General features: G+C 43.3%; 4 protein-coding genes across 7 annotated transcripts; 3 read left to right on the top strand and 1 right to left on the bottom strand.

Moving 5' to 3' along the window:
- Positions 1-7,415: 7,415 nt before the first annotated feature.
- mmadhca (metabolism of cobalamin associated Da) lies at positions 7,416-10,758 on the top strand. 2 transcript variants are annotated; one of them, XM_072371410.1, is made up of 8 exons: positions 7,416-7,434; positions 7,928-7,960; positions 8,807-8,948; positions 9,224-9,441; positions 9,589-9,694; positions 9,779-9,900; positions 9,978-10,064; positions 10,169-10,758. In XM_072371410.1, exons 2-8 carry the CDS (start codon positions 7,949-7,951, stop codon positions 10,385-10,387), a joined length of 906 nt encoding a protein of 301 aa, XP_072227511.1. In that variant the 5' UTR covers positions 7,416-7,434; positions 7,928-7,948; the 3' UTR covers positions 10,388-10,758. The 2 variants fall into 2 exon arrangements, with proteins under 2 accessions (XP_072227511.1, XP_072227432.1); XM_072371331.1 differs by lacking the exon at positions 7,416-7,434 and adding an exon at positions 7,444-7,544.
- Positions 10,759-11,795: 1,037 nt separating this feature from the next.
- Positions 11,796-20,916, bottom strand: lypd6 (LY6/PLAUR domain containing 6). Its single transcript, XM_072379564.1, has 6 exons — positions 20,858-20,916; positions 14,699-14,858; positions 14,272-14,414; positions 12,313-12,411; positions 12,076-12,206; positions 11,796-11,998 (listed from the first exon to the last, which is right to left on the bottom strand). The coding sequence occupies exons 3-6, from the start codon at positions 14,387-14,389 to the stop codon at positions 11,813-11,815; spliced, it is 534 nt and encodes a 177-aa protein (XP_072235665.1). The 5' UTR covers positions 14,390-14,414; positions 14,699-14,858; positions 20,858-20,916; the 3' UTR covers positions 11,796-11,812.
- Positions 20,917-25,598: 4,682 nt separating this feature from the next.
- pspc1 (paraspeckle component 1) lies at positions 25,599-58,083 on the top strand. 3 transcript variants are annotated; one of them, XM_072371524.1, is made up of 10 exons: positions 25,599-26,082; positions 27,627-27,776; positions 27,856-28,007; positions 30,181-30,276; positions 30,392-30,588; positions 30,681-30,765; positions 31,049-31,154; positions 40,335-40,392; positions 47,786-47,922; positions 48,445-51,111. In XM_072371524.1, the coding sequence occupies exons 1-10, from the start codon at positions 25,645-25,647 to the stop codon at positions 48,616-48,618; spliced, it is 1,593 nt and encodes a 530-aa protein (XP_072227625.1). In that variant the 5' UTR covers positions 25,599-25,644; the 3' UTR covers positions 48,619-51,111. The 3 variants fall into 3 exon arrangements, with proteins under 3 accessions (XP_072227625.1, XP_072227762.1, XP_072227682.1); XM_072371661.1 differs by lacking the exons at positions 40,335-40,392; positions 47,786-47,922; positions 48,445-51,111 and adding exons at positions 53,137-53,179; positions 57,963-58,083; XM_072371581.1 differs by lacking the exons at positions 40,335-40,392; positions 47,786-47,922; positions 48,445-51,111 and adding an exon at positions 53,137-53,454.
- Positions 58,084-59,132: 1,049 nt separating this feature from the next.
- Positions 59,133-73,520, top strand: LOC140276890 (NLR family CARD domain-containing protein 3-like). The gene is made up of 10 exons (XM_072371776.1): positions 59,133-59,199; positions 59,305-59,375; positions 60,695-60,979; positions 63,625-65,428; positions 65,522-65,686; positions 66,576-66,746; positions 69,480-69,653; positions 70,104-70,265; positions 71,852-71,898; positions 72,023-73,520. Exons 2-10 carry the CDS (start codon positions 59,312-59,314, stop codon positions 72,610-72,612), a joined length of 3,462 nt encoding a protein of 1,153 aa, XP_072227877.1. The 5' UTR covers positions 59,133-59,199; positions 59,305-59,311; the 3' UTR covers positions 72,613-73,520.
- Positions 73,521-142,944: the final 69,424 nt, after the last annotated feature.

Genomic DNA, 142,944 nt, shown 5'->3' on the forward strand with positions numbered 1-142,944 from the left:
ACAATTTGTGAGATGTGAGTGTGTTTTTGACAGAGGATGAAATGGCAACAGAAAACTGCTGATTCCAGCCGAGATCCGGTGCTGCTCGACAGCACAGCAATAAAAAGACTCAACTGACTCATGGCTTTGTCTGGAAGTCTCAAGGCTCTGCCGCACTTAACAATTCCTCTCAAAGCCTCTCGCTGCTGTCCAGGGAAACGTGTTCGATCGTGGGCTGATACTTTACCGCCCTTTGTTGCCTTTCCTTTTGTAAGATTAATATTTTAATGTGAGTATGAATTAAATACTGTTTTTTTTTTGTCTTATACGCGGCTCTCAGTTCATTCTTTGTCTAAAATGAGCTCTATCAAGTCTCTTTAAAGGGGGATTTTGTAGCTTTTGTCTTTTAAAGTCGTCACCACAGGGGGGCAGCGTTTTACCAGGTGTTTACCACAATGTGTGAACTGACCTGGATGGTTTATTCTAAGGAGCAGCTGGACTTCTTTTTCCTGGTTCTTGATGACGTTCACCTCTCATCCAAAAAGAGTATTCAGTTCAGATGAGTTAGTGTCGAGTCTCAGCTTATAAGTAGTTCTGAAGAAGTCTGTAAAATACTTTTGAACCAGTTTATCTGGAAATTGTTGTCAAGATAGATGCAGAAAGTGCAGCAGCATAAAAAAGAGAATGATTCACACATTAGATCGTTACAGAACTCCTTCACTCCTACCAGGGATTAAACTCCAAGTTAAGCCTCTCTCTCAGACTACAAATACAACAAAAGCTTCACAATTAAGTTGTGAGATATTCCTGATCAGTAGATTTTAAAGAGTATAATCAATAACACAGACACCTTTACATGTACAGCTTTAATTATACACGTTAGCAAACATATGTGACCAGTTAGAGCCATAATCAAAAATAATTCTTCCACATGGAGAACCTTAAAGAACCTGAAACAAACACTTTCCTCTGTTTGGCTGATTTCTGTAAGGCAGCTTTCGTATGAACGCACTTCTTTCCTCAGGTGACCTGGAAAGCACCCCTGCATTTCTCTGCCATCGCGGAGAACCTTCCAGTCCCTTAAATGCACCTTGAGGCGTCAAAAATGGAGGATGGATAAAGTTTCCAGTGTAATTTAGGCGCTGAAACGCTGGCATCGTCATCCTGTTTGTAAGGTAAGGAGGTGGAATGAGGCTGGATCCACATGTATGTGCATGAGGGACACTGATGTCACTCATGATGTCACTCCTCTGTTTGGTCAGTACGAACGAGTAATGGTGGCGTTATGAGGGTAATTATAGGGACTGGATACTGGATAGTGTAAGATTGCCAACTTCTATGTGGGTGACCTGGGTTCAAATCCCCTGCATGAGAGGTACTACCTCCAGTAGGGGTCCTTAGGCAAGGCCCCCTTACCCTACCTGTAAGTCGTTTTGGATAAAAGCGTCTGCTAAATGCATAAACATAACATTTCCTTTTGTTTTAAAGTCCTTTTGTCAAATTCCCCAAAATTGACATGATGGGAACCCTGATCCCTGGATAATAAAATGTAGAACCCTTAAAGGTGTATTTTTAACTCCTAACCTGACCCATCTGTGAGTGAGAGTGAACCAGAAAAGTCAGCGGGGCTCCAATTGTGTGAGTCTCAAACACGTAGTATTACGCCTTAATTATGTGAATCTGCAGCATTTTGCACTCTGGACCAGTTTGGCGCAGTCAGGTTGGGCCGAAGCAGATGATATCCAACGAATCCATGACAAGCCTGTGCCAACTTGTTCCTAAATCGAATACGTACAATTAGTTCGACTGAAACAGTTTGAAGGAGGCTCATTAATGGTTACTCTGCAGAGGCATTGGTGACATCAGAATCTCAGCTGGGTTAAAGGGGAACTTTTTAAACCTAGACCTTACTAAGTGGTCCCAGTAGAGTGCCTGTGTAGAAATCCCTCCGTTTCTCAGTCAGGATGTCGTGATCCACTGTATCAAAAGCTGCAGTTACGTCCAAGAGCACAAGGATTACACGGGGACCAGAGTCGGAAGCTAAAAAGACGTCGTTAAAAACTCTTAAAAGCGCTGATTCTGTGCTGTGAAATGTTTTAAAACCAGATAGAGAAGTTTCAAGAACATTTTGTTCATTTAAAAGTCCATGAGCTGCGAGTAGACAATCTTCTCTAAGATTTTTAAAAGGAAGGACAGTTTAGAAATGGATAGAATCTGTTTTTTAATCAGTGGCTGCACAACTGCATGTTTGAAATGTGCAGGAACCACTCCTGAGGACAGGCTGCTGTGTGAACATGGCCCAGCAGTGGGGAAAACCTCCTTAAAAAGTTAGGAACAGGGTCATTGGGCGGGCCTGGTGGCTTTAAATGTCCCATAGTCTCCTGCACAAAAGGCAGGGTCACAGGTTCAGAAGAGTCGAAAGCAGCAGAACCGGGGACAAGCACTGAGGGGTCGTAAGCAGGAAGTGAAGTAAGTGCTCTGATAGAAGGGACTTTAGCAGTGAAGAAAGTTTTCACACACATGTTCTGTGGTGCATTCAGAGCAGAGGGAGGAGAAAGCCTGCATCAGTTGGATGATTGGACTTGTGGACTTGTTTGGAGCAGGCAGTAGTCACATCGGATCTTTATCCAGTAAGTCTACAATCTCCTTCCCTGCCCAGCAGACCTCTCCTGAGGCCTGGCTCTGCCCGAAAAGATAAAAGCATCCGAAAGAGCTGCTCAAAAGCCCCGGCAGAGGGGCGTTGTTGGTGGCACCATCACCAAGTCCTGGGGGTTATCACAGAGGCAGGCATTTCTCTCAGCTACAAACAGCGAGGTGGTTTATTCCTTTTGTCAAGGCCAGAAAAAAGTCACAGCTTCTGGCAGCAGCCTGGAACGAGCAGCTGAAGGACTTCCAGAGAGGACCATAGTCAGGCTGATGTAGATCTTATGTCAGAACCAGCAATCAGATGGTTGCACTGAAAGAGATTCTGCACTGGGAAGACTGGATTGGAGAGTCATTTGAGTAGGGCTGCAACTAACGACTATTTTGATAGTCGACTAGTCATCGATTATTGAAACGATTAATCGACTAATCGGTTAATTACTAATTAAAACAATCCAAAACTGAAAAAGGATACATTCAAGCCATATTTTATCTTGACTTTTAACATTAACTGAAAATGCTAAGAAGAGTGCTAACAGTAATGCACCGACAGTCAAATTAATACCAAAAAGTGAAAAAGATACAGCCTGGTTGTAACTGTGTGTGAAGCTGAATGATACAATTTTAATGTTGCACTTTAATGTTAAAATCCAAGACAACTCCGCTTATTTATAGCTAGCAGGCTCTATAATGTCTCTGAATTCTACACAGGCACTCTATTGGGACCACTTCATCCACACGCCCCCCTGCAGCACAGCTCATTTACTCCGGTAAGAACGTCCATCTTACTCAAAGTCGTCGTTCACGTTGTCAAAATCTGATAAATATCCTGCCATGTTGCACAAAACTATCAGCAGCAAACTCTGTGTGAAGTTAGCCGACTGCCACAGAGCACGGAGTGAATAAACTGTGCTGCAGGGGGGCGTGTGGATGAAGTGGTCCCAGTAGAGTGCCTGTGTAGAAATCCCTCCGTTAGCTCTCCTATAGCTGCAAATAGCCACATAACAGCAGCTATGAGCTAACAGAGCTATAGCACACGTTCATTCATTCATTCTTCTTAAAGTATTGGTGAAATAAAGACAGATAATGCCTTATTTAGAGGCTGCATCCTCTAAGCCCCGTTCACTCCGTTATATGGATCTCGAGTTATCTAAATATCCTCTGAAGGACGCCGACTTTCACCAAACTGTTCTCAGTGAGTAGATGAAGGTATTTCATGCCAGAAATAAGGTTTAAAAACACCGGAGTTCCCCTTTAACAGCGTCACATGCCTCACACACACAGCTGCCCACAGCGACTGAAGCGTGTTGGTCTCAGGGAAAAAGTCTCACTACATATATCCTGTCAGCTCAGAGAAAGTGTCAATCAGCTCGTCCAAGTCAGCTAAAAGGAATGTGCCGACGCTGGCAAATACTCGCTGTCCGTGTCCTGACAGCAAAGAACTGGTTTTTGTTCAGTTCTTTCCCCTTTAGTTAACTTTATCGATCAAAGGGGGGGTTTGGCAGAGTGTGTGTCCCACTTCTGAGGAGAGCCTGAACATAAATGAGCATGAGCTCAAATGCTAAAGAAAACTAGCTTCCTTTAAGATCTCCTTTAGCGTCGCAAACACCTGACCTTCCTGATGAAAAGGAGGAAATAAGTTCCTTCTAAATGTCCTCGTGGCTGTAACTTTCAGAGTGACATTCACTTATTTTCAACTGTTTTCAAGCATCGGGTGCTAATATTTATGAGCACATTATCAAACACTTCAGCCTCAGTTGAGCTAACGTGCATCATTATCCTCACTGGGAACTCTAAAAACCAACACAAGCGAGTAGTTTTAGCAGATTTGTTGACTGCTTCATTACTAATTGGATGCTGTGGCTCTTTGTTCATCTGAATTGTGCAGAACTACCTGCTGCTTAAATCTAAGGCACGGCTCTTTTAAACGGTGCGTTGCCGCCATCTTGTGGTGATTTACAGAATAATATTATGATTGAATAAAAAGTGGTGATGTTAATAGGTTTTGAACGAAGGAAGTCTGACACAAAGATAGATGAGGGAATATATTTTCTTTCATTAACAGCTTTTGTGCATGTGTGAATGATATGATGATATGATCAATAACACAGGAGCGGTGCTGATTAGGCGCTCCGGCGTGTTCATTTGACTCTTGTTGTCATCTGATGACGGGATGCTAAAGATGGAGCAACAGAAGAGAAATCTCTCCGGGGCTCAGAGCAGAAAACGGAGGAGGGAGAAGGAGAAAGAGTTGGAAGGGATGAAAGAAAAGTTAAACGTGCTGCACTCAGTTTACACGCCTGCTGGGTGCCGCTGGAACATGTAACTTGACTTATTTTTTGTTTTTGACTAAGTGGATGACCTGCTGTGCTGTTTTTGTTTTTATTTTGCAGTGTGAGACCCCCCCCCCCCCCCCCCCCCCGATATTTTTATCAATAAACAATAAATATTTTAGTCTGACAGTGAAACATTTCTTAATGCGTGACATGCAGTAATGAACCGTCAGTTCAACAGCAGAGCTCTCCCCCTCTCTCCCCTGCTCTCCCCCTCTTTTTGCCCCTCTCTCTCTGGACTTGGAAGCTATGCTGGAGATGGGTGTAATTGAAGAGTCCCACAGTGCCTGGGGGAGTCCCATCGTTCTTGACTACAAGAACTGTGTGGCCCATCCGGTTCTGTGTGGACTATCAGAAGGTGAACGATGTGTCACGATTTGATGCCTATCCTATGGCCCGGGTCGACGAGCTCCGGGATCGCCTGGGCACTGCTAGTTTTTTTACGACACTGGATTTGATTTGGGCTACTGGCAGATTCTTTTGTCTCCAGAGTCTAAGGAAAAAAACGGCCTTCTCCACTCCATATGGGTTGTACCAATTTGTCACACTTCCATTCGGGTTGTTCGGGGCCACATTTCCACGCCTCATGGATCGGGTGCTGCGCTCGGATGCTGCATATGCTGCCGCTTACCTGGACAGCTGGCCGTCCTCGGGCAAGACCTAAGTGTAAGTCTCTGTGGATAAAAGCATCTGCTAAATGCATAAACATAAACTATGACATATAGTCAGCCCATGGGGGGGTAGGAGGGAGTGGGAGCTGACCATACATCACGGGCTATCACACTAAGTTTGACCCAATATTGTCCACTTTTCAGCTTCGCTGTCAGCTGTGGTTAGTTTGGGTTGGACACATGGTCAGGGTTAAATATCACCATTGACATGCTTTGTGTTGGCGACTAAAACAGCACATATTTTGGCTGAGATATTCATAAATAGATCTACACACAGCTTCATATCACTGGAACTCTGCCTGAAAACAAAACAGTGTAAATGTGAAGTGCTCCTTTATTATGACGCTTCTTGTTTTGAGTCCGACCAAAGTACCTAAAACATGTTTTCTGGTAAGACTGCGCTGACCAAAGCGTATGAAATCTTTTTTTTTAAAAATAGCTTGAGTGTTAACCTAGCTCCTAACTAGCTACTAGAACATTTCTTCAGAAATTTTGATGAGTGCCGATGGAGCTCCTGCCCTGAGAGATAGAGGCTGTCATGATGTAATGTGTTGGGAGCAGACATAACACAGTGGCTGGCATAAACCTGTTATAACAGGTCAGCCATCTTGGCTGTGGCCTTATAAGCAGTGGCAGCTGTGTGATTAGTTGATTAATTGGAGCTGATTTTATATCATAAAATCCCATGATGCAGCAAGAGACCCCTCATCCTCTGATGCTGTGGACAAGGTGAGTTTAAAATAAACCACATAATTTAGCTGTTTATCTGCATGCTGGACCGGTGATGACCTTGGACATTATTCAGAGAACTGCCGAAGACCACGAGGAAACAGATCCTCAGCGTGACCGAGGCCAGCCTCTGCAACCTGGAGCCAGAGACCCGGTGGATACCTGGGCTGGGCCAGACTTTAGACTTTAAAACTATAAATATTGATATCCAATTAGACACCTAACGATTGATTAGGGAGAGATTTCTTTACTAAAATAAAATTAGAAACAAAAAATCTGCTGTTCTCCCCAGGTTGTATATTTTGATAAACTATTAAAATAAAGCTTCCAGTATTCAACCAAACAGGAACAACAAAAGTTTCTGACTGAAAGACAGACTGCTTCAGAAGTTAAATTGTTTATCAGGGTTAGGGTGCATCAGAATCCTGTGTGGTGCTTCAGTGGTAATAAAACCAAATGTCCGACTCTACATGATCAAAAGCTGTCGGGCTGAAAAAAGGTGTGGATGTCCGACATGCACAAGCACAAGGTTTTGGTGGGTGACTGATACTCCAGACAGTTTATGGCTGGTGTTAATCGGGTAGGCCTTTGTTTAACAATGTTTATTGCTGTTTATCCATGATTTCAAATAATTCTACAATGGTTTTTAGTGCAAACTATTGGCCCATAAGTTATTACCAAAGTAACTACTTGAGCACCAGTTAATGTCCAAATTACTCAAAAATAACGTATTGAGTTGAAATCATTTGTTGACAGTCTGGTCCACCCCCACAGTTAAAAAAAATCCCAACTGATCTGTATCTTATGTAACTCATTATAACCTCATTCATTAAGTGAAATCAGTAATTAGGTTGAAAACAAACGGCAGAGATAACGGATGTGATTCAAAAGATACAGAAGAAAAGTATATATATATAAAGCCAACATATATAAAGCAAACCCCACAGATGTGGGCGCTAAAACAAGAAAAACAAAGACACAAAGACCATATGTCTGTTGTTATGCAAACTGAACCGGAGCAAGTTGTCCCTCCTCACTTTCCGTCGTTGTTGTGCGAAAGGAGACGTGCGAGTTGATAGGTAAGAACGAGACGTACTTATGTAATACTTTCACCGTAGTTCTATCGGTATCTTTCAAACTGAACAACAAGACTTCTGCGATGGACCTTTTCCTGTTTAACATCTAAATCGTAAGCGATTTATCAGCTTCTGAAAAGAGAAAGTGTCATGACAAAGAATCCGATCAGCTGACCGAAAGTCTAACCTTCGCTAACGGTAGCTGCTGCTAATGCTAGCTGTTTGCTAGCTAGCTGCTTATTTAGTTGGTTATGTTTGAACTGTGTCATTTTGAGGTAATTTACATCTGTCAGTGGTTTATATTGTAAGAAAAGGTGAGATAATCGCGATTTATTTATTTTTAACTTTCTTTTTTGTTAGTTTAATTAAAGATCCACACAGTTGTTGCATCATGTCTGCTTCGGTAACTAGTTAGCTCTGGTTAGCTTACTGGATGTAAGGCGCTAACTTGTTCTGTTGCTTTAAATAAATGTTGTTTTGTTGATTTATCCAACAGGTTTAAAGGTGAAGAACCACAATGTCCAGCAGTGTAAGTGACATAGCATCTTATTTCCTAACTCTCTTATTAACTAACTGAAAGGCTGCTGTGCTTGTGTAATGGAAGACATTTGGAAAAGTGATGTAAAATTGAGATAATTTTAAAATGGTCCTTATCCAAACCCCATACTTACTGAAAAGAGTCCAAAGACACCCGTGTTAATAGTGAAAGTGAGTGGACTTTTAGCACCATTTAAAGATCTGTTATACAACAACATATCAATAAGAATATGACTCTAAACTCTAATTGTTCTTCTTCTTGTTGTTGTTCTAACCAGTTAGTTGATGTTTCAACAGTTTCCTAAATGTTGTTGCTCTTCCCAACTTCTTGGAACTGTCATCTGCATCAAGTTTAAGCAATGAAATGAATTTAGTTTAACGGGATCTTTTATTTTTGGACTATTGCAGATTAAATCCAGGATTGAAATGGTTGCGATTAGTTTCTATTTGCATTTTGAATTCCACTGAAATGGTTTTGCACCGGGATATTTCTGATTTTCAAGTGTCTTAAGCTCATCATTAAATATATTCCATAGTTGTCAGCTTCTATATCTCTTACTGTATTGGATGATTAGTTTCTTTTTTTTAAAAAAAAAAAAAAAAAAAAAAACTTTTTTTATCCCACTTAATTGGATTTTGTGAATATAAATCGTATAAATACCTATATTTCTATGTTTTGTTAAATGAAATGTGCATTTTTAACCGGAGTATTGAGATAAATAGCTGGGCAGATTGCAGGGCTTCTTGCAGCTGAAGCTGCAGACAGTCCAGCAGGAGGCGGGCTCCAGCTTCAGGGGTGCTATAAAGGCTATAAACGGATGGTCGTGCTCCTCTGCAGGTGCTGTGTGTTCAAAGAGGGTTGGTCCTGTCACAGACTGCTGGTCGACGAGCTTTGGCTTCTGCCAAGGTCGGCAGAACCAGGACGTTCTCTACTGCCAGCTCAGATGAGCCTTACATCAGCGTGTCTCCCACAGACTCAGGTGGGTCCCACACCTGTTAAAATGACTGTTTGCTCATTTGTCCCAACTGAAACAAACGTAAGGCTAACCGACGTCTTTATACCAGCAGTTTAGTTGGTGAATAGTGTTTAAATCAACAGTGTGTGTGTGAACACTCGCTTTAACAGCAGTTCACGGCTCCAAACTCTGCAGAGTATTTATGAATGCTGCTGCAGGACTTGCACACGCTGCTTCGGGCGTTATTAGGAGTAAAGCTGTAAAATAAGAGATCTGGAACCCCTGTCCTGTCCATCCAGGCCCAAGGACCGTGTGGCCAGATGAGAGCATGGGCCCGTTCGGACCTCAGGACCAGCGCTTCCAGTTACCGGGGAACGTTGGGTTTGACTGCCACCTGGAAGGCATGGAGAACCAGAAGAAGACTCCAGTCCACAGGACGGTGCCTGACGTCCTGACGGCTCCAGGCAGCGCAGAGAGGCACCAGTTCATCCTGGCACAGTTTGTCAACGAGTTCCACGTACGTTTTCCTCTCCTCCCTCTCAGCACCGCTGCTGAAGTCTCCGGCAGCTCTTTGGCTTGATTTCTAATGGTTAGAAATAAGACAAACGTCATGAATGACCTGCATAGGAAGTCATTTTCAGCTCATGTTTGCTTTGCTTAACAGGGAATTCTGGGCCCTTTAGCCACCAGAGTCCACAAAGCTGAGCGGTACTTTAACCAGACAGACACAGACTGCGCCGTGGCTTCCTGCCCTGAGCTGTTAAGAAAAGGTAAGAGCAGGTTCCGCAGCATCTTCATAACCTGAAGCCACAGAGGAGAGCCTCTCCTGTAAGTCTGCTTCCTTTGTGTGTCAGAACTGGAGCTGTTGTTCCCCGCGGCGCCCGCCGCCTCCATCACGGTTGTGACGGTCACACAGAGGAGCGGTCTGTGGGAGGAGGAGGTGGCAGAGCCGGACAGAGACCAGCTGCTAAATAAAGTGAGACCGCTGATCATGTGTCTACACATGTGAGCAGATGTGAAGCAGCTGCTGACTGCCATTTGTCCTCCCTTCAGTTTGTGAGCGGTGCGAAGGAGATGTGTTTCGCTCTGTGGACCGCGGGGTACTGGGCAGACTTCATTGACCCAACGACAGGAACAGCTGTGAGTTATTTCTCTCTGCTTTCACACTTGTTTTAACTCCCCAAACGTGTCGTTTTAAAGTCGGAGACGAGGTGTGTGACGTTTCTCGCCGTGTTCCCCGGCAGTTCTTCGCAGCTCCACCCGGTCAAACGGCGCTGCGGACAGACGAGCAGCTCGCACATCTGGGTTTTCACATCGAGGTGTCGGGCTCCTGCACCGTCATTCGCCACATCCTCAGAGGGACGCCTTTATTTGTGGGGACTGTTTTCACCAACGCACCCACCAACAGTGCCGCTATTGCCAGACTACAAGGACTATCTAATGTACTTGAGGATGAGGAATAGGCTTTTTTTAATTTATATTTCTGGAAATCTGAGCACAATGCCTCTCGTTGTGGTTTGAAGACGCTTGACACGTGGTTAGGCTGCTTTGTGTCAGTGTTACTGAGGACTTGACTTGAAGCTCCAGGACATCCAGGGAGAAGCGCACTCGGTGTAGAAAGTGTTAATATTTTAGAGTGTGATCTATGTATTTATGAACTGGAAACCGATCCGATGTCCTTTTGCAGCCGGTTATAATGTAGAAGAAAAGAAAGTCAGACACTTTTCGTACCCACATGTACACTATTGTTTCTGCTCCTCTGTTATCTGTTGCACTGAGTGTAAAAGCTGTTTCCAGTGACGCACAACAGTGCAAATAAAATGATTTCTTATCAGGCTGCAGTGACTCTGTGCTTCCTGAAGGTGTCACTGTCTGCCCAGCCACAGAAATGTTGACCCTTTTCTTCCAGCGTGGAAGAGAGAACTGAAACAGCAGTGAGGGTTTTAATGCCACATTCCAGCCTGAGAGCTGTTTATTCAGATGAGTCGTGTTTAGTTTCATCCCAATCTTACCCGGATTTGTTTTTACTGCTAAAGCAAATCCAAAGAGATCCTCTGAAAAGCAGCAACTGAATCCTTCATGTTTCCTTTCACTGGTTTTAAACTCAGGACAGCGGCTGATGGCAGCAGAGTATTTACGTGTGCAGCTGCCAACAACATCAAACACCTGAAGTGTGACCAAGCAAAGCAGACTGCTAACATTTGTACTTTGAGTTTAATTCTGCATCTGGTTTGTCAGACGATTTGAACTCACCCAAAGTGTTGATGAGCTTCACCCGAACGTTTTGTTTTGATTGTTCTTATTCATCCAAAAACTCGCTGAATCCCAATAATCTCAGCTTTGTGTCCCATGTGGAGCTGCTTCCACACCGCAGACGTGTGGGTATGTTTGAAAGCTCCCAGGTTATTTATTTAATGCACCTTTACTTCTTTAATAACACATCTGTTCTGTAAGTGAACCTGTTGAAATGTTTGTACAGCGGATAATTCTGCAATAAAGGTGACTTGGATGAATAAAGATCTGTCTTAGACTTTAAAACCTGCTTTAATATTAAGCATTTTAGTCACAGATGTGCTCATATCACAATAAAACAGTTAATCTGGTCAAATCCACCGCCTCCTGTGGACTGCACGGGTCTTTTATTCAAATTTCATGACAAACTAACTCACTTCACGCTGAACATGTATTACATATGTGTGGATTTCACAAACAAATTCAATGTACAAAACCTGTGTAAAAGCACACAGTCGTGGCTGAACAATCGTGCACTGATACAGTTTAAACATTTAGCATAAATTAACAGAGAACAGCATCATTTGAAGGCAACATGCTGCCGAGTAAAAGAACAGAGAGACCTGAAGGAAGGCTGAACATCATGGGCTTCCCTCTCAAACACAACCAGCCGTGCAGCTGCTGCCCACAACGCTGATGATGATGATGAAGTAGGCCAGCACCGCAGGGCGAAGCCTCCTACCTGAGCTGACCAGAGGAGAGGTGGAGGAGAAAATGGCGCTGCTGTTGTTGGTCGGCACCAGCAGGTTGCAGATGTTCCCCTCGCAGCAGGACGTGCACACCTGGCGGGTGAGAGAAGAATGCTGGGAGGGAAACGTCTGCAGGGTTGTGGGCACTGAATCCTGAGATCCCCACGTACCTGGTATCCGGTGTCGGTGCCGTCGGTGCAGCCGGTGAAATGACAGCTCTCCAGGGTGGCGCAGTGCTTGGTCACAGACACACTGTCTCCGTGGTTATCCATCATGTGGAGCGTGTAGCAGTACCTGGTTTCTGGAAGGAAGGAATTCCGTGATTCATTTTGCACGTCTTTATATTTCCCACAAAGTGAGTCCAAACCACTCCACTCCACAGCCAAAGTGAGGCGAAGCCGATGTACCTTTTGGACAGTAGACGTCCGGGGCCCAGCGGTTGCACTCGTAGTTATCTGCAGCGTCTTCACAGGTGAAGCACTTGAAGCCACCAGGATGAGGCGTAGCTGTGAAAGACACAAACAGACTTTTATAAAAGACTTCTCTGTGTCCTGCTGACCCACAGCTGGTGAGAAGAAGGAAGGGAAACTGACAGAGATGATGCAAAAATCCCACCGGAAACAAAAAAAAAGCTCCTTTATCCTCCAACTCAGCCTGAACCCTCTGAGACGAGCTTTCTGTCATTTCTTTAAGGAGTCTTCAGGAATAGTTCTCCAGGCTTCTTGAAGGACATCCCAAAGCTCTTCTTTGGATGTGGGCTGCCTTTTGTTCCGTTCTCTGTCAGATGATCCCACACTGCTTCAATAATGTTGAGGTCCGGGCTCTGGGGAGGATTCATCCCTCCATAAGACCTGTTGCCACTGATTTTCAGTCCACTTCTTGTGTCATTTGGCACAGCTCAGCCTTTTCTCCCTGTTTCCCTTCCTTAAGAACGGCTTCTTGACAGCCACCCTTCCATGGAGACCATTTCTGATGAGGCTTGGGCCAACAGTAGATGGATCAGCTGAAGGTCCAGATGCATCTCTCAGGTCCTGTCAGGTCACAGCTGGATTTTTTCCTCTTTCTTAAGGACATCACTTTCAGATCCTGTTCATCTGCTGTAGATAGTTTTTTAGGCCTGACACTTCTTCTTTTGTCCTCCACTTGTCCAGTTTCCTCAAATGTTTTAAGGACACACTGCACACCATGCTGAGATATGCCAAGTTTTCAGCTAATAGCTCTTTGGGAATCACCTTGTTGCTGCAGAAATCCTATTTTCTGTCTGTCAAACTGTGTTTTCTTTGCTGTTTTTCATAGATGCAACTAAAGAAATGGGAACAAATGATGTGTCTTTGTGACTAAAGTGTCTAAAGATCCAATTTAAAACTACCAGATTTTTCCACATGTATCAGAATCTGAAAAGATAATGAGAGATAAGAGTGAGTGGAAAGTATTCATTCTGGGCAAAGGAACCTAAAAACATCCTGGCTCTCAGCTCAGGTCCACCTCTCAGTTGGAGGCCTGGATTCATGCGCTTTCTGCTGCATTCCTGCCTCTCACTTTGACCTGGGGCCCCTGGCAGGTAGAATATTAACTGTACACAGCCGGTGTATGAATACTGCAGCGTGTTTCCAAAAAAAAAAGCCCAACAAACCCTGCTTATTATGACCCACAAAACAATTCTATCATCACTCATCATCATATGATATCACACATATATCAGTGAAGGTTAAATGTTGTGTTTGGGTTTGTTTGCTATTAAGTTGTGACTGATTTTTTTTATTTTAGTGATGTTTCATGGACTTAGTACTTAGCAGACATGAAAGAACCAAGTTCAGGGTGTTTTTTGGCCAGAGATGCACAAATATTATCAAGAGATATAAAAAATCTACTGTCTTTGGGACTCCTGATATGCTGCCGCGTGATTCGTGAATAAAATTCACCCTCAGAGGCTGCAAAGATGAGTGAGACTGCTGTGGTTTTTCACCACAACAAGATGTGAGTTATTGCAGACTTGGTCTCTAAGTTCTCTGCCATTTTGACCACAGCTGACCCTGTGACCCCCCCACTGCCGCTGCAGGTGACCTGATGGTGGTGAACGCGTAATAAGTCCTGAATTCATTTGTAACAGCAGCTCTGTGAGGCTGAACCTCGACGCTGCGGTGCTCCAAACAAAGCGTGCACAACATAAGTGTTTTTAACACTTCTTAAAGGTATAGTTCTCTCTTTTTTGTTCCGTCGAGCTTCACTTCTTAAGGTTACATCATCTCATTTATATACAGTCTATCCGTTAGAGACAAAGTCCAGAAACACCTGAGAGTTTGGCCAGGAGATGGAACAGAAATCAAAGTTAGCGGAGCACCAAATTTGGACAACAACGCGCTCACTTGAGGGATGCAGCAGGATGATGTCCTTCAGGGTGAAGTCCCGTGACTGAACGGCTTTCAGCCGGTCACTGATGGCCGTCAGCAGCAGGATCCAGGCCACCGTCGGCCAGGCCTCCATCACTGGCCCGCAGTATCTTCATCCACTTACAGAGAGAGTAAAGAGAGCTTAGAGTCACAGCTTCACTCAATTCAGTCACCAAATGAAGGGCTTAAACTGTAGCACACGTCTTTACAAGGCCTGGTCAGGCTGATAATAGAAGGAATAAGTGTATAAAAGTGAGCAGCTCTGTGTGCTGCTGACGCTGTGAGCCCCGTTCATCTGTTAAATGTCAAAGGAACCCTGTGGGTCAGCGCCCAGCTGTGACTCTCAGCCTGATTATATTTACTTTACTGGAGAAATCACGGTTGTTATTAATAATATAGTCACCTTAAATACGGTGCAGCAATCTGTGGAACACCTTGAACTGTGGGATGCTCTGAGGTGATGAAGGTGGTCCAGTCCAGCTGTTGTCTTCACCTTCTTCTGTCCTTCTTTGTCGTAAAGCCCCTCAATCAGCAGTCCATCAGCGTCTATGTCGGACTGCCATCTGAAAAATAAACCTCTGTGAGGCCTGTGGTTGTTACGGTTACAGAGACTGAATGTTTAAAGGTGTTTTTCCACTTTCACAGCATTGCTTTGGGCTTCAGTGGTTTAAGTCCCTGGACTAATTATTTTAGAAATAAGAGATGATTAACTGAATGGTCACGATTGTTCTTAAATTAGACGCTGATATCAGTTCATAACTTTGTCACCAAATTAAAGAAATCTCCCAAAGACACGAACACCAGGGAGTTTTAGGATAATGTGCGGAGAAGAAGCGAATAATGGTGGCTTTACACGGCAGTAAAAACACCCCTGGTTCGTTTACAGCATGTCAGGAATGGTGGATGAGACCCCTGAGCTGCTTGTGTTGATATCACACACATAATATCATCTACTGTGGAAATCTACACACAAATCAAGAGAAATGCGAAATGATTCGATTCCTACCGAGACGCGTGGGATATGCTATGATTCAGGGACAATCCACTGTCTAACAGAAGGATTCGGGCCGATTTGATGCAGTTTAATCAGGTAGATACACATTAAAACAAGACATTTCTGTAAATGTGCTGCATTCAAACGGGAATATTAGATAAAACAGACATTTTGAGGAACAGACAAACACGGCTGCTGGTTCCTCACCGTGAGACACAGGTCTGCTACAGTATTTGATTGTGAATTATTGATCGAATTTGCACATTTTACAGCACCGTGGCTTTAATGTATGTTCAGCCTCTCAACCACAACGTGAGCTTCGAAATCTTCAGCAGTGATTTTAAACATAGATGCTTTAAGTACCTCTTTGGTTGGAAAATGTCTGTTTTTGCCTGTGCTGGGTGTATTAATTAATTAGCTATAATGATTAATTATGTCTTTTTACAGCTGGTTCTTGTTTAGATAGTGTGCAGATTATATATCTGCATATACCTCTGTTTTACATTGATGTTGGTGTGAAAATCTCACACTGTGACCTTTAAATGTAGAATCAGCCCATTTTGTTCAATGCAGGACTGTGTAATTCCATATATTTAAAGTTGGGCTCAGATTTGTGTCACTGAATCGTTACGCCCCAACAGAATGGAGAATGAAGCATGGGAAGTTGATTTCCGGAGTTATTTCTGTGTATTTCTGGCTGATAATCTCCTCAAGAAGAGAAACTTGTGGAGATTCTCATATTCAGAAGCAGCTCATCCGGTGCAGGTCAAGGAAACATGAGGGCTGAGGTGCGTAAAATGTCTGAAAGCGGGTTATTTTTGTGGAATAATGCAATCTGAAACACTTCTGATGCCATTAAGTTTCTTCTCAAGTCCTAAAATGTTAATTTGAGAGTTTAGTTTAGTTCCACTTCCATCATGTTAGAGTTACCTGGTCCCAGTTATTACTCATTCTTCACCACGATGACATCAACAAGCGTTTGTCCGGGCTTTTTCCAGAGCTCTCTCTGGAAAATGCTCTGCTCGGATCCACTGAGATGTCAATCAATGAATTAAACACCAGATGACCTGGTTTTTCCTTTTTGTTCAGATTAGCAGATTTGCGTGAGATCAGCACTGAGTTCAGATGTCTCTGACACTACTTAGACACTACTTCTATCCCCGGGCACTGTGCCAGGCGGTGTGGCTGTAAATGCCTTGTTTTCTTTGCATTATGCATGCCCCAGTAAAACTGATCCATGCAGACCAAATACCCATAAAGTAACACACTGTAAGTGGAGCAAAAACACAGAAGTGTACATTTTTAAAAGCAAAAGAAATCAATTTAGTTCAATGTTTCTATAGATGCAGATACTACATGTTAAATCTGTGAAGTTATTAAATAGAAAATGTGTTTTTCAAGCTTAAATTCAAAGGTTTTCGTGTTTTTTTCAGCAAATAAATGCTGTGGTCGCAGCCTTTTTGGCTCCTAATAAACCCAGTCTGTGATATCTACAAATAGGCTGCTGTCCTCCCAAAAAACAGTCGTTTTTTTAATAATTTCACAGGAAATGACAGCTCCTCAGCACTGTTAGGATAAGACTAAAGCCTCCTGTCTGTTGTCGCGTCTTTTTAGCATTAAAAAAAATGTCTGAAACCAAAACTTGTAGCATTACAATGCTAGTTTACTGTTAGCCTCTGCGATAAAAGGTTTGGTCCTGAAAGCAAGGATTAGTGAGATGATTCAAAAGGCTTCAGGGGTCTCCCAGTCCAAGTGCTTGAACTTATTCATCCATCAAGCCCCTCGGAGCACTGTGCTACTGTATAGCTCATAATGATATGCTGTATTGCTGAAAAGGAAACTTGATTAGGTCTCCAGCTGTCTGATGGATGTTTAGCCTCGCTTGCAGTGAAATTCGGTTTGAATCTTCGAGGACCGGGCAGAAGAGCAGGGATTAGGTACAATAGCTCCCTGTTACGACTGGAGGGGATGAAGGTGAAGAGGTTTTATATCACCTCAGGGTTCAGTCAGCACCGACAAACTACTTCAGGCTGCAGATAAAAGACCACAAGGAGCTGAATGAAGCTGGAGTGAGTCTCCCATGACAACAAAGGCTAAAGTTTGCCGACGGAGTAAACCCTGAAATCTGCTGAACTGTGCAGCTTCTCACTCTGAATATTATAAACCTTTCTGTAGCTTTAAAACACAGAAGCCACTCAGTCATAGAAGTACATCGAATGAACAGCTGTTGATGAAAGCAAAGAGCTCACACACGTGGATGGAGATTCGAGAGATGAGCTGTTCATCAGCCAACAGGAGTTCAGAGGTTAAGTGGTGTGTCCAGCAAACTGTCACATTTCATACGATATTTATGACCAAAAACACATGACCTAAAGCTTTGTCGTCTCCTTCAAATAAGTGTGCATATAGCAGAGCCTTAAATATGTGGGGAGTACATTAAATAAGGCATCAGTTACAAGTCACATGTGCGTTTGTGACACTTATTGCTCATAGTTTTCAGCAGAAAACATGTGCAGAGGAATGTGTTTACAGTAGAATTTATGGAGGGGAAAACATGGAAGTGGGATTACTGATGAAGCAGAGAGACAGACTGACAGAGGGGTTAAATACCGGCGCCCCTGCAAAAGTTCTAATCTATCACCTGAAACTAGAAGGCATCATCTAATGTTTGACACTTTTCCAGAAGTTTTCTAAAATCAAGCTAAAGCTCTGGTTTGTCCATTTGTTTAACCCCTTTTTCCTCTACTGGGACCACTTCATCCACACGCCCCCCTGCAGCACAGTTTATTCACTCCGTGCTCTGTGACAGTCGGCTAACTTCACACAGAGTTTGCTGCTGATAGTTTGGTGCAACATGGCAGGATATTTATCAGATTTTGACGACTTTGAGTAAGATGGACGTTCTTACCGGAGTAAATGAGCTGTGCTGCAGGGGGGCGTGTGGATGAAGGGGTCCCAGTAGAGTTTCTGTGTAGAAATCCCTCTGTTAGCTCTCCTATAGCTGCAAGTAGCCACATAACAGCAGCTATGAGCTAACAGAGCTATAGCACACGTTCATTCATTCATTCTTCTTAAAGTATTGGTGAAATAAAGACAGATAATGCCTTATTTAGAGGCTGCATCCTCTAAGCCCCGTTCACTCCGTTATATGGATCTCCAGTTATCTAAATATCTTCTGAAGGACGCCGACTTTCACCAAACTGTTCTCGGTGAGTAGATGAACGTATTTCATGCCAGAAATAAGGTTTAAAAATACCGGAGTTCCCCTTTAACTTTTTGAGTAAAGTGTCGGAGTTGTGCTCTGAGACAGGTGGAGGTATACGTCCTGGTGGCTCACAGCCCCCGCATACAGGGAATTTTTCAAATCGCTAACATCGCACAGGATACGCTTTGACTGAATGTCGATTGGCTCACAGCTGGATTGAGCCAGAAGGAGCCCAAATCAAGAGATTTTTTAACAAAACGATCAAAATTACAAAGCTAATCTTTGTCTTTTTAACAGCAAAGTAAAGCTAAAGGACCAACAACAGCACCAACACAACAAAGAGCATCCCACAGCTCAGGCTGTACCACATATTTAAGTGGCAACAACATCGAAATGTGTGTTCGTGAGGCACGAATGCAGAGAGCCAGCAGAAGTATGGTCAGATGCGAGCGTAGAGAGTTGTACACGACCATGATATAAAGACAGTAAAACAAATCTGCTGCATGTCATCACTCTGCTGCTTATCGATGTCAAGCAAATAGCAAAGAGTTGTGTAGACGTGGCAGTGTATGGTTGATATTTAGAGTAGCTTAATAAAGTGTGGAAGTACCCTCCATCTGTGAGCCAATCAATGTCTGAGCCTCAGGAAAACTAGCTGCAAGTTGCTTAAAATACATGACAGCCTGCATGCTGAGACATGCACAAAGCCACCAGACCCTACAATGATTTCTGCACGAATGGATGGAGAAATAAATGTGAACGAAGTCCTTTTTGGAGCTGTGAGCTTAGCTAAGAGTTTCAAATGGTAAACTTTGAACATGAGCTGGTTCGATTTGTCTCTGTGAGATTTAAAGACTCGTCTTTACACGCTGAGATTTCTCCAGACTCCCTGAATCCGTTTCCTCGGGTGAAACTTTATGGTAAAAGTATGAAATTCTGAAAACTTTATGTCACAACATGTCATTTCCTTTAGCTTTACACACCAAAACCATGTTTTACAGATGGTTTATTTAATTTTTCTGCTTCTTTTGTCCATTAAGACTACGTGTCAGCTTACATTTCCAGACTGTCGCTCTGCTCTAATAAAATCCTGATTTCATAACCACAGCCTCATCTGATGAAATCACCATTCAAGTTACCTGAAGACGGCTTCTGTGCAGTGAACTTTATTTGAGAATCCAGTAGATTAAGTGCTAAACATGAGTAAGTGCCACATACTTTGCATTCATTGTGACTGAGTGTATTTAAAAGGGTCTGACCCAACACACCCCCTGGTTCACTGATCAAAACACAGCCAACGAGGTGAATTGTTGAAGCTGACATGGAACGAAATATCAAAAGTGCATGAACAAATTCCTCAGATGAAGGCTAACTGCTCCACACTGGTCATGTGTGTCAGAAGTAAAGTAAATCAAAACTTCGACCACCAGGATTGCCTTTGAAGCTCAGCAGCTCAGATCTGCAGACCAGACACATATGGCAGCAGCTTAACTCTGTTCGTACGGCTGCTTTAGTCTTCCTCTCTGTCCTCAGGTTAGAGGGACAGTAAATGGCACTTTTCCTCCTGAGCATCTCCATCTGAGTCACTTCATGACTGTTAGACTTTTACGAGGTTCTTGCTGAGCTGTGCATCTTGTAAATTGTTTCACATCCTCACAAAAATGTTCAAATCCTGAAAAAGGTCACAGCAGACCGCATCTGACAGCGTGGCTGCCTTCGGTGATGTCGGCTGATGTGTAATTACAATGAAAAAAAAGAGTCAACAGAGAGCTTGAGCTCTTAAACAATGAATGCTGAGAAGCCTGAGTTAACCCTGGTTCTTAACTTAATTTAATTTAAGAAGTTGACTGAACTATGAGGCTAAATCAATTTAAGTCCTTCAGGGTCATTATTTCTAAAGAACTATTACTTTCAGATGGTGCTCTGAAAAGTCCAAACTATAAATCTTAACTTGAAATAACTTAAAGCAAACACACACCACATATTTGAGATACATTTGTGAGGAAAGATGAGTTTATTCCACTAAAGAGCAATGTTTATATAACTATATATACAGTAAAAGTGTTGGTGTTTTCATGTTAAAAGCCGAATCTGAGAGGAAAAACCTTCCATTGTTGAGTAAAAATCTGTCCAAAATGCAGTCAGATGCACGACCAGTTTATGCCCACATATATAATAGAGTAGTTACTCTACATTTAAGTATTTTACACCATAGTAGGTCTCACAGTTGTCGCGATTCGTTTAATAATCTTAACTCTTGAATCGTTACCGTTTGTTTTCACTTAAACGTGATGTTTGGCCGACAAACGCGACATGAAACGGATTAAAGCGTTTAATCATGAGCCCAGCCGGTAAAAACTTACCTGCGGTGTTTCCTCCGTGAAGCCGCAGCAGACTCTGGAAACTGCGCTGCTGCTCCGCGAGGCTGAGGCGCGCTGCGTCACACATACGTCATCAAAACGGCCGTCACTCACGATAAATGTCAAGTTTTCATTCATATTTACTGGAACTGGAAATAACAGACATATTTCTGTGGGTAAGTTTATCAACTTAACATTTATGCGAGAGTCATCTGGAAGAAATAAAGTTCCCTCTTTGAATTGTAATGTTTTACACATCAGTCATAAGGTCCTTAATGTCCGAAGATTAGGTTAATATAACCACACACAAACAACAGGATGTGCACTGTTACAGCTGTTAAACAAAAACTAAAACAAAATGCAGAAGGAGTGTGTGAAAAACTAAGTTCAGCCTCATTGCTTCCACTGGTGCTGCTGATCAATGCACCTGATTAACTGATCATCAGTCAGTGTGAGCAGCTCTATAAAAGAAGAAGTTCTGTCAGTTTTCAGGTGCGTGTTAACATGATGCCAAGGAGGAAAGACACCAGCAATGATCTCAGAGAAGCAGCTGCTGCTGCCCATCAGTCTGGGAAGGGTTATAAGGCCATTTCCAGACTATCTGGAGTCCATCGTTCTACAGAGAGAAAGATTATTCACAAGTGGAAAACATTCAGGACAGCTGTCAGTCTTCCCAGGAGTGGACGTCCCAGCAAGTTCACCCCAAGGTGAAGAAGCCCAGAGCTACATCTCAGACTCTGCAGGCCTCAGTTAGCATGTTAAAGGTTAAAGGTCATGACAGCACAGTTAGAAAAAGACTGAACAAGGATGGCTTGTTTGGAAGGGCTGCAGGAGAAAGCCTCTTCTCTCTAAAAAGAACATGGCAGCACAGCTTAGGTTTGCAAAGCTGCATCTGAACAAAGCTCAAGACTTCTGGAACAATGTCCTTTGGACAGACCAGAGCAAAGTGGAGATGTTTGGTCCTAATGCACAGCAGCACGTTTGGAGGAAACCAAACACAGCATATCAGCACAAACACCTCATACCAGCTGTCAAGCACGGTGGTGGAGGGCTGATGATCTGGGCTGGTTCTGCAGCCACAGGACCTGGGCACCTTGCAGTCATTGAGTCCACCATGAACTCCTCTGGATACCAAAGTATTCTAGAGTCAAATGTGAGGCCATCTGTCCCACAGCTAAAGCTGGGCTGAAACTGGCTCATCAACAGGACAAAGATCCCAAACACAGCAGCAGATCTACAGCAGAATGTGGGAAAAAGAACATAATCAAGGTGTTGCAATGGTCCAGTCAGAGTCCAGACCTCAGCCTGACTGAAATGCTGTGGTGGGACCTTAAGAGAGCTGTGCAGAAACCAATGCTGCAAACCTCAATGAGCTGAAGCAGCGCTGGAGAGAAGAGGGCCGAGATTCCTGCAGAACAAACTGCTTCTGTGTTTTTGTTTAGTTTTTCTCAGATAAATGACGAGATAAAATACTTTTTACTCCTCCACATTCCTCAGAAAGATGTTACAAAGCATGTGATCATCGTCTGAAATGTGAAGCGTGCATTAAAAACATTAAAATTATTTTTTTAAAGATTAGGATCAGGATCAGAGAAATGTCTCTCAACAGAAATGAGGATTCATATGATCTCTGCAGGCAAATTAGAGAAAGACACACCCTCAACTGCTCCTCATCCACATTCCTTGAGTCAAAGACGAGGCGCACTGGTGCAGACTTCAGTCAGACATGAAGCCATCACATTCAGTCACCATCAGATAAATGCTAAGGAGTGCACGTCTGAAAGGGGCTATACATGAACTCATCAGTGACAGGCAGCGGCCCTCTGACCCGACTGGATATGTGATCTCTTGCAGGGAAGGCAAAGAAGAAGAGAGCAGCTCCTCAGAGAGGAATTTCAGCAGCATGTGCACACAGATGTGCTATAATAGCCGAACAGATGGCCCATGCAGGATGGAAAAGGTTCTCAGCAGCAGCTAAAACATGCACACTGCTCAAATGACAAAAGCTAACAGTGGTCCATGCTTTAAATATTACATCCCAGTGTTAAATGAGTGTGTGGTGGACAGTAAAGGGGAGCTGCAGCTTGTAAGCCTCGTCAGCACAATGACAAACCGCTGGATTTAGGCTGAAATGTGACTTTATGAATCCACTTCTTTGATGAAAGGAGAGAATTCATCATGATAATAATAAGTTTGGATCTCACAGCAATAAGGTTTTGGATTTGAACCTTTTCTGTTCAGGGTTTACATTTCCTTCCTGTGCTCGCCTCGTGTTTCCATGTGATGGACTGGAAACCTGCCCTGGGTGCTGCCCCCTGTCAGTTCTAATAGACTTCAGCCCCCGGCCCCCCTGGCTGGAGTCTGAATGTGTCCAATGGTATTCATGGAAGCTATATTTAAATTTAGGGATCAAGATTATCTCAGGTTTTATTTAAACTTTTTTTAAACTGATATTTTATTTACAAAAGAGCCTTAAAAGACATTTGAATATTTAATGAATAATATGAGCTCATTTTGAATCTGATGGCAGCGACATGTCTGACAAAAGTTGGGAAAGGAGCAACAAAAGGCTGGAAAAGTAAGTGAAACTAAGAGGAAACGGCTGGAGGAACATGTTGCAGATAATTAGGTTAATTAACAACAGGTCAGTGACATGATCGGGTATAAAAAGCACCTTAGAGAGGAAGAGTCTCTCAGAAGTAAAGATGAACAGAGCATTCTGCAAAAAACTGTGTCAACAAACTGTGGATCAATTTCAGAATAATGTTCCTCAGACTTTGAACTTTCCATCATCTACAGAAGATAATACCAAAGGATTCAGAGGATCTGGAGACATCTCTGAGACCTTCAGGCTCTCAGGCAGCTCTGCATTAAAATCAGACCTGATTCTGTCCTGGAAATCACTGCATGGACCCAGGAACACTTCCAGGAATCACTGTCTGTGAGCACAGCTCACTGTAACACCCACAGATGCAGGTTAAAGCTCCATCAGCCAGAGAAGAAGCCACATGTGAACCTGTTGAACCACATCCTAAATATATTCCAACAGCACAGCTTCATGGTAAAAGACCTGCCTGAAATCCAGATGTTTCACCACCTGAAAACATTTAGACTCAGGACTGCTGAGCAGCTAGAATCCTCTTTCATAGCAGCTGGTCTCCTCAGTTCCAGATGTTTACAGATGTTGTTAAAAGAAGAGGGGAATCATGGACCTGTCCTGACTTTTATGAGACGTGTTGCTGCCCTCAGATTGAAGATGAGCTGATATTTATCATGAAATAGAAAAATGTTTCACATGCAATGTTTTATATTTATTTGCCAAACATGGATTTTTGTTTTAATTTCTGCATTTTAAACAGTGTCCCAACTTTTTAGAGGATTGGATTTATAATAAAAGAAGCATCTAACATGTAAAGATGTCCGAAAATAGCAACAATTTAATCTCTATCACGCTTTACCACGTTTGTTTTTGTCCTAGAAGATGAATAAGTGGCCTCTGGAGGGCAGTAAAACACATTATTTGCCACAATGTGCCATAAATCTCATGACAAACAATCAACTTGCCCTGGCAGACTCTTTAATTTATTGCAGGTGCAATTAAAATACCCCGACTGCAGGATTTCAATTTAAGGTGGAAGAAATACTTACTTTAGAAATGAGTAAATCAAACTATCTAAAAATTACTGATTTAATTTACAGGAAAACAGGCAGAGACACCCTAAACCAAGTAGATTGAAACCATGAAATGGAAGTGAAAAGGAGAGAATGAAGGAGCGGTGCTACAGAGAGCAACCAGAATATAAAAAGATCATTTAAACGATTTATCCAGCTGGTGTATGCGAGGGAGGTCATGTCAGAAGGTGAATGACTTTCTGATGGATTTTGGGGGAAATTTGGTGTAATTAAGAACTAATTTGGACTGTACATCTCTGAAGAAAACGCTGAATGTTCAGTTGGAAAAGACAGATGCGCTTTGAAAGCCATGTACACAGGTCTACATTTGACTGATTGTGCAGTGTGTGATTCAGCTGCTGATACATCATTTAAAAAAATTGGATGATTTTCAGAACCAGGCTTTACCATCGATTACAGGTGCAATTAAAACAACTCCTACAGCAGCATTACAAGCTGAGGCAGGATAAATACCCTTAGAAATTAGAAGAATTCTGTTTTCTCTAAATTACTGGATCAAGATCATTCCACAGAGTGCATTAAAATCATGTTTGGAAGTGGAAAGGTGGGAGAATAAGAGTTTTTGATGGACAGTACAGCAGAGAGCAGCCAAATAAGAAAACAAGGACAAAAGCTTTGTTTATAACTGTAATACTGTTCAGGGTTAAATCAAGTAATTCAAAGTGGGGAAATAATAAATCAAGAGAGATCTTTAAAGTTTGTAAACTTTATTTAATGGTCACTGACAGAAAAACAGAGTTAAAAATCATTATCAGGAATAAAATGAAGAAAAGATGGCAAAAACAATGGGAAGAAGAAAGGAGATGATGATGTTTTTTACAGAATTCAAAGGAAAGTGGGCAAAGAGAGTTGTGCAGAAGGAAAAAGAGGATATGAAATGATAATATCAGGACTTAGACTTAGAACATGTAAGGGTTCACTGTGGGAAAAATTAGATAGAAAGAACACAAAATTCTCAGGGAGGTCGTAGTGCAGGTTGACCAGCTGGTGGCGGTAAAGCGCCAGAACGTTGTTTACCAACCGCCGGAAGCACCGAAAGAAGAAGAACAAAAGACGCCATCTTTGAAATTCTGAGGAGGTGTGCGGCGGTTGAGCCTATGTGCAAACAATTTGAGCAAAGTCTGGGATATAAACATAATAGTACGAAAAACGGCATGGCTAACCGAAATATGCAACAAGCGAGGATGCCGAGCAATAATTCTCCTCAACCGGCGAAACGCGGGACTGACTCCCCGGCCTCGGAGCAGACGACGGCGAACAAAGACAGCCCAGCGCCGCCGCCTCAGCAGTCTCCCTCGGCCGAGCAAACGGAAGGAGCCGGGGAGGGAAGCGGGGAAGGCCCGTCAGAAATGACTCTCGATATTGCGAGTTTTCGAAAGCCCGGTGAGAAAACGTTCACCCAGCGCTCTCGCCTCTTCGTGGGCAGTCTGCCGCTGGATCTCTCGGAGGAGGAATTCAAAAACATGTTTGCTAAATATGGGAACATTAGCGAAGTGTTCATCAACAGAGACCGCGGGTTTGGCTTCATCCGCCTGGTACGTCCCGATAAATCACTCTAATAAGTAGTTTTAACCGGCGCTTTTGCGACAGAAATACTGCCAATGTCTTTTGTGTGTCGTCTGAAATGTTAAAAATGAGCTGGTTGGCATTAAATAGCATTATAACGCCACACTTTAAGCGTGTTTAATTCGGCTTTTTAATTGGAAATAAATGATCAAATCACATATATGATACAACTGAAAAACAAACGTTTCATTTAATATCTGAATATTCCGGTTTTGTAAAAAAAACATACCTAAAAACGTTAATGAAATTGTTGAAATATTTTTGTAATTTGAGTTTTCAAATGATGAAAATATGTTATGATGGACAGTCTTTTCTGATATTACAGTTAAAAAAATAATAGTTATTTATCAGTCAGGTTCCAACTTCCTGGTTCTGATCAGCTGTGCAGGAAGGAGCCTCATCATGGACCTGATGTTTCAGCTTCCACCATAAACTTTAACTCAGATGGAGATCCAGACTGTTTTCTGTTCATGTCGTTGAGTTGATTCGTCTTCCTGAAGGAAAGTCTGAACTCTCTTTGTTCTGTGATGTATTATCATCCTGGAAATGAGCTCAGCATCATCAAACCTCCTTCTGATTGATGACATTTAAAGAAAAAGTGTCTCAGAGTCCACCTGAACACTCACAGCAGAGGTGATGGCTGCCATCTCCTCTGGTCCTCTCCCTGACATCAGCCCATATCCTCAGTGATGCTGGAAATCAGCTGCTTTTCTTCAGTCACTCATCTTTCTATGTTTCATTGGACCAAACTAGAGCTCCAGCATCGTCTCCTTGGTGATTCATCTCTGAACATCACTTCCATCCAACCATCCACAGACCGTGGCTGCTTCTCTTCAGCCGCTGGGAGCTGCTTTTCTTCTCTTTAGGTGTTACTGATGCTTCATATTTGGCTTTTCTGGATGGAAATCCCATTTCATTCCACTCGTTTCTTACAGTTCACTCACAAACCTCCTGTTTTTCATCTCTTTTCTGACTCTTTGACAAAACTTTCAATCTTCCAGTTTTGTTTACTCTTGCTCCAAATGTTAAACTCGGCTGACTGAGAACAACCAACATCTTTTGTCAGACTCTGAGCTGAATTATGAATCCTTTCTATTGTTTCCACTGACAGCTCTCTTCTTGGGGCCACGTTTCCTGTTAATCAGGCTGCAACAGCTCGTTAAGCTCTGCCTGCACATTCTTAATTAATTTACATATAAAAATATGTGGGATTTACTCAATGATCCATCATTTCTGTCCTCTTTTGATTTTAATAAAGTTTTTTGAAGTGGTTCTTTTTACCAAGAAAGAATGTAAACAAAATTAAGGAATCAAAGTAAACGCCCTCAAAGTGTGGTGATGTCATCGTTGTTGTAGGTTCCTCGTGAGTTTCCTCCTTCTGACGGTTGCAGTGTCACACTGCAAAAATAATGCAGCCTTTTCATGCATTTTGTGTCAGAGTTGATCATTTACTGAGTCCGAATCATTTCCTCCTGCCGTTCCCTGATGTGCGTCGGCATCCCTTGTGTTTCAGGAAACGCGGACACTGGCAGAGATTGCCAAAGCTGAGCTGGACGGCACCGTTTTGAATAATCGGCAGATCAGGATCCGCTTTGCTACACACGGCGCTGCCCTCACAGTCCGCAATCTGCTGCCAGCAGTGACGAATGAGCTGCTGGAACAGGTAGAGCCAACAAGTGCACGTCTCTCCGTTTCACTTTACTGCTGATTTCTACTTTCTGAAAATCTCCTTGGATCCGCAGGCGTTTTCTCAGTTTGGGCCGGTGGAGCGGGCGATTGTGGTGACGGATGACCGCGGCCGACCCACCGGAAGAGGAATTGTGGAGTTTGCAAACAAAGTAGCTGCTCGTAAAGCTTTGGAGCGCTGCACAGAGGGAGCGCTGCTGCTGACCACGTAAGAGCCCTGAGATGAAGGAGTTTAATAGATTCAAAACACTGATGCTGATGAGTTTTATTTATTTTATCTGTCTCCAGAGTCTCATCTGAAAAGCCTTCGTTGGGATTTGAATATAAAATCTGGGTTTTTCATGATGATGAACCACTTTATATCCAATAACAGTAGTGATACCACAGAGTGAGTAAGAAAGAGCGCTCCACACTGACTTTAAAGCAGTAAAAATGGCAGCTTCCTCACAAAGAGAAGCAGCGCTTACAGAATATTTAATGAATTTGTGCTTTTTCATCTCGGCCGCATTAATGATGAATTATTCAGCCATGAACAAGTTTCTGTTTCATTTTAAAAGGAAAATGTCAGAATATAATGTTGCTTTATAAGGAAAAAATCACCATGTTAAACTGTTTAAACGCAGAGACCGAATATTTCCCCCCTGCTTTAAAATAAAGCATCAGTTTGTCATTTCTTTTGGCCGAACTGTCGGATCATCGCTGCATTCATCAGGAATGACCTTCAGGTGAAATAATTGTTGATGTGTTGAGCTGCATGTTGGCAGAGTCACTTCCACTGAGTCAGATGTGTGTTTCCTCTGCAGCGTGGTTGGATGTTCTGAGTTTCAGTCTCTTCTGCAGACCGATGGCTTGATTCCTGCTGCAGAAACAGTTCTGCAGAGTTTAGCAGTTTGTGGTTTGTTGGACCACAGCGCTCCTTTCTTTTCAGTATCTGTACCTGGTTGTGATCTATTCACGTTGGAATGAGAATCTTCTTCTCATGGATTCAGGATCACAGGTCTGAATGCTGAGTCACATTATCTTGGCATGCATACACCTTTACTGTTATGTAACATCCGACTGGAGGATATCAGGAGCCTTGTCTCCAGAAGTCGGCTCATTATGATCAACCTTGAGCTTGTGCTGTTTTTGTGTGTTTTTGCTCCAGCTCAGATAAACGTATAAAAGCAGAACCGCTGTTGTTGACTGGCATCGCAGGAGAGCTTCAGAGCTCTTTGTGAATGGGTTGGGATGCTGTTTAAGCAGCTTTATTATTAAAAAGCACTGCAGTCCCTCACTGTTACCTCTGAGCACCTCGTTCCAGCTGTCTGTCTGATACAAACAATACCGTCTTCCTGATATTTTCTCTGCCAGCTCGTCTCTCACGCTTCCCGTGACGATCAAGGAAAGTAGTTTAAACTCCAGCCACCTTTCTGTGTTTTAGTCCTGCTCTGCATCCTGCACGTCTCTTTAACTCATCTGGACTCGTGGTCTTATCCCAGGCATTGCTTGGGCTTTGGGAAGCATCAGCCGCTGCTTCCACATGCTTAGAACTCTTCCGTTGGCATGGTTACGCATGGCAACAAGTAGCCAGAGTTGCCAGCAGAAATGATCCCAGCAACGCAGCTTTTTAAGGCATCAGTGGCTTCACCGAATCTAAAGCTACAGAGATGCAATATGTCCAGAGCTGCTGGAATAATGTAGATATACATCAAACTATCCGTCAGTATATTCTTCTTGTTTTCATCCGATGTAAACGCATTATGTGGCTATTCTCAGATATTAGTTAGTAAGGTCACACGGTTTCGGGCTTCTTCTCTTACAGCCCTTGTTTTGGGCTTATTTTCAGGTGGTTGAGGAACCTGAGTAATGCTCTGTGTTTTGAGAGAAGATGGATTAATTAAAGGGGAACTCTGGTATTTTTAAAGCTAGACCTTATTTCTGGCATGAAATACCTTCATCTACTCACTGAGAACAGTTTGGTGAAAGTCGGCGTCCTTCAGAAGATATTTAGATAACTGGAGATCCATATAACGGAGTGAACGGGGCTTAGAGGATGCAGCCTCTAAATAAGGCATTATCTGTCTTTATTTCACCAATACTTTAAGAAGAATGAATGGATGAACGTGTGCTATAGCTCTGTTAGCTCATAGCTGCTGTGTTGTTGTTATTGGCGGCTATCGGGGGGGATTATAGAGGGCTTTCTACACACTTAAACAATAAATGGGAATAAGAAAAGGATATCTATCTTCAACTAATCTAAATACCATAGTGGAAATATAATCTTATGTACAATAAGGTCAGAAGGTGGAATATTGGTGTGCCTGTTGAAACATTCACTGATGTGGCATCAGCTGATGTGAGCGGCGCTTTTATCACAGTTTTATCCCGTCTCTCTTCAGCACACCCTGTCCAGCCATCGTGGAGCCTTTGGAGCACATGGATGACGAAGATGGCCTGCCTGAAAAGCTGCTGCAGAAAACTCCAAAGTGCTACAAGTGAGTGAAATTCTGCTTTTTGAGTCCCGCTGAAACACAAAGACTCAGACTCTCCTGTGGTTTTTGACGCTGTTGTAGACAACGGCACCTGTAGATTTCCACCTTTGTGTTTCAGGGAGCGAGAGCAGCCGCCACGCTTCGCCCAGCCAGGGACGTTCGAGTTCGAATACTCGTCTCGCTGGAAAGCTCTTGACGAGATGGAGAAACAGCAACGAGAGCAAGTGGACAGAAACATTAAAGAGGCCAAAGAGAAACTGGAAGCTGAGCTGGAATCAGCCAAACATGAACATCAGCTCATGTTGATGAGACAAGGTGTGGAGCTGCTTTCACTCTGATTTCAGCTGCCTTCTCCTGTCCTTCTGCCATTCCTCCATCCCTTATGTGGTCTTCCCTGTTCTCCTCAGATCTGATGAGACGTCAGGAGGAGCTGAGGAGGTTAGAGGAGCTTCGAAACCAGGAGCTGCAGAGACGAAAGCAGATAGAGATGAGGTGCGTCTCCTTTTCCTGGGCCTGGACAGAATAAGAGGGCTCGTAATCATCATTCGGTTTAAATCACCGCCCTTTAAAGCTAATTGTATTGAACGGTCTTGTCATTTTTGCTAAATTGCTGTCATTTACTGAGTAACTTTGAGTTTTGTGTCCAGTTAGTGACACGGATCTAAATAAAGTGACGACCACTTATCTTTAGTCTGCTTTGAAGTTGCTTATCCAGCTAATCAGGCTCGTGTTGTCTTTGATTGGTGCAATTTCTCTCTTAATTGTCTGTCTTTAGACACGAGGAGGAGAGGAGGAGGAGAGAGGAGGAGATGATGAGACACAGAGAGCAGGATGACCCGAGACGCCAGCCCGATGGCTTCAAGCCGAACTACCTGGAAAACGTGAGTACGGCCGACGCATGCATGTTCAGACACACTTTTTCAGTTACTTTATGTGAATATCTTAATAAATACTTACAAAAACACACAATTAGGAGTCAAACAGAACAGAAACGAGCCGGTTGTCTAATTTCAACATCACATTAGCTCAAGTTTTTAAAAGAAATGTTCTTAAAATAAAATCTAAATTCACAAAAACAAAGTGACTTTAAGCTTTAGTTTGCAGCTGACTGTTATCCTTCAACAGTCCTGCCGTGTTCTGCTCTTTAAATGGTCTTTATGTTGCCTCAATCCACCTTTTTAATATTTAATTTAACCGCTCAAAAACTGCTGCTGTGAATCTGATGTATTTCTTCGACTTATTGGGTAAAAATGTGCCATCATGTGCAGGATTTCCATTCACCGGTGAAGGAAATCTGAAGTGATCACTCAAAACGTTACGACACGAGTGTAATTTGTTCCATTAATGATGCAAACAGGCTGTTTCCTGAGCACCAACAGAGACCGCAGCAGCCGATGTGTCCACAGCTTTGACCATCAGGGTAAAATGCTCATTTATTAGCACAAAACATCATTTGAACTGTGAGTTGAGAGGAAGACTGAGTGGAAATGTGTTAGCTTTGGTGCTTCTTTTAATGCCTAAACACATGTTCTGCTCAGTGGACACGAACAGCGGTTACTGTCACACAATCAGAAGGAAAAGTGTCTAAAGTTTGGGACCATTTCAAACAAAAGAGAAGGTACTGTCCCATTAGCTTCCCATGATAGCACAACATCAACGCTACATCATCTCAGCACAAAGCAGCCGGTTCACATTCGTATTTTAATGGGAATCAGTCGGCTTGTTCGCAGAGTATCTTTCTTAAAAAAAACAACAACTTGTGTTTCTTGAGTTGGACCGAAAGTGGCTCATTTCTGTTGAAATGTCTCCAGAGCTACCAAATAGCTAGCACCAGAGCTAGCCATTCGAGCTACGCTAATATGGCACTTTTTGTTCTTTTGACGAGCATTTTAATAGTTACATTTGTTGCGTTTTCTGTTAAATAAACCAATGAATGGTTGTCTTTTTTCTCCTATTTCCTACCCGATTACTGGATTAATAGATAGAATACTGGATTACTTCGACCTTGCTTTCCATCCTGCTTTACCGTGGACGTGTGTGTAGCACATCTTCGCAGCCTCTCTTTCTGTCGTAGACTTGTGTTACATCAGAAACACTGGGCTTGTTGCGTCTGCCACATGCAACATTTCATCTTTTCCAGACTCTTTAAGCAGCTTGTTTTTCTTCAAACTTCCTGCTCATGCAGCCAATTTTACCAAGTAGAAGAAACAACGTACATAACAGCAGTTTCTATGCTAAAGGCAGCAGCCCTGCAGCTGAATGTGGTGATGTGTTCATAGGAAAGTAGCTGAAGAGTAGGTCAGCGTAACTGAATTTATTGAATCCCCCTCCCCAGCTCTAAAATAATCGTTGCGGTGGGCTTTTATAAGATTTCTTCTGGAGTTTTATATCTGGAAGGATATTTGTCAGACACCAGAGTTTGTTTGCCTTCTCAGTCATTTTGACCTTTGCCTGCTCAGAGTCGATTTAAGTCGTTTCCATTTGCCCTGATGTGCAGGTTAAAGAAAAAAGGAAAAAAAAACCACCTCAGCCAGAGTTTAATTACATTTTTGTGCATTTGTTGAAGTTTCTTTGATTTATTTGGTTCCCATTCACCTTTTCTTAGTCACATTTTCTGGATGCAGATCAGAAACAGCAATGCGGACGATGGGCTTCCTGTGTCATTTTCAGTATATTAGCTTTTCCATTAGCTTAGCATCACAACGAGCGTTTTCATCTTAACCAAAGTACGGGCGTGTATATAAGGAAATACCTTCATCCATATCATGTTTTAAAGAGGTGATTGGTGTGACCTGCATAACAGATTTTGACTGTAAACAGCAGCTGCACTCAATTCAGATTTATTTATAAAGCACCAAATCTCAACAAAAGGCCAGAGATACGGTCCAATTCAAGCCACTGTGCAGTAAATCCCAGGAAGCCTGTCCGAGTTGTTCGATAAGCCCAAACATGCTGAAAGCTTCGGCTACAGTATATTTTGATTTGTTTTATATGTTTGACACTGTAAAAAAAGATGTCTAATTCAGCCATTATTGGTACACATTGCACTGATGAAAAGGGTTTAAATTGAGCCATCTGAGAGAAGTTCTGACTCTCATTTGATTGTCTTAAAAGCAAATCAAGGTTTCTGAGGCTTCATTGCTCTGCTGTAGATTTAAAGGGATTTTACATCTTGATGGCTCCAGTTAAGGTGCTCATAGTCGGCACATTATTACTCTACTGATGTGCATTGTTTCTGATTTGCTGCTGCTGGATGTGTAAGTGTGTAATTTAGATTTTGAACTTGTCATAAGAACATCATCTGGGCCTGTGTCCACAAGGGATGCAACGGTACTCGGTAAAATATTGAACCGTTGGGTAGGGGTGGGCGATATGACGATATTAGATGGATTATCAGAGATCGTGGGATCAATTCTATAAATTGCAGCTCTATGCTGATGCACCTGACCAACCAATCACAGCGAATTACAGGCAGTGACGCTCTTTCTTACCCGCCTCCTTGTTTGTGTGTGTAGCCACATGGAGAGTCACTGCTGAAAGCCTCCATTATCTGGAATTGGTTTGGACTTTCAGCAACTGATCAAGTGCAAGCAAATGTAAAAAAAATTGTCTTTATGCATAAAACGCTTCCCGAAACTGAACTGAAACCGTGGCCCAAAAGCCAAGGTGCATACCGTGGGTTTCCTGTACCGTTGCACCTCTAGTGTCCACGCAGCGTTTTCCTCTGTTAGAAAGGTGCTGACAGGGCACTTATTTGGTGGCCGTCATCAGAACAACTCTATGATGCAGCTTCATCCTTCTGCTTTGCATTTATTATCTGTTTAGCACCGCTTGTCGTCGTGTTTCCAAGGGATGAGCTTGTCACGTCTGAGTCTGACAGCTGTACTGCAGGGAGAGGTGGATGTGTGACACAATGGAGTTTGGTTACAGGCCTTTTTGGATTTTTGTTTTAGTACGACTCCTTTCAAAGGCTTGGCACAACAGTGTTGTTGTTATTGGCGGCTATCAGGGGCTTATAGAGGGCTTTCTACACACTCGTCTACTGGGATTACTCCGGTAAGAACGTCCATCGTACTCAAAGTTGTCGTCCACGTCGTCAAAATCTGATAAATATCCTGCCATGTTGCACAAAACTATGAGCAGCAAACTCTGTGTGAAGTTAGCCGACTGTCACAGAGCACGCAGTGAATAAACTGTGCTGCAGGGGGGCGTGTCGATGATGTCATCCCAGTAGCTGAGTGTGTAGAAAGCCTGTAGAAACGACCTAGAAATAAGGTCTAGGTTTAAAAATACTGGAGTTCCCCTTTAAGAAAGCCGTGTGGCTGCGTGCTACTCTCTGTTATATATTATATATCTTTCTCCTTCCAGGCTGTAAAACTCTCAGCCTCTCTCAGCTGGTGGTTTTCACACTGTACTGAAAATCGGAGCCTTTTTTAATGTTATGCCACTAATTACAGGATCATTGTGACAGTGTGCTTGGTCTTGTGTGAGCTTTGAAAAAATACCTTTTTATATGCATTTCCAGCCAAGTTTTCATTGCTTTGGTCTGAGAAGGTTCATCAGTTTGTAACGAGACTTCAGGAACCTGTTCATACTACTGGAGGACATCCTCCCTTCTTCTTCTTCTTGTTTTTTGGAGCGACTTATGTTAGACTTTTAGTCTTCTTCTTTAACATCTAGATTCTAGAGCATCTAGAACTCAAATACACCGTGGGACAAAATTAAAAACTTGGTCAGTCGCTGGCCAGCCTTGATATTTATTTTCAAAAATGTCTTCAATTGAGGAAGTTTTTCCTTCTCTTCAGATATAACAATTAACTTTTTCATGTGGAAACAAACTCGAGCTTTGCTTAAACATTGATTCTGGAACAAGCAAAGCTTAATTATTTAAACACATGAAATCAAATAAAAGACATCTGTGGTATTCATTTCTGAAATTGAATGTTGAATAAAACTTATGTCCTTTTCTCTACTTGTAGCATTCTGAGTTCAATTTCAATGGTAACCTTTTTCACAGGCCACCAATAATAATAATAACAACAACAATAACTTTTTGTGAACAGATATTCTGCTTCCAACGTGTCCAGAAAGTGCCTGTTTTCCATCTTTTGTTTGTTAGGGCTGGGTATTGTTAAGAATCTCACGATTCGATTCGATTTCAATTCTTTAGGTCACGATTCGATTTCAATTCTTTAGGTCACGATTCGATTCTATATCAATTCTTTAGGTCACGATTCGATTCTATATCAATTCTTTAGGTCACTATTCGATTCGATATCAATTCCTTAGGTCACTATTCGATTCGATATCAATTCCTTAGGTCACTATTCGATTCGATATCAATTCCTTAGGTCACTATTCGATTCGATATCAATTCTTTAGGTCACTATTCGATTCTATGTCAATTCTTTAGGTCACTATTCGATTCGCTATCAATTCCTTAGGTCACTATTCGATTCGATATCAATTCTTTAGGTCACGATTCGATTCTATATCAATCCTTTAGGTCACGATTCGATTCTATATCAATTCCTTAGGCCACGATTCGTTTCGATTTCAATTCTTTAGGTCACTATTCGATTCAATTTCAATTCTTTAGATCACTATTTGATTCGATATCAATTTAGATCACGATTCGATTCTATATCAATTCCTTAGGTCACGATTTGATTCGCTTTCAATTCTTTAGATCACGATTCGATTCTATATCAATTCCTTAGGTCACGATTCGATTTCAATTCTTTAGGTCACTATTCGATTCGATTTCAATTCTTTAGGTCGCGATTCGATTCGATTTCAATTCTTTAGGTCACGATTCGATTCGATATCAATCGATACAATGCACGGACAGAACCTGGCTGTTGTGTTGCGTTTGTTTTGAATCGGCGGATTTAGCGATGGGTTGCTGCAGAACATCTTCATGGTGGTTTCGCAGGTTTGTCGTGTTGCTACAGTATTTCAGAACCGCCTGGCAAAGTTTGCACAACACCTCACTTTTATCTCTTTCCTGTGTTACACGTGAATACAAACTTAATCCGTCTGCTTTCAGGTTTGAAGGCGCTGGCTTAACGCTGCTGCTACTCACTCCGGTCGCCATATTGTTATGGTTTGGTCTAGTGCAGCCCCTGTCCGTACAGGGTGAATCACTCGAGGGTGTTGCTCACAGCGCCCCCCACTGGCCAGGGACTTGAATTGACTCAGAAGATTGCTGAATTGATATTGAATTGCAGGGAAAAGAATCGCGATACGTTGCTGAATCAATATTTTTACCCACACCTAGTACTTGTGGGTACTGAGTGATGCAGCATTAGCGGTGCTAATACCGGAGCTAATACCGGCATGCCAGCTCTAGTTGACATTTGGTATCATCTCTCGGGACAAATATAATTACACTGCGGGCCTGAGTTTGACATCTATGACTTAGAGGGATGATTGTCCCAGACTGTGTGTGTGGTGATTGGCTAATATCCACTCAAACTAGATATTTATCTTTCTTTTAAGGAATACTGTTTTTCTCTTTAACTTTATGTTGGAGGAAACTTTGACCTGGGAAGTTTGGTCGTAGTTATGTTTTCAAAGTGTTATCAAAACCCCATTTTTTTCCCATCAGTTTCTGGGGAATAAGTCAGATTTTGTGAAGGTCGTGGTATATGGAGCAGATATTTAACAGAGGGATTCTAACATGATTTTGACTCGTCTGCCTGGAGGATCCAGTCAGAGATAAAAACACCTTAAAGGGGAACTCTGGTATTTTTAAACCGTATATAATGGAGCTTAGAGGATGCAGCCTCTAAATAAGGCATTATCTGTCTTTATTTCACCAATACTTTAAGAAGAATGAATGAATGAACGTGTGCTATAGCTCTGTTAGCTCATAGCTGCTGTTATGTGGCTACTTGCAGCTATAGGAGAGCTAACGGAGGGATTTCTATAGAGGCTGCATCGTCTAAGCCCCGTTAACTCCGTTATATGGATCTCAAGTTATCTAAATATCTTCTGAAGGACGCCGACTTTCACCAAACTGCTCTCGTGAGTAGATGAACGTATTTCATGCCAGAAATAAGGTCCAGGTTTAAAAATACCGGAGTTCCCCTTTAAGTTCCCCTTTAAGTTACTCTATGTTGTCCTTCACAGCTCCTTTTCTCATCCTGACAACCATACATGGGACTTCTCTTTAAACAACTCACCTGTTTAAACTGTGTCAAGGTTGGAAGTTATGCATAATTAAAGAGCTGACCTATTTTAGTGACAGATGAGTCCCTCCGCTGTTCCCCGTTGTGTCCTTCGAGTCTTTGTCAGATCTATCCCCAACACGCCACTTCTGGCTGCAAAAACCAGCGATGGTGGAGGCCAAATGACAAACCAAAGCTTTACTTTTGATGCTTTTAATCGATTTGTTTTTCTTCATATTCTTGATGTTTAGACCTCTTCTCGGACTCTACATTTTTAATTTCACATCACAAATGCACGTGGAAATGGCTGCCAACTGTCCTCATAATCAAAAGTACAGAAGAAGTAGTTATTTGATGGTCAGTCTTATCGATATTTATGGATAGTTTCAAACATTTCTGTTTTATATTTTAAATGAAAATGGTTCCTTGTGGTGTTGTGTGTCTGTAAAGTTTGTGTTACTCTTTAATTTAACCTCACAAACAGCGATTTTACTGCCTACAGCACTTAAAACTCATTATAACCCCAAATGTAGACTTTAAAAAAGGGTCCATTGTGATAAGATTTGTTGTTACTCTTACTTTGTTTCATACATTTGTTTATCTTGATGCTTCTCACAACTGTTTGTCCATGTAATTGCTTAACTTTCTCATACCAATGTGTTTCTAGTTTGCCTATTTAGGATGGATTGTTGTTAAACTGACTCCCAGAGTGTAAGTTATGGTATTTGCTGCCATCTAGTGCTGCACCCCAGCGATCACTGTTAGTTATTTGTTAGATTAAGTGCCTCATCACATTTTAAGCACATCTGCTTTGTTGTCCCACCATTGGTTGTCTTTTTTCCTGTAAGATGGCAGCACTTTATGCTTTTAGAAGGTAAGTATAAAATGAATGCACTTATTCAGCTGCTGCAGTGACATGCAACTCATTCCCCGCTTCTTTTGTCCTCACTTATATCGTATATATTTGCTGGATGAGTGAGCAGTTACACACTTCTGTGCTGTGATATTTCATGAAGTGCAACTTGATTTATGGTGATAATGTTTTAAAAATAATGTGATCATCGAATCTCCTTCTGCCTTAGAGTGAGAGGACTGTGGTAGCGAAGCTATAACTCATGTTTGTGTGTGAATGAAATGCACGAGAGCTTGTGTTGGAGGACGATGATGCAGCTTCTCTGTATTTGTGTGTGGACACGGACACACAAGTTATCTGCCAGGACAGCATCTATGAGCAGATTAAACACGTAGAACCTGTGACATGCACTCACTTTATCCTCCTCCTACTATTTATCTCTCTTATCTTTTTGTCTTGCTGTGTTTTGATAGTAAACTCAGAGCCATGATGCAGGGACTTTTTATTTTCCGTATGTTAACTTCAGTTCATTCTTAGCATTTCAGGCATCTGTTTGGCCGGTGATTTAAGTTTATTTGAGCCATGTCACATGAATAATCTTCCTATTCTTGCTTTCTTTGCTGTGGATGGATGAATGGATGGATGGATGCTTTGTCACCAACAACCTGATTATTCTGGGTTTAGACTCAAAGTTTTGAACCACAGCTCCAGCGCTCATGTGGGGAATCTGTCTCCACCACCTATTCTAATGTATACAAGTGCACTGATGTGTTTTGAAATTTTGCATTCATCTTCCTGTCCGTGAAGTTGAACAAATCTTACGGGCTCTCATACACCAAACTGAAGAGGCTCTGACAGACCCGCTTCTTTTCTGCTCAATGTCTGGACCGAAAGAGGAGCTTCTGAAGGCCACATCCAGCTGACTCAAAAAGATGAACCGTGTAGATTTAAGAAAGAAAGTGCTGGACTTCCTTCAGTTTCTTCTGCACATGTCCTTGTTTTTGTGAAAAGTTGCTTGTTTTGGTGAGATGAAGATGGACCCGAATGTGAATGAAAAACTTGCTTCCGCCCCGCTCCTCGTGCTGTCATTTCATAGCAGCCAATCAGAGTGATCTCTTGTGATGGACCCGACTTCTGAGGTTGAAGTTGGACACCTAACAAAAAAAAAATGGTGTAAGGCAGACTTTTTTTGCACGCTCTGCCTCTCTTTGCTCTGACATAACAAGGAAACACAGCAGAGAATATAGGGTAGAGAGGTTGACCCCATACAGATCTGCATTAAACACACAACTGATGGCGACCTTACTGTATTCATGCAGCATGAAGTGAGCCAGGAACTAGCTGGACTCAAGTTTTATACCATTACAATTGGTCAATAAAAGTGAGCCAACCAGAGAGAACTGGGAGTCTGCTTTAAAGTTATCAGTCAGTTTCCTGGGGAAGACTCTAGTTTATTTCTCTCTCTGAAGTAAACTCTCCTGCACTGAAACCCTGATCAGTCGGTGTGGTTATTTGCTGCTCTTTAGAAGCTTTTTACCTTTTAGGACTGCAGTTATTGCTTTAAAGAAGCCTTTCTGCAGAATCTTCTTGTTTTACACAACACCGAAACACGGCTGCTCAGTCAGAGACGAGGGCAGCAGACGCTCACAGGCATCCCGATGTTCCTGACGGCCGAGCCGATCGTCAGCTTTGGTGTATAAGAGTCCTAAGACTTGACATGCCGAGTTATTACTCAGCTTTGGACATATTTCGACTCTGTGAGGGGAAAAGGGATTTGACCTTGTAAGACCTTCATTACGTCTGTATGCAAATTAGTTTTAGCATCTTCTACCCGTGAATTGAGACCACCAGCATGACATAAAAAGGTTTTGCCAGGTTGCAAGATGTGAGGAAGTGTTAAAGCTAAACCTGAAGTCCACCTTTTCTAATCCAGATGAGTAAAACTATGATGTGTAAGGTAATATTGCCCTCAGCTGTCCGCTGAAGGATTGTATTTTAGCAGTTTTGTTCTGAAGGATCTTCTCCACTTCTTTCAGAGAGAACAGGAAATGAGAGTGGGTGAACTGGGCCCTCGTGGAGCCGTTAATATAGGAGGTATGGGCATGTTTGTGTAGGTGAAATATGTTCATGTATCACTTTTGTCTTGCATCCCCAGTGCCTCATGTTGAACATGTAGTTCTTGTGTTTTAACATCTTTTTTTTTCTTCTTTCACTTGGGATGCAATGCAAAAGACAAGTAAACCATATACCCACTGCAGTTTACAGTATACTAACCAAATATAAAATGTATTGATTGAGGTTTGCTTGTTGGGGTGGGGATTTATAGATGGAGAACCATTGGGCCCCTGAGCTCTCATCCTCAGCTGTGTGCAGATTCAACGGTTCAGTCAGTTCAGTCGATCCTAAAGATGGTCAACAGGGATTCAACATCTAAGTTATATAGAAGGAAATTATTAGGGTTTAAATACTGTGAACAATGTCGTCTGCTAAGTGCAGGATGAGAGGCCGGGGACTTCGTCTGTGATGTTATAAACCGAACAAATTCTGACTCTTCATAAAACGACTATGACCCAGGATTGCACATCACCTTTACAGTGAAATGTCTCGTCTGTGTTGACTTCTTGGCAAACATCGGTAGAGTTCTGTGTCAACAGTGTTTGTAATGTGATATTTGTCTTATCTGTCATTTTTTCAACCACTTTGTTTAACTTTTTATGCTTTTTCTGTGCCTTAAACTTCCAGTTATCAGTGTAGGTTAATGAAGTCATAAATGTTTGGGATATCGTGAAATTTCAGAGTCAAAACGTGTGATGCGGCGAGCTTGAAAGAAAACTTATAACTTATAAATCTGGGCAAATAATCTCATTTGCTCGAGCAGTGACTGGTTGCTTTGGTGCCATCTCGGCCAGTCATGCATGTCCTAATCTTGTGAGTATTACGACTCAGCAGAACCCAAAAAAGGGCCGCTTTAGCATTGCTAAAGATCAAAAAACGCTTAAAAGTGAGACGGTGCCGTCGCATTTGTTGATGCAACTTCTTCTAAAACTATTCCTGCTGTGTTGCTGGGACATTTTCTCAGTTTAGGAAGCACGGCGAGTACTGTGCGCCTAAAAGACGAGTATAAATGATTATGGCGCCCAATAGAAGTCCCGATTTGCTCCCAAAATGAAAAATGTGGTGATAACTGCAACATCGGGCCGTACTTGATACAGGTGCAAGAGTAGCACAAAGAGCCTCTTCTGCTGGGAGTGAGATCATTTTTAAAAGCAAAGGCGATAGTTTTTGTGACAAACGAAGGAATAAATCCAAGACAACGGAAGGAAGCACATTTCAGATTTAACCGACCATCATCAGGCTAAAAGTTCTTATAAATCAGAGGCCATTGTGAATAAGAAGAAGCTGTCCAGCCAATCATAGTCCTCCAAATATCACAGAATCACATAAATACGACACATAATTACAGCATTTTTACTATATTCCAATTACTTTAAATAATATCTATAAAAGATCCCTGTATCTCATTAGGGATACATCCGTTGTAAGTGGGAGCAACAGCTCAAAGAAAGTCCACACTGGTAAATAATGACCAGAACTGACATTTTTACCTATCTACAAAATTAAGAAATTCTTTAAAGCAACTCTAGAAAAGTTTGTGACCCTTAAAACTATGTGCGTTTGACTTATTTAGACTTTTTAATGCACATTTCCAGGCCTGAAACTGCAGAGATACAAATTTGGTATCAACATGGTTTTTCTTTACAATCTTTAGACCTTTTTTTTGGGCTTCTGATGGCGTAAACGTTGCCTCTTCAACATGACAACAAATTCATGTGTATGGCTGTGCGTGCGCAGTGCTCACACAGAGATTTGTTTAATAACAGCGGTATTCTACCCCACAACTGTAGGGGGAGCCAAAGAGCAAAAAAATAGCTAAATTCTCCAGTGGGACATTAAGGAACGAGCATTAACCTTGATGATTGTGTTGCGTTGAACAAAAAGGCAGTTTAGCATCTAGTCCACCGAAACCAATGGAGAACAATCAAAAACTGAACTGTAATGCAAGTGTGGAGCTTAAGCTCCAATAACTCTGATTTTGAGTCAGAACACTATTAAATAAGTTTTGTATTTGGTTAAATTTCTACATGTTATTGCTTTATAGTTGTCCCTCACCATTGGTTGCCTAGCTACTTCAGTCTGATGACTCCAGGAAGTGATTTTGCGTTACTCGGCCAAGGCGTGAGTTGCTTCTTTGGTGGGATGGGTCCTTCCAAGTCACGTCCTTCTTGGCCAGGAACGAGTCATTTCTTACATTTACTGGAACAGGTTTAACAAGTGGGCAGAATTATATCGATGTTCTCATCATCGGTTAAACCCAAAACAACTGACAAATGGCCATTAAATGGCCACCTAAATCTATCCTGGTATTCTAAATGAACACGTTACAATGTTATGAACTTTATGGTCACAATAAATACAGAGAAGACAAACTTGGTGACATTTAATTTCGAATTGCGTTGATCCATCTTTTGTCTTTGGCATCTTGGACGTGTGCATAGGATTTCGGGTGTTTTGACTATACAGGGGACACACAGAAGCATCCGTAGATGGACTTAAATCTTTGAAGGCAGCTTGACTTTGGAACAGTCCTTTGGTGAGATCTGAATGCAAAGTTTACCAGAAACAGCAGCTTCTAAGGATTCTTCCTTGATTTTTGATACATATACCGTATTTTTTGGACCATACGGTTCACTTAAAATCCTTTTAATTTTGTCAAAAATCGACAGTGTGCCTTAAAATGCGGTGTGCCTAATGTATGGATTAATTCTGGTTGTGCTTTCTGACCTAAAACCGATTTTATGTGGTGTACAGCGCTCAAACATATGTCAAAATGTTTTAGTACGACCTTGCTAAGCTACGAAGCTGCACTGCTTGATGCATTGAGCATTACAGGCCACCGTAGTCACGAGCCACGCAGAGTAATACGATCTGTGCTTCAACATTAAGGTGTGTGCATTCATTCATTTTCTATATCTGCTGCCCTAAAAATGGCTCCTGTTAAAGGGGAACTCCGGTATTTTTAAACCTTGACCTTATTTCTGGCATGAAATACGTTCATCTACTCACAGAGAACAGTTTGGTGAAAGTCGGCGTCCTTTGGAAGATATTTAGATAACTGGAGATCCATATAACGGAGTGAACGGGGCTTAGAGGAACGAACGTGTACTATTGCTCTGTTAAATGAGCTGTGCTGCAGCTGCGGGCGTCGATGACATCATCCCAGTAGACGAGTGTGTAGAAAGCCCTCTATAAGCCCCCCGATAGCCGCCAATAACAACAACACAGCAGCTATGAGCTAACAGAGCTATAGCACACGTTCATTCATTCATTCTTCTTAAAGTATTGGTGAAATAAAGACAGATAATGCCTTATTTAGAGGCTGCATCCTCTAAGCCCCGTTCACTCCGTTATATGGATCTCCAGTTATCTAAATATCTTCTGAAGGACGCCGACTTTCACCAAACTGTTCTCGGTGAGCAGATGAACGTATTTCATGCCAGAAATAAGGTCCGGGTTTAAAAATACCGGAGTTCCCCTTTAAGAGACATGCTTACGAAGCAGATTTCAAACTCAATGCTATCAGTCACACAGTACAACAAGTGAGTTGAATAAAGTTTGACTTTTAACCCGAAAAATACGGTAACCTTATTAGACTTCTGCATATATTCTACACTATTGTTTTTAGCTTAGCAGTCCTTAGGAGTCTGGAGCTCAAACGGAAAAGAGTGAAAAGTGTTCGACCCAGAACCGATCAGGACTCATCTATAATTTAAAGCCAGTTGTGATAATATTTCCACTTCTGAACTCAGTTTAAAAGTTTGCCGTCCTGTTAAAAATCATCTGTTGGTTGCATCTGGGTTACCTTTTAAAATCAAATGAAGGATTACTGTCCTGTTGCTCTCTGCACATATGACGCCACCCTGTGACCACAGAGGCTTTCTACGCTGTAGGAGCTTAATAAGGAGTCTGGGACGACCCACCTAACCATTTAAAACATGTTCCCAAGCCTGTTGGGTTTGGGTTTGAATGGACCTGTGGACCTTTTTATTACTATTACGTCTAATTTAAAACACTTGACAGTCTTTGTTCTAAACTTATGGGAATATGTGTTGACATTACTGCAATATGATTGTAAAGTTGTACATGTGGCTATAATATATCTACCTAAAATATTTAGTTTGAAATATTTTTATTCATTCGTTTTTATTCATAAGTCGGTTGTAGTCTACAGGTGTAGATGATGGAGATTGACTGATGCGGACATATGGAATTACACTGAATGTTGCACGTTATCTAGTGTTCAGTCCTGAGGGTGTTTCCTGACACTATAGTATGGAGGACCAAAGCTGCCATAATCCTAAATAAATAGAAAAATATATAAATGGCTCAGCAAGTTTATAGGATGATAAATGTGACTAAAATTGAATTAAAAAATGATTTGTGCTAAAATAGGTTAATAGAATGTGATATAAAAAAATGCTGCTTTAATTTTACACTATATCCATTTCAGCTTGATATTGTAATTTTTTTTACTTTACAACTCAGTTTTCAGCTTTATTTATTTTTTTGATTGGAATATATTTTATTTCTTTCGTTATTAATTTGTTGGTGTTGTATTTTCCTTTGCATTGTATTGATCTATTAATTCCCTACATATTATTTATTTCTTTATTTTGATTTCACCATACATTAAATTAAATTTTTATACTCATTTTATACCCATTTATTTCCATGGTTTATTTTTACATTCCGCTGGAGTCTTTACACTCTTGTATGCATTTCTGCTTCATCATGTAAATGAGGGGGCGGTCCTTCAGTTTGTGTCATGGATTCAGCTTTTCACCCATTGGTTGACTGCTCAGATAGTTTGAAAGTGGTAAAAATTGTGCTTCCGGTACAGGTGGTTGATTAATTCAACAGGCAGTTTGGTTAATTAGGATCAATAACTGGTCGGCTTAAAATATGCCAGTTGTCTAAAAAGGTTGAGCGAAAATATAAGCTGTGTAACTAACTACATTTAGGCCGTTATTCTGCATGAAACTCCTCCCCCTCATTTGCATAATGAAGCAGTAATGCATTCAGGAATCTTACATCGGAGACAGGAAAATAAAAAGGAGATAAATGGGCTTTGGGTACTGAAAATATACATACATATAAAAGAAACTAAATACACAAATTAATAAAGAATATATGGTGAATTAAAAATAAAATAAGGAATCTTGGGGAATAAATAGATCATTATGATGTAAGAAAATAGTACAGAAATAAATACAGGAAGTTGAATAAAACTGAAAACTGTGTTAACTTAAATGAATAGCGATGTTACTAACATTCTGTACGATTAGTTTCGCATAAGTTAATTCATCACTTATTTTAGGAGCATTGGTCATCATGTGAACTTGATTATATAGCCATTTATGAGTTTTTGTATTTATTTCAGGTCATGGTCGATTCAGTCCTCAGTATTTCCTGAAACCAGAGGATGAGCTTCTTTTTGTTACACCCAATAACATGTGATAAAGTGTTCTAACGATTTAAATCCATTTTACTTTCTCTCCATTAAGCTCTAATTGGATTAAAGATGTGCAGCTCAAGTTGATTTGTGCGCTGACTTGACTTTTGTTGAACCTTCCCCTCACGGTTTCATACAGCTTTCTAACTTCTACTCTACATTCCCTGCAGTTAAGGTGATGTGCAATCCAGTCGTTGGGTATAAAAGGGATGTGGACATTGTCACATGGCCTCAAATATTAGTTTCTATTATTAATCTGTTATTCTGCTCTGCGTCATACATCTATTCATTCTTTCTGTTAAAGCTTTCTATTCTACTTCTTCTGTATCATTCTGAAACAACTGTGAACAGTTTTGAAGTAACGTTGGTTTTTGGTTGTCAGAGTCACTTATAAAAACTAAAGTTTGGTCATGGAATGGAATTTAACCACAAACTGGGGAGTTGGGCGTTTCGTGTAGCTGTATTTAAAAGAATAAACGTGATAAATGTCTCATCTTGTCACTTCACAAACTGTACGTGACATTTTCAGGGATGCATGGATTATTTATTTTTTTTTATACAAAATGAAATGCACAAACTTAAGTTCTCTTTTATCTGATATCCACATTATTTAGCAAAATAACCCAACAGAAAAACGTCTTAGAATGTCCAAATCTAACGTGGGAACTCATGACAACATTGATATACCATCATTCTGTTCGCTCTCCTTTTAGTTGTACTCGACAGTTTATCAGAATATGTCAATAAAGTTGTTTTCCTCTCGAGTTTACCCTCCAACTATTGAAATTTTGATCTTATTAACCTTATAAACATTCATTTTTGGATCTTTGGTGACCCCTAAGTTTACCCCTTATTGTCACCATAAAATCAGGTTAAAATGAAACGTCTCAACAACCGTTGAAATTCTTGGAAGATAGAATTGTAATTTTGGGTCAGTTAAAGGGGAACTCCGGTATTTCTAAACCTCGACCTTATTTCTGGCATGAAATACGTTCATCTACTCACCGAGAACAGTTTGAAGAAAGAAAATATTTAGATTCCCCGAGATCCATATAACGGAGAGAACGGGGCTTAGAGGATGCAGCCTCTAAATAAGGCATTATCTGTCTTTATTTCACCAATACTTTAAGAAGAATGAATGAATGAACGTGTGCTATAGCTCTGTTAGCTCATAGCTGCTGTGTTGTTGTTATTGGCGGCTATCGGGGGGCTTATAGAGGGCTTTCTACACACTCGTCTGCTGGGATGACGTCATCGACGCGCGCTCAAAGTTACTCAAAGTTGTCGTCCATGTTGCACAAAACTATCAGCAGCAAACTCTGTGTGAAGTTAGCCGACTGTCACAGAGCACGGAGTGAATAAACTGTGCTGCAGGGGGGCGTCGATGACGTCATCCCAGTAGACAAAGTGTGTAGAAAGCCCTCTATAAGCCCCCCGATAGCCGCCAATAACAACAACACAGCAGCTATGAGCTAACGGAGCTATGAGCTAACAGAGCTATGAGCTACCAGAGCTATAGCACACATTCATTCATTCATTCTTCTTAAAGTATTGGTGAAATAAAGACAGATAATGCCTTATTTAGAGGCTGCATCCTCTAAGCCCCGTTCACTCCGTTATATGGATCTCCAGTTATCTAAATATCTTCCGAAGGACGCCGACTTTCACCAAACTGTTCTCGGTGAGTAGATGAACGTATTTCATGCCAGATATAAGGTCCAGGTTTAAAAATACCGGAGCTCCCCTTCCAATCCCGTTGCATCCCTGATCATTGTAGCTTCCGACTAAAAGCCAACGTTAACTTTTAAGTCAGTTAGAATAGCTCTACCGTTAAACTACCGTTGAGTCCGCGATGATTGCATTAATGACACTGAGCTGCTGTGTGATCAAACGATGCTCCGTTGTTTTGCGATGTAGATGGCTATAACCAGGCCTCTGCGGGGCCCAGTGCTAACCAGGGTCAAATGATGGGCATGAGTGGAAGGGGAGGAGCCATTGGCCCCGAGGGAACAGCAAATATTGGGACACCATTGATGTCAGAGAATGGAGCCATGGTAATGTATTTGGAGTCTGTCAATGAGTACAGTCGAGTACCATAAACCTCAAACGCTTTTCTCATAGCACTTACTGGCAGAACTTCGCCTCAAATGGTACACTGCCTGAAACTCTGTTAAACATTTGGCTTTTCAAGAGTTTCTATGCAAATCTGTTTATGCATAAACGTAAGCCAAAAGAAAGAAAAAGCCTTAAAACTCATGAGGTTAAGAAGTTTATTAAGAAGTTCAAGTACTTGATGTTAAAAGGCGTTAACTAACAGTCATATTCCTTTCTCTGTCTTTCTCTGCGTGGTTCAACCCTCCCTTTTACTGTTGGATGGTGACTCTTGGATCAAACTAAACCCTGACTGAACCTTGAAAACCCTTTCTTGAACATCCTGTGATCCATCTTCCATCGCTTTCCCCGGATAAACTTTATTCATGGACGACTCTTAAACATTTCTCACATGCCTGCAAACCAATTGTGAATTCAATCTCATTCTCATCTTTTTTGCAACACCGATTTCCCCGATTCCCCAGCGAAATGATAGATACCCACAGGGTGGATCAGTTGGGGGTCGACCAGAGGTTGAGTCCCCAAAGCAGCATCAGCAGCCATTGGGACCCCAGGTTGGACCACCCCAAGGATTTGGCAGGGGCAGTCCAGTGGCGGGTGTCTTTGATGGGCCAAATAGCAAGCGCCGCAGATACTAACTTCTCACGGTTCTCACGGATCTTTGTTACTGTCCCGATGCGGTACTTTACTTGCTGACTCTATTCCTGTGACTTGGAATAAGGTGGATGAAAAAAATATGATGTTTTGGTCTTTTTGGAGCAGTTATTTTGTGAAAGATTAGAATGACAGGACAATGGTTTGTATCTAATATCTGCAATGTTTATACAGGTTTTTTTGCAGACTCTCTCTCCTCTCTGTGGTCTAAATAAAACAGTGCTTTTTTTGTGTGCCGAATATGAAGTGTGCAATGTTTTATAGTATTTCCTGGGAGGCTTTTGTGGGTAGCAGACCTCATAGTCGCTATGGTTGCTGCTGGTTTGGATACGCTGCTCTAAGGTGGTGGTTAATTTAAAGTCTGAGTAAAGCAGAAATAAGTCTATGTTATTAGTTTGTCACTCAGCCAAGCATGAGCGATTAAACGGTCACCAGTGTTATAAAATTAGACTTCAAAACCACAAAAAAGAGCAGTGTTTTTTGCTCTTGGATGTTGGGGTTGGGTCCAGACAAATAGGTCAGCTCAGATGAACCATACTCAAAGGGGCAAACGGATCGGAGTTGGTTATCCAACTTTACATTCTTATCTAAGCTTGACATGTCTGAGCAACATGACCACAGCAGTGTAGGAGCAGGAGGTTGAGCGTTACAGTTGTAGCAGTTTATCAGTGCATTCGTTCATCCCATCTGTCTCCAAAGAAAATTTGTAAAATGATGAGGTGAAAAATGAGGCGGGTGTTGGTGGTGATCCTGAACTTCTATCGCTGCAGCTCTGCTCTAAATCAATCTACCGAGTGTATTTACTCCTGAATCTTTGGTCCTCTGAGCAGGAGAACAGCCCTGGAACCTCTGTAGTGCAGCGTTGGCTCTTTGAAAAATGAATCCACAGTTTGTAGCAACAGTATGAATCCATAACACCTTCTGTACAAGATGGTTAACTTGATCGTTTACTCCACTCGGCATTAATCTGATTATCTCAGCTGCTGTATTGCCAGATCTGCTGCATTTTGGCTTTATTAGTCCCATGATGGTTCTTCTCGTTCTAATTTAAGTGGTATAAGCAGACAGTCCATGTTCTGCAGATTCTAGCATCCAGGGAACGCTAATTTCCACAGAACAGTATGCTAACTAGTTGTTGGTCTCTTGGTTGGGTTTGGAATGTCTGAAATATTTACCCCCCCAAAAGAAACCCCAGAAAATCAACAAAATAATGTGTATCAGCCCAACTCTACATGTCAGTAAAACATTTAGACCTTTTAACATGTTAACACGCATATTTTTCAATGCAAATCACTGAATTTGCTTTGCTCAGACTTTAAAAATTAAACGTTGCTCAGACGTTGATTACATTTCAGCACGAAGACTGTGGCTGTCTGTACCATTACCATTGGAATACCACAGTAAATCCTGAGTAAATTGACGTTTGTAAAGATAAAACAAGCCACCGATAGAGACACGATGCTGTAATGATGGTACCCGCTCAGCGTGAGCATCACCATGTTAACAAGCTAACCGTAGCCTACATGAACGCTGTGTTTGGACCATTGTTTTCACCAGTTGGAGAAGCTTCTGTATGCGAACAGTAACACTCACATTTCAGGATTTAAAACCTTTGACTTGTGTATATGAAATAAGCAGCAAAGACTCACACTTTATATTCTGTGTCTGTATTTGAGTTTCCTCGAGACGTTTGAATTCTTTCCTGGGATTTTCCCTCTGAAACATGTTTGTGCACAACTCTGCGTGGCTTTGTTTTTCTTCTTCTCTTCTTCATAAGCCGGTTGAGATGTCGCTGCACCTGCCTGGCATTAGCTCCATAGCTACATGATACTGAAGGATTGGCTCTTAGTGTCGAAAATATTCAAATTATTTTGAAAAAAAAAGAAGAATTCCTATAAATGTGATCGCCCTTCCTCTTTTCTTTGACCCTTACTGTATTTAACTGTGATTTTTCCCTTTACACATTCTCTAAATCTTTGCTAATTAGATGTCAACACTAATGGATTAAAAGTGAATGTTTCTGGTTTCAATGCATCTTGTAATTAATGGTTAAGACAAATAAAATATTTGTAGGAACTTGTTGTGTTTCTGATTTGGAATAACTGCTGTTTCTCTATAAATCTCAGAGCAGATAAGCCAAACTCTGTTGCCTTTACATGATGTAATGATGTATGGAGGTTTGATCCATGCACAAGACGGTTAATACCAACAGTGGCCGAAGTGGCACTGATTTTATAAATGACTTCACCTAGAACTGTGAAGCCACAGGACAGTGTGGTTTAATTAAATCTAAATTTAAAGTATCAAGTCATTACTTACATTAGTCAGTGTCTCTCTGCAGCTTAAACTGCCACTTGGTCATTTAAGATTATACGTACAATAATCAACACAAAGCAGTTGATGTAAAATCCATTATATTGTGTTAGTCCAACCAAATTCTGACTTTTTAAACATGGTAGTCGGAGCGAATCTGTAAAAACTGTAACTGTTAAATCATCATCCATGTGTACGCTCAACTGGACCCGGGTGTGCCGCACGGTCTTTTTGTTAAACAGCATTGTGTAAGTTATATTTATCCAGCTGAATTCATATTAAAGCTGCTCCCAGTCACATATTTCTGTTTCTTTTTGCTGAATCAGCTCATTAAGACTGTTAAGACGTGTTGACTCATGTTCACTTAAAGCATTTTCAGGCTGTCGCTCTGCTCTAATAAAATCCTGATTTTTAAAAAAAATATTTTTAAAAATTTTTTTTTATAACCTCATCTGATAAAAATCATCATTTAAAGGGGAACTCTGGTGTTTTTAAACCTAGACCTTATTTCTGGCATGAAATACGTTCATCTACTCACCGAGAACAGTTTGGTGAAAGTCGGCGTCCTTCTGAAGATATTTAGATAACTGGAGATCCATATAACGGAGTGAACGGGGCTTAGAGGATGCAGCCTCTAAATAAGGCATTATCTGTCTTTATTTCACCAATACTTTAAGAAGAATGAATGAATGAACGTGTGCTATAGCTCTGTTAGCTCATAGCTGCTGTGTTGTTGTTATTGGCGGCTATCGGGGGGCTTATAGAGGCTTTCTACACACTCGTCTGCTGGGATGACATCATCCACACGCCCCCCTGCAGCACAGCTTATTCACTCCGTGCTCTGTGACAGTCGGCTAACTTCACACAGAGTTTGCTGCTGATAGTTTTGTGCAACATGGCAGGATATTTATCAGATTTTAATGATGCGGACGACAACTTTGAGTACGATGGACGTTCTTACCGGAGTGAATGAGCTGTGCTGCAGCGATGGGCGTCAATGATGTCATCCCAGTAGACAAGTGTTACATTAGCCAATAACAACAACACAGCAGTGAAGGGGGGATTTAAATCAAGCGTTTGTCTATTAAGGGTTTTTTAACAGAAGTGGATACAGCCATTTTGACTACAAACTGAGATAAGCACCTTACCAGGTTCCATCTTTTGGTATTTAAGGGTTTTTATCAGGCGCTTTTCATGAGATTAACAGGTTGATGGGCTCTGGGTGAATTCTACCGGCTGCAACCGAAGTTGTTGAAGGAAATGTAGAGCAGAGGGTGGGGAGCATGTGACAAAGTTGGGTCTAAAATCAGGCCAGCATTCAGGAATTTTCGCTCTGATGGTAGTTTGGAGGTTAATCTAGCTTCAGACAGTAAAATCACGTCACTTTCATCATGCTTTTTCATACTTTTTTTATGCCAAACTGCCAAATGTAATGGTGCCAATGCAGCTCCTCGGTTTAAAATAAGCTCCTTTTTGTCCCAAATTTCACTGAGAAATGAAGAGTCACCTGTTGCTGTGGTGACAAACAGCACATGGATCTGGTTTTATCTACTGTTTTTATACCTGACTGCTTCAGAGCTCAAATAAAGATGGTAACTTATGGGACTCTGGGGCGATTTAAGGTTAAACTCTGAGGCTTATCGCGATGTCTGGTTAAATCGCACCGATGGAGCAGAAATTGTGCATGAAAGAAGACGTTTATAACTCGTATTTTTCAGAAAACACACACCAACTGTGATTTTGATCAAACAAAAAAAGGATCATCTCTTCTGTGGCCTGTTAAAACTTAAATGAGTTATATTCTTAAACATGTGCCTGAGGTAAAGGCCTGTCAAAGAGGACGGGATTTTCAATCATTTTGGCAAAATCGGAGCAATTACACCAGGATAAAAGTCAAAGCACATCGTTCCCGATCAAACTGAAGCTTTTGGGTAGAAGGAGAAATGAGCTTGAGGAGTAGTAAGTGTGCCTTAATGTTGAGGCTTTAAAAGCCAGCCAGCTGAGATGTGTTCAAGCTGTGCCAAACAGAAAGAAACTGTGATCACAGGAAGCATTTTCACCTTTTTCTTTGCACAGATATTCCACAACATACATAAAATCACAATTAGTGTGATTGTTGAATGCTGCCTTGAGCTGTTTGTCTTGTACTGAGGAGCATTTTCTGTAAACTGTCATCTTATGTGTTTCAGGTCCTGTTTGTGCTCTGCCTTCAATAATGCAGCCAAGGAGCAGGTAAATCTTACATATAAAGACACGTCTTTGCTCTTTAGAGTCGGACCTCCTGTTTGGTCGACATTTTTTACCTTCACAAGTCTCAGGATATGCCTTAAAAACCAGTTTTACTCACTCATAAGGATCCTCTGCGGGGAACGCTTTGGATTTTAAAGACATTAAGATGGAAACATAAGTACAGTTAGAATCTACTCAGCATTATTTAGCATGGTTTTCACTACTTTCTGTGTTTACTGGTGAAGAAATGAAATGGTTATGATTATTCTGTGCAACATTTCTTGGAGTGACTGGATCACAGGTAGGTTGTCGACATGAAATAAAGATGATTTATAAAACCGCCGGGCTGTCGTGGTTCTGATTTATTTATTTATTTTCTCCCACCTCCAGTTATACAACCCTAATAAAGTTTGTGTTTAGATGCTGTTTAACGTGTGAAAATGAAACAAAATGTTTTGCAAATCTCGTAAACGAACGTTTTATTCACAAAAGAACATTAAAAACACGTCAAATGTTTAAAGTTTTAACTTTTTCATTAAAAACATCAGCTCATCTTGACTTTGAGGGCAGCAACACGTCTCATAAAAGTCAGGACATGTGTCCCACTGTGTAGCATCCCCTCTTCTTTTAACAACATCTGGAACTGAGGAGACCAGCTGCTGGACCTTTGGGAGACGAATGTTGTCCCACTCCTGTCTGATGGAGGATTCTAGCTGCTCAGCAGTCCTGAGTCTAAATGTTTTCAGGTGGTGAAACATCTGGACTGCAGGCAGATTTATACACAGTATAAATCCATAGATAAATGTACAAACCCTAGATATTTGGTGCCAAGCTGAAAACGGTAGATAAATACATGGATAAACTGTTCAAACTGGTGGGTCATTTACAAATGCATGGTTTTATTGGCATATGCATTTATTCATAACCCGTTTTAAATGGGGACAGAATTTGTGAACAAAAGTTTGTGGCTAAATTTACAAATTATGAGTTGGGATCGGGATAAATTTACGTATTTCCACCGGGGACGTGATCAGCAGTGGCTCAGCAGCGTTGCTGAACCGCGTCAAGCTCAACAGAGCAGATTGTACCAGCACATGACACAGAATTAACAAAATAAACTTCCGCCCCCTTTCAAAATAAAACCTCAATTGCACACATATAGAAACTGACTAGCACACTTATGATAGAAGCCGAAAAGTAGAAGCTAGATCGTCAAATCAACGGGTAATTCCACGCCGGAAAAGCAAATGAAGCTGTTTATTGGTGTTTCCTTTATACGCACAGTTTATCGCGCGGTCTCGCTTACGTTCCGGATTATCGCGGGATCTGGTGATCTCGCGGGAATACGGTTTGCTCACAAATCAGCGCTCCGATGCTGTTACGCGCCCGATGGGGATTGACACCGGGCAGAGGACGGAGCAAAATCGTGGCGCAGCCGTTACGTCCCCGGTGGAAATCCCCAGTAAAGCCTTTGCTGAAACCACTTATTTCATTGTTTGAATGACACCAGATCATGGATGAGCTTAAACTTCCTGAAGTTTAATCAAAATAAGACGGAGGTAATACTCTGTATTGTATGATAAGGTAGTCCAAGGCCATTTGCTTGTAATATTTACTCTTCTATGAATGATCTTGTTGTATATTTTGACAGCTGCTTTTAAATAAGATCTCAGTCATCTGCTCCAGTTTCTTCCAGTTAAAACTTATAGAGAGTCTGATCCAACCTTCCTTTATGTCTCCAGAACCAACCAGAACCAGATGAAAAACAAACGCTTTAAGTCGCTGCCCCTGCATTGTAGAACAGCTTCATTCCAGAACATTTTTTATGTATTATTTGTTGTTGTTTTTCACTCATTAAAGCCAAAGACGGGCTTGTTTGGTTAAGGGTCCGAAAATGCAGAGTGTAAACGAAGGGTTCACTTTGGCACACTTCCGCTATTGGAAAAGTGTCCCAAATTGGACTGATTTTGGCGGATGGTCCAATTATAGACAGGATTGGAACTCGAGCTCCAGCGGGTGCTGACCAGAGTGTGTGCTCGAGGTAAGGTGACCAGATGTCACCGATTTCTGGAGACAGTACTCATTTTATACGGTCTGAAAACGGTCCAAAGCTGGTTTATTTAAACAGTATATAAACGAGAAGCGTCCAGTTCAGCTTCTGACACCAGCAGTCTTGAGTTTTGAAATGTTCTTTCCGTGATAAAAACAAGACATTATTACCAAGTGGTAATCTTTATAATCAGGGATTGCTTCCCTGAATTTGTCATGAACCAGGAGGGAAGTAAGCAGTGAAGAACAGCTGGTGGGCGGAGCTTTGACTGGTTCCAGGCAGAGTCGGCTTCTCTCAACACTGTTTAGATAAAGTGTAAGTTTGTGCTTTTCTCTAAAGAGTGATTAAGAGTAAGTGAATTCAAATGGGATTAAATGGTATTACCGTTGTGTTTTTCCATGAAAACCCTGGTTTTCAGCATCCTAAATAGTTATTTTAATGGTGAATAATTTAACACTTTAACACATTTGTTCTTTCCATTCTGATTATTATTTTCAGAGTACCTCTTTTTTACCGGGTTCACCTTTGACCACATCTCTTACAGCGTAATTCTGGTGTTTGGTTGTAGTGACTCAGCGTGGCCACCAGAGGGCAGTGAGCACCTCAGGATCAATGAGATGGTGTTGGTTTACCTAGAGGTAAATACATAAACGATTATTGATGAATGTTGGAGTTAAAAACGAGCTTCACTTGGAGGAATTGTTGTAACTTTGAGGACAAATTCTCATCTGTAATGAACCCACTGAAGCAACAGGTACAAAAGCAGAGAGGTTTCTTACTTAAACTGGTCACTGATGAGATATAAGGCTCAGTGGAAAACAAGCTGCAGAGATGCTCGGGGGAGTTGGTTAAACTCCATCTTTACCCAGCAGATATTTACTAAAGTCTGCGCAGCAAACAGAGTTACACGTGCATGTGCTGACCGAACGCTATAGCTCCATCACAGCTGTTAAAACGGTAACAAAGTTGTGTGTTAACATGTTTCTGAGACTCTGAAGCTCATTTCCTCATGATATTATGTGATCTTGAGAAAGAAAAAGGCTCTTTTATCCCAACAAAAACTAGACAAATTAAGTTATTTTGCAAAAACTGGCTTTGTAGTCTCGGTATATGTTCAGATTTTGACTTCAGAATAAATGATAAGTCAGGTCCAACAACAGGTCGCTACACTGGTGAAAGATAAACATAGTTTGCTGTATTTGAAATATATTCACAAGCTTCAACAGTGACAAAAAAGTGAGCTGTCTGGAAATAAATGAGAAGTAGGCTGAGGTCACGCTGTGAGCTATTTCTCATAATAACACTCACTTTAAATTAGCTGTGCATAATTGTAATATTTTAAAAGAAAGACCTTCACATATTAAAAAAAACTTCATATTCGTTGTATTAAGTAGATGTTATTCTGTTAGAAATACATGTTGGTCAAGCTCCCAAACCTTTTATAAATAAAATGCAAGCAAACAAAGTACATGAAAACATTGAAATATGTCCACCCTGTCATGGACACATTCAAAGCAAAATGAAGACATTTTGATTACATCGTGATTATAAAATGTACATTTTTATAAAGCTTTTTAGTTCCTTTTTTAGCAATATATTTAATGGGAAAAGTATTTGAATATTAATTAAATTATGGCAAACTCTTTGTTTCTCTATAAAATCTGTGAAATTTTGCACTTTCTTTTCCAAATAAAATCTACCAACAAAGATATCTGGTCAAACTTTCAAACAATTCTATTTGGCCCTCATTTATTTATAAAGGAATCACACAAAAGGTTTTAATAATCTGAAATGAACTTGTTTATTTTCATAAAACATGAATATGACAGGCTGTGAAATGTTGTTGAATGGCCTCCAAAATGCAATAAAACTAAAGAAAATGATGTTTAAAAAGTGTCACTGAATAAAGATGCTCAGGCTGATGTTCAGGAGTTTCAGCAGCTGCAGGGGAGTTGGTGTCTGACTGTAGCAAAGCACTGGCCCTGTTTCTGGTTCTGGCTTTTCTTTTTGCCTCTCTCCATTTCTTTCTTACTGAGCTCATTGACACCTTCTTTCCATCTTGTCTTGTCTCCATTTCCCTCTCTTTCTCGTGGTACTTTCTTCTTCAGCCCGGCTCTCCTTGCTATCTCAGCTCCTTTTGACCTCATTTCTAGGAAAACCCAATTCTCGCAGATGAAGCCGCTGTTCGTGCGCCGGTTTGCAGGATGAGTGTGTGGCCGGTTACATGGTGACAACAGCAGTTCTCCAGTGGCTGGGCGTGCATGAGTGTGCATGAGCGTGCGCTTGTGAGGGGCACAAAAAGAATATTTGCCCCATGATGTTGCGCCCTAAGCGAGTTCTAAAGCTCTGCTATATATGCTTCACACAGTGCGGTTGGCTCAGAGCTCCAGTATGGCTGTTAGACGGATGTTTCTTTGCCCTCTCTGGCAAGAATCTGAAACTCTGCCTACGACCAAAACCTCAGGAGTGTTTCCAACACTGTGTTGAATCTACGCCACGAAGAATTAAAGCAGTTCTGAAGGCAAAGAAATGGTCCAACTCAGTAATATTAAGCCCAATGAAGCGGCCGGTGAGCGTGTTTATGCACAAGTTTGATTGGTGCTGATCAGTGATTGGACTGAAGGCTTCAGCTCTGTTTAAACTGTTTGCTCTGCAGGTTAATTATTGATGAATTAAAGTCATATAAAGCTGCAGCAGCTGACCTCTGATCGCTTTAAGACTCTTTTATGCTTTCAGAGCTTCAGAGTGACGGCAGCCTGCAGACACAGAGGACTGATGTCAGAGAAGAAGCCGAGGATTTCCTCTTCTTCCACACAGACCCGGTCCGGACAGCAGAGAGCTGCAGAGGGAAGAAGTTCGTGGAAGAAGCAGAGTAAGTGACACTTTGATTAATTTAACAAAGTCTCCGAGCAGAGAGAGATTTCCTCAGCTGATGAGACACAAGTCATGTGAGGTGAGAGTAAACGGCAACAATCAGTGTGTTGATGAGGAGCTGCAGCTTGTTACCAACATGAAATGTTTCCCACTCAGCCTGCTGCTGTTTTCTCCTCCAACAGACCAGCTCTGACTGGAATGTGCTGTTCACTCACACTCTGTTCATCTCTGCTCTCTGAACACAATAAAACTCTGAGTCCTGATATGAGATCCAGATTAATCCTGGACTCTGATCCTGTTGGACTCTGATCCTCCACCTGTTTTATGGAGGATCAGAACTCAGGTGTGTCTGGAGCCTCTGTGTGGGCTCATCAGTGGGTGAATAATATTTAACAGAGAGCAGTGAGCGCCCCCTGGTGGTTCCTGACAGTCTGCAGTGTTCCTGCAGGATGCATTTCTAACCAAATTTACCCCAATTTTTGGAATACCTTGACGTTCAACCTTTTATATCATGAACATGTTTACATTAACACTCTGGTCCCATTGGCCCACTTGGTTTGGGTGTGTGGTGTCAGGAAGAAACACTTTGTGGGAAATCTTCCACACAGATATACAGGTATACAGCTGTATGATATCCCCTTATCAACAAAACCGTCTCTTCAAAATGTGCAAATGACAGGAAGCTCAAAGTAGACACTTTCAAAAGAATGTCAACAAGAACCATCCATTAGTTCTGATGCCAAATTCTGGACCTCGATCTGTAAAGAACATAAAAGTTGTGATTTACTTGGACAAATTATTGAAGAGATTTTTTACTCTTTGACTGTTTCCTCTGCAGCTGAAGGCAGAAAGTGTGTGAGCTGATGTGAATCCAGCAGCATGGATCAGTGTGAGGACACTAAAACCACTAGCTTGTGCTAAATAGGAGCCCAAAGTATCTGAACCAGCAGCAGCAATCACATCCAGACTTCAACCTGAATATGAACCACCGGTCGTGCCAAAACTAGAGTCTGTACTGCATACATACTGGTACATTCAGCTGTTGAAAGACAGCCTCTGAAGTAAACTGAAGCTGAAATTTACTCAGATTAGATTCACGGTGATGTTTGAACTCTTGTTACGTACTTTGTGATTTACTTTTGCATCAGTTTTATTAGTTTTTGCTGCATTACAGAGAACTTTCCAACTTCTTTTTATTTTTTAGAGCAAAGATGGAGACACCTGTGGAGCACGTGGACGACCCTCCACCCCAGGCAGCTCCACCACCTTCAGCAGGTAGGAGTCTAACAGTTTCTGCATGGAAACATCAGTGAGGCAGACACACATGATGCTCAAACTGACCAATCCCAGCTCTGGCTGTTTCTGCGTGGGTCCTTCAGTTAGCAGTGACTGTTCGACTTTAACTACGTTATAAACCCTTAATACAACTGCAGCAGTGGGGAAGAGGTGCAGGGTTCAACACCCCACGGGTCACCTGTCAGTCACAGCTCTGACATTAAAGGAAAAACGGCAGTTACCATGGTGATAAGCACCTCACAACAGTCTTACGTCATTTAGATTCCTTTAATTTAAAGATCTCTGCAGGCTGCCATCGGTGTGATGCCATCATTGAACAGATTGTAGATGAGTTTTTGGGCGATGTCTGGTCCAGAATAACAAGAAACAAGTAAAGGAGCCTGTTCTATCCTGCTGATGTCTGATTGAACACATCAGCCTTTATATCAGAGAGGATATGTCAGAACTCATTAGGTTCAGAGCTTTGTGTGCAGCTGTCAGGATATTAATGGCACATAGATATGAACTCTGCACAACTTATACAAGATTTTAGTTGGGTTTTGGAAACAAAAATCTGAAAAAGTTTTATTTCTAATTGTGTTTATTTTGAAAATGCTTCAGATCTCCATCACTGCCTTTTAGCTTTAATTTATCTTCAAACGGATCCATCCATCAAAAACCATCTGGTTGAACATAGAACAAACCATTTCTGATCAAGAAATCTTTGTTCTGAAACACGGACAACAGCAATGACTCTGACAGCCTGGAAGGTTCATAAAATCACAAGAACCACATTTACCCCAATTTTTGGAATACCTTGACGTTCAACCTTTTATATCATGAACATGTTTACATTAACACTCTGGTCCCATTGGCCCACTTGGTTTGGGTGTGTGGTGTCAGGAAGAAACACTTTGTGGGAAATCTTCCACACAGATATACAGGTATACAGCTGTATGATATCCCCTTATCAACAAAACCGTCTCTTCAAAATGAGCAAATGACAGAAAACTCAAAGTAGACACTTTCAAAAGAATGTCAACAAGAACCATCCATTAGTTCTGATGCAAAATTCTGGACCTCGATCTGTAAAGAACATACATTTCATTACATTTAAAATGTTTTCTGTCAAAAAATCTGTTCTCATTGCACACAGAAGCACAATGAAAGCTAGCTGATGACATCATCCATCACTGACCGTCAGCTTTCAAAATGTACATGAACCCCTGAAGCAGTCATGATTCAGACGCATTATTTCTACATTTCAACAACATTTACTGAGAAGTGAGATTCGTGTTTATGTCTGTGACATCTTGCAGAGAGCGAACTCAACAGAATACGTCTGGAGTTTGTGGATAGGCTGCCAGCAGAAATCCTCAAGCAGCTGCTCGATGCCCTCTTAGCAGATGGTGTCTTCAATGATTTGGAGAAAGAAGCAATAATCGAGGAGAACCCGAGCAGAGCAGATAAGGCACGAAGACTCATTGATGATGTAAGAAGAAAAGGCGAGGAAGCCTGCAGGAAGATGATGGAACATCTCCAAAAATTAGATAGTACACTTTCCTCTCAGCTGTGTTTGTTGTCTGGCTCATCGGCACAAAAAGGTAAGGCCACAAATTTCTGTAATAAGGGCTTATAGTTTTATTTTCAGTTGTATTGACAAGATTATTAATTATTGAAACTTCTCTCAAAGAGCTGTCATCCTTTAGGGCCCTTTAACACCACGTGTGACATGTGCTTAGCCTTAGTTCAGCACACTGTTCGCAAAGTAAAGAGCAAAATGATGTTGTTGGCAGGCAGGAAGCTGTTGGTTGTTATGTGTTGTAGGCTATATGTGGTCAATAAGGAGGGTTAATCTGTCCTGTTCCCGTTTCCGTTGCAATGCACCCCTGCACTGACAGTGATTCTGTGGGTGCAGGACGGATCATCGCGAATGGTTCAGCCACACAACCAGCTGGTCCATTTTTGCCTTGACGTGCACTTTTTTGGATTCCCTCTTTAACCTCTGTAGCGTTCTCACTATTGAATTAATTTAATATTCATGACCTTCGTTGCAGTACCAGCTCCCGGTCAGTCGGGAGGAAACAGAATTAGGATTCTTTATCTTTATCAAAGTGTTGCTTCAGGAGTTCTCGCTTGAATTAACCGAAATTACCTCGAGAAGCAGTCAACCACTACTAGTTACTAATATGGGTTATTTATTGAACATTAACAGAAACATGAACCTTAAAATTGCACTCAGAACATGGTGTAATAACAACTTAACGGTAGATTACATACATGGTTATAGGAGATGACTTGATGTAAAGGCAAGAGAATAGAGAAATATGGGGGAACTCTAATTCTTCTCACGGTCTATGGCTAAGTACGGATAGGAGTTAATTACGGTGGATAAATGAATGGTTATTTTAATTCGACATCTATCTGAACACCAAGCAAAGGCACATCACTTCCGAGGCCGGCAGAGATTGGATCTTACTTTGAGTTGCGGAGCTTCTCGGACGCGCTCGTCGAACAGCTTTTCCTTTTTCTTTCACCATCCGTTTTGAAGAGCGATGCCCCAAGCGGTTACTCTCGGTCCTTAGGGCGATGGTGTTGGTTCTTTGGCTCAGCTGCCGGGCTCTTAGTGCGTCAAGGTGATGTCTCGCGTCTCTCGTGTCTCTCGGCCAAAGATGCCAGGAATTATGCGAAGTGGTGTCGGACAAGATGTCGATCAGAAGGACTTTGGAAGAAGGATTAATTTGGGAGAAAAGTTGCGTGGTCTACAAAAAGTTTGTTTTGTCTATTTGGTGATAGCGATTGACCCTTCGCTAAGCCCCGCCCCCTTGGTTACTTTTGCTACGCCAGTCAAGTTTTCCCAAAAAGGAAAGTAAGGAAAGCAAAAAGGTTTCCAATATGCGTTCTCTAGATTAAATGTTGGCGAAGTTTAAACGAAAAGGAACTCAAAATGGAGAGAGACGTACTCCGCTCTCACTGTAAGCGCCAAGCACCACATGTTGACACTTTGAATAAAAAACATATATTCTTCAAATTTAAATTAAATGTTATATTAGCTTTTACTATCGTTCTGTTTGCCAATTTAAAAAAGAAAAAAAGCCACAAGATTTGGGAAGTCAGTTGTAGGGCGTCCCTTCACAAAATGCTAAAATATATCAGTATGTCAGAACTTGTCTCTATCGGTTAGTTTTTATTTTGCTTAAATATCACACAGTGGCTCAAGGTTTAACAGAGACGTCTTTGTTAACGTTATCACAAAAAGCTATGGTTAGCTAACGTTAGCAACACTGTCGGACTTGCAAATCCCGTATGCACACCGCTTCTGCATGTCGCTTTCTGCCGAAAGCTTGACTGGCCTCTTGTGCATAGTTACGGTTGCTAACGTAGGATTGGACAGAAGCTGATTCTGGGAGGGGCTTAGCGATGGGCCAATTGCAGCGCCTGGACAGATACGAAGCGAAAAACATAGAACACGAGAAACAAAAGACGGCGTCAGAACAAGACGAAAAACAAAGCTTCGACCCTTTTCTTCTGATCTTTCATTCAGCCTGTCATGTCGAATTTCAAGGTATGGTAAGGTAAAGGTAAATGTAAGCATAAGCCCACTTCTGGCGTTGTTCCCGAGTTTTCATGAGCGAAGGCGGAGTTTTGCTCGTAACTCTCAGCCGATGATATGTCCGCAAACTTTATGCTTAAGATTCTAGGCATAGTGAATGGGGCTTTTAATCTAAAGTTAAAAGTTTAATAAGATAAAAACTCATTTCTCCATTATTTTATCCCAACACACATTCAAACAGTTCTGAAACCAGCACATGGTACGATGATATAACACAGACATGAAATAAGGTATAAAGAAAACATGAGGAAACAGATTATTCATATGATAAAATAACGTTGGTTACTGTGAGTTTCAAATACGTACCAACTCGAGGTCGGAGTCTGTAATGTCCTACACATGTAAACTTAAACAGAATGTTATCAGTATATATATATATATATATATATATATATGTATGTATAAAATAACTACATTCTTTCTTTCCCCAAACTGATAATACGTTGTGAGATTGATCTGAAATGATGAAACGGCAGCTTCATTTGCAGTAATAAAAAAGACAAACATTTGAAAAAAGCACATTACAATCACAAAACACACAATTTAACTCCTTTCATGGAGTTTGGTTACTTTTTATTGATACTATAAACTGCTTAATGACACAAAAATAATTGTATCTCTTATTCTGTCTTTCAGAGGCTCTTCACAGGTGTCAGCCTAAACTTAAATCTGCTCTGAAGAAGAAGTTCCAGTGTGTGTTTGAGGGGATTCCTAAAGCAGGAAACCCAACCCTTCTGAATCAGATCTACACAGAGCTCTACATCACAGAGGGGGGAACTGGAGAGGTCAATGATGAACATGAGGTCAGACAGATTGAAGCAGCATCCAGGAAAGCAGGCAGAGCAGAAACATCCATCAGACAAGAAGACATCTTTAAACTCCCACCTGGAAGAGATGAACCAATCAGAGCAGTGATGACAAAGGGAGTGGCTGGCATTGGGAAAACAGTCTTAACTCAGAAGTTCACTCTGGACTGGGCTGAAGGCAAAGCCAACCAGGACATCCAGCTCCTGTTTCCATTCACTTTCAGAGAGCTGAATGTGCTGAAAGAGAAAAAGTTCAGCTTGGTGGAACTTGTTCATAAATTCTTTAATGAAGCCAAAGCAGCAGGAATCTGCAGCTTTGAACAGTTCCAGGTTGTGTTCATCTTTGACGGTCTGGATGAGTGTCGACTTCCTCTGGACTTCCACAGCAAGGAGCCCCTGACTGATGCTACAGAGTCCACCTCAGTGGATGTGCTGCTGACAAACCTCATCAGGGGGAACCTGCTTCCCTCTGCTCGCCTCTGGATAACCACACGGCCTGCAGCAGCCAATCAGATCCCTCCTGGCTGTGTTGGCATGGTGACAGAGGTCAGAGGGTTCACTGACCCACAGAAGGAGGAGTACTTCAGGAAGAGATTCAGAGATAAGAAGCAGGCCAGCAGCATCATCTCCCACATCCAGACATCCCGAAGCCTCCACATCATGTGCCACATCCCAGTCTTCTGCTGGATCACTGCTACAGTTCTGGAGGATGTGTTGAAAACCAGAGAGGGAGGAGAGCTGCCCAAGACCCTGACTGAGATGTACATCCACTTCCTGGTGGTTCAGGCCAAAGTGAAGAAGGTCAAGTATGATGGAGGAGCTGAGACAGATCCACACTGGAGTCCAGAGAGCAGGAAGATGATTGAGTCTCTGGGAAAACTGGCTTTTGAGCAGCTGCAGAAAGGAAACCTGATCTTCTATGAATCAGACCTGACAGAGTGTGGAATCGATATCTCAGCAGCCTCAGTGTACTCAGGAGTGTTCACACAGATCTTTAAAGAGGAGAGAGGGCTGTACCAGGAGAAGGTGTTCTGCTTCATCCATCTGAGTGTTCAGGAGTTTCTGGCTGCTCTTCATGTCCATCTGACCTTCATCAGCTCTGGAGTCAACCTGATGGGAGAACAATCGACGTCTCAGAGGTCTAAAACACTGAAAGAGACTCTCTTCTACCAGAGTTCTGTGAACAAGGCCTTACTGAGTCCAAATGGACACCTGGACCTGTTCCTCCGCTTCCTCCTGGGTCTTTCCCTGCAGACCAATCAGAGGCTCCTACGAGGCCTGCTGACACTGCAAGGAAGTAGCTCACAGACAGGAAGTAGCTCACAGACCAATCAGGAGACAGTCGATTACATCAAGAAGATGATCAGTGAGCATGTGTCTGCAGAGAGAAGCATCAATCTGTTCCACTGTCTGAATGAACTGAATGATCGTTCTCTGGTGGAGGAGATCCAACAGGCCCTGAGTTCAGGAAGTCTCTCCACAGATAAACTGTCTCCTGCTCAGTGGTCAGCTCTGGGCTTCATCTTACTGTCATCAGGAGAACATCTGGATGTGTTTGACCTGAATAAATACTCTGCTTCAGAGGAGGCTCTTCTGAGGCTGCTGCCAGTGGTCAAAGCCTCCAACAAAGCTGTGTAAGTGCAGAGATAGAGGGATGTGTATGAATATACTGCTGCTGGTTTTATAGGAGAGAAAGTCACAGATTTATCTCATTATTCCCTCCTCAGACTGAGCAGCTGTGTCCTCTCAGATAAAGGATGTGCAGCTCTGTCCTCAGCTCTCAGCTCCCCGTCCTCCAGCCTGACAGAACTGAACCTGAGGATCTACGACTCAGGAGTGAAGCAGCTGTCTGATGGACTGCAGAGTCCACACTGTAACCTGGAAGCTCTCAGGTCAGGTTTCTCTGCTGTTTCAGCTTCATACAGTCTCTGTGATGCAAGAACCTGAAAACATCTTCAGATCTGTTTTAAAAGCCACAAAGTAAAATGCCCCCAGATCTGTGTCACTTTCCTCTGATCGAGTGTGCACAGCACACACATGAACTGTGGCTGGAACATTTATTTATAGTCTGGTAGAGTTACAGGAAATGATTCAGAATATTTGTTGTAGTGTTCTTAAAGCGTGTCATTTCCATCCTCAAACACATGTTGTTTAACTTGTGAAATCTGGAGAAAAGCCCTTGTTTTCATCAGATAACAGGATAAACATGAGAAAGTTGAACATTCCAGCTGATTTCAGCTTTGACTGTTGGGAGGATCCAAACTGAACTGTGAGTCGGGCTGTTCATGTGTCGTCTGTTTTACTGCAGTTATCAGAACAGACACAATCACTTTGGAGGCAAAGATGAGAGGCTGAACAGCTCCTGCTCCTCTGCTGCATCCAGCAGCTGATCGGTCATGTGATCAGTCATGTGACATTTTAATTTACTCTCTGCATGTGTTTTTCTTCCATTTTAAAGCATGAAACTACAGATTAATCTCTATATTTGTGGATCAGCCTTTATGAATCACAGATAGTGTTTCTGTGTACAGTGAGATATTTGTGGCTGATGGGAGACCTTTTCATCATCTCTGCTGTGGATTAGTAATTAAAGTCCATTAAAACATCCATATAAAATACCAAGAATGAAAGCAGAATGTATATCACCAGATTCAGAGACTCCTAACTAGAAGTTACAGAGATGTTGTGGCTGCAGAGCAGCTTCATGTCATTATCGTCCCTTATTTGACTGTTTTCATTAAATAGGACTAAATTTAGGACTATTTAACATCTTCTCCTCAGGCTGAGCGTCTCAAACCTCTCAGATGAAGGATTTGCAGCTCTGTCCTCAGCTCTCAGCTCCCTGTCCTACAGGCTGACAGAACTGGGCCTGAGTAACAACAACCTGCAGGATTCAGGAGTGAAGCTGCTGTCTGGGCTGCAGAGTCCAAACTGTGAACTGGAAACTCTCAGGTGAGGCTGTGTTCAAGCTGCAGCAGAGTGGGATGAGTTCATGTCGTCACAGTTGATGTTACAAAAGAAGAAGTTAAAATGTGTCAGTGAATGAAATGAAAAATACTTTATTTATCCCAAAAGGAAACGATATCAGAGGGTGAAATCTTCAGCACAGAGTGAGAATAATTCTCCAAACAGATGAAAGTGTTAACAGCACTGATAGAAAGTCTGTGATTTGTATTTGTTACTGCTTTCCATCTTCTTCTTGTTTAGGGACACCAAAGTATTTAAATTCAGTTCCAGAAGCTCAGGATTTACTGATGGATCCTGGAACTGAAGTCAGTCTGCAGAACATATCTGATCAGTTCCACATCTGCAGTTTCCACAGAGAGGACACTCTACAGTCTGGAGTGCAGTGATGAAGCTGAACCTGTCACAGGTCTGACTGCAGAGTGATATGGCATCCAGAGTGTCAGAGTAGAGACTGAAGGAGGAAATGTTGATCTATCTGCATCCACTCTGTGTCCACACAGTGCAGAAAAACTGCCTCGTTTCTGTCCAAAAACTCCGTGTTACACACGTCACTTAAATCTGATTCATGAGTTTAACAGTGAGTCTGTCATCTGTCCAAATATTAGAAAAAGCTTCATTTATAAAGTCAGTAAAAGTTCCATCCAGTCACAGCTGCAGAAATCAGGATTATCTCTTTAGCTCAGTTTAGAGGCAGCCAACACTTCCCACTGAGATCTATCAGAGAGACATCACTGAGATGACTGCATTATCCCAGAGGGAACGATGTGCTGAGAAATGTTAGACTTTGTTCCTGGTGGCAGCTCTGAAGTCGGCATCGATCTGATGGGATCAGCTCCTCAGGTTTGTTCCCCATGAAACCCTCTGCTGTTTGAATCAGATTCTGAGACTGTCTCTGATCAGCTGCAGCTCCAAGGTGGAAAGGCTCAGCCACATGTGGCCTCCTTGTTCCACTCATGATGTCTTTGAGCATTAAAAACCACCGCACGGGGGTGGTCACGTGACCCGGACCAAGATGGGGGCTTGAGACTTTTCTCCACTCCAGGCTTCAGATAAATGAGGAACTTTCTCCATGTAAACTCGGTACCATCGGTCGAACTGTACCTCACAGATGCCTCGAGCGCAACACCATGAAGAGTTTCCTGTTTTTTCCTCGTCGGCTTCCGCCGCTAAGAAGAAAACTGCTCGACCAGCGGCCCCATGTGTCCCGGTGAGGCTAACCAAGGTGATGCTAACTTCTCAGAGTTAAGCTAACCAACCAATGCTCTGAAGGAAATCAAAGTATTTGTCACTTCGGTGGAGAGCTCTCTGTCGGCTCCGACCGAGGGACGGACCTGGAAAAGCGCATGGAAGAGGTCGAGCATCGGGTCTCCGCCCCAGAGGACAGCCGCAGGGGCCATGACACCTGCACAGCCGCCGTGGAAAAAACAGGGAAGCAGCTGAAAACTGACGACCTGGAAACTGTCGTAAAAAGCTGAAAAATGCTGAAAAATGCTGAACCTTCCAGAGAAAGCGGAGGGCAACATCCCTCTGGCGGACTGTCTCCAGACAACATTGGCGGCTTTACTCGGCCTGCCTGCAGATTATCCCCCGCTGGAGACTGAACGCACCCATCGAGCCCTGGCTCCCGCTCCGGCCCCAGACAAGCCCCCGAGAAGCGTCTTGGTCCGGTTTCTGCGATATTCACAAAGAGAGGCTGTGCTCAGAGCAGCGTTAAAGAAACTCCATAAGAAATCCTCATAAGAAATCCCGTGGATTTGCCGACCCAGCCCGCCTCCGGTGTCTCCACGAAGGGCAAATTCGCCTTTTTGACAGCCCTGAGTCTGCGGCCGCATTCTTGGATGCCCTTAAATGAGGTAATTTCTTCTGCATCTCTGTCGTTAGCAGCTCTGATGGAAAAGGACGGACTCTACATGCACACTGAGCCCCCCTGAACACTGTGGGACCCCCACATGGACTCTGAGAGAATAGTTGAATCATTCTGGGGCGTCTCTCAGCGTTTTTTTGCTCAGCCTGGGCTGTGGACACTGTTCCGGGCTCTCAGTTGTTCCTGTGATCTACCTGCTGAACTAGGATTCGGACTATGTTAAGTCTGCCCAGTGACTTCTTCTGGGGTAGTTTGCTCCTGTGTACGGGGACAGGATGGGGGAGGGGGGATGCTGCTGTTTCCATTCTTTGTTTCATTTTCCTTTTGTTGGATGACTGGAGTCGAGGTTTATTCTCTCATACAGCTGCTTGCATTGTGTTTAATTCCCCCGCAGTCAGCACAGTTATTTAATCATTTCCCAGCTCTGTGGCTCTCATGTCTAGTTCACTGAAACTTACTCCTTGGAATGTCCAGGGACTGGGCCGCGTAATTAAAAGGAAGAAACAAGAAAAGTCTGCTTTAGCATCACTTCAGGAAACTAGACTCTCTGATGCAGAACATTTTTTTTAGTTTAATTGTGAATTTTAATCTATTTAAGTTTATGATCCCTGGAGTATTATTTGGAGTAAGTATTTGTATGATTCATATACATGGAAAATGTGTGTGAGATGCTGAATGGAATCAATTACAAAGTTTATTACAAAAACTGAAAAAGCAATAAAAAGAGCATTAAAAGCTGATCACAGGCTTATAAAGCTGCTGTTCCCTATAAGCTGTCTTTCAGTCCACATTCAGCATTAGAGGTGATTAATTCTGATGGCAGCTGTTCTTTTTCTCTGTAATTGTCTCTTCAGGCTGAGCGTCTGTAACCTCTCAGATGAAGGATGTGCAGCTCTGTCCTCAGCTCTCAGCTCCCCGTCCTCCAGGCTGACAGAACTGGACCTGAGTAACAACAACCTGCAGGATTCAGGAGTGAAGCAGGTGTCTGCTGGACTGAAGAATCCAAACTGCAGACTGGAAGCACTCAGGTCAGGATTGATTCCCGTCTTTCGTAAGGTTTCCAACCGGCTGTAAGTCAACGGAAAACCTGTCAAGAGGATCTTTTTGTTGTCTTTTGTCAAATCATACTCATGACCTGTTGGAGCTGAAAGCCAACAGACACATTCAGAGCAGCCAGTTGAAGGGGTTTTCTGTGGGTTTTATGGATTAGGGAGCTCCCTCGTGGGATTTTTCTTTGGTTTCATTTTCACCACAGCTAGGATGCTGTAATAATCTAACAGCCAGCCAAAGTTTGTAGATGAGTCAAAATCCGTAATTCACACCCAGCTTGACTCTCGCTCCATTCCTCAGTGTCATTGTTTCAGTCTTTAGAGGCTGATCTGCAGAACTGTCACTTATAATGGCAACATATACCCATGCTGAGCATGGACTGCATAGTGTGTACCATCTGCCATGAGTGTTGTTCTGTGTGCCTGCAGCCTGTCAGGATGTCTGATCACAGAGAAAGGCTGTGCTTCTCTGGCTAAAGCTGTGACCTCCAACCCCTCCCATCTGAGAGAGCTGGACCTGAGCTACAACCATCCAGGAGCCTCAGGAGTGAAGCTGCTGAGGGCCGCACTGAAGGATCCACACAATCTCAGGTAAAACTCCCTAAAATCTGCCTTACTGTGGGTGCTTCTCTCATTAAGTAGAATCTGCCGCTTCTTGGTGACCTTGAAGATGTTGCATGTTCCCATCAGCAGCCACGAAGCCCGGATGTTCGTATCTATTGAGCCTCTTCTGGACAAACTAACTGGGGAGTCTGTTATTCTCAGTGTCCTGATTTAGCTCGAGACTCCCCGACACAGCTGCTCGTTCTCAGACTTCTTATCACTTCCCAAAACAACTTTGCACACGTGGTAAATATCAGACACGTCAAAACAATCAAATCACTTCTAGCGCCGATCAGTTCCACCCATCTACTTCCTGTCCTGGGTTAGAACCTCTTCCTGCGGAGCTGTGCGTTTATACATCACCAGAGATAAAGGTTCGCTCTTGAATAAAATAACGTCAGAAAGCTCCTGCTTGAGCTCTGGATAGAGTCAGCCGTAAATACTCTTACTGCTGCTGAGCGGTGGCCGGTTAAAAGCTACCGAAGTGAGTTTAATCCGCTTCAAAGCGTTACGGTTAGCCTCCGTGTGCTAATGCTAGCTGAAGCGTCACGTGGCTGCGGCATTGGCTTTGGCTGCGGCGTGGTTGCGGCTGCGTTGTGGCTGTGGCTGCGGCTTCGGCGTGGTTGCGGCTGCGTTGTGGCTGTGGCTGCGGCGTTGCTGCGGCGTTGCTGCGGCTGGGATCCAAAGCGTAGAGTTTTGCTCTGCTCTCGCTCAGAGAAGCAGCAATCTTGTGGTTATCCTGGGTGCCATCACGCTGTGTGCCTGAGCTCAATCCATCCAGAGATCGGTGAGCATGATGATTATGCGCCACCAAGAGTTTTTTTCTGTATTTTTGCACTTTTATTGTCGGGTAATATGTACAGTTCTGAGACATTTCATGCATTGCTGCTTTGAACATAGTTTCAGGAAGTTTTTCAAGGGGTTAAATATGTTAAATAGCTTGTGAAGGGATTTCATATCCAAGCTGCCCTGAGATAAATGAGATTCATACAAGTCTCTGAACCGGTCTATCAACAGGTCAGTGGCCGTATTCACAAAGGATCTTCAGCCTATCGTAGCCTCGGCTGGTTCCTCCTTTTCCTTCATTTAGGGCTTGTTTCCTCCGTAAAATGTTAAAATGTAAAATGCTGCTCCATCCAGCCTTCCTCTGTTTCACCAGGACAGTTCTGGGGCTTACAAATGTGCTCCATCTGATAGAGGTCCCAAACCTTCTGGATCCATCTGTTATATGAAGGGGGGGCTGGTTTCAACCATCTAACAGTTGCACACTTCAGTGCTGCTGTAAGTAATATATTTAAAAGCTGTTTCTCTGCCCCCCCCATTCAATCCTTTAGTCATCACTTCTAATAGAGCCACAGCAGGATCCCGAGGTATATCCTGCTGGAAAAGCTCTTTAAGAGCATCAAAGACCTCTCCCCAGAGTGTCTTTAGTTTGGGACAGAACCAGAATATATGGCTCTGATTGGCAGGATGTGCTCCACAACTCCCCCAGCATAAGCTGGAATGTGACTGGCTCATTCTAGATACTAGTTGTGGAGTCCTGAAAAATCTAGCAGTTCTTTTCCTCCTTTCAGGGTGGAGCCTGCTGGAGAACGATGGCTGACACCAGGTCTGAGGAAGTGTAAGTGTGTTCTTCATCTGATTCATGACATCCAGCCATCTTCACTGTCACATCACTCACTGATCAAAGTGAACAGATGATAGATCAATAACTGCAGCTGGATTGTGTTTGTTCTCTCCATCAGATTCCTGTCGACTCACCATCGACACAAACACAGTGAGCAGGAGACTGAAACTGTCTGACAACAACAGGAAGGTGACATGTGTGAAGGAGGTTCAGTCATATCCTGATCATCCAGACAGATTTGATGACTGCCCTCAGCTGCTGTGCAGAAATGTTCTGACTGGTCGCTGTTTCTGGGAGGTCGAGTGGAGCGGAAGAGTTTATATATCAGTGAGTTACAGAAGAATCAGCAGGAAAGGAGGAGGCAGTGACTGTGTGTTTGGATACAATGATCAGTCCTGGAGTCTGATCTGCTGTGATGGACATTACTCTGTCTGGCACAATAACAGAGGAACAGACATCATACCTACCTCCTCCTCCTCCTCCTCCTCTGTCTCTCACAGAGCTGCAGTGTATGTGGACCGTCCTGCTGGCACTCTGTCCTTCTACAGAGTCTCCTCTGACACACTGATCCACCTCCACACCTTCAACACCTCATTCACTGAAGAAGAACCTCTGCTTCCTGGGTTTACAGTCTGGTTCAGTTTATCTGGTTCCTGTGTCTCTGTGTTGAGCACAAAGAGTTTCCTCCTGTCAGAGAATCACTGTTGAACAGATAGTTCAGTCTGTCTCTTTCACTCAGAAACACCTTTTCAGATTCATGGATTCAGTCAGTTTCTGGTTGAAACTCTTCTGAATGATTCCTTGGAAACTTCTTCCTCTTCCAGTCCTTTAAAGATGGACGCTGCCATTCTTCCAGGATGTTGTTTTTCTGTGTTTTCAGTCAAAGCTTCACACTGAATATCAGTATGTTGTGTTTCTCTGCAGCTGAGACCATTCAGCTGCTGTCAGCTGCAGTTAGTCTGCTGCACATGTGACAAACTGTGACATCGGAGAGGAATCACTGAGCTGCAGTCAGCCCAGATGAATTTCCAACCTGCTGACAGATCTTCTCTGGTTCTGCTCCAATGAGCAGAAGTTTGCTGAGCAGCCAGGGTTCATCCTGATGTTGATGTTGAACGCTCACAAAGAGGCCTGAAATGATCCTTTACAAACAACATTTAGACTTTAACAACATCTGCTTTGGACTGAAAGGTCCTGAACGTCTCGGCCGGTTTTCCTGGCTGCTGCTGTTTGGATCCAGATGTTGCAGAGACTCTTCTTCCTTCTCTCAGTCCATGCATGTGTTTGTGAAGGCTGGTGTGAAAATGAGCTTTTTCTGCAGTAGAAGCTGAATGTGGTGATGTCCTGCAGGCAGATGGACAACATCTGACATAAAGGCTTTAAAGTGAGCAGCTGGCTCAGTTTTCCATCTTATTTTCTCCTGTGATTGTTTCATGTTCAGAGGGAAGAGTTGGAAAACATTTACTGTTGTGTGAAATATAGAGTTTGCTGTGATCACATGATTTAAAGTGAACTGATGTGGACATCACAGGGTTTTCATGCATTTACATGCTTAATTTGTCTGTTTGTGTGCATGTGCAGACGGTAATAATACAGAAAGCAAATGTAACGCAGAACTAAATGAGCACGAATGTTTCTTCATTTCTATTGATGGTCATTTGTGAATAAAATGTGTTTAACTGTGTAGCTGGATATCCCAGCAGCTGTAATGTTGGAGTAAAGAAAGATCCAACAAGGACCAGAATGTGAACTAAAGAGGCAGATAAATCTGAGTGTGACACAGTCGACATGTTGCTGCGATCTGCATGTTTCCGACCCACAGAGGAGTCGCAGTCCAGCCGGCTGCTGGAAACACTGAAATCCTCTCTGCAGCTGCCATCAGGAGGGAAAGTCACCGCTTCGGGCTGCTTTGTAACGGGAGCTTTTAAAGCCTCCGGGTCGGCGTTCAGGCTTGGTCTTTGTAGAGCTAGAAGTGACTGTAACGGGACCAGCTGCTGACACCACCATGAGTGAGGGGAAAGGTTTGGAGGTAGAATTTAATCAGTCTGTTTCTGAAGGGAAGTGTTTAAGAAATCCAGCATCCAAAGAAATGTTTCTAAAGCTGAGCTTTCAGTGAACTCCCAGGATTACTGTGTGTGAGCTGTTAGCTCCAGGTGTTAGACTGCTTCTGAGCTGCTTGGAGGCTTTGGGCTCCATCCCCAGGCAGTAAAACCCTATTTACAGCTCAGTAGCACACAGGTGGGAAAGAAAAAAAGTGAAATGGATGTTTATCGCTGTGGTGAGATGGCTCAGAGGGACAGAGAGAGTTTCAGTTCTCACAAGTTGCTTTCAGTTTAGAGGATTTGATGAAACACATTTTAGTGTAAAACCCAAAGAGAAGAATCAGATGTGCTGACAGTTTGCAGCAGAATAAGCAGTAAAAAAAGAACTGGGCCAATATGAAACGCTTCAATATGTTTGGCACCTCGTGTCTTTGTCTGCTGTTTGTTTCTGAAATACATCTGAGTTCATCAAATATTAACACGATTTAGCTCAAATTTAAACTCTGAACAGGTTTAAGTATGTGACAAGTCATTAAAAAGTCTTGTTTTATACTTATATATATTTACATTCCCACTTTTCTTCATATATTTCTGCATATATTTCCACATTTCCTTCATCTCTGACAGATCTGTCCTTTCTGTGGCAGCTCAGTAAAAATATGGAGTTTAAACTGACATCATGCAGTTTATCTTTACACCACAAGAGGGCGACACATCACCATCAATGAAGAGTCCCCTTCCTTCACAGTTCCAGCAGATATTAGTTACATTAGAGCTGAACTGAACATGGATCAATAACATTTATTAGGTCCTGATCACTGGAGTCGGCCTAATTACAACAAGGGTAGTGAGACAATCTGGCAAAGACTGGTTGCTCCTGCAGCTCCTATAAAGGTGACCTGATGAGGGCAGATGAGAAGCAGGTGTGACAGCAGCAGCGATCCAGACTCCGCCCCCAGGAAACCTGCTCAGCCCCACCTGAGACTCAGAAACCAAAGCAGCAACACAGCCAAGCATGATCGGGACAATTAAGGGTCTCTGGTTAAAATGTTCAGACGGGTTCAGAGAACAGTTAGCGACTCAAATCCCTTTAACCCAACAAACTCCAGAGCAGCGAAAAAGGTTCAAAGTACCAACTCCGAACTCCTCAGTTCTCTTTGAAGGTAAGAAATAAGAAGAAGTTCCTGACAGAAGTGGACCAAGTTGGAGCCTGGCTCCTGGATGTGGGGAGAAGCATTGGAAAGGAACTAGAGCTCCAGCGGGTGCCAACGGGAGTGTGTAGTAGGAAAGTGAAGCAAGTAAATATGGCACACTTTTCACCAGTTAAAAGTGTCCCAAACTGAAGTCTGTAAGAATTGGCCACTTTTGAACAGTTTAAGGGTCCGAAAATGCAGTGTAAACGAAGGGTTCACTTTGGCACACTTCCGCTATTGGAAAAGAGTCCCAAATTGGACTAATTTTGGCGGATGGTCCAATTATAGACAGGATGGGAACTAGAGCTCCAGCGGGTGCCAACAGGACTGTATGCCCGAGGAGGAGTGCTTAAGTGTGGCTTAGTGTTCCAGGCCAGGGACCTTAGCCCCCAAAGTGAGGCAAGTAAGACTGGGGAATTTGTAGGATTTAAAAGTTCCCCAATGTGAAGCAAGTAAATATGGCACACTTTTCACCAGTTAAAAGTGTCCCAAACTGAAGTCGGTAAGAATGGGCCACTTTTGAACAGTTTAAGGGTCCGAAAATGCAGAGTGTAAATGAAGGGTTCACTTTGGCACACTTCCGCTATTAGAAAAGTATCCCAAATTGAACTCATTGTGGCGGATGGTCCAATTATAGACAGGATGGGAACTCGAGCGCCAGCGGGTGCTGACCAGAGTGTGTGCTCGAGGTAAGGTGACCAAATGACACCGATTTCTGGAGACATTACTCATTTTATACGGTCTGAAAACGGTCCAAAGCTGGTTTATTTAAACAGTATATAAACGAGAAGCGTCCAGTTCAGCTTCTGACACCAGCAGTCTTGAGTTTTGAAATGTTCCTTCCGTGATAAAAACAGTTTCCCAACTAATTGTTTGGAGTGATGCTCAAACGACAAAGACATTATTACCAAGTTTGAATCTTTATAATCAGGGATTGCTTCCCTGAATTTGTCGGTGAGAATGAACCAGGAGGGAAGTAAGTAGTGAAGAACAGCTGGTGGGCGGAGCTTTGACTGGTTCCAGGCAGAGTCGGCTTCTCTCAACACTGTTTAGATAAAGTGTAAGTTTGTGCTTTTCTCTAAAGAGTAATTAAGAGTAAGTGAATTCAAATGGGATTAAATGGTATTCCCGTTGTGTTTTTCCATGTAAGCCCTGGTTTTCAGCATCCTAAACAGTTATTTCAATGGTGAATAATTTAACACTTTAACACATTTGTTCTTTCCATTCTGATATATTATATTATATATATATACATATTGCTCGCTCCCACCCGCTCCCTCCCGTTCCCGCCCGCTCCTGCTGTGAATGGTTTACCTGCTTGAACATCTTCTGAAAAAAAGAAAAAGAAAGAAATTAGATAATAAAATTAAATTAAAATTATTAAAACAAGCAACAGTCTGGATAAGTTAAAGATATCGTGCAGATTTCATGCACAAACAAATGAGAAAAGAAATGTTTTTAACCTGGATTTAAAAATGTCTAAATTTGGTGACAGTTTAACTCCCGCTCCCGCTCGCTCCCTCCCGCTCCTGCCCGCTCCCGCTCGCTTCCGCCCGCTCCCTCCCGCTTCTGCCCGCGGCAAAGTTCATACTGCTCAATCCCTCCCATTCCCGCTCCCGCTCGCGCCCGCCCGCTCCCTCCCACTTCTGCCCGCGGCAAAGTTCATATCGCTCGCTCCCTCCCGCTCCTGCTCCCGCTCGCTCCCGCCCGCTCCCTCCCGGTCCCGCTCCATCCCGCTCCCTCCCGCTCCTGCCCGGTCCCGTTGATTCCCTCCCGCTCCCTCCCGGTCCCGCTCCATCCCGCTCCCTCCCGCTTCTGCCAGGTCCCGCTCGCTCCAGCTCGCTCCAGCTCGCTCCCGCCCGCTCCCTCCCGCTCCTGCCCGGTCCCGTTCACTCCCTCCCGCTCCCGCCCGCTCCCTCCCGCTTCTGCCAGGTCCCGCTCGCTCCCGCCCGCTCCCTCCCGCTTCTGCCCGCGGCAAAGTTCATATTGCTCACTCCCACCCGCTCCCGGTTTCACGGTAATGTTCGGTCTCTGGTCCACGATAATGTTCGGTTTCACGGTAATGTTCTGGTCCACGGTAATGTTCCGTCTCTGGTCCACAGTAATGTTCCGTATCTGGTCCATGGTAATGTTCGGTTTCACGGTAATGTTCCATTTCTGGTCCACGGTAATGTTCTGTCTCTGGTCCACGATAATGTTCGATTTCTGGTCGACGATAATGTTCGGTTTCACGGTAATGTTCCGTCTCTGGTCCACGATAATGTTCGGTTTCACGGTAATGTTCCATTTCTGGTCCACGGTAATGTTCTGTCTCTGGTCCACGATAATGTTCGATCTCTGGTCCACGATAATGTTCGGTTTCACGGTAATGTTCTGTCTCTGGTCCACGATAATGTTGTGTTTCTGTTTCACGGTAATGTTCCGTTTCATGTCCACGATAATGTTCTGTTTCGGTTTCACGGTAATGTTCTGTTTCGGTTTCACGGTAATGTTCTGTCTCTGGTCCACGGTAATGTTCTGTCTCTGGTCCACGGTAATGTTCGGTTTCACGGTAATGTTCCGTCTCTGGTCCACGATATAGTTGTGTTTCTGTTTCACGGTAATGTTCCGTTTCTGGTCCACGATAATGTTCGGTTTCACGGTAATGTTCCATTTCTGGTCCACGGTAATGTTCTGTCTCTGGTCCACGATAATGTTTGATCTCTGATCCACGATAATGTTCGGTTTCACGGTAATGTTCTGTCTCTGGTCCACGATAATGTTCCGTCTCTGGTCCACGATAATGTTCTCTCTCTGATCCACGATAATGTTCTGTCTCTGGTCCACGATAATGTTCTGTTTCGGTTTCACGGTAATGTTCTGTCTCTGTTCCACGATAATGTTCCGTTTCTGGTCCACGATAATGTTCTGTTTTGGTTTCAAGGTAATGTTCTGTCTCTGGTCCACGGTAATGTTCCGTTTCAGGTCAACGATAATGTTCTGTTTCGGTTTCACGGTAATGTTCCATTTCTGGTCCACGATAATGTTCTGTTTCTGTTTCACGGTAATGTTCCGTTTCTGGTCCATGATAATGTTCTGTTTCACGGTAAAGTTCGGTCTCTGGTCCACAGTAATGTTCTGTCTCTGGTCCACGGTAATGTTCTGTCTCTGGTCCACGGTAATGTTCGATCTCTGGTCCACGATAATGTTCGGTTTCACGGTAATGTTCCGTTTCTGGTCCACGGTAAAGTTCGGTTTCAAGGTAAAGTTCGGTCTCTGGTCAACAATAATGTTCTGTCTCTGGTCCACGGTAATGTTCTGTCTCTGGTCCACGGTAATGTTCTGTCTAAGGTCCACGGTAATGTTCTGTCTCTGGTCCACGGTAATGTTCTGTCTCTGGTCCACGGTAATGTTCTGTCTCTGGTCCACGATAATGTTCGATCTCTGGTCCACGATAATGTTCGGTTTCACGGTAATGTTCTGTCTCTGGTCCACGATAATGTTGTGTTTCTGTTTCACGGTAATGTTCCGTTTCATGTCCACGATAATGTTCTGTTTCGGTTTCACGGTAATGTTCTGTTTCGGTTTCACGGTAATGTTCTGTCTCTGGTCCACGGTAATGTTCTGTCTCTGGTCCACGGTAATGTTCGGTTTCACGGTAATGTTCCGTCTCTGGTCCACGATATAGTTGTGTTTCTGTTTCACGGTAATGTTCCGTTTCTGGTCCACGATAATGTTCGGTTTCACGGTAATGTTCCATTTCTGGTCCACGGTAATGTTCTGTCTCTGGTCCACGATAATGTTTGATCTCTGATCCACGATAATGTTCGGTTTCACGGTAATGTTCTGTCTCTGGTCCACGATAATGTTCCGTCTCTGGTCCACGATAATGTTCTCTCTCTGATCCACGATAATGTTCTGTCTCTGGTCCACGATAATGTTCTGTTTCGGTTTCACGGTAATGTTCTGTCTCTGTTCCACGATAATGTTCCGTTTCTGGTCCACGATAATGTTCTGTTTTGGTTTCAAGGTAATGTTCTGTCTCTGGTCCACGGTAATGTTCCGTTTCAGGTCAACGATAATGTTCTGTTTCGGTTTCACGGTAATGTTCCATTTCTGGTCCACGATAATGTTCTGTTTCTGTTTCACGGTAATGTTCCGTTTCTGGTCCATGATAATGTTCTGTTTCACGGTAAAGTTCGGTCTCTGGTCCACAGTAATGTTCTGTCTCTGGTCCACGGTAATGTTCTGTCTCTGGTCCACGGTAATGTTCGATCTCTGGTCCACGATAATGTTCGGTTTCACGGTAATGTTCCGTTTCTGGTCCACGGTAAAGTTCGGTTTCAAGGTAAAGTTCGGTCTCTGGTCAACAATAATGTTCTGTCTCTGGTCCACGGTAATGTTCTGTCTCTGGTCCACGGTAATGTTCTGTCTAAGGTCCACGGTAATGTTCTGTCTCTGGTCCACGATAATGTTGTATTTCTGTTTCACGGTAATGTTCCGTTTCATGTCCACGATAATGTTCTGTTTCGGTTTCACGGTAATGTTCTGTTTCGGTTTCACGGTAATGTTCTGTCTCTGGTCCACGGTAATGTTCTGTCTCTGGTCCACGGTAATGTTCGGTTTCACGGTAATGTTCCGTCTCTGGTCCACGATATAGTTGTGTTTCTGTTTCACGGTAATGTTCCGTTTCTGGTCCACGATAATGTTCGGTTTCACGGTAATGTTCCATTTCTGGTCCACGGTAATGTTCTGTCTCTGGTCCACGATAATGTTTGATCTCTGATCCACGATAATGTTCGGTTTCACGGTAATGTTCTGTCTCTGGTCCACGATAATGTTCCGTCTCTGGTCCACGATAATGTTCTCTCTCTGATCCACGATAATGTTCTGTCTCTGGTCCACGATAATGTTCTGTTTCGGTTTCACGGTAATGTTCTGTCTCTGTTCCACGATAATGTTCCGTTTCTGGTCCACGATAATGTTCTGTTTTGGTTTCAAGGTAATGTTCTGTCTCTGGTCCACGGTAATGTTCCGTTTCAGGTCAACGATAATGTTCTGTTTCGGTTTCACGGTAATGTTCCATTTCTGGTCCACGATAATGTTCTGTTTCTGTTTCACGGTAATGTTCCGTTTCTGGTCCATGATAATGTTCTGTTTCACGGTAAAGTTCGGTCTCTGGTCCACAGTAATGTTCTGTCTCTGGTCCACGGTAATGTTCGATCTCTGGTCCACGATAATGTTCGGTTTCACGGTAATGTTCCGTTTCTGGTCCACGGTAAAGTTCGGTTTCAAGGTAAAGTTCGGTCTCTGGTCAACAATAATGTTCTGTCTCTGGTCCACGGTAATGTTCTGTCTCTGGTCCACGGTAATGTTCTGTCTAAGGTCCACGGTAATGTTCTGTCTCTGGTCCACGGTAATGTTCGATCTCTGGTCCACGATAATGTTCGGTTTCACGGTAATGTTCCGTCTCTGGTCCACGATAATGTTCTGTTTCGGTTTCACGGTAATGTTCCGTTTCTGGTCCACGATAATGTTCTGTTTCGGTTTCACGGTAATGTTCCGTCTCTGGTCCACGGTAATGTTCCGTCTCTGGTCCACGATAATTTTGTTTCTGTTTCACGGTAATGTTCCGTTTCTGGTCCACGATAATGTTCGGTTTCAAGGTAAAGTTCGGTCTCTGGTCCACGGTGATGTTCTGTTTCTGTATCACGGTAATGTTCCGTTTCTGGTCCACGATAATTTTGTGTTTCTGTTTCACGGTAATGTTCCGTTTCTGGTCCACGATAATGTTCGGTTTCACGGTAATGTTCTGTCTCTGGTCCACGGTAATGTTCTGTGTCTGGTCCATGATAATGTTCGGTTTCACGGTAATGTTCCGTCTCTGGTCCACGATAATGTTCCGTCTTTGGTCCACGATAATGTTCTGTTTCTGTTTCACGGTAATGTTCCGTTTCTGGTCCACGATAATGTTCTGTTTCGGTTACACGGTAATGTTCCGTTTCTGGTCCACGATAATGTTCCGTTTCTGGTCCACGATAATGTTCTGTCTCTGGTCCACGATAATGTTTGATCTCTGATCCACGATAATGTTCGGTTTCACGGTAATGTTCTGTCTCTGGTCCACGATAATGTTCCGTCTCTGGTCCACGATAATGTTCTCTCTCTGATCCACGATAATGTTCTGTCTCTGGTCCACGATAATGTTCTGTTTCGGTTTCACGGTAATGTTCTGTCTCTGTTCCACGATAATGTTCCGTTTCTGGTCCACGATAATGTTCTGTTTTGGTTTCAAGGTAATGTTCTGTCTCTGGTCCACGGTAATGTTCCGTTTCAGGTCAACGATAATGTTCTGTTTCGGTTTCACGGTAATGTTCCATTTCTGGTCCACGATAATGTTCTGTTTCTGTTTCACGGTAATGTTCCGTTTCTGGTCCATGATAATGTTCCGTTTCACGGTAAAGTTCGGTCTCTGGTCCACAGTAATGTTCTGTCTCTGGTCCACGGTAATGTTCTGTCTCTGGTCCACGGTAATGTTCGATCTCTGGTCCACGATAATGTTCGGTTTCACGGTAATGTTCCGTTTCTGGTCCACGGTAAAGTTCGGTTTCAAGGTAAAGTTCGGTCTCTGGTCAACAATAATGTTCTGTCTCTGGTCCACGGTAATGTTCTGTCTCTGGTCCACGGTAATGTTCTGTCTAAGGTCCACGGTAATGTTCTGTCTCTGGTCCACGGTAATGTTCGATCTCTGGTCCACGATAATGTTCGGTTTCACGGTAATGTTCCGTCTCTGGTCCACGATAATGTTCTGTTTCGGTTTCACGGTAATGTTCCGTTTCTGGTCCACGATAATGTTCTGTTTCGGTTTCACGGTAATGTTCCGTCTCTGGTCCACGGTAATGTTCCGTCTCTGGTCCACGATAATTTTGTTTCTGTTTCACGGTAATGTTCCGTTTCTGGTCCACGATAATGTTCGGTTTCAAGGTAAAGTTCGGTCTCTGGTCCACGGTGATGTTCTGTTTCTGTATCACGGTAATGTTCCGTTTCTGGTCCACGATAATTTTGTGTTTCTGTTTCACGGTAATGTTCCGTTTCTGGTCCACGATAATGTTCGGTTTCACGGTAATGTTCTGTCTCTGGTCCACGGTAATGTTCTGTGTCTGGTCCATGATAATGTTCGGTTTCACGGTAATGTTCCGTCTCTGGTCCACGATAATGTTCCGTCTTTGGTCCACGATAATGTTCTGTTTCTGTTTCACGGTAATGTTCCGTTTCTGGTCCACGATAATGTTCTGTTTCGGTTACACGGTAATGTTCCGTTTCTGGTCCACGATAATGTTCCGTTTCTGGTCCACGATAATGTTCCGTTTCTGGTCCACGATAATGTTCCGTTTCTGGTCCACGATAATGTTCCGTTTCTGGTCCACGATAATGTTCCGTTTCTGGTCCACGATAATGTTCCGTTTCTGGTCCACGATAATGTTCCGTTTCTGGTCCACGATAATGTTCTGTTTCACAGTAATGTTCTGTCTCTGGTCCATGGTAATGTTCTGTCTCTGGTCCACGGTAATGTTCTGTTTCATGGTAATGTTCTGTCTCTGGTCCATGGTAATGTTCTGTCTCTGGTCCACGGTAACGTTCGGTTTCAAGGTAAAGTTCGGTCTCTGGTCCACAGTAATGTTCTGTCTCTTGTCCACGGTAATGTTCTGTCTCTGGTCCACGGTAATGTTCTGTCTCTGGTCCACGGTAATGTTCGATCTCTGGTCCACGATAATGTTTGGTTTCACGGTAATGTTCCGTCTCTGGTCCACGATAATGTTGTGTTTCTAGTTCACGGTAATGTTCCGTTTCTGGTCCACGATAATTATGTGTTTCTGTTTCACGGTAATGTTCCGTTTCTGGTCCACGATAATGTTCCGTCTTTGGTCCACGATAATGTTCTGTCTCTGGTCCATGATAATGTTCCGTTTCTGGTCCACGATAATGTTCTGTTTCGGTTTCACGGTAATGTTCTGTCTCTGGTCCACGGTAATGTTCTGTGTCTGGTCCACGATAATGTTCGGTTTCACAGTAATGTTCTGTCTCTGGTCCATGGTAATGTTCTGTCTCTGGTCCACGGTAATGTTCTGTTTCATGGTAATGTTCTGTCTCTGGTCCATGGTAATGTTCTGTCTCTGGTCCACGGTAACGTTCGGTTTCAAGGTAAAGTTCGGTCTCTGGTCCACAGTAATGTTCTGTCTCTTGTCCACGGTAATGTTCTGTCTCTGGTCCACGGTAATGTTCTGTCTCTGGTCCACGGTAATGTTCGATCTCTGGTCCACGATAATGTTTGGTTTCACGGTAATGTTCCGTCTCTGGTCCACGATAATGTTGTGTTTCTAGTTCACGGTAATGTTCCGTTTCTGGTCCACGATAATTATGTGTTTCTGTTTCACGGTAATGTTCCGTTTCTGGTCCACGATAATGTTCCGTCTTTGGTCCACGATAATGTTCTGTCTCTGGTCCATGATAATGTTCCGTTTCTGGTCCACGATAATGTTCTGTTTCGGTTTCACGGTAATGTTCTGTCTCTGGTCCACGGTAATGTTCTGTGTCTGGTCCACGATAATGTTCGGTTTCACGGTAATGTTCCGTCTCTGGTCCACGATAATGTTCCGTCTTTGGTCCACGATAATGTTCCGTTTCTGGTCCACGATAATGTTCTGTTTCGGTTTCACGATAATGTTCGGTTTCACGGTAATGTTCCATTTCTGGTCCACGGTAATGTTCTGTCTCTGGTCCACGATAATGTTCGATTTCTGGTCGACGATAATGTTCGGTTTCACGGTAATGTTCCGTCTCTGGTCCATGATAATGTTCGGTTTCACGGTAATGTTCCGTTTCTGGTCCACGATAATGTTCGGTTTCACGGTAATGTTCCGTCTCTGGTCCACGATAATGTTGTGTTTCTGTTTCACGGTAATGTTCTGTTTCTGTTCCACGATAATGTTCTGTTTCGGTTTCACGGTAATGTTCTGTCTCTGGTCCACGGTAATGTTCGGTTTCACGGTAATGTTCCGTTTCTGGTCAACGATAATGTTCTGTTTAGGTTTCACGGTAATGTTGTGTCTCTGGTCCATGATAATGTTCCGTTTCTGGTCCACGATAATGTTCTGTCTCTGATCCACGATAATGTTCTGTCTCTGGTCCACGATAATGTTCCGTTTCTGGTCCACGATAATGTTCTGTTTCGGTTTCACGGTAATGTTCTGTCTCTGGTCCACGATAATGTTCCTTTTCTGGTCCACGATAATGTTCTGTTTCGGTTTCACGGTAATGTTCTGTCTCTGGTCCACGGTAATGTTCTGTCTCTGGTCCACAATAATGTTCGGTTTCACGGTAATGTTCCGTGTCTGGTCCACGATAATGTTCTGTTTCGGTTTCACGGTAATGTTCCGTTTCTGGTCCACGATAATGTTCTGTTTCGGTTTAACGGTAATGTTCCCTCTCTGGTCCACGGTAATGTTCCGTCTCTGGTCCACGATAATGTTGTGTTTCTGTTTCACGTTAATGTTCCGTTTCTGGTCCATGATAATGTTCTGTTTCACGGTAATGTTCTGTCTCTGGTCCATGGTAATTTTCTGTTTCTGGTCCACGGTAATTTTCGGTTTCAAGGTAATGTTCGGTCTCTGGTCCACGGTAATGTTCTGTCTCTGGTCCACGGTAATGTTCGATCTCTGGTCCACGATAATGTTCGGTTTCACGGTAATGTTCCGTCTCTGGTCCACGATAATGTTCTGTTTCTGTATCACGGTAATGTTCCGTTTCTGGTCCACGATAATTTTTTGTTTCTGTTTCACGGTAATGTTCCGTTCCTGGTCCACGATAATGTTCGGTTTCAAAGTAATGTTCTGTCTCTGGTCCACGGTAATGTTCTGTGTCTGGTCCACGATAATGTTCGGTTTCACGGTAATATTCCGTCTCTGGTCCACGATAATGTTCCGTCTTTGGTCCACGATAATGTTCTGTCTCTGTTTCACGGTAATGTTCCGTTTCTGGTCCACGATAATGTTCTGTTTCGGTTTCACGGTAATGTTCTGTTTCCGTTTCACGGTAATGTTCTGTCTCTGGTCCACGGTAATGTTGTGTTTCTGTTTCACGGTAATGTTCGGTCTCTGGTCCACGATAATGTTCGGTTTCACGATAATGTTCCGTTTCTGGTCCACGATAATGTTGTTTTTCTGTTTCACGGTAATGTTCCGTTTCTGGTCCATGATAATATTCTGTCTCTGGTCCACGGTAATGTTCGGTTTCAAGGTAAAGTTCGGTCTCTGGTCCACAGTAATGTTCTGTCTCTGGTCCACGGTAATGTTCTGTCTCTGGTCCACGGAAATGTTCTGTCTCTGGTCCACGGAAATGTTCTGTCCCTGGTCCACAGTAATGTTCTGTCTCTGGTCCACGGTAATGTTCGATCTCTGGTCACCGATAATGTTCGGTTTCACGGTAATGTTCCGTCTCTGGTCCACGATAATTTTGTGTTTCTGTTTCACGGTAATGTTCCGTTTCTGGTCCACGATAATGTTCTGTTTCGGTTTCACGGTAATGTTCTGTCTCTGGTCCACGGTAATGTTCTGTGTCTGGTCCACGATAATGTTCGGTTTCACGGTAATGTTCCGTTTCTGGTCCACGATAATGTTGTGTTTCTGGTCCACGATAATGTTGTGTTACTGTTTCACGTTACTGTTCCGTTTCTGGTCCATGATAATGTTCTGTTTCACGGTAATGTTCTGTCTCTGGTCCATGGTAATTTTCTGTTTCTGGTCCACGGTAATTTTCGGTTTCAAGGTAATGTTCGGTCTCTGGTCCACGGTAATGTTCTGTCTCTGGTCCACGGTAATGTTCTGTCTCTGGTCCACGATAATGTTCGATCTCTGGTCCACGATAATGTTCGGTTTCACGGTAATGTTCCGTCTCTGGTCCACGATAATGTTCGATTTCTGGTCGACGATAATGTTCGGTTTCGCTGGAATGTTCCGTCTCTGGTCCACGATAATGTTCGGTTTCACGGTAATGTTCCATTTCTGGTCCACGGTAATGTTCTGTCTCTGGTCCACGATAATGTTCGATCTCTGGTCCACGATAATGTTCGGTTTCACGGTAATGTTCCGTCTCTGGTCCACGATAATGTTGTTTCTGTTTCACGGTAATGTTCCGTTTCTGGTCCACGATAATGTTCTGTTTCGGTTTCACGGTAATGTTCTGTCTCTGGTCCACGATAATGTTCGATCTCTGGTCCACGATAATGTTCGGTTTCACGGTAATGTTCCGTCTCTGGTCCACGATAATGTTGTTTCTGTTTCACGGTAATGTTCCGTTTCTGGTCCACGATAATGTTCTGTTTCCGTTTCACGGTAATGTTCTGTCTCTGGTCCACGGTAATGTTGCGTTTCTGTTTCACGGTAATGTTCTGTCTCTGGTTCACGGTAATGTTCTGTCTCTGGTCCACGCTAATGTTCTGTTTCTGTTTCACGGTAATGTTCCGTTTCTGGTCCACTATAATGTTGTGTTTCTGTTTCACGGTAATGTTCCGTTTCTGGTCCACGATAATGTTCTGTTTCGGTTTCATGGTAATGTTTGGTCTCTGGTCCACGGTAATGTTCGGTTTCACGGTAATGTTCGGTCTCTGGTCCACGATAATGCTCGGTTTCACGGTAATGTTCTGGTCCACGGTAATGTTCTGGTCCACGGTAATGTTCTGGTCCACGGTAATGTTCCGTCTCTGGTCCACAGTAATGTTCTTGTCCACGGTAATGTTCTGGTCCACGGTAATGTTCCGTCTCTGGTCCACAGTAATGTTCCGTCTCTGGTCCACGATAATGTTGTGTTTCTGTTTCACGGTAATGTTCCGTTTCTGGTCCATGATAATGTTCTGTTTCACGGTAATGTTCTGTCTCTGGTCCATGGTAATTTTCTGTTTCTGGTCCACGGTAATGTTCCGTATCTGGTCCATGGTAATGTTTGGTTTCACGGTAATGTTCCATTTCTGGTCCACGGTAATGTTCTGTCTCTGGTCCACGATAATGTTCGATTTCTGGTCGACGATAATGTTCGGTTTCACGGTAATGTTCCGTCTCTGGTCCACGATAATGCTCGGTTTCACGGTAATGTTCCATTTCTGGTCCACGGTAATGTTCTGTCTCTGGTCCACGATAATGTTCGATCTCTGGTCCACGATAATGTTGGGTTTCACGGTAATGTTCCGTCTCTGGTCCACGATAATGTTGTGTTTCTGTTTCACGGTAATGTTCCGTTTCTGGTCCACGATAATGTTCTGTTTCGGTTTCACGGTAATGTTCTGTCTCTGTTCCACGGTAATGTTCTGTCTCTGGTCCACGGTAATGTTCGGTTTCACGGTAATGTTCCGTCTCTGTTCCACGATAATGTTGTGTTTCTGTTTCACGGTATCGTTCAATTTCTGGTCCACGATAATTTTGTGTTTCTGGTCCACGATAATGTTCGGTTTCACGATAATGTTCCGTTTCTGGTCAATGATAATGTTCTGTTTAGGTTTCACGGTAATGTTCTGTCTCTGGTCCATGATAATATTCCGTCTCTGGTCCACGATAATGTTCTGTCTCTGGTCCACGATAATGTTCTGTCTCTGATCCACGATAATGTTCTGTCTCTGGTCCACGATAATGTTCCGTTTCTGGTCCACGATAATGTTCTGTTTCGGTTTCACGGTAATGTTCTGTCTCTGGTCCACGATAATGTTCCGTTTCTGGTCCACGATAATGTTCTGTTTTGGTTTAGACGTAATGTTCTGTCTCTGGTCCACGGTAATGTTGTGTTTCTGTTTCACGGTAATGTTCCGTTTCTGGTCCATGATAATGTTCTGTTTCACGGTAATGTTCTGTCTCTGGTCCATGGTAATTTTCTGTTTCTGGTCCACGGTAATTTTCGGTTTCAAGGTAATGTTCGGTCTCTGGTCCACGGTAATGTTCTGTCTCTGGTCCACGGTAATGTTCTGTCTCTGGTCCACGGTAATGTTCTGTCTATGGTCCACGATAATGGTCGATCTCTGGTCCACGATAATGTTCGGTTTCACGGTAATGTTCCGTTCCTGGTCCACGATAATGTTCGGTTTCATGGTAATGTTCTGTCTCTGGTCCACGGTAATGTTCTGTGTCTGGTCCACGATAATGTTTGGTTTCACGGTAATGTTCCGTCTCTGGTCCACGATAATGTTCCGTCTTTGGTCCACGATAATGTTCTGTTTCTGTTTCATGGTAATGTTCCGTTTCTGGTCCACGATAATTTTGTGTTTCTGTTTCACGGTAATATTCCGTTTCTGGTCCACGATAATGTTCTGTTTCGGTTTCACGGTAATGTTCTGTTTCCGTTTCACGGTAATGTTCTGTCTCTGGTCCACGGTAATGTTGTGTTTCTGTTTCACGGTAATGTTCGGTCTCTGGTCCACGATAATATTCGGTTTCACGATAATGTTCCGTTTCTGGTCCACGATAATGTTCCGTCTCTGGTCCACGATAATGTTGTTTTTCTGTTTCACGGTAATGTTCCGTTTCTGGTCCATGATAATGTTCTGTTTCATGGTAATGTTCTGTCTCTGGTCCATGGTAATATTCTGTCTCTGGTCCACGGTAATGTTCGGTTTCAAGGTAAAGTTCGGTCTCTGGTCCACAGTAATGTTCTGTCTCTGGTCCACGGTAATGTTCTGTCTCTGGTCCACGGTAATGTTCTGTCTCTGGTCCACGGAAATGTTCTGTCTCTGGTCCACGGAAATGTTCTGTCCCTGGTCCACAGTAATGTTCTGTCTCTGGTCCACGGTAATGTTCGATCTCTGGTCACCGATAATGTTCGGTTTCACGGTAATGTTCCGTCTCTGGTCCACGATAATTTTGTGTTTCTGTTTCACGGTAATGTTCCGTTTCTGGTCCACGATAATGTTCTGTTTCGGTTTCACGGTAATGTTCTGTCTCTGGTCCACGGTAATGTTCTGTGTCTGGTCCAAGATAATGTTCGGTTTCACGGTAATGTTCCGTTTCTGGTCCACGATAATGTTGTGTTTCTGGTCCACGATAATGTTGTGTTACTGTTTCACGTTACTGTTCCGTTTCTGGTCCATGATAATGTTCTGTTTCACGGTAATGTTCTGTCTCTGGTCCATGGTAATTTTCTGTTTCTGGTCCACGGTAATTTTCGGTTTCAAGGTAATGTTCGGTCTCTGGTCCACGGTAATGTTCTGTCTCTGGTCCACGGTAATGTTCTGTCTCTGGTCCACGGTAATGTTCTGTCTCTGGTCCACGATAATGTTCGATCTCTGGTCCACGATAATGTTCGGTTTCACGGGAATGTTCCGTCTCTGGTCCACGATAATGTTCGGTTTCACGGTAATGTTCCATTTCTGGTCCACGGTAATGTTCTGTCTCTGGTCCACGATAATGTTCGATCTCTGGTCCACGATAATGTTCGGTTTCACGGTAATGTTCCGTCTCTGGTCCACGATAATGTTGTGTCTGTTTCACGGTAATGTTCCGTTTCTGGTCCACGATAATGTTCTGTTTCGGTTTCACGGTAATGTTGTGTCTCTGGTCCACGGTAATGTTCTGTCTCTGGTCCACGGTAATGTTCGGTTTCACGGTAATGTTCCGTCTCTGTTCCACAATAATGTTCTGTTTCCGTTTCACGGTAATGTTCTGTCTCTGGTCCACGGTAATGTTGCGTTTCTGTTTCACGGTAATGTTCTGTCTCTGGTTCACGGTAATGTTCTGTCTCTGGTCCACGCTAATGTTCTGTTTCTGTTTCACGGTAATGTTCCGTTTCTGGTCCACTATAATGTTGTGTTTCTGTTTCACGGTAATGTTCCGTTTCTGGTCCACGATAATGTTCTGTTTCGGTTTCATGGTAATGTTTGGTCTCTGGTCCACGGTAATGTTCGGTTTCACGGTAATGTTCGGTCTCTGGTCCACGATAATGCTCGGTTTCACGATAATGTTCGGTTTCACGGTAATGTTCTGGTCCACGGTAATGTTCTGGTCCACGGTAATGTTCTGGTCCACGGTAATGTTCCGTCTCTGGTCCACAGTAATGTTCTGGTCCACGGTAATGTTCTGGTCCACGGTAATGTTCCGTCTCTGGTCCACGATAATGTTGTGTTTCTGTTTCACGGTAATGTTCCGTTTCTGGTCCATGATAATGTTCTGTTTCACGGTAATGTTCTGTCTCTGGTCCATGGTAATTTTCTGTTTCTGGTCCACGGTAATGTTCCGTATCTGGTCCATGGTAATGTTTGGTTTCACGGTAATGTTCCATTTCTGGTCCACGGTAATGTTCTGTCTCTGGTCCACGATAATGTTCGATTTCTGGTCGACGATAATGTTCGGTTTCACGGTAATGTTCCGTCTCTGGTCCACGATAATGCTCGGTTTCACGGTAATGTTCCATTTCTGGTCCACGGTAATGTTCTGTCTCTGGTCCACGATAATGTTCGATCTCTGGTCCACGATAATGTTCGGTTTCACGGTAATGTTCCGTCTCTGGTCCACGATAATGTTGTGTTTCTGTTTCACGGTAATGTTCCGTTTCTGGTCCACGATAATGTTCTGTTTCGGTTTCACGGTAATGTTCTGTCTCTGGTCCACGGTAATGTTCTGTCTCTGGTCCACGGTAATGTTCGGTTTCACGGTAATGTTCCGTCTCTGTTCCACGATAATGTTGTGTTTCTGTTTCACGGTATCGTTCAATTTCTGGTCCACGATAATTTTGTGTTTCTGGTCCACGATAATGTTCGGTTTCACGATAATGTTCCGTTTCTGGTCAATGATAATGTTCTGTTTAGGTTTCACGGTAATGTTCTGTCTCTGGTCCATGATAATATTCCGTCTCTGGTCCACGATAATGTTCTGTCTCTGATCCACGATAATGTTCTGTCTCTGGTCCACGATAATGTTCCGTTTCTGGTCCACGATAATGTTCTGTTTCGGTTTCACGGTAATGTTCTGTCTCTGGTCCACGATAATGTTCCGTTTCTGGTCCACGATAATGTTCTGTTTTGGTTTAGACGTAATGTTCTGTCTCTGGTCCACGGTAATGTTGTGTTTCTGTTTCACGGTAATGTTCCGTTTCTGGTCCATGATAATGTTCTGTTTCACGGTAATGTTCTGTCTCTGGTCCATGGTAATTTTCTGTTTCTGGTCCACGGTAATTTTCGGTTTCAAGGTAATGTTCGGTCTCTGGTCCACGGTAATGTTCTGTCTCTGGTCCACGGTAATGTTCTGTCTCTGGTCCACGGTAATGTTCTGTCTCTGGTCCACGATAATGGTCGATCTCTGGTCCACGATAATGTTCGGTTTCACGGTAATGTTCCGTCTCTGGTCCACGATAATGTTCTGTTTCTGTATCACGGTAATGTTCCGTTTCTGGTCCACGATAATTTTTTGTTTCTGTTTCACGGTAATGTTCCGTTCCTGGTCCACGATAATGTTCGGTTTCATGGTAATGTTCTGTCTCTGGTCCACGGTAATGTTCTGTGTCTGGTCCACGATAATGTTCGGTTTCACGGTAATGTTCCGTCTCTGGTCCACGATAATGTTCCGTCTTTGGTCCACGATAATGTTCTGTTTCTGTTTCATGGTAATGTTCCGTTTCTGGTCCACGATAATTTTGTGTTTCTGTTTCACGGTAATATTCCGTTTCTGGTCCACGATAATGTTCTGTTTCGGTTTCACGGTAATGTTCTGTTTCCGTTTCACGGTAATGTTCTGTCTCTGGTCCACGGTAATGTTGTGTTTCTGTTTCACGGTAATGTTCGGTCTCTGGTCCACGATAATGTTCGGTTTCACGATAATGTTCCGTTTCTGGTCCACGATAATGTTCCGTCTCTGGTCCACGATAATGTTGTTTTTCTGTTTCACGGTAATGTTCCGTTTCTGGTCCATGATAATGTTCTGTTTCATGGTAATGTTCTGTCTCTGGTCCATGGTAATATTCTGTCTCTGGTCCACGGTAATGTTCGGTTTCAAGGTAAAGTTCGGTCTCTGGTCCACAGTAATGTTCTGTCTCTGGTCCACGGTAATGTTCTGTCTCTGGTCCACGGAAATGTTCTGTCTCTGGTCCACGGAAATGTTCTGTCCCTGGTCCACAGTAATGTTCTGTCTCTGGTCCACGGTAATGTTCTGTCTCTGGTCCATGGTAATTTTCTGTTTCTGGTCCAGGGTAATGTTCCGTATCTGGTCCATGGTAATGTTTGGTTTCACGGTAATGTTCCATTTCTGGTCCACGGTAATGTTCTGTCTCTGGTCCACGGTAATGTTCTGTCTCTGGTCCACGATAATGTTCGATCTCTGGTCCACGATAATGTTCGGTTTCACGGGAATGTTCCGTCTCTGGTCCACGATAATGTTCGGTTTCACGGTAATGTTCCATTTCTGGTCCACGGTAATGTTCTGTCTCTGGTCCACGATAATGTTCGATCTCTGGTCCACGATAATGTTCGGTTTCACGGTAATGTTCCGTCTCTGGTCCACGATAATGTTGTGTCTGTTTCACGGTAATGTTCCGTTTCTGGTCCACGATAATGTTCTGTTTCGGTTTCACGGTAATGTTGTGTCTCTGGTCCACGGTAATGTTCTGTCTCTGGTCCACGGTAATGTTCGGTTTCACGGTAATGTTCCGTCTCTGTTCCACAATAATGTTCTGTTTCCGTTTCACGGTAATGTTCTGTCTCTGGTCCACGGTAATGTTGCGTTTCTGTTTCACGGTAATGTTCTGTCTCTGGTTCACGGTAATGTTCTGTCTCTGGTCCACGCTAATGTTCTGTTTCTGTTTCACGGTAATGTTCCGTTTCTGGTCCACTATAATGTTGTGTTTCTGTTTCACGGTAATGTTCCGTTTCTGGTCCACGATAATGTTCTGTTTCGGTTTCATGGTAATGTTTGGTCTCTGGTCCACGGTAATGTTCGGTTTCACGGTAATGTTCGGTCTCTGGTCCACGATAATGCTCGGTTTCACGATAATGTTCGGTTTCACGGTAATGTTCTGGTCCACGGTAATGTTCTGGTCCACGGTAATGTTCCGTCTCTGGTCCACAGTAATGTTCTGGTCCACGGTAATGTTCTGGTCCACGGTAATGTTCCGTCTCTGGTCCACGATAATGTTGTGTTTCTGTTTCACGGTAATGTTCCGTTTCTGGTCCATGATAATGTTCTGTTTCACGGTAATGTTCTGTCTCTGGTCCATGGTAATTTTCTGTTTCTGGTCCACGGTAATGTTCCGTATCTGGTCCATGGTAATGTTTGGTTTCACGGTAATGTTCCATTTCTGGTCCACGGTAATGTTCTGTCTCTGGTCCACGATAATGTTCGATTTCTGGTCGACGATAATGTTCGGTTTCACGGTAATGTTCCGTCTCTGGTCCACGATAATGCTCGGTTTCACGGTAATGTTCCATTTCTGGTCCACGGTAATGTTCTGTCTCTGGTCCACGATAATGTTCGATCTCTGGTCCACGATAATGTTCGGTTTCACGGTAATGTTCCGTCTCTGGTCCACGATAATGTTGTGTTTCTGTTTCACGGTAATGTTCCGTTTCTGGTCCACGATAATGTTCTGTTTCGGTTTCACGGTAATGTTCTGTCTCTGGTCCACGGTAATGTTCTGTCTCTGGTCCACGGTAATGTTCGGTTTCACGGTAATGTTCCGTCTCTGTTCCACGATAATGTTGTGTTTCTGTTTCACGGTATCGTTCAATTTCTGGTCCACGATAATTTTGTGTTTCTGGTCCACGATAATGTTCGGTTTCACGATAATGTTCCGTTTCTGGTCAATGATAATGTTCTGTTTAGGTTTCACGGTAATGTTCTGTCTCTGGTCCATGATAATATTCCGTCTCTGGTCCACGATAATGTTCTGTCTCTGATCCACGATAATGTTCTGTCTCTGGTCCACGATAATGTTCCGTTTCTGGTCCACGATAATGTTCTGTTTCGGTTTCACGGTAATGTTCTGTCTCTGGTCCACGATAATGTTCCGTTTCTGGTCCACGATAATGTTCTGTTTTGGTTTAGACGTAATGTTCTGTCTCTGGTCCACGGTAATGTTGTGTTTCTGTTTCACGGTAATGTTCCGTTTCTGGTCCATGATAATGTTCTGTTTCACGGTAATGTTCTGTCTCTGGTCCATGGTAATTTTCTGTTTCTGGTCCACGGTAATTTTCGGTTTCAAGGTAATGTTCGGTCTCTGGTCCACGGTAATGTTCTGTCTCTGGTCCACGGTAATGTTCTGTCTCTGGTCCACGGTAATGTTCTGTCTCTGGTCCACGATAATGGTCGATCTCTGGTCCACGATAATGTTCGGTTTCACGGTAATGTTCCGTCTCTGGTCCACGATAATGTTCTGTTTCTGTATCACGGTAATGTTCCGTTTCTGGTCCACGATAATTTTTTGTTTCTGTTTCACGGTAATGTTCCGTTCCTGGTCCACGATAATGTTCGGTTTCATGGTAATGTTCTGTCTCTGGTCCACGGTAATGTTCTGTGTCTGGTCCACGATAATGTTCGGTTTCACGGTAATGTTCCGTCTCTGGTCCACGATAATGTTCCGTCTTTGGTCCACGATAATGTTCTGTTTCTGTTTCATGGTAATGTTCCGTTTCTGGTCCACGATAATTTTGTGTTTCTGTTTCACGGTAATATTCCGTTTCTGGTCCACGATAATGTTCTGTTTCGGTTTCACGGTAATGTTCTGTTTCCGTTTCACGGTAATGTTCTGTCTCTGGTCCACGGTAATGTTGTGTTTCTGTTTCACGGTAATGTTCGGTCTCTGGTCCACGATAATGTTCGGTTTCACGATAATGTTCCGTTTCTGGTCCACGATAATGTTCCGTCTCTGGTCCACGATAATGTTGTTTTTCTGTTTCACGGTAATGTTCCGTTTCTGGTCCATGATAATGTTCTGTTTCATGGTAATGTTCTGTCTCTGGTCCATGGTAATATTCTGTCTCTGGTCCACGGTAATGTTCGGTTTCAAGGTAAAGTTCGGTCTCTGGTCCACAGTAATGTTCTGTCTCTGGTCCACGGTAATGTTCTGTCTCTGGTCCACGGAAATGTTCTGTCTCTGGTCCACGGAAATGTTCTGTCCCTGGTCCACAGTAATGTTCTGTCTCTGGTCCACGGTAATGTTCTGTCTCTGGTCCATGGTAATTTTCTGTTTCTGGTCCAGGGTAATGTTCCGTATCTGGTCCATGGTAATGTTTGGTTTCACGGTAATGTTCCATTTCTGGTCCACGGTAATGTTCTGTCTCTGGTCCACGATAATGTTCGATTTCTGGTCGACGATAATGTTCGGTTTCACGGTAATGTTCCGTCTCTGGTCCACGATAATGTTCGGTTTCACGGTAATGTTCCATTTCTGGTCCACGGTAATGTTCTGTCTCTGGTCCACGATAATGTTCGATCTCTGGTCCACGATAATGTTCGGTTTCACGGTAATGTTCCGTCTCTGGTCCACGATAATGTTGTGTTTCTGTTTCACGGTAATGTTCCGTTTCTGGTCCACGATAATGTTCTGTTTCGGTTTCACGGTAATGTTCTGTCTCTGGTCCACGGTAATGTTCTGTCTCTGGTCCACGGTAATGTTCGGTTTCACGGTAATGTTCCGTCTCTGTTCCACGATAATGTTGTGTTTCTGTTTCACGGTAATGTTCCATTTCTGGTCCACGATAATTTTGTGTTTCTGGTCCACGATAATGTTCGGTTTCACGATAATGTTCCGTTTCTGGTCAATGATAATGTTCTGTTTAGGTTTCACGATAATGTTCTGTCTCTGTCCATGATAATATTCCGTCTCTGGTCCACGATAATGTTCTGTCTCTGATCCACGATAATGTTCTGTCTCTGGTCCACGATAATGTTCCGTTTCTGGTCAACGATAATGTTCTGTTTCGGTTTCACGGTAATGTTCTGTCTCTGGTCCACGATAATGTTCCGTTTCTGGTCCACGATAATGTTCTGTTTTGGTTTCAAGGTAATGTTCTGTCTCTGGTCCACGGTAATGTTGTGTTTCTGTTTCACGGTAATGTTCCGTTTCTGGTCCACGATAATCTTCTGTTTCGGTTTCACGGTAATGTTCCGTTTCTGGTCCACGATAATGTTCTGTTTCTGTTTCACGGTAATGTTCCGTTTCTGGTCCATGATAATGTTCTGTTTCACGGTAATGTTCTGTCTCTGGTCCATGGTAATGTTCTGTCTCTGGTCCAGGGTAATGTTCGGTTTCAAGGTAAAGTTCTGTCTCTGGTCCACGGTAATGTTCTGTCTCTGGTCCACGGTAATGTTCTGTCTCTGGTCCACGGTAATGTTCTGTTTCGGTTTAACGGTAATGTTCCGTCTCTGGTCCACGGTAATGTTCCGTCTCTGGTCCACGGTAATGTTCCGTCTCTGGTCCACGATAATGTTGTGTTTCTGTTTCACGTTAATGTTCCGTTTCTGGTCCTGATAATGTTCTGTTTCACGGTAATGTTCTGTCTCTGGTCCATGGTAATTTTCTGTTTCTGGTCCACGGTAATTTTCGGTTTCAAGGTAATGTTCGGTCTCTGGTCCACGGTAATGTTCTGTCTCTGGTCCACGGTAATGTTCTGTCTCTGGTCCACGGTAATGTTCTGTCTCTGGTCCACGGTAATGTTCTGTCTCTGGTCCACGGTAATGTTCCGTCTCTGGTCCACGATAATGTTCGATTTCGGTTTCACGGTAATGTTCCGTTTCTGGTCCACGATAATGTTCTGTTTCGGTTTAACGGTAATGTTCGGTCTCTGGTCCACGATAATGCTCGGTTTCACGATAATGTTCGGTTTGACGGTAATGTTCTGGTCCACGGTAATGTTCTGGTCCACGTAATGTTCCGTCTCTGGTCCACAGTAATGTTCTGGTCCACGGTAATGTTCTGGTCCACGGTAATGTTCCGTCTCTGGTCCACAGTAATGTTCCGTCTCTGGTCCACGATAATGTTGTGTTTCTGTTTCACGGTAATGTTCCGTTTCTGGTCCATGATAATATTCTGTTTCACGGTAATGTTCTGTCTCTGGTCATGGTAATTTTCTGTTTCTGGTCCACGGTAATGTTCCGTATCTGGTCCATGGTAATGTTTGGTTTCACGGTAATGTTCCATTTCTGGTCCACGGTAATGTTCTGTCTCTGGTCCACGATAATGTTCCATTTCTGGTCGACGATAATGTTCGGTTTCACGGTAATGTTCCGTCTCTGGTCCACGATAATGTTCGGTTTCACGGTAATGTTCCATTTCTGGTCCACGATAATGTTCTGTTTCGGTTTCACGGTAATGTTCTGTCTCTGGTCCACGGTAATGTTCTGTCTCTGGTCCACGGTAATGTTCGGTTTCACGGTAATGTTCCGTCTCTGTTCCACGATAATGTTGTGTTTCTGTTTCACGGTATCGTTCCATTTCTGGTCCACGATAATTTTGTGTTTCTGGTCCACGATAATGTTCGGTTTCACGATAATGTTCCGTTTCTGGTCAATGATAATGTTCTGTTTAGGTTTCACGGTAATGTTCTGTCTCTGGTCCATGATAATATTCCGTCTCTGGTCCACGATAATGTTCTGTCTCTGATCCACGATAATGTTCTGTCTCTGGTCCACGATAATGTTCCGTTTCTGGTCCACGATAATGTTCTGTTTCGGTTTCACGGTAATGTTCTGTCTCTGGTCCACGATAATGTTCCGTTTCTGGTCCACGATAATGTTCTGTTTTGGTTTAGACGTAATGTTCTGTCTCTGGTCCACGGTAATGTTGTGTTTCTGTTTCACGGTAATGTTCCGTTTCTGGTCCATGATAATGTTCTGTTTCACGGTAATGTTCTGTCTCTGGTCCATGGTAATTTTCTGTTTCTGGTCCACGGTAATTTTCGGTTTCAAGGTAATGTTCGGTCTCTGGTCCACGGTAATGTTCTGTCTTTGGTCCACGGTAATGTTCTGTCTCTGGTCCACGGTAATGTTCTGTCTCTGGTCCACGATAATGGTCGATCTCTGGTCCACGATAATGTTCGGTTTCACGGTAATGTTCCGTCTCTGGTCCACGATAATGTTCTGTTTCTGTATCACGGTAATGTTCCGTTTCTGGTCCACGATAATTTTTTGTTTCTGTTTCACGGTAATGTTCCGTTCCTGGTCCATGATAATGTTCGGTTTCATGGTAATGTTCTGTCTCTGGTCCACGGTAATGTTCTGTGTCTGGTCCACGATAATGTTCGGTTTCACGGTAATGTTCCGTCTCTGGTCCACGATAATGTTCCGTCTTTGGTCCACGATAATGTTCTGTTTCTGTTTCATGGTAATGTTCCGTTTCTGGTCCACGATAATTTTGTGTTTCTGTTTCACGGTAATGTTCCGTTTCTGGTCCACGATAATGTTCTGTTTCGGTTTCACGGTAATGTTCTGTTTCCGTTTCACGGTAATGTTCTGTCTCTGGTCCACGGTAATGTTGTGTTTCTGTTTCACGGTAATGTTCGGTCTTTGGTCCACGATAATGTTCGGTTTCACGATAATGTTCCGTTTCTGGTCCACGATAATGTTCCGTCTCTGGTCCACGATAATGTTGTTTTTCTGTTTCACGGTAATGTTCCGTTTCTGGTCCATGATAATGTTCTGTTTCATGGTAATGTTCTGTCTCTGGTCCATGGTAATATTCTGTCTCTGGTCCACGGTAATGTTCGGTTTCAAGGTAAAGTTCGGTCTCTGGTCCACAGTAATGTTCTGTCTCTGGTCCACGGTAATGTTCTGTCTCTGGTCCACGGAAATGTTCTCTCTCTGGTCCACGGAAATGTTCTGTCCCTGGTCCACAGTAATGTTCTGTCTCTGGTCCACGGTAATGTTCGATCTCTGGTCACCGATAATGTTCGGTTTCACGGTAATGTTCCGTCTCTGGTCCACGATAATTTTGTGTTTCTGTTTCACGGTAATGTTCCGTTTCTGGTCCACGATAATGTTCTGTTTCGGTTTCACGGTAATGTTCTGTCTCTGGTCCACGGTAATGTTCTGTGTCTGGTCCACGATAATGTTCGGTTTCACGGTAATGTTCCGTTTCTGGTCCACGATAATGTTGTGTTTCTGGTCCACGATAATGTTGTGTTACTGTTTCACGTTACTGTTCCGTTTCTGGTCCATGATAATGTTCTGTTTCACGGTAATGTTCTGTCTCTGGTCCATGGTAATTTTCTGTTTCTGGTCCACGGTAATTTTCGGTTTCAAGGTAATGTTCTGTCTCTGGTCCACGGTAATGTTCTGTCTCTGGTCCACGGTAATGTTCTGTCTCTGGTCCACGATAATGTTCGATCTCTGGTCCACGATAATGTTCGGTTTCACGGTAATGTTCCGTCTCTGGTCCACGATAATGTTCGATTTCTGGTCGACGATAATGTTCGGTTTCACGGGAATGTTCCGTTTCTGGTCCACGATAATGTTCGGTTTCACGGTAATGTTCCATTTCTGGTCCACGGTAATGTTCTATCTCTGGTCCACGATAATGTGCGATCTCTGGTCCACGATAATGTTCGGTTTCACGGTAATGTTCCGTCTCTGGTCCACGATAATGTTGTTTCTGTTTCACGGTAATGTTCCGTTTCTGGTCCACGATAATGTTCTGTTTCGGTTTCACGGTAATGTTCTGTCTCTGGTCCACGGTAATGTTCTGTCTCTGGTCCACGGTAATGTTCGGTTTCACGGTAATGTTCCGTCTCTGTTCCACAATAATGTTCTGTTTCCGTTTCACGGTAATGTTCTGTCTCTGGTCCACGGTAATGTTGCGTTTCTGTTTCACGGTAATGTTCTGTCTCTGGTTCACGGTAATGTTCTGTCTCTGGTCCACGCTAATGTTCTGTTTCTGTTTCACGGTAATGTTCCGTTTCTGGTCCACTATAATGTTGTGTTTCTGTTTCACGGTAATGTTCCGTTTCTGGTCCACGATAATGTTCTGTTTCGGTTTCATGGTAATGTTTGGTCTCTGGTCCACGATAATGCTCGGTTTCACGATAATGTTCGGTTTCACGGTAATGTTCTGGTCCACGGTAATGTTCTGGTCCACGGTAATGTTCCGTCTCTGGTCCACAGTAATGTTCTGGTCCACGGTAATGTTCTGGTCCACGGTAATGTTCCGTCTCTGGTCCACAGTAATGTTCCGTCTCTGGTCCACGATAATGTTGTGTTTCTGTTTCACGGTAATGTTCCGTTTCTGGTCCATGATAATGTTCTGTTTCACGGTAATGTTCTGTCTCTGGTCCATGGTAATTTTCTGTTTCTGGTCCACGGTAATGTTCCGTATCTGGTCCATGGTAATGTTTGGTTTCACGGTAATGTTCCATTTCTGGTCCACGGTAATGTTCTGTCTCTGGTCCACGATAATGTTCGATTTCTGGTCGACGATAATGTTCGGTTTCACGGTAATGTTCCGTCTCTGGTCCACGATAATGTTCGGTTTCACGGTAATGTTCCATTTCTGGTCCACGGTAATGTTCTGTCTCTGGTCCACGATAATGTTCGATCTCTGGTCCACGATAATGTTCGGTTTCACGGTAATGTTCCGTCTCTGGTCCACGATAATGTTGTGTTTCTGTTTCACGGTAATGTTCCGTTTCTGGTCCACGATAATGTTCTGTTTCGGTTTCACGGTAATGTTCTGTCTCTGGTCCACGGTAATGTTCTGTCTCTTGTCCACGGTAATGTTCGGTTTCACGGTAATGTTCCGTCTCTGTTCCACGATAATGTTGTGTTTCTGTTTCACGGTATCGTTCCATTTCTGGTCCACGATAATTTTGTGTTTCTGGTCCACGATAATGTTCGGTTTCACGATAATGTTCCGTTTCTGGTCAATGATAATGTTCTGTTTAGGTTTCACGGTAATGTTCTGTCTCTGGTCCATGATAATATTCCGTCTCTGGTCCACGATAATGTTCTGTCTCTGATCCACGATAATGTTCTGTCTCTGGTCCACGATAATGTTCCGTTTCTGGTCCACGATAATGTTCCGTTTCTGGTCCACGATAATGTTCTGTTTTGGTTTAGACGTAATGTTCTGTCTCTGGTCCACGGTAATGTTGTGTTTCTGTTTCACGGTAATGTTCCGTTTCTGGTCCACGATAATCTTCTGTTTCGGTTTCACGGTAATGTTCCGTTTCTGGTCCACGATAATGTTCTGTTTCTGTTTCACGGTAATGTTCTGTTTCTGGTCCATGATAATGTTCTGTTTCACGGTAATGTTCTGTCTCTGGTCCATGGTAATGTTCTGTCTCTGGTCCAGGGTAATGTTCGGTTTCAAGGTAAAGTTCGGTCTCTGGTCCACGGTAATGTTCTGTCTCTGGTCCACGGTAATGTTCTGTTTCGGTTTAACGGTAATGTTCGGTCTCTGGTCCACGGTAATGTTCCGTCTCTGGTCCACGATAATGTTGTGTTTCTGTTTCACGTTAATGTTCCGTTTCTGGTCCATGATAATGTTCTGTTTCACGGTAATGTTCTGTCTCTGGTCCATGGTAATTTTCTGTTTCTGGTCCACGGTAATTTTCGGTTTCAAGGTAATGTTCGGTCTCTGGTCCACGGTAATGTTCTGTCTCTGGTCCACGGTAATGTTCTGTCTCTGGTCCACGGTAATGTTCTGTCTCTGGTCCACGGTAATGTTCTGTCTCTGGTCCACGATAATGTTCGATCTCTGGTCCACGATAATGTTCGGTTTCACGGTAATGTTCCGTCTCTGGTCCACGATAATGTTCGATTTCTGGTCGACGATAATGTTTGGTTTCACGGGAATGTTCCGTCTCTGGTCCACGATAATGTTCGGTTTCACGGTAATGTTCCATTTCTGGTCCACGGTAATGTTCTGTCTCTGGTCCACGATAATGTTCGGTTTCACGGTAATGTTCCGTCTCTGGTCCACGATAATGTTCTGTTTCGGTTTCACGGTAATGTTCTGTCTCTGGTCCACGGTAATGTTCTGTCTCTGGTCCACGGTAATGTTCGGTTTCACGGTAATGTTCCGTCTCTGTTCCACGATAATGTTGTGTTTCTGTTTCATGGTAATGTTCCATTTCTGGTCCACGATAATGTTGTGTTTCTGTTTCACGGTAATGTTCCATTTCTGGTCCACGATAATTTTTGTGTTTCTGGTCCACGATAATGTTCGGTTTCACGATAATGTTCCGTTTCTGGTCAACGATAATGTTCGATCTCTGGTCCACGATAATGTTCGGTTTCACGGTAATGTTCCGTCTCTGGTCCACGGTAATGTTCTGTTTCGGTTTCACGGTAATGTTCTGTCTCTGGTCCACGGTAATGTTCTGTCTCTGGTCCACGGTAATGTTCGGTTTCACGGTAATGTTCCGTCTCTGTTCCACGATAATGTTGTGTTTCTGTTTCACGGTAATGTTCCATTTCTGGTCCACGATAATTTTTGTGTTTCTGGTCCACGATAATGTTCGGTTTCACGATAATGTTCCGTTTCTGGTCAACGATAATGTTCTGTTTAGGTTTCACGGTAATGTTCTGTCTCTGGTCCATGATAATATTCCGTCTCTGGTCCACGAAAATGTTCTGTCTCTGATCCACGATAATGTTCTGTCTCTGGTCCGAGATAATGTTCTGTTTCGGTTTCACGGTAATGTTCTGTCTCTGGTCCACGATAATGTTCCGTTTCTGGTCCACGATAATGTTCTGTTTTGGTTTCAAGGTAATGTTCTGTCTGTGGTCCACGGTAATGTTGTGTTTCTGTTTCACGGTAATGTTCCGTTTCTGGTCCACGATAATCTTCTGTTTCGGTTTGACGGTAATGTTCCGTTTCTGGTCCAAGATAATGTTCTGTTTCTGTTTCACGGTAATGTTCAGTTTCTGGTCCATGATAATGTTCTGTTTCACTGTAATGTTCTGTCTCTGGTCCATGGTAATGTTCTGTCTCTGGTCCAGGGTAATGTTCGGTTTCAAGGTAAAGTTCGGTCTCTGGTCCACGGTAATGTTCTTTCTCTGGTCCACGGTAATGTTCTGTCTCTGGTCCACGGTAATGTTCGATCTCTGGTCCACGATAATGTTCGGTTTCACGGTAATGTTCCGTGTCTGGTCCACGATAATGTTCTGTTTCGGTTTCACGGTAATGTTCCGTTTCTGGTCCACGATAATGTTCTGTTTCGGTTTAACGGTAATGTTCCGTCTCTGGTCCACGGTAATGTTCCGTCTCTGGTCCACGATAATGTTGTGTTTCTGTTTCACGTTAATGTTCCGTTTCTGGTCCATGATAATGTTCTGTTTCACGGTAATGTTCTGTCTCTGGTCCATGGTAATTTTCTGTTTCTGGTCCACGGTAATTTTCGGTTTCAAGGTAATGTTCGGTCTCTGGTCCACGGTAATGTTCTGTCTCTGGTCCACGGTAATGTTCTGTCTCTGGTCCACGGTAATGTTCTGTCTCTGGTCCACGATAATGTTCGATCTCTGGTCCACGATAATGTTCGGTTTCACGGTAATGTTCCGTCTCTGGTCCACGATAATGTTCTGTTTCTGTATCACGGTAATGTTCCGTTTCTGGTCCACGATAAAAATTTTTTTCTGTTTCACGGTAATGTTCCGTTCCTGGTCCACGATAATGTTCGGTTTCATGGTAATGTTCCGTCTCTGGTCCACGATAATGTTCCGTCTCTGGTCCACGATAATGTTCCGTCTCTGGTCCGCGATAATGTTCCGTCTTTGGTCCACGATAATGTTCTGTTTCTGTTTCATGGTAATGTTCCGTTTCTGGTCCACGATAATTTTGTGTTTCTGTTTCACGGTAATGTTCCGTTTCTGGTCCACGATAATGTTCTGTTTCGGTTTCACGGTAATGTTCTGTTTCCGTTTCACGGTAATGTTCTGTCTCTGGTCCACGGTAATGTTGTGTTTCTGTTTCACGGTAATGTTCGGTCTCTGGTCCACGATAATGTTCGGTTTCACGATAATGTTCCGTTTCTGGTCCACGATAATGTTCCGTCTCTGGTCCACGATAATGTTGTTTTTCTGTTTCACGGTAATGTTCCGTTTCTGGTCCATGATAATGTTCTGTTTCATGGTAATGTTCTGTCTCTGGTCCATGGTAATATTCTGTGTCTGGTCCACGGTAATGTTCGGTTTCAAGGTAAAGTTCGGTCTCTGGTCCACAGTAATGTTCTTTCTCTGGTCCACGGTAATGTTCTGTCTCTGGTCCACGGAAATGTTCTGTCTCTGGTCCACGGAAATGTTCTGTCTCTGGTCCACGGTAATGTTCTGTCTCTGGTCCACGGTAATGTTCGATCTCTGGTCCACGATAATGTTCGGTTTCACGGTAATGTTCCGTCTCTGGTCCACGATAATTTTGTGTTTCTGTTTCACGGTAATGTTCCGTTTCTGGTCCACGATAATGTTCTGTTTCGGTTTCACGGTAATGTTCTGTCTCTGGTCCACGGTAATGTTCTGTGTCTGGTCCACGATAATGTTCGGTTTCACGGTAATGTTCCGTTTCTGGTCCACGATAATGTTGTGTTTCTGGTCCACGATAATGTTGTGTTACTGTTTCACGTTAATGTTCCGTTTCTGGTCCATGATAATGTTCTGTTTCACGGTAATGTTCTGTCTCTGGTCCATGGTAATTTTCTGTTTCTGGTCCACGGTAATTTTCGGTTTCAAGGTAATGTTCGGTCTCTGGTCCACTGTAATGTTCTGTCTCTGGTCCACGGTAATGTTCTGTCTCTGGTCCACGGTAATGTTCTGTCTCTGGTCCACGATAATGTTCGATCTCTGGTCCACGATAATGTTCGGTTTCACGGTAATGTTCCGTCTCTGGTCCACGATAATGTTCGATTTCTGGTCGACGATAATGTTCGGTTTCACGGGAATGTTCCGTCTCTGGTCCACGATAATGTTCGGTTTCACGGTAATGTTCCATTTCTGGTCCACGGTAATGTTCTGTCTCTGGTCCACGATAATGTTCGGTTTCACGGTAATGTTCTGTCTCTGGTCCACAGTAATGTTCTGTCTCTGGTCCACGGTAATGTTCTGTCTCTGGTACACGGTAATGTTCTGTCTCTGGTCCACGATAATGTTCGATCTCTGGTCCACGATAATGTTCGGTTTCACGGTAATGTTCCGTCTCTGGTCCACAATAATGTTCGATTTCTGGTCGACGATAATGTTTGGTTTCACGGGAATGTTCCGTCTCTGGTCCACGATAATGTTCGGTTTCACGGTAATGTTCCATTTCTGGTCCACGGTAATGTTCTGTCTCTGGTCCACGATAATGTTCGGTTTCACGGTAATGTTCCGTCTCTGGTCCACGATAATGTTGTTTCTGTTTCACGGTAATGTTCCGTTTCTGGTCCACGATAATGTTCTGTTTCGGTTTCACGGTAATGTTCTGTCTCTGGTCCACGGTAATGTTCTGTCTCTGGTCCACGGTAATGTTCGGTTTCACGGTAATGTTCCGTCTCTGTTCCACGATAATGTTGTGTTTCTGTTTCACGGTAATGTTCCATTTCTGGTCCACGATAATTTTTGTGTTTCTGGTCCACGATAATGTTCGGTTTCACGATAATGTTCCGTTTCTGGTCAACGATAATGTTCTGTTTAGGTTTCACGGTAATGTTCTGTCTCTGGTCCATGATAATATTCCGTCTCTGTTCCACGATAATGTTCTGTCTCTGATCCACGATAATGTTCTGTCTCTGGTCCACGATAATGTTCCGTTTCTGGTCCACGATAATGTTCTGTTTCGGTTTCAAGGTAATGTTCTGTCTCTGGTCCACGATAATGTTCCGTTTCTGGTCCACGATAATGTTCTGTTTTGGTTTCAAGGTAATGTTCTGTCTGTGGTCCACGGTAATGTTGTGTTTCTGTTTCACGGTAATGTTCCGTTTCTGGTCCACTTTAATCTTCTGTTTCGGTTTGACGGTAATGTTCCGTTTCTGATCCACGATAATGTTCTGTTTCTGTTTCACGGTAATGTTCAGTTTCTGGTCCATGATAATGTTTTGTTTCACGGTAATGTTCTGTCTCTGGTCCATGGTAATGTTCTGTCTCTGGTCCAGGGTAATGTTCGGTTTCAAGGTAAAGTTCGGTCTCTGGTCCACGGTAATGTTCTGTCTCTGGTCCACGGTAATGTTCTGTCTCTGGTCCACGGTAATGTTCGATCTCTCGTCCACGATAATGTTCGGTTTCACGGTAATGTTCCGTGTCTGGTCCACGATAATGTTCTGTTTCGGTTTCACGGTAATGTTCCGTTTCTGGTCCACGATAATGTTCTGTTTCGGTTTAACGGTAATGTTCCGTCTCTGGTCCACGGTAATGTTCCGTCTCTGGTCCACGATAATGTTGTGTTTCTGTTTCACGTTAATGTTCCGTTTCTGGTCCATGATAATGTTCTGTTTCACGGTAATGTTCTGTCTCTGGTCCATGGTAATTTTCTGTTTCTGGTCCACGGTAATTTTCGGTTTCAAGGTAATGTTCGGTCTCTGGTCCACGGTAATGTTCTGTCTCTGGTCCACGGTAATGTTCTGTCTCTGGTCCACGATAATGTTCGATCTCTGGTCCACGATAATGTTCGGTTTCACGGTAATGTTCCGTCTCTGGTCCACGATAATGTTCTGTTTCTGTATCACGGTAATGTTCCGTTTCTGGTCCACGATAATTTTTTGTTTCTGTTTCATGGTAATGTTCCGTTCCTGGTCCACGATAATGTTCGGTTTCATGGTAATGTTCTGTCTCTGGTCCACGGTAATGTTCTGTGTCTGGTCCACGATAATGTTCGGTTTCACGGTAATGTTCCGTCTCTTGTCCACGATAATGTTCCGTCTTTGGTCCACGATAATGTTCTGTTTCTGTTTCATGGTAATGTTCCGTTTCTGGTCCACGATAATTTTGTGTTTCTGTTTCACGGTAATGTTCCGTTTCTGGTCCACGATAATGTTCTGTTTCGGTTTCACGGTAATGTTCTGTTTCCGTTTCACGGTAATGTTCTGTCTCTGGTCCACGGTAATGTTGTGTTTCTGTTTCACGGTAATGTTCGGTCTCTGGTCCACGATAATGTTCGGTTTCACGATAATGTTCCGTTTCTGGTCCACGATAATGTTCCGTCTCTGGTCCACGATAATGTTGTTTTTCTGTTTCACGGTAATGTTCCGTTTCTGGTCCATGATAATGTTCTGTTTCATGGTAATGTTCTGTCTCTGGTCCATGGTAATATTCTGTCTCTGGTCCACGGTAATGTTCGGTTTCAAGGTAAAGTTCGGTCTCTGGTCCACAGTAATGTTCTGTCTCTGGTCCACGGTAATGTTCTGTCTCTGGTCCACGGAAATGTTCTGTCTCTGGTCCACGGAAATGTTCTGTCTCTGGTCCACGGTAATGTTCTGTCTCTGGTCCACGGTAATGTTCGATCTCTGGTCCACGATAATGTTCGGTTTCACGGTAATGTTCCGTTTCTGGTCCACGATAATCTTCTGTTTCGGTTTCACGGTAATGTTCTGTCTCTGGTCCACGGTAATGTTCTGTGTCTGGTCCACGATAATGTTCGGTTTCACGGTAATGTTCCGTTTCTGGTCCACGATAATGTTGTGTTTCTGGTCCACGATAATGTTGTGTTACTGTTTCACGTTAATGTTCCGTTTCTGGTCCATGATAATGTTCTGTTTCACGGTAATGTTCTGTCTCTGGTCCATGGTAATTTTCTGTTTCTGGTCCACGGTAATTTTCGGTTTCAAGGTAATGTTCGGTCTCTGGTCCACGGTAATGTTCTGTCTCTGGTCCACGGTAATGTTCTGTCTCTGGTCCACGGTAATGTTCTGTCTCTGGTCCACGATAATGTTCTGTTTCGGTTTCACGGTAATGTTCTGTCTCTGGTCCACGGTAATGTTCTGTGTCTGGTCCACGATAATGTTCGGTTTCACGGTAATGTTCCGTTTCTGGTCCACGATAATGTTGTGTTTCTGGTCCACGATAATGTTGTGTTACTGTTTCACGTTAATGTTCCGTTTCTGGTCCATGATAATGTTCTGTTTCACGGTAATGTTCTGTCTCTGGTCCATGGTAATTTTCTGTTTCTGGTCCACGGTAATTTTCGGTTTCAAGGTAATGTTCGGTCTCTGGTCCACTGTAATGTTCTGTCTCTGGTCCACGGTAATGTTCTGTCTCTGGTCCACGGTAATGTTCTGTCTCTGGTCCACGATAATGTTCGATCTCTGGTCCACGATAATGTTCGGTTTCACGGTAATGTTCCGTCTCTGGTCCACGATAATGTTCGATTTCTGGTCGACGATAATGTTCGGTTTCACGGGAATGTTCCGTCTCTGGTCCACGATAATGTTCGGTTTCACGGTAATGTTCCATTTCTGGTCCACGGTAATGTTCTGTCTCTGGTCCACGATAATGTTCGGTTTCACGGTAATGTTCTGTCTCTGGTCCACAGTAATGTTCTGTCTCTGGTCCACGGTAATGTTCTGTCTCTGGTACACGGTAATGTTCTGTCTCTGGTCCACGATAATGTTCGATCTCTGGTCCACGATAATGTTCGGTTTCACGGTAATGTTCCGTCTCTGGTCCACAATAATGTTCGATTTCTGGTCGACGATAATGTTTGGTTTCACGGGAATGTTCCGTCTCTGGTCCACGATAATGTTCGGTTTCACGGTAATGTTCCATTTCTGGTCCACGGTAATGTTCTGTCTCTGGTCCACGATAATGTTCGGTTTCACGGTAATGTTCCGTCTCTGGTCCACGATAATGTTGTTTCTGTTTCACGGTAATGTTCCGTTTCTGGTCCACGATAATGTTCTGTTTCGGTTTCACGGTAATGTTCTGTCTCTGGTCCACGGTAATGTTCTGTCTCTGGTCCACGGTAATGTTCGGTTTCACGGTAATGTTCCGTCTCTGTTCCACGATAATGTTGTGTTTCTGTTTCACGGTAATGTTCCATTTCTGGTCCACGATAATTTTTGTGTTTCTGGTCCACGATAATGTTCGGTTTCACGATAATGTTCCGTTTCTGGTCAACGATAATGTTCTGTTTAGGTTTCACGGTAATGTTCTGTCTCTGGTCCATGATAATATTCCGTCTCTGTTCCACGATAATGTTCTGTCTCTGATCCACGATAATGTTCTGTCTCTGGTCCACGATAATGTTCCGTTTCTGGTCCACGATAATGTTCTGTTTCGGTTTCAAGGTAATGTTCTGTCTCTGGTCCACGATAATGTTCCGTTTCTGGTCCACGATAATGTTCTGTTTTGGTTTCAAGGTAATGTTCTGTCTGTGGTCCACGGTAATGTTGTGTTTCTGTTTCACGGTAATGTTCCGTTTCTGGTCCACTTTAATCTTCTGTTTCGGTTTGACGGTAATGTTCCGTTTCTGATCCACGATAATGTTCTGTTTCTGTTTCACGGTAATGTTCAGTTTCTGGTCCATGATAATGTTTTGTTTCACGGTAATGTTCTGTCTCTGGTCCATGGTAATGTTCTGTCTCTGGTCCAGGGTAATGTTCGGTTTCAAGGTAAAGTTCGGTCTCTGGTCCACGGTAATGTTCTGTCTCTGGTCCACGGTAATGTTCTGTCTCTGGTCCACGGTAATGTTCGATCTCTCGTCCACGATAATGTTCGGTTTCACGGTAATGTTCCGTGTCTGGTCCACGATAATGTTCTGTTTCGGTTTCACGGTAATGTTCCGTTTCTGGTCCACGATAATGTTCTGTTTCGGTTTAACGGTAATGTTCCGTCTCTGGTCCACGGTAATGTTCCGTCTCTGGTCCACGATAATGTTGTGTTTCTGTTTCACGTTAATGTTCCGTTTCTGGTCCATGATAATGTTCTGTTTCACGGTAATGTTCTGTCTCTGGTCCATGGTAATTTTCTGTTTCTGGTCCACGGTAATTTTCGGTTTCAAGGTAATGTTCGGTCTCTGGTCCACGGTAATGTTCTGTCTCTGGTCCACGGTAATGTTCTGTCTCTGGTCCACGATAATGTTCGATCTCTGGTCCACGATAATGTTCGGTTTCACGGTAATGTTCCGTCTCTGGTCCACGATAATGTTCTGTTTCTGTATCACGGTAATGTTCCGTTTCTGGTCCACGATAATTTTTTGTTTCTGTTTCATGGTAATGTTCCGTTCCTGGTCCACGATAATGTTCGGTTTCATGGTAATGTTCTGTCTCTGGTCCACGGTAATGTTCTGTGTCTGGTCCACGATAATGTTCGGTTTCACGGTAATGTTCCGTCTCTTGTCCACGATAATGTTCCGTCTTTGGTCCACGATAATGTTCTGTTTCTGTTTCATGGTAATGTTCCGTTTCTGGTCCACGATAATTTTGTGTTTCTGTTTCACGGTAATGTTCCGTTTCTGGTCCACGATAATGTTCTGTTTCGGTTTCACGGTAATGTTCTGTTTCCGTTTCACGGTAATGTTCTGTCTCTGGTCCACGGTAATGTTGTGTTTCTGTTTCACGGTAATGTTCGGTCTCTGGTCCACGATAATGTTCGGTTTCACGATAATGTTCCGTTTCTGGTCCACGATAATGTTCCGTCTCTGGTCCACGATAATGTTGTTTTTCTGTTTCACGGTAATGTTCCGTTTCTGGTCCATGATAATGTTCTGTTTCATGGTAATGTTCTGTCTCTGGTCCATGGTAATATTCTGTCTCTGGTCCACGGTAATGTTCGGTTTCAAGGTAAAGTTCGGTCTCTGGTCCACAGTAATGTTCTGTCTCTGGTCCACGGTAATGTTCTGTCTCTGGTCCACGGAAATGTTCTGTCTCTGGTCCACGGAAATGTTCTGTCTCTGGTCCACGGTAATGTTCTGTCTCTGGTCCACGGTAATGTTCGATCTCTGGTCCACGATAATGTTCGGTTTCACGGTAATGTTCCGTTTCTGGTCCACGATAATCTTCTGTTTCGGTTTCACGGTAATGTTCTGTCTCTGGTCCACGGTAATGTTCTGTGTCTGGTCCACGATAATGTTCGGTTTCACGGTAATGTTCCGTTTCTGGTCCACGATAATGTTGTGTTTCTGGTCCACGATAATGTTGTGTTACTGTTTCACGTTAATGTTCCGTTTCTGGTCCATGATAATGTTCTGTTTCACGGTAATGTTCTGTCTCTGGTCCATGGTAATTTTCTGTTTCTGGTCCACGGTAATTTTCGGTTTCAAGGTAATGTTCGGTCTCTGGTCCACGGTAATGTTCTGTCTCTGGTCCACGGTAATGTTCTGTCTCTGGTCCACGGTAATGTTCTGTCTCTGGTCCACGATAATGTTCGATCTCTGGTCCACGATAATGTTCGGTTTCACGGTAATGTTCCGTCTCTGGTCCACGATAATGTTCGATTTCTGGTCGACGATAATGTTCGGTTTCACGGGAATGTTCCGTCTCTGGTCCACGATAATGTTAGGTTTCACGGTAATGTTCCATTTCTGGTCCACGGTAATGTTCTGTCTCTGGTCCACGATAATGTTCGATCTCTGGTCCACGATAATGTTCGGTTTCACGGTAATGTTCCGTCTCTGGTCCACGATAATGTTGTTTCTGTTTCACGGTAATGTTCCGTTTCTGGTCCACGATAATGTTCTGTTTCGGTTTCACGGTAATGTTCTGTCTCTGGTCCACGGTAATGTTCGATCTCTGGTCCACGATAATGTTCGGTTTCACGGTAATGTTCCGTCTCTGGTCCACGATAATGTTGTTTCTGTTTCACGGTAATGTTCCGTTTCTGGTCCACGATAATGTTCTGTTTCGGTTTCACGGTAATGTTCTGTCTCTGGTCCACGGTAATGTTCTGTCTCTGGTCCACGGTAATGTTCGGTTTCACGGTAATGTTCCGTCTCTGTTCCACAATAATGTTGTGTTTCTGTTTCACGGTAATGTTCCATTTCTGTTCCACGATAATTTTGTGTTTCTGGTCCACGATAATGTTCGGTTTCACGATAATGTTCCGTTTCTGGTCAACGATAATGTTCTGCTTAGGTTTCACGGTAATGTTCCGTTTCTGGTCCACGATAATGTTCGGTTTCACGGTAATGTTCTGTCTCTGGTCCACGGTAATGTTCTGTGTCTGGTCCACGATAATGTTCGGTTTCACGGTAATGTTCCGTCTCTGGTCCACGATAATGTTCCGTCTTTGGTCCACGATAATGTTCTGTTTCTGTTTCACGGTAATGTTCCGTTTCTGGTCCACGATAATTTTGTGTTTCTGTTTCACGGTAATGTTCCGTTTCTGGTCCACGATAATGTTCTGTTTCGGTTACACGGTAATGTTCCGTTTCTGGTCCACGGTAATTTTCCGTTTCTGGTACACGATAATGTTCCGTTTCTTGTCCACGATAATGTTCCGTTTCTGGTCCACGATAATGTTCCGTTTCTGGTCCACGATAATGTTCCGTTTCTGGTCCACGATAATGTTCCGTTTCTGGTCCACGATAATGTTCTGTTTCTGTTTCAGGGTAATGTTCCGTTTCTGGTCCATGATAATGTTCTGTTTCACAGTAATGTTCTGTCTCTGGTCCATGGTAGAGTTCTGTCTCTGGTCCACGGTAATGTTCTGTTTCATGGTAATGTTCTGTCTCTGGTCCATGGTAATGTTCTGTCTCTGGTCCACGGTAACGTTCGGTTTCAAGGTAAAGTTCGGTCTCTGGTCCACGGTAATGTTCTGTCTCTGGTCCACGGTAATGTTCTGTCTCTGGTCCACGGTAATGTTCGATCTCTGGTCCACGATAATGTTTGGTTTCACGGTAATGTTCCGTCTCTGGTCCACGATAATGTTGTGTTTCTAGTTCACGGTAATGTTCCGTTTCTGGTCCACGATAATTTTGTGTTTCTGTTTCACGGTAATGTTCCGTTTCTGGTCCACGATAATGTTCCGTCTTTGGTCCACGATAATGTTCTGTCTCTGGTCCATGATAATGTTCCGTTTCTGGTCCACGATAATGTTCTGTTTCGGTTTCACAGTAATGTTCTGTCTCTGGTCCACGGTAATGTTCTGTGTCTGGTCCACGATAATGTTCGGTTTCACGGTAATGTTCCGTCTCTGGTCCACGATAATGTTCCGTCTTTGGTCCACGATAATGTTCCGTTTCTGGTCCACGATAATGTTCTGTTTCGGTTTCACGATAATGTTTGGTTTCACGGTAATGTTCTGGTCCACGGTAATGTTCTGGTCCACAGTAATGTTCCGTCTCTGGTCCACGATAATGTTGTGTTTCTGTTTCACGTTAATGTTCCGTTTCTGGTCCATGATAATGTTCTGTTTCACGGTAATGTTCTGTCTCTGGTCCATGGTAATTTTCTGTTTCTGGTCCACGGTAATTTTCGGTTTCAAGGTAATGTTCGGTCTCTGGTCCACGGTAATGTTCTGTCTCTGGTCCACGGTAATGTTCTGTCTCTGGTCCACGGTAATGTTCTGTCTCTGGTCCACGGTAATGTTCTGTCTCTGGTCCACGATAATGTTGGATCTCTGGTCCACGATAATGTTCGGTTTCACGGTAATGTTCCGTCTCTGGTCCACGATAATGTTCGATTTCTGGTCGACGATAATGTTTGGTTTCACGGGAATGTTCCGTCTCTGGTCCACGATAATGTTCGGTTTCACGGTAATGTTCCATTTCTGGTCCACGGTAATGTTCTGTCTCTGGTCCACGATAATGTTCGGTTTCACGGTAATGTTCCGTCTCTGGTCCACGATAATGTTGTTTCTGTTTCACGGTAATGTTCCGTTTCTGGTCCACGATAATGTTCTGTTTCGGTTTCACGGTAATGTTCTGTCTCTGGTCCACGGTAATGTTCTGTCTCTGGTCCACGGTAATGTTGTGTTTCTGTTTCACGGTAATGTTCGGTCTTTGGTCCACGATAATGTTCGGTTTCACGATAATGTTCCGTTTCTGGTCCACGATAATGTTCCGTCTCTGGTCCACGATAATGTTGTTTTTCTGTTTCACGGTAATGTTCCGTTTCTGGTCCATGATAATGTTCTGTTTCATGGTAATGTTCTGTCTCTGGTCCATGGTAATATTCTGTCTCTGGTCCACGGTAATGTTCGGTTTCAAGGTAAAGTTCGGTCTCTGGTCCACAGTAATGTTCTGTCTCTGGTCCACGGTAATGTTCTGTCTCTGGTCCACGGAAATGTTCTCTCTCTGGTCCACGGAAATGTTCTGTCCCTGGTCCACAGTAATGTTCTGTCTCTGGTCCACGGTAATGTTCGATCTCTGGTCACCGATAATGTTCGGTTTCACGGTAATGTTCCGTCTCTGGTCCACGATAATTTTGTGTTTCTGTTTCACGGTAATGTTCCGTTTCTGGTCCACGATAATGTTCTGTTTCGGTTTCACGGTAATGTTCTGTCTCTGGTCCACGGTAATGTTCTGTGTCTGGTCCACGATAATGTTCGGTTTCACGGTAATGTTCCGTTTCTGGTCCACGATAATGTTGTGTTTCTGGTCCACGATAATGTTGTGTTACTGTTTCACGTTACTGTTCCGTTTCTGGTCCATGATAATGTTCTGTTTCACGGTAATGTTCTGTCTCTGGTCCATGGTAATTTTCTGTTTCTGGTCCACGGTAATTTTCGGTTTCAAGGTAATGTTCGGTCTCTGGTCCACGGTAATGTTCTGTCTCTGGTCCACGGTAATGTTCTGTCTCTGGTCCACGGTAATGTTCTGTCTCTGGTCCACGATAATGTTCGATCTCTGGTCCACGATAATGTTCGGTTTCACGGTAATGTTCCGTCTCTGGTCCACGATAATGTTCGATTTCTGGTCGACGATAATGTTCGGTTTCACGGGAATGTTCCGTTTCTGGTCCACGATAATGTTCGGTTTCACGGTAATGTTCCATTTCTGGTCCACGGTAATGTTCTGTCTCTGGTCCACGATAATGTGCGATCTCTGGTCCACGATAATGTTCGGTTTCACGGTAATGTTCCGTCTCTGGTCCACGATAATGTTGTTTCTGTTTCACGGTAATGTTCCGTTTCTGGTCCACGATAATGTTCTGTTTCGGTTTCACGGTAATGTTCTGTCTCTGGTCCACGGTAATGTTCTGTCTCTGGTCCACGGTAATGTTCGGTTTCACGGTAATGTTCCGTCTCTGTTCCACAATAATGTTCTGTTTCCGTTTCACGGTAATGTTCTGTCTCTGGTCCACGGTAATGTTGCGTTTCTGTTTCACGGTAATGTTCTGTCTCTGGTTCACGGTAATGTTCTGTCTCTGGTCCACGCTAATGTTCTGTTTCTGTTTCACGGTAATGTTCCGTTTCTGGTCCACTATAATGTTGTGTTTCTGTTTCACGGTAATGTTCCGTTTCTGGTCCACGATAATGTTCTGTTTCGGTTTCATGGTAATGTTTGGTCTCTGGTCCACGGTAATGTTCGGTTTCACGGTAATGTTCGGTCTCTGGTCCACGATAATGCTCGGTTTCACGATAATGTTCGGTTTCACGGTAATGTTCTGGTCCACGGTAATGTTCTGGTCCACGGTAATGTTCCGTCTCTGGTCCACAGTAATGTTCTGGTCCACGGTAATGTTCTGGTCCACGGTAATGTTCCGTCTCTGGTCCACAGTAATGTTCCGTCTCTGGTCCACGATAATGTTGTGTTTCTGTTTCACGGTAATGTTCCGTTTCTGGTCCATGATAATGTTCTGTTTCACGGTAATGTTCTGTCTCTGGTCCATGGTAATTTTCTGTTTCTGGTCCACGGTAATGTTCCGTATCTGGTCCATGGTAATGTTTGGTTTCACGGTAATGTTCCATTTCTGGTCCACGGTAATGTTCTGTCTCTGGTCCACGATAATGTTCGATTTCTGGTCGACGATAATGTTCGGTTTCACGGTAATGTTCCGTCTCTGGTCCACGATAATGTTCGGTTTCACGGTAATGTTCCATTTCTGGTCCACGGTAATGTTCTGTCTCTGGTCCACGATAATGTTCGATCTCTGGTCCACGATAATGTTCGGTTTCACGGTAATGTTCCGTCTCTGGTCCACGATAATGTTGTGTTTCTGTTTCACGGTAATGTTCCGTTTCTGGTCCACGATAATGTTCTGTTTCGGTTTCACGGTAATGTTCTGTCTCTGGTCCACGGTAATGTTCTGTCTCTGGTCCACGGTAATGTTCGGTTTCACGGTAATGTTCCGTCTCTGTTCCACGATAATGTTGTGTTTCTGTTTCACGGTATCGTTCCATTTCTGGTCCACGATAATTTTGTGTTTCTGGTCCACGATAATGTTCGGTTTCACGATAATGTTCCGTTTCTGGTCAATGATAATGTTCTGTTTAGGTTTCACGGTAATGTTCTGTCTCTGGTCCATGATAATATTCCGTCTCTGGTCCACGATAATGTTCTGTCTCTGATCCACGATAATGTTCTGTCTCTGGTCCACGATAATGTTCCGTTTCTGGTCCAAGATAATGTTCCGTTTCTGGTCCACGATAATGTTCTGTTTTGGTTTAGACGTAATGTTCTGTCTCTGGTCCACGATAATCTTCTGTTTCGGTTTCACGGTAATGTTCCGTTTCTGGTCCACGATAATGTTCTGTTTCTGTTTCACGGTAATGTTCTGTTTCTGGTCCATGATAATGTTCTGTTTCACGGTAATGTTCTGTCTCTGGTCCATGGTAATGTTCTGTCTCTGGTCCAGGGTAATGTTCGGTTTCAAGGTAAAGTTCGGTCTCTGGTCCACGGTAATGTTCTGTCTCTGGTCCACGGTAATGTTCTGTTTCGGTTTAACGGTAATGTTCCGTCTCTGGTCCACGGTAATGTTCCGTCTCTGGTCCACGATAATGTTGTGTTTCTGTTTCACGTTAATGTTCCGTTTCTGGTCCATGATAATGTTCTGTTTCACGGTAATGTTCTGTCTCTGGTCCATGGTAATTTTCTGTTTCTGGTCCACGGTAATTTTCGGTTTCAAGGTAATGTTCGGTCTCTGGTCCACGGTAATGTTCTGTCTCTGGTCCACGGTAATGTTCTGTCTCTGGTCCACGGTAATGTTCTGTCTCTGGTCCACGGTAATGTTCTGTCTCTGGTCCACGATAATGTTCGATCTCTGGTCCACGATAATGTTCGGTTTCACGATAATGTTCCGTCTCTGGTCCACGATAATGTTCGATTTCTGGTCGACGATAATGTTTGGTTTCACGGGAATGTTCCGTCTCTGGTCCACGATAATGTTCGGTTTCACGGTAATGTTCCATTTCTGGTCCACGGTAATGTTCTGTCTCTGGTCCACGATAATGTTCGGTTTCACGGTAATGTTCCGTCTCTGGTCCACGATAATGTTGTTTCTGTTTCACGGTAATGTTCCGTTTCTGGTCCACGATAATGTTCTGTTTCGGTTTCACGGTAATGTTCTGTCTCTGGTCCACGGTAATGTTCTGTCTCTGGTCCACGGTAATGTTCGGTTTCACGGTAATGTTCCGTCTCTGTTCCACGATAATGTTGTGTTTCTGTTTCACGGTAATGTTCCATTTCTGGTCCACGATAATGTTGTGTTTCTGTTTCACGGTAATGTTCCATTTCTGGTCCACGATAATTTTTGTGTTTCTGGTCCACGATAATGTTCGGTTTCACGATAATGTTCCGTTTCTGGTCAACGATAATGTTCGATCTCTGGTCCACGATAATGTTCGGTTTCACGGTAATGTTCCGTCTCTGGTCCACGGTAATGTTCTGTTTCGGTTTCACGGTAATGTTCTGTCTCTGGTCCACGGTAATGTTCTGTCTCTGGTCCACGGTAATGTTCGGTTTCACGGTAATGTTCCGTCTCTGTTCCACGATAATGTTGTGTTTCTGTTTCACGGTAATGTTCCATTTCTGGTCCACGATAATTTTTGTGTTTCTGGTCCACGATAATGTTCGGTTTCACGATAATGTTCCGTTTCTGGTCAACGATAATGTTCTGTTTAGGTTTCACGGTAATGTTCTGTCTCTGGTCCATGATAATATTCCGTCTCTGGTCCACGAAAATGTTCTGTCTCTGATCCACGATAATGTTCTGTCTCTGGTCCGAGATAATGTTCTGTTTCGGTTTCACGGTAATGTTCTGTCTCTGGTCCACGATAATGTTCCGTTTCTGGTCCACGATAATGTTCTGTTTTGGTTTCAAGGTAATGTTCTGTCTGTGGTCCACGGTAATGTTGTGTTTCTGTTTCACGGTAATGTTCCGTCTCTGGTCCACGATAATCTTCTGTTTCGGTTTGACGGTAATGTTCCGTTTCTGGTCCAAGATAATGTTCTGTTTCTGTTTCACGGTAATGTTCAGTTTCTGGTCCATGATAATGTTCTGTTTCACGGTAATGTTCTGTCTCTGGTCCATGGTAATGTTCTGTCTCTGGTCCAGGGTAATGTTCGGTTTCAAGGTAAAGTTCGGTCTCTGGTCCACGGTAATGTTCTTTCTCTGGTCCACGGTAATGTTCTGTCTCTGGTCCACGGTAATGTTCGATCTCTGGTCCACGATAATGTTCGGTTTCACGGTAATGTTCCGTGTCTGGTCCACGATAATGTTCTGTTTCGGTTTCACAGTAATGTTCCGTTTCTGGTCCACGATAATGTTCTGTTTCGGTTTAACGGTAATGTTCCGTCTCTGGTCCACGGTAATGTTCCGTCTCTGGTCCACGATAATGTTGTGTTTCTGTTTCACGTTAATGTTCCGTTTCTGGTCCATGATAATGTTCTGTTTCACGGTAATGTTCTGTCTCTGGTCCATGGTAATTTTCTGTTTCTGGTCCACGGTAATTTTCGGTTTCAAGGTAATGTTCGGTCTCTGGTCCACGGTAATGTTCTGTCTCTGGTCCACGGTAATGTTCTGTCTCTGGTCCACGGTAATGTTCTGTCTCTGGTCCACGATAATGTTCGATCTCTGGTCCACGATAATGTTCGGTTTCACGGTAATGTTCCGTCTCTGGTCCACGATAATGTTCTGTTTCTGTATCACGGTAATGTTCCGTTTCTGGTCCACGATAAATTTTTTTTTCTGTTTCACGGTAATGTTCCGTTCCTGGTCCACGATAATGTTCGGTTTCATGGTAATGTTCCGTCTCTGGTCCACGATAATGTTCCGTCTCTGGTCCACGATAATGTTCCGTCTCTGGTCCGCGATAATGTTCCGTCTTTGGTCCACGATAATGTTCTGTTTCTGTTTCATGGTAATGTTCCGTTTCTGGTCCACGATAATTTTGTGTTTCTGTTTCACGGTAATGTTCCGTTTCTGGTCCACGATAATGTTCTGTTTCGGTTTCACGGTAATGTTCTGTTTCCGTTTCACGGTAATGTTCTGTCTCTGGTCCACGGTAATGTTGTGTTTCTGTTTCACGGTAATGTTCGGTCTCTGGTCCACGATAATATTCGGTTTCACGATAATGTTCCGTTTCTGGTCCACGATAATGTTCCGTCTCTGGTCCACGATAATGTTGTTTTTCTGTTTCACGGTAATGTTCCGTTTCTGGTCCATGATAATGTTCTGTTTCATGGTAATGTTCTGTCTCTGGTCCATGGTAATATTCTGTGTCTGGTCCACGGTAATGTTCGGTTTCAAGGTAAAGTTCGGTCTCTGGTCCACAGTAATGTTCTGTCTCTGGTCCACGGTAATGTTCTGTCTCTGGTCCACGGAAATGTTCTGTCTCTGGTCCACGGAAATGTTCTGTCTCTGGTCCACGGTAATGTTCTGTCTCTGGTCCACGGTAATGTTCGATCTCTGGTCCACGATAATGTTCGGTTTCACGGTAATGTTCCGTCTCTGGTCCACGATATTTTTGTGTTTCTGTTTCACGGTAATGTTCCGTTTCTGGTCCACGATAATGTTCTGTTTCGGTTTCACGGTAATGTTCTGTCTCTGGTCCACGGTAATGTTCTGTGTCTGGTCCACGATAATGTTCGGTTTCACGGTAATGTTCCGTTTCTGGTCCACGATAATGTTGTGTTTCTGGTCCACGATAATGTTGTGTTACTGTTTCACGTTAATGTTCCGTTTCTGGTCCATGATAATGTTCTGTTTCACGGTAATGTTCTGTCTCTGGTCCATGGTAATTTTCTGTTTCTGGTCCACGGTAATTTTCGGTTTCAAGGTAATGTTCGGTCTCTGGTCCACTGTAATGTTCTGTCTCTGGTCCACGGTAATGTTCTGTCTCTGGTCCACGGTAATGTTCTGTCTCTGGTCCACGATAATGTTCGATCTCTGGTCCACGATAATGTTCGGTTTCACGGTAATGTTCCGTCTCTGGTCCACGATAATGTTCGATTTCTGGTCGACGATAATGTTCGGTTTCACGGGAATGTTCCGTCTCTGGTCCACGATAATGTTCGGTTTCACGGTAATGTTCCATTTCTGGTCCACGGTAATGTTCTGTCTCTGGTCCACGATAATGTTCGGTTTCACGGTAATGTTCTGTCTCTGGTCCACAGTAATGTTCTGTCTCTGGTCCACGGTAATGTTCTGTCTCTGGTACACGGTAATGTTCTGTCTCTGGTCCACGATAATGTTCGATCTCTGGTCCACGATAATGTTCGGTTTCACGGTAATGTTCCGTCTCTGGTCCACAATAATGTTCGATTTCTGGTCGACGATAATGTTTGGTTTCACGGGAATGTTCCGTCTCTGGTCCACGATAATGTTCGGTTTCACGGTAATGTTCCATTTCTGGTCCACGGTAATGTTCTGTCTCTGGTCCACGATAATGTTCGGTTTCACGGTAATGTTCCGTCTCTGGTCCACGATAATGTTGTTTCTGTTTCACGGTAATGTTCCGTTTCTGGTCCACGATAATGTTCTGTTTCGGTTTCACGGTAATGTTCTGTCTCTGGTCCACGGTAATGTTCTGTCTCTGGTCCACGGTAATGTTCGGTTTCACGGTAATGTTCCGTCTCTGTTCCACGATAATGTTGTGTTTCTGTTTCACGGTAATGTTCCATTTCTGGTCCACGATAATTTTTGTGTTTCTGGTCCACGATAATGTTCGGTTTCACGATAATGTTCCGTTTCTGGTCAACGATAATGTTCTGTTTAGGTTTCACGGTAATGTTCTGTCTCTGGTCCATGATAATATTCCGTCTCTGTTCCACGATAATGTTCTGTCTCTGATCCACGATAATGTTCTGTCTCTGGTCCACGATAATGTTCCGTTTCTGGTCCACGATAATGTTCTGTTTCGGTTTCAAGGTAATGTTCTGTCTCTGGTCCACGATAATGTTCCGTTTCTGGTCCACGATAATGTTCTGTTTTGGTTTCAAGGTAATGTTCTGTCTGTGGTCCACGGTAATGTTGTGTTTCTGTTTCACGGTAATGTTCCGTTTCTGGTCCACTTTAATCTTCTGTTTCGGTTTGACGGTAATGTTCCGTTTCTGATCCACGATAATGTTCTGTTTCTGTTTCACGGTAATGTTCAGTTTCTGGTCCATGATAATGTTCTGTTTCACGGTAATGTTCTGTCTCTGGTCCATGGTAATGTTCTGTCTCTGGTCCAGGGTAATGTTCGGTTTCAAGGTAAAGTTCGGTCTCTGGTCCACGGTAATGTTCTGTCTCTGGTCCACGGTAATGTTCTGTCTCTGGTCCACGGTAATGTTCGATCTCTCGTCCACGATAATGTTCGGTTTCACGGTAATGTTCCGTGTCTGGTCCACGATAATGTTCTGTTTCGGTTTCACGGTAATGTTCCGTTTCTGGTCCACGATAATGTTCTGTTTCGGTTTAACGGTAATGTTCCGTCTCTGGTCCACGGTAATGTTCCGTCTCTGGTCCACGATAATGTTGTGTTTCTGTTTCACGTTAATGTTCCGTTTCTGGTCCATGATAATGTTCTGTTTCACGGTAATGTTCTGTCTCTGGTCCATGGTAATTTTCTGTTTCTGGTCCACGGTAATTTTCGGTTTCAAGGTAATGTTCGGTCTCTGGTCCACGGTAATATTCTGTCTCTGGTCCACGGTAATGTTCTGTCTCTGGTCCACGATAATGTTCGATCTCTGGTCCACGATAATGTTCGGTTTCACGGTAATGTTCCGTCTCTGGTCCACGATAATGTTCTGTTTCTGTATCACGGTAATGTTCCGTTTCTGGTCCACGATAATTTTTTGTTTCTGTTTCATGGTAATGTTCCGTTCCTGGTCCACGATAATGTTCGGTTTCATGGTAATGTTCTGTCTCTGGTCCACGGTAATGTTCTGTGTCTGGTCCACGATAATGTTCGGTTTCACGGTAATGTTCCGTCTCTTGTCCACGATAATGTTCCGTCTTTGGTCCACGATAATGTTCTGTTTCTGTTTCATGGTAATGTTCCGTTTCTGGTCCACGATAATGTTCTGTTTCGGTTTCACGGTAATGTTCTGTTTCCGTTTCACGGTAATGTTCTGTCTCTGGTCCACGGTAATGTTGTGTTTCTGTTTCACGGTAATGTTCGGTCTCTGGTCCACGATAATGTTCGGTTTCACGATAATGTTCCGTTTCTGGTCCACGATAATGTTCCGTCTCTGGTCCACGATAATGTTGTTTTTCTGTTTCACGGTAATGTTCCGTTTCTGGTCCATGATAATGTTCTGTTTCATGGTAATGTTCTGTCTCTGGTCCATGGTAATATTCTGTCTCTGGTCCACGGTAATGTTCGGTTTCAAGGTAAAGTTCGGTCTCTGGTCCACAGTAATGTTCTGTCTCTGGTCCACGGTAATGTTCTGTCTCTGGTCCACGGAAATGTTCTGTCTCTGGTCCACGGAAATGTTCTGTCTCTGGTCCACGGTAATGTTCTGTCTCTGGTCCACGGTAATGTTCGATCTCTGGTCCACGATAATGTTCGGTTTCACGGTAATGTTCCGTTTCTGGTCCACGATAATGTTCTGTTTCGGTTTCACGGTAATGTTCTGTCTCTGGTCCACGGTAATGTTCTGTGTCTGGTCCACGATAATGTTCGGTTTCACGGTAATGTTCGGTTTCTGGTCCACGATAATGTTGTGTTTCTGGTCCACGATAATGTTGTGTTACTGTTTCACGTTAATGTTCCGTTTCTGGTCCATGATAATGTTCTGTTTCACGGTAATGTTCTGTCTCTGGTCCATGGTAATTTTCTGTTTCTGGTCCACGGTAATTTTCGGTTTCAAGGTAATGTTCGGTCTCTGGTCCACGGTAATGTTCTGTCTCTGGTCCACGGTAATGTTCTGTCTCTGGTCCACGGTAATGTTCTGTCTCTGGTCCACGATAATGTTCGATCTCTGGTCCACGATAATGTTCGGTTTCACGGTAATGTTCCGTCTCTGGTCCACGATAATGTTCGATTTCTGGTCGACGATAATGTTCGGTTTCACGGGAATGTTCCGTCTCTGGTCCACGATAATGTTAGGTTTCACGGTAATGTTCCATTTCTGGTCCACGGTAATGTTCTGTCTCTGGTCCACGATAATGTTCGATCTCTGGTCCACGATAATGTTCGGTTTCACGGTAATGTTCCGTCTCTGGTCCACGATAATGTTGTTTCTGTTTCACGGTAATGTTCCGTTTCTGGTCCACGATAATGTTCTGTTTCGGTTTCACGGTAATGTTCTGTCTGTGGTCCACGGTAATGTTCCGTCTCTGTTCCACAATAATGTTGTGTTTCTGTTTCACGGTAATGTTCCATTTCTGTTCCACGATAATTTTGTGTTTCTGGTCCACGATAATGTTCGGTTTCACGATAATGTTCCGTTTCTGGTCAACGATAATGTTCTGCTTAGGTTTCACGGTAATGTTCCGTTTCTGGTCCACGATAATGTTCGGTTTCACGGTAATGTTCTGTCTCTGGTCCACGGTAATGTTCTGTGTCTGGTCCACGATAATGTTCGGTTTCACGGTAATGTTCCGTCTCTGGTCCACGATAATGTTCCGTCTTTGGTCCACGATAATGTTCTGTTTCTGTTTCACGGTAATGTTCCGTTTCTGGTCCACGATAATTTTGTGTTTCTGTTTCACGGTAATGTTCCGTTTCTGGTCCACGATAATGTTCTGTTTCGGTTACACGGTAATGTTCCGTTTCTGGTCCACGGTAATTTTCCGTTTCTGGTACACGATAATGTTCCGTTTCTTGTCCACGATAATGTTCCGTTTCTGGTCCACGATAATGTTCCGTTTCTGGTCCACGATAATGTTCCGTTTCTGGTCCACGATAATGTTCCGTTTCTGGTCCACGATAATGTTCTGTTTCTGTTTCAGGGTAATGTTCCGTTTCTGGTCCATGATAATGTTCTGTTTCACAGTAATGTTCTGTCTCTGGTCCATGGTAGAGTTCTGTCTCTGGTCCACGGTAATGTTCTGTTTCATGGTAATGTTCTGTCTCTGGTCCATGGTAATGTTCTGTCTCTGGTCCACGGTAACGTTCGGTTTCAAGGTAAAGTTCGGTCTCTGGTCCACGGTAATGTTCTGTCTCTGGTCCACGGTAATGTTCTGTCTCTGGTCCACGGTAATGTTCGATCTCTGGTCCACGATAATGTTTGGTTTCACGGTAATGTTCCGTCTCTGGTCCACGATAATGTTGTGTTTCTAGTTCACGGTAATGTTCCGTTTCTGGTCCACGATAATTTTGTGTTTCTGTTTCACGGTAATGTTCCGTTTCTGGTCCACGATAATGTTCCGTCTTTGGTCCACGATAATGTTCTGTCTCTGGTCCATGATAATGTTCCGTTTCTGGTCCACGATAATGTTCTGTTTCGGTTTCACAGTAATGTTCTGTCTCTGGTCCACGGTAATGTTCTGTGTCTGGTCCACGATAATGTTCGGTTTCACGGTAATGTTCCGTCTCTGGTCCACGATAATGTTCCGTCTTTGGTCCACGATAATGTTCCGTTTCTGGTCCACGATAATGTTCTGTTTCGGTTTCACGATAATGTTTGGTTTCACGGTAATGTTCTGGTCCACGGTAATGTTCTGGTCCACAGTAATGTTCCGTCTCTGGTCCACGATAATGTTGTGTTTCTGTTTCACGTTAATGTTCCGTTTCTGGTCCATGATAATGTTCTGTTTCACGGTAATGTTCTGTCTCTGGTCCATGGTAATTTTCTGTTTCTGGTCCACGGTAATTTTCGGTTTCAAGGTAATGTTCGGTCTCTGGTCCACGGTAATGTTCTGTCTCTGGTCCACGGTAATGTTCTGTCTCTGGTCCACGGTAATGTTCTGTCTCTGGTCCACGGTAATGTTCTGTCTCTGGTCCACGATAATGTTGGATCTCTGGTCCACGATAATGTTCGGTTTCACGGTAATGTTCCGTCTCTGGTCCACGATAATGTTCGATTTCTGGTCGACGATAATGTTTGGTTTCACGGGAATGTTCCGTCTCTGGTCCACGATAATGTTCGGTTTCACGGTAATGTTCCATTTCTGGTCCACGGTAATGTTCTGTCTCTGGTCCACGATAATGTTCGGTTTCACGGTAATGTTCCGTCTCTGGTCCACGATAATGTTGTTTCTGTTTCACGGTAATGTTCCGTTTCTGGTCCACGATAATGTTCTGTTTCGGTTTCACGGTAATGTTCTGTCTCTGGTCCACGGTAATGTTCTGTCTCTGGTCCACGGTAATGTTGTGTTTCTGTTTCACGGTAATGTTCGGTCTTTGGTCCACGATAATGTTCGGTTTCACGATAATGTTCCGTTTCTGGTCCACGATAATGTTCCGTCTCTGGTCCACGATAATGTTGTGTTTCTGTTTCACGGTAATGTTCCATTTCTGGTCCACGATAATTTTTGTGTTTCTGGTCCACGATAATGTTCGGTTTCACGATAATGTTCCGTTTCTGGTCAACGATAATGTTCGATCTCTGGTCCACGATAATGTTCGGTTTCACGGTAATGTTCCGTCTCTGGTCCACGATAATGTTGTGTTTCTGTTTCACGGTAATGTTCCGTTTCTGGTCCACGATAATGTTCTGTTTCGGTTTCACGGTAATGTTCTGTCTCTGGTCCACGGTAATGTTCTGTCTCTGGTCCACGGTAATGTTCGGTTTCACGGTAATGTTCCGTCTCTGTTCCACGATAATGTTGTGTTTCTGTTTCACGGTATCGTTCCATTTCTGGTCCACGATAATTTTGTGTTTCTGGTCCACGATAATGTTCGGTTTCACGATAATGTTCCGTTTCTGGTCAATGATAATGTTCTGTTTAGGTTTCACGGTAATGTTCTGTCTCTGGTCCATGATAATATTCCGTCTCTGGTCCACGATAATGTTCTGTCTCTGATCCACGATAATGTTCTGTCTCTGGTCCACGATAATGTTCCGTTTCTGGTCCACGATAATGTTCTGTTTCGGTTTCACGGTAATGTTCTGTCTCTGGTCCACGATAATGTTCCGTTTCTGGTCCACGATAATGTTCTGTTTTGGTTTAGACGTAATGTTCTGTCTCTGGTCCACGGTAATGTTGTGTTTCTGTTTCACGGTAATGTTCCGTTTCTGGTCCACGATAATCTTCTGTTTCGGTTTCACGGTAATGTTCCGTTTCTGGTCCACGATAATGTTCTGTTTCTGTTTCACGGTAATGTTCTGTTTCTGGTCCATGATAATGTTCTGTTTCACGGTAATGTTCTGTCTCTGGTCCATGGTAATGTTCTGTCTCTGGTCCAGGGTAATGTTCGGTTTCAAGGTAAAGTTCGGTCTCTGGTCCACGGTAATGTTCTGTCTCTGGTCCACGGTAATGTTCTGTTTCGGTTTAACGGTAATGTTCCGTCTCTGGTCCACGGTAATGTTCCGTCTCTGGTCCACGATAATGTTGTGTTTCTGTTTCACGTTAATGTTCCGTTTCTGGTCCATGATAATGTTCTGTTTCACGGTAATGTTCTGTCTCTGGTCCATGGTAATTTTCTGTTTCTGGTCCACGGTAATTTTCGGTTTCAAGGTAATGTTCGGTCTCTGGTCCACGGTAATGTTCTGTCTCTGGTCCACGGTAATGTTCTGTCTCTGGTCCACGGTAATGTTCTGTCTCTGGTCCACGGTAATGTTCTGTCTCTGGTCCACGATAATGTTCGATCTCTGGTCCACGATAATGTTCGGTTTCACGGTAATGTTCCGTCTCTGGTCCACGATAATGTTCGATTTCTGGTCGACGATAATGTTTGGTTTCACGGGAATGTTCCGTCTCTGGTCCACGATAATGTTCGGTTTCACGGTAATGTTCCATTTCTGGTCCACGGTAATGTTCTGTCTCTGGTCCACGATAATGTTCGGTTTCACGGTAATGTTCCGTCTCTGGTCCACGATAATGTTGTTTCTGTTTCACGGTAATGTTCCGTTTCTGGTCCACGATAATGTTCTGTTTCGGTTTCACGGTAATGTTCTGTCTCTTGTCCACGGTAATGTTCTGTCTCTGGTCCACGGTAATGTTCGGTTTCACGGTAATGTTCCGTCTCTGTTCCACGATAATGTTGTGTTTCTGTTTCACGGTAATGTTCCATTTCTGGTCCACGATAATTTTTGTGTTTCTGGTCCACGATAATGTTCGGTTTCACGATAATGTTCCGTTTCTGGTCAACGATAATGTTCTGTTTAGGTTTCACGGTAATGTTCTGTCTCTGGTCCATGATAATATTCCGTCTCTGGTCCACGAAAATGTTCTGTCTCTGATCCACGATAATGTTCTGTCTCTGGTCCGAGATAATGTTCTGTTTCGGTTTCACGGTAATGTTCTGTCTCTGGTCCACGATAATGTTCCGTTTCTGGTCCACGATAATGTTCTGTTTTGGTTTCAAGGTAATGTTCTGTCTGTGGTCCACGGTAATGTTGTGTTTCTGTTTCACGGTAATGTTCCGTTTCTGGTCCACGATAATCTTCTGTTTCGGTTTGACGGTAATGTTCCGTTTCTGGTCCAAGATAATGTTCTGTTTCTGTTTCACGGTAATGTTCAGTTTCTGGTCCATGATAATGTTCTGTTTCACGGTAATGTTCTGTCTCTGGTCCATGGTAATGTTCTGTCTCTGGTCCAGGGTAATGTTCGGTTTCAAGGTAAAGTTCGGTCTCTGGTCCACGGTAATGTTCTTTCTCTGGTCCACGGTAATGTTCTGTCTCTGGTCCACGGTAATGTTCGATCTCTGGTCCACGATAATGTTCGGTTTCACGGTAATGTTCCGTGTCTGGTCCACGATAATGTTCTGTTTCGGTTTCACGGTAATGTTCCGTTTCTGGTCCACGATAATGTTCTGTTTCGGTTTAACGGTAATGTTCCGTCTCTGGTCCACGGTAATGTTCCGTCTCTGGTCCACGATAATGTTGTGTTTCTGTTTCACGTTAATGTTCCGTTTCTGGTCCATGATAATGTTCTGTTTCACGGTAATGTTCTGTCTCTGGTCCATGGTAATTTTCTGTTTCTGGTCCACGGTAATTTTCGGTTTCAAGGTAATGTTCGGTCTCTGGTCCACGGTAATGTTCTGTCTCTGGTCCACGGTAATGTTCTGTCTCTGGTCCACGGTAATGTTCTGTCTCTGGTCCACGATAATGTTCGATCTCTGGTCCACGATAATGTTCGGTTTCACGGTAATGTTCCGTCTCTGGTCCACGATAATGTTCTGTTTCTGTATCACGGTAATGTTCCGTTTCTGGTCCACGATAATTTTTTGTTTCTGTTTCACGGTAATGTTCCGTTCCTGGTCCACGATAATGTTCGGTTTCATGGTAATGTTCTTTCTCTGGTCCACGGTAATGTTCTGTGTCTGGTCCACGATAATTTTCGGTTTCACGGTAATGTTCCGTCTCTGGTCCACGATAATGTTCCGTCTTTGGTCCACGATAATGTTCTGTTTCTGTTTCATGGTAATGTTCCGTTTCTGGTCCACGATAATTTTGTGTTTCTGTTTCACGGTAATGTTCCGTTTCTGGTCCACGATAATGTTCTGTTTCGGTTTCACGGTAATGTTCTGTTTCCGTTTCACGGTAATGTTCTGTCTCTGGTCCACGGTAATGTTGTGTTTCTGTTTCACGGTAATGTTCGGTCTCTGGTCCACGATAATGTTCGGTTTCACGATAATGTTCCGTTTCTGGTCCACGATAATGTTCCGTCTCTGGTCCACGATAATGTTGTTTTTCTGTTTCACGGTAATGTTCCGTTTCTGGTCCATGATAATGTTCTGTTTCATGGTAATGTTCTGTCTCTGGTCCATGGTAATATTCTGTGTCTGGTCCACGGTAATGTTCGGTTTCAAGGTAAAGTTCGGTCTCTGGTCCACAGTAATGTTCTGTCTCTGGTCCACGGTAATGTTCTGTCTCTGGTCCACGGAAATGTTCTGTCTCTGGTCCACGGAAATGTTCTGTCTCTGGTCCACGGTAATGTTCTGTCTCTGGTCCACGGTAATGTTCGATCTCTGGTCCACGATAATGTTCGGTTTCACGGTAATGTTCCGTCTCTGGTCCACGATAATTTTGTGTTTCTGTTTCACGGTAATGTTCCGTTTCTGGTCCACGATAATGTTCTGTTTCGGTTTCACGGTAATGTTCTGTCTCTGGTCCACGGTAATGTTCTGTGTCTGGTCCACGATAATATTCGGTTTCACGGTAATGTTCCGTTTCTGGTCCACGATAATGTTGTGTTTCTGGTCCACGATAATGTTGTGTTACTGTTTCACGTTAATGTTCCGTTTCTGGTCCATGATAATGTTCTGTTTCACGGTAATGTTCTGTCTCTGGTCCATGGTAATTTTCTGTTTCTGGTCCACGGTAATTTTCGGTTTCAAGGTAATGTTCGGTCTCTGGTCCACGGTAATGTTCTGTCTCTGGTCCACGGTAATGTTCTGTCTCTGGTCCACGGTAATGTTCTGTCTCTGGTCCACGATAATGTTCGATCTCTGGTCCACGATAATGTTCGGTTTCACGGTAATGTTCCGTCTCTGGTCCACGATAATGTTCGATTTCTGGTCGACGATAATGTTCGGTTTCACGGGAATGTTCAGTCTCTGGTCCACGATAATGTTCGGTTTCACGGTAATGTTCCATTTCTGGTCCACGGTAATGTTCTGTCTCTGGTCCACGATAATGTTCGGTTTCACGGTAATGTTCCATTTCTGGTCCACGGTAATGTTCTGTCTCTGGTCCACGATAATGTTCGATCTCTGGTCCACGATAATGTTCGGTTTCACGGTAATGTTCCGTCTCTGGTCCACGATAATGTTGTTTCTGTTTCACGGTAATGTTCCGTTTCTGGTCCACGATAATGTTCTGTTTCGGTTTCACGGTAATGTTCTGTCTCTGGTCCACGGTAATGTTCTGTCTCTGGTCCACGGTAATGTTCGGTTTCACGGTAATGTTCCGTCTCTGTTCCACAATAATGTTGTGTTTCTGTTTCACGGTAATGTTCCATTTCTGTTCCACGATAATTTTGTGTTTCTGGTCCACGATAATGTTCGGTTTCACGATAATGTTCCGTTTCTGGTCAACGATAATGTTCTGTTTAGGTTTCACGGTAATGTTCCGTTTCTGGTCCACGATAATGTTCGGTTTCACGGTAATGTTCTGTCTCTGGTCCACGGTAATGTTCTGTGTCTGGTCCACGATAATTTTCGGTTTCACGGTAATGTTCCGTCTCTGGTCCACGATAATGTTCCGTCTTTTGTCCACGATAATGTTCTGTTTCTGTTTCATGGTAATGTTCCGTTTCTGGTCCACGATAATTTTGTGTTTCTGTTTCACGGTAATGTTCCGTTTCTGGTCCACGATAATGTTCTGTTTCGGTTTCACGGTAATGTTCTGTTTCCGTTTCACGGTAATGTTCTGTGTCTGGTCCACGGTAATGTTGTGTTTCTGTTTCACGGTAATGTTCGGTCTCTGGTCCACGATAATGTTCGGTTTCACGATAATGTTCCGTTTCTGGTCCACGATAATGTTCCGTCTCAGGTCCACGATAATGTTGTTTTTCTGTTTCACGGTAATGTTCCGTTTCTGGTCCATGATAATGTTCTGTTTCATGGTAATGTTCTGTCTCTGGTCCATGGTAATATTCTGTGTCTGGTCCACGGTAATGTTCGGTTTCAAGGTAAAGTTCGGTCTCTGGTCCACAGTAATGTTCTGTCTCTGGTCCACGGTAATGTTCTGTCTCTGGTCCACGGAAATGTTCTGTCTCTGGTCCACGGAAATGTTCTGTCTCTGGTCCACGGTAATGTTCTGTCTCTGGTCCACGGTAATGTTCGATCTCTGGTCCACGATAATGTTCGGTTTCACGGTAATGTTCCGTCTCTGGTCCACGATAATTTTGTGTTTCTGTTTCACGGTAATGTTCCGTTTCTGGTCCACGATAATGTTCCGTTTCGGTTTCACGGTAATGTTCTGTCTCTGGTCCACGGTAATGTTCTGTGTCTGGTCCACGATAATGTTCGGTTTCACGGTAATGTTCCATTACTGGTCCACGGTAATGTTCGATTTCTGGTCGACGATAATGTTCGGTTTCACGGTAATGTTCCGTCTCTGGTCCACGATAATGTTCGATTTCTGGTCGACGATAATGTTCGGTTTCACGGGAATGTTCAGTCTCTGGTCCACGATAATGTTCGGTTTCACGGTAATGTTCCATTTCTGGTCCACGGTAATGTTCTGTCTCTGGTCCACGATAATGTTCGGTTTCACGGTAATGTTCCATTACTGGTCCACGGTAATGTTCTGTCTCTGGTCCACGATAATGTTCGATCTCTGGTCCACGATAAGTTTCGGTTTCACGGTAATGTTCTGTCTCTGGTCCACGGTAATGTTCTGTGTCTGGTCCACGATAATGTTCGGTTTCACGGTAATGTTCCATTACTGGTCCACGGTAATGTTCGATTTCTGGTCGACGATAATGTTCGGTTTCACGGTAATGTTCCGTCTCTGGTCCACGATAATGTTCGATTTCTGGTCGACGATAATGTTCGGTTTCACGGGAATGTTCAGTCTCTGGTCCACGATAATGTTCGGTTTCACGGTAATGTTCCATTTCTGGTCCACGGTAATGTTCTGTCTCTGGTCCACGATAATGTTCGGTTTCACGGTAATGTTCCATTACTGGTCCACGGTAATGTTCTGTCTCTGGTCCACGATAATGTTCGATCTCTGGTCCACGATAATGTTCGGTTTCACGGTAATGTTCCGTCTCTGGTCCACGATAATGTTGTTTCTGTTTCACGGTAATGTTCCGTTTCTGGTCCACGATAATGTTCTGTTTCGGTTTCACGGTAATGTTCTGTCTCTGGTCCACGGTAATGTTCTGTCTCTGGTCCACGGTAATGTTCGGTTTCACGGTAATGTTCCGTCTCTGTTCCACAATAATGTTGTGTTTCTGTTTCAAGGTAATGTTCCATTTCTGTTCCACGATAATTTTGTGTTTCTGGTCCACGATAATGTTCGGTTTCACGATAATGTTCCGTTTCTGGTCAACGATAATGTTCTGTTTAGGTTTCACGGTAATGTTCCGTTTCTGGTCCACGATAATGTTCGGTTTCACGGTAATGTTCTGTCTCTGGTCCACGGTAATGTTCTGTGTCTGGTCCACGATAATGTTCGGTTTCACGGTAATGTTCCGTCTCTGGTCCACGATAATGTTCCGTCTTTGGTCCACGATAATGTTCTGTTTCTGTTTCACGGTAATGTTCCGTTTCTGGTCCACGATAATTTTGTGTTTCTGTTTCACGGTAATGTTCCGTTTCTGGTCCACGATAATGTTCTGTTTCGGTTACACGGTAATGTTCCGTTTCTGGTCCACGGTAATGTTCCGTTTCTGGTCCACGATAATGTTCCGTTTCTGGTCCACGATAATGTTCCGTTTCTGGTCCACGATAATGTTCCGTTTCTGGTCCACGATAATGTTCCGTTTCTGGTCCACGATAATGTTCCGTTTCTGGTCCACGATAATGTTCTGTTTCTGTTTCAGGGTAATGTTCCGTTTCTGGTCCATGATAATGTTCTGTTTCACAGTAATGTTCTGTCTCTGGTCCATGGTAATGTTCTGTCTCTGGTCCACGGTAATGTTCTGTTTCATGGTAATGTTCTGTCTCTGGTCCACGGTAACGTTCGGTTTCAAGGTAAAGTTCGGTCTCTGGTCCACAGTAATGTTCTGTCTCTGGTCCACGGTAATGTTCTGTCTCTGGTCCACGGTAATGTTCTGTCTCTGGTCCACGATAATGTTCGATCTCTGGTCCACGATAATGTTCGGTTTCACGGTAATGTTCCATTTCTGGTCCACGGTAATGTTCTGTCTCTGGTCCACGATAATGTTCGGTTTCACGGTAATGTTCCGTCTCTGGTCCACGATAATGTTGTTTCTGTTTCACGGTAATGTTCCGTTTCTGGTCCACGGTAATGTTCTGTCTCTGGTCCACGGTAATGTTCGGTTTCACGGTAATGTTCTGTCTCTGTTCCACGATAATGTTGTGTTTCTGTTTCACGGTAATGTTCCATTTCTGGTCCACGATAATTTTTGTGTTTCTGGTCCACGATAATGTTCGGTTTCACGATAATGTTCCGTTTCTGGTCAACGATAATGTTCTGTTTAGGTTTCACGGTAATGTTCTGTCTCTGGTCCATGATAATATTCCGTCTCTGGTCCACGATAATGTTCTGTCTCTGATCCACGATAATGTTCTGTCTCTGGTCCACGATAATGTTCCGTTTCTGGTCCACGATAATGTTCTGTTTCGGTTTCAAGGTAATGTTCTGTCTCTGGTCCACGATAATGTTCCGTTTCTGGTCCACGATAATGTTCTGTTTTGGTTTCAAGGTAATGTTCTGTCTGTGGTCCACGGTAATGTTGTGTTTCTGTTTCACGGTAATGTTCCGTTTCTGGTCCACGATAATCTTCTGTTTCGGTTTGACGGTAATGTTCCGTTTCTGATCCACGATAATGTTCTGTTTCTGTTTCACGGTAATGTTCAGTTTCTGGTCCATGATAATGTTCTGTTTCACGGTAATGTTCTGTCTCTGGTCCATGGTAATGTTCTGTCTCTGGTCCAGGGTAATGTTCGGTTTCAAGGTAAAGTTCGGTCTCTGGTCCACGGTAATGTTCTGTCTCTGGTCCACGGTAATGTTCTGTCTCTGGTCCACGGTAATGTTCTGTCTCTGGTCCACGGTAATGTTCGATCTCTCGTCCACGATAATGTTCGGTTTCACGGTAATGTTCCGTGTCTGGTCCACGATAATGTTCTGTTTCGGTTTCACGGTAATGTTCCGTTTCTGGTCCACGATAATGTTCTGTTTCGGTTTAACGGTAATGTTCCGTCTCTGGTCCACGGTAATGTTCCGTCTCTGGTCCACGATAATGTTGTGTTTCTGTTTCACGTTAATGTTCCGTTTCTGGTCCATGATAATGTTCTGTTTCACGGTAATGTTCTGTCTCTGGTCCATGGTAATTTTCTGTTTCTGGTCCACGGTAATTTTCGGTTTCAAGGTAATGTTCGGTCTCTGGTCCACGATAATGTTCGATCTCTGGTCCACGATAATGTTCGGTTTCACGGTAATGTTCCGTCTCTGGTCCACGATAATGTTCTGTTTCTGTATCACGGTAATGTTCCGTTTCTGGTCCACGATAATTTTTTTTTTCTGTTTCACGGTAATGTTCCGTTCCTGGTCCACGATAATGTTCGGTTTCATGGTAATGTTCTGTCTCTGGTCCACGGTAATGTTCTGTGTCTGGTCCACGATAATTTTCGGTTTCACGGTAATGTTCCGTCTCTGGTCCACGATAATGTTCCGTCTTTGGTCCACGATAATGTTCTGTTTCTGTTTCATGGTAATGTTCCGTTTCTGGTCCACGATAATTTTGTGTTTCTGTTTCACGGTAATGTTCCGTTTCTGGTCCACGATAATGTTCTGTTTCGGTTTCACGGTAATGTTCTGTTTCCGTTTCACGGTAATGTTCTGTCTCTGGTCCATGGTAATGTTGTGTTTCTGTTTCACGGTAATGTTCGGTCTCTGGTCCACGATAATGTTCGGTTTCACGATAATGTTCCGTTTCTGGTCCACGATAATGTTCCGTCTCTGGTCCACGATAATGTTGTTTTTCTGTTTCACGGTAATGTTCCGTTTCTGGTCCATGATAATGTTCTGTTTCATGGTAATGTTCTGTCTCTGGTCCATGGTAATATTCTGTGTCTGGTCCACGGTAATGTTCGGTTTCAAGGTAAAGTTCGGTCTCTGGTCCACAGTAATGTTCTGTCTCTGGTCCACGGTAATGTTCTGTCTCTGGTCCACGGAAATGTTCTGTCTCTGGTCCACGGAAATGTTCTGTCTCTGGTCCACGGTAATGTTCGATCTCTGGTCCACGATAATGTTCGGTTTCACGGTAATGTTCCGTCTCTGGTCCACGATAATTTTGTGTTTCTGTTTCACGGTAATGTTCCGTTTCTGGTCCACGATAATGTTCTGTTTCGGTTTCACGGTAATGTTCTGTCTCTGGTCCACGGTAATGTTCTGTGTCTGGTCCACGATAATGTTCGGTTTCACGGTAATGTTCCGTTTCTGGTCCACGATAATGTTGTGTTTCTGGTCCACGATAATGTTGTGTTACTGTTTCACGTTAATGTTCCGTTTCTGGTCCATGATAATGTTCTGTTTCACGGTAATGTTCTGTCTCTGGTCCATGGTAATTTTCTGTTTCTGGTCCACGGTAATTTTCGGTTTCAAGGTAATGTTCGGTCTCTGGTCCACTGTAATGTTCTGTCTCTGGTCCACGGTAATGTTCTGTCTCTGGTCCACGGTAATGTTCTGTCTCTGGTCCACGATAATGTTCGATCTCTGGTCCACGATAATGTTCGGTTTCACGGTAATGTTCCGTCTCTGGTCCACAATAATGTTCGATTTCTGGTCGACGATAATGTTTGGTTTCACGGGAATGTTCCGTCTCTGGTCCACGATAATGTTCGGTTTCACGGTAATGTTCCATTTCTGGTCCACGGTAATGTTCTGTCTCTGGTCCACGATAATGTTCGGTTTCACGGTAATGTTCCGTTTCTGGTCCACGATAATGTTCTGTTTCGGTTTCACGGTAATGTTCTGTCTCTGGTCCACGGTAATGTTCTGTCTCTGGTCCACGGTAATGTTCGGTTTCACGGTAATGTTCCGTCTCTGTTCCACGATAATGTTGTGTTTCTGTTTCACGGTAATGTTCCATTTCTGGTCCACGATAATTTTTGTGTTTCTGGTCCACGATAATGTTCGGTTTCACGATAATGTTCCGTTTCTGGTCAACGATAATGTTCTGTTTAGGTTTCACGGTAATGTTCTGTCTCTGGTCCATGATAATATTCCGTCTCTGTTCCACGATAATGTTCTGTCTCTGATCCACGATAATGTTCTGTCTCTGGTCCACGATAATGTTCCGTTTCTGGTCCACGATAATGTTCTGTTTCGGTTTCAAGGTAATGTTCTGTCTCTGGTCCACGATAATGTTCCGTTTCTGGTCCACGATAATGTTCTGTTTTGGTTTCAAGGTAATGTTCTGTCTGTGGTCCACGGTAATGTTGTGTTTCTGTTTCACGGTAATGTTCCGTTTCTGGTCCACTTTAATCTTCTGTTTCGGTTTGACGGTAATGTTCCGTTTCTGATCCACGATAATGTTCTGTTTCTGTTTCACGGTAATGTTCAGTTTCTGGTCCATGATAATGTTCTGTTTCACGGTAATGTTCTGTCTCTGGTCCATGGTAATGTTCTGTCTCTGGTCCAGGGTAATGTTCGGTTTCAAGGTAAAGTTCGGTCTCTGGTCCACGGTAATGTTCTGTCTCTGGTCCACGGTAATGTTCTGTCTCTGGTCCACGGTAATGTTCGATCTCTCGTCCACGATAATGTTCGGTTTCACGGTAATGTTCCGTGTCTGGTCCACGATAATGTTCTGTTTCGGTTTCACGGTAATGTTCCGTTTCTGGTCCACGATAATGTTCTGTTTCGGTTTAACGGTAATGTTCCGTCTCTGGTCCACGGTAATGTTCCGTCTCTGGTCCACGATAATGTTGTGTTTCTGTTTCACGTTAATGTTCCGTTTCTGGTCCATGATAATGTTCTGTTTCACGGTAATGTTCTGTCTCTGGTCCATGGTAATTTTCTGTTTCTGGTCCACGGTAATTTTCGGTTTCAAGGTAATGTTCGGTCTCTGGTCCACGGTAATGTTCTGTCTCTGGTCCACGGTAATGTTCTGTCTCTGGTCCACGATAATGTTCGATCTCTGGTCCACGATAATGTTCGGTTTCACGGTAATGTTCCGTCTCTGGTCCACGATAATGTTCTGTTTCTGTATCACGGTAATGTTCCGTTTCTGGTCCACGATAATTTTTTGTTTCTGTTTCATGGTAATGTTCCGTTCCTGGTCCACGATAATGTTCGGTTTCATGGTAATGTTCTGTCTCTGGTCCACGGTAATGTTCTGTGTCTGGTCCACGATAATGTTCGGTTTCACGGTAATGTTCCGTCTCTTGTCCACGATAATGTTCCGTCTTTGGTCCACGATAATGTTCTGTTTCTGTTTCATGGTAATGTTCCGTTTCTGGTCCACGATAATTTTGTGTTTCTGTTTCACGGTAATGTTCCGTTTCTGGTCCACGATAATGTTCTGTTTCGGTTTCACGGTAATGTTCTGTTTCCGTTTCACGGTAATGTTCTGTCTCTGGTCCACGGTAATGTTGTGTTTCTGTTTCACGGTAATGTTCGGTCTCTGGTCCACGATAATGTTCGGTTTCACGATAATGTTCCGTTTCTGGTCCACGATAATGTTCCGTCTCTGGTCCACGATAATGTTGTTTTTCTGTTTCACGGTAATGTTCCGTTTCTGGTCCATGATAATGTTCTGTTTCATGGTAATGTTCTGTCTCTGGTCCATGGTAATATTCTGTCTCTGGTCCACGGTAATGTTCGGTTTCAAGGTAAAGTTCGGTCTCTGGTCCACAGTAATGTTCTGTCTCTGGTCCACGGTAATGTTCTGTCTCTGGTCCACGGAAATGTTCTGTCTCTGGTCCACGGAAATGTTCTGTCTCTGGTCCACGGAAATGTTCTGTCTCTGGTCCACGGTAATGTTCTGTCTCTGGTCCACGGTAATGTTCGATCTCTGGTCCACGATAATGTTCGGTTTCACGGTAATGTTCCGTCTCTGGTCCACGATAATTTTGTGTTTCTGTTTCACGGTAATGTTCCGTTTCTGGTCCACGATAATGTTCTGTTTCGGTTTCACGGTAATGTTCTGTCTCTGGTCCACGGTAATGTTCTGTGTCTGGTCCACGATAATGTTCGGTTTCACGGTAATGTTCCGTTTCTGGTCCACGATAATGTTGTGTTTCTGGTCCACGATAATGTTGTGTTACTGTTTCACGTTAATGTTCCGTTTCTGGTCCATGATAATGTTCTGTTTCACGGTAATGTTCTGTCTCTGGTCCATGGTAATTTTCTGTTTCTGGTCCACGGTAATTTTCGGTTTCAAGGTAATGTTCGGTCTCTGGTCCACGGTAATGTTCTGTCTCTGGTCCACGGTAATGTTCTGTCTCTGGTCCACGGTAATGTTCTGTCTCTGGTCCACGATAATGTTCGATCTCTGGTCCACGATAATGTTCGGTTTCACGGTAATGTTCCGTCTCTGGTCCACGATAATGTTCGATTTCTGGTCGACGATAATGTTCGGTTTCACGGGAATGTTCCGTCTCTGGTCCACGATAATGTTAGGTTTCACGGTAATGTTCCATTTCTGGTCCACGGTAATGTTCTGTCTCTGGTCCACGATAATGTTCTGTGTCTGGTCCACGATAATGTTCGGTTTCACGGTAATGTTCCGTCTCTGGTCCACGATAATGTTGTTTCTGTTTCACGGTAATGTTCCGTTTCTGGTCCACGATAATGTTCTGTTTCGGTTTCACGGTAATGTTCTGTCTCTGGTCCACGGTAATGTTCTGTCTCTGGTCCACGGTAATGTTCGGTTTCACGGTAATGTTCCGTCTCTGTTCCACAATAATGTTGTGTTTCTGTTTCACGGTAATGTTCCATTTCTGTTCCACGATAATTTTGTGTTTCTGGTCCACGATAATGTTCGGTTTCACGATAATGTTCCGTTTCTGGTCAACGATAATGTTCTGTTTAGGTTTCACGGTAATGTTCCGTTTCTGGTCCACGATAATGTTCGGTTTCACGGTAATGTTCTGTCTCTGGTCCACGGTAATGTTCTGTGTCTGGTCCACGATAATGTTCCGTCTTTGGTCCACGATAATGTTCTGTTTCTGTTTCACGGTAATGTTCCGTTTCTGGTCCACGATAATTTTGTGTTTCTGTTTCACGGTAATGTTCCGTTTCTGGTCCACGATAATGTTCTGTTTCGGTTACACGGTAATGTTCCGTTTCTGGTCCACGGTAATGTTCCGTTTCTGGTCCACGATAATGTTCCGTTTCTGGTCCACGATAATGTTCCGTTTCTGGTCCACGATAATGTTCCGTCTCTGGTCCACGATAATGTTGTTTTTCTGTTTCACGGTAATGTTCCGTTTCTGGTCCATGATAATGTTCTGTTTCATGGTAATGTTCTGTCTCTGGTCCATGGTAATATTCTGTCTCTGGTCCACGGTAATGTTCGGTTTCAAGGTAAAGTTCGGTCTCTGGTCCACAGTAATGTTCTGTCTCTGGTCCACGGTAATGTTCTGTCTCTGGTCCACGGAAATGTTCTGTCTCTGGTCCACGGAAATGTTCTGTCTCTGGTCCACGGTAATGTTCTGTCTCTGGTCCACGGTAATGTTCCATCTCTGGTCCACGATAATGTTCGGTTTCACGGTAATGTTCCGTCTCTGGTCCACGATAATTTTGTGTTTCTGTTTCACGGTAATGTTCCGTTTCTGGTCCACGATAATGTTCTGTTTCGGTTTCACGGTAATGTTCTGTCTCTGGTCCACGGTAATGTTCTGTGTCTGGTCCACGATAATGTTCGGTTTCACGGTAATGTTCCGTTTCTGGTCCACGATAATGTTGTGTTTCTGGTCCACGATAATGTTGTGTTACTGTTTCACGTTAATGTTCCGTTTCTGGTCCATGATAATGTTCTGTTTCACGGTAATGTTCTGTCTCTGGTCCATGGTAATTTTCTGTTTCTGGTCCACGGTAATTTTCGGTTTCAAGGTAATGTTCGGTCTCTGGTCCACGGTAATGTTCTGTCTCTGGTCCACGGTAATGTTCTGTCTCTGGTCCACGGTAATGTTCTGTCTCTGGTCCACGATAATGTTCGATCTCTGGTCCACGATAATGTTCGGTTTCACGGTAATGTTCCGTCTCTGGTCCACGATAATGTTCGATTTCTGGTCGACGATAATGTTCGGTTTCACGGGAATGTTCCGTCTCTGGTCCACGATAATGTTAGGTTTCACGGTAATGTTCCATTTCTGGTCCACGGTAATGTTCTGTCTCTGGTCCACGATAATGTTCTGTGTCTGGTCCACGATAATGTTCGGTTTCACGGTAATGTTCCGTCTCTGGTCCACGATAATGTTGTTTCTGTTTCACGGTAATGTTCCGTTTCTGGTCCACGATAATGTTCTGTTTCGGTTTCACGGTAATGTTCTGTCTCTGGTCTACGGTAATGTTCTGTCTCTGGTCCACGGTAATGTTCGGTTTCACGGTAATGTTCCGTCTCTGTTCCACAATAATGTTGTGTTTCTGTTTCACGGTAATGTTCCATTTCTGTTCCACGATAATTTTGTGTTTCTGGTCCACGATAATGTTCGGTTTCACGATAATGTTCCGTTTCTGGTCAACGATAATGTTCTGTTTCTGGTCAACGATAATGTTCTGTTTAGGTTTCACGGTAATGTTCCGTTTCTGGTCCACGATAATGTTCGGTTTCACGGTAATGTTCTGTCTCTGGTCCACGGTAATGTTCTGTGTCTGGTCCACGATAATGTTCCGTCTTTGGTCCACGATAATGTTCTGTTTCTGTTTCACGGTAATGTTCCGTTTCTGGTCCACGATAATTTTGTGTTTCTGTTTCACGGTAATGTTCCGTTTCTGGTCCACGATAATGTTCTGTTTCGGTTACACGGTAATGTTCCGTTTCTGGTCCACGGTAATGTTCCGTTTCTGGTCCACGATAATGTTCCGTTTCTGGTCCACGATAATGTTCCGTTTCTGGTCCACGATAATGTTCCGTTTCTGGTCCACGATAATGTTCCGTTTCTGGTCCACGATAATGTTCCGTTTCTGGTCCACGATAATGTTCCGTTTCTGGTCCACGATAATGTTCCGTTTCTGGTCCACGATAATGTTCTGTTTCTGTTTCAGGGTAATGTTCCGTTTCTGGTCCATGATAATGTTCTGTTTCACAGTAATGTTCTGTCTCTGGTCCATGGTAATGTTCTGTCTCTGGTCCACGGTAATGTTCTGTTTCATGGTAATGTTTTGTCTCTGGTCCATGGTAATGTTCTGTCTCTGGTCCACGATAATGTTCGATCTCTGGTCCACGATAATGTTCGGTTTCACGGTAATGTTCCGTCTCTGGTCCACGATAATGTTCGATTTCTGGTCGACAATAATGTTCGGTTTCACGGGAATGTTCAGTCTCTGGTCCACGATAATGTTCGGTTTCACGGTAATGTTCCATTTCTGGTCCACGGTAATGTTCTGTCTCTGGTCCACGATAATGTTCGGTTTCACGGTAATGTTCCATTTCTGGTCCACGGTAATGTTCTGTCTCTGGTCCACGATAATGTTCGATCTCTGGTCCACGATAATGTTCGGTTTCACGGTAATGTTCCGTCTCTGGTCCACGATAATGTTGTTTCTGTTTCACGGTAATGTTCCGTTTCTGGTCCACGATAATGTTCTGTTTCGGTTTCACGGTAATGTTCTGTCTCTGGTCCACGGTAATGTTCTGTCTCTGGTCCACGGTAATGTTCGGTTTCACGGTAATGTTCCGTCTCTGTTCCACAATAATGTTGTGTTTCTGTTTCACGGTAATGTTCCATTTCTGTTCCACGATAATTTTGTGTTTCTGGTCCACGATAATGTTCGGTTTCACGATAATGTTCCGTTTCTGGTCAACGATAATGTTCTGTTTAGGTTTCACGGTAATGTTCCGTTTCTGGTCCACGATAATGTTCGGTTTCACGGTAATGTTCTGTCTCTGGTCCACGGTAATGTTCTGTGTCTGGTCCACGATAATGTTCGGTTTCACGGTAATGTTCCGTTTCTGGTCCACGATAATGTTCTGTTTCGGTTTCACGGTAATGTTCTGTCTCTGGTCCACGGTAATGTTCGGTTTCACGGTAATGTTCCGTCTCTGTTCCACAATAATGTTGTGTTTCTGTTTCACGGTAATGTTCCATTTCTGTTCCACGATAATTTTGTGTTTCTGGTCCACGATAATGTTCGGTTTCACGATAATGTTCCGTTTCTGGTCAACGATAATGTTCTGTTTAGGTTTCACGGTAATGTTCCGTTTCTGGTCCACGATAATGTTCGGTTTCACGGTAATGTTCTGTCTCTGGTCCACGGTAATGTTCTGTGTCTGGTCCACGATAATATTCGGTTTCACGGTAATGTTCCGTCTCTGGTCCACGATAATGTTCCGTCTTTGGTCCACGATAATGTTCTGTTTCTGTTTCACGGTAATGTTCCGTTTCTGGTCCACGATAATTTTGTGTTTCTGTTTCACGGTAATGTTCCGTTTCTTGTCCACGATAATGTTCTGTTTCGGTTACACGGTAATGTTCCGTTTCTGGTCCACGGTAATGTTCCGTTTCTGGTCCACGATAATGTTCCGTTTCTGGTCCACGATAATGTTCCGTTTCTGGTCCACGATAATGTTCCGTTTCTGGTCCACGATAATGTTCCGTTTCTGGTCCACGATAATGTTCCGTTTCTGGTCCACGATAATGATCCGTTTCTGGTCCACGATAATGTTCTGTTTCTGTTTCAGGGTAATGTTCCGTTTC

Source organism: Leuresthes tenuis, unplaced genomic scaffold, assembly GCF_036924035.1.
Source record: "Leuresthes tenuis unplaced genomic scaffold, fLeuTen1.0.hap1 SCAF_1, whole genome shotgun sequence".
NCBI classification, from domain to species: Eukaryota; Metazoa; Chordata; class Actinopteri; order Atheriniformes; family Atherinopsidae; genus Leuresthes; species Leuresthes tenuis.

Bases quoted from the DNA above. Each gene is read 5' to 3' on its own strand.
- mmadhca (XM_072371410.1), top strand. The intron at 9,695-9,778 runs GTAAGAGCAGGT...TTTGTGTGTCAG, and splicing joins CCCTGAGCTGTTAAGAAAAG to AACTGGAGCTGTTGTTCCCC. The intron at 10,065-10,168 runs GTGAGTTATTTC...GTTCCCCGGCAG, and splicing joins ACCCAACGACAGGAACAGCT to TTCTTCGCAGCTCCACCCGG.
- lypd6 (XM_072379564.1), bottom strand. From the start codon at position 14,389: ATGGAGGCCTGGCCGACGGTGGCCTGGATCCTGCTGCTGACGGCCATC. The intron at 12,412-14,271 runs GTGAGCGCGTTG...TGTCTTTCACAG, and splicing joins CATCCTGCTGCATCCCTCAA to CTACGCCTCATCCTGGTGGC. The intron at 12,207-12,312 runs GTACATCGGCTT...CCTTCCTTCCAG, and splicing joins GGACGTCTACTGTCCAAAAG to AAACCAGGTACTGCTACACG.
- pspc1 (XM_072371524.1), top strand. From the start codon at position 25,645: ATGTGCAAACAATTTGAGCAAAGTCTGGGATATAAACATAATAGTACG. The intron at 31,155-40,334 runs GTGAGTACGGCC...CACTTCTTTCAG, and splicing joins AGCCGAACTACCTGGAAAAC to AGAGAACAGGAAATGAGAGT. The intron at 47,923-48,444 runs GTAATGTATTTG...CCGATTCCCCAG, and splicing joins TGTCAGAGAATGGAGCCATG to CGAAATGATAGATACCCACA.
- LOC140276890 (XM_072371776.1), top strand. From the start codon at position 59,312: ATGGAGACACCTGTGGAGCACGTGGACGACCCTCCACCCCAGGCAGCT. The intron at 59,376-60,694 runs GTAGGAGTCTAA...GACATCTTGCAG, and splicing joins AGCTCCACCACCTTCAGCAG to AGAGCGAACTCAACAGAATA. The intron at 69,654-70,103 runs GTCAGGATTGAT...GTGTGCCTGCAG, and splicing joins TGCAGACTGGAAGCACTCAG to CCTGTCAGGATGTCTGATCA.